Source organism: Haliotis asinina, chromosome 15 (genome assembly GCF_037392515.1).
Source record: "Haliotis asinina isolate JCU_RB_2024 chromosome 15, JCU_Hal_asi_v2, whole genome shotgun sequence".
NCBI classification, from domain to species: Eukaryota; Metazoa; Mollusca; class Gastropoda; order Lepetellida; family Haliotidae; genus Haliotis; species Haliotis asinina.
Window position 1 is genome coordinate 6138155 of NC_090294.1, and position 144179 is coordinate 6282333.

General features: G+C 39.9%; 9 protein-coding genes across 16 annotated transcripts; 3 read left to right on the top strand and 6 right to left on the bottom strand.

Moving 5' to 3' along the window:
- Positions 1-4333: 4333 nt before the first annotated feature.
- On the bottom strand, positions 4334-8090 carry LOC137265887 (galactose-3-O-sulfotransferase 2-like). Of its 4 annotated transcripts, none has more exons than XM_067801349.1 (2): positions 7414-7529; positions 4334-6253 (listed from the first exon to the last, which is right to left on the bottom strand). In XM_067801349.1, the coding sequence occupies exon 2, from the start codon at positions 6229-6231 to the stop codon at positions 5134-5136; it is 1098 nt and encodes a 365-aa protein (XP_067657450.1). In that variant the 5' UTR covers positions 6232-6253; positions 7414-7529; the 3' UTR covers positions 4334-5133. The 4 variants fall into 4 exon arrangements, with proteins under 4 accessions (XP_067657450.1, XP_067657449.1, XP_067657448.1 ...); XM_067801348.1 differs by having other exon boundaries at positions 7296-7523; XM_067801347.1 differs by lacking the exon at positions 7414-7529 and adding an exon at positions 7885-8090 and having other exon boundaries at positions 4337-6253.
- A 2803-nt stretch (positions 8091-10893) lies between these two features.
- LOC137265889 (uncharacterized) lies at positions 10894-29263 on the bottom strand. 3 transcript variants are annotated; one of them, XM_067801352.1, is made up of 4 exons: positions 29138-29237; positions 28594-28750; positions 20132-20487; positions 10894-14822 (listed from the first exon to the last, which is right to left on the bottom strand). In XM_067801352.1, the coding sequence occupies exons 3-4, from the start codon at positions 20334-20336 to the stop codon at positions 14278-14280; spliced, it is 750 nt and encodes a 249-aa protein (XP_067657453.1). In that variant the 5' UTR covers positions 20337-20487; positions 28594-28750; positions 29138-29237; the 3' UTR covers positions 10894-14277. The 3 variants fall into 3 exon arrangements, with proteins under 3 accessions (XP_067657453.1, XP_067657452.1, XP_067657454.1); XM_067801351.1 differs by lacking the exon at positions 28594-28750 and having other exon boundaries at positions 29138-29263; XM_067801353.1 differs by lacking the exon at positions 28594-28750 and having other exon boundaries at positions 20132-20351; positions 29138-29250.
- On the top strand, positions 25594-28181 carry LOC137266221 (uncharacterized). The gene is made up of 3 exons (XM_067801720.1): positions 25594-25944; positions 26083-27066; positions 27159-28181. Exons 1-3 carry the CDS (start codon positions 25594-25596, stop codon positions 28179-28181), a joined length of 2358 nt encoding a protein of 785 aa, XP_067657821.1.
- A 3999-nt stretch (positions 29264-33262) lies between the features above and the next one.
- Positions 33263-48583, top strand: LOC137265890 (uncharacterized). Its single transcript, XM_067801354.1, has 4 exons — positions 33263-33432; positions 40142-40316; positions 44890-45071; positions 45476-48583. Exons 1-4 carry the CDS (start codon positions 33277-33279, stop codon positions 45659-45661), a joined length of 699 nt encoding a protein of 232 aa, XP_067657455.1. The 5' UTR covers positions 33263-33276; the 3' UTR covers positions 45662-48583.
- A 1992-nt stretch (positions 48584-50575) lies between these two features.
- On the bottom strand, positions 50576-56825 carry LOC137265711 (HIG1 domain family member 2A, mitochondrial-like). Its single transcript, XM_067801152.1, has 2 exons — positions 56660-56825; positions 50576-52505 (listed from the first exon to the last, which is right to left on the bottom strand). Exons 1-2 carry the CDS (start codon positions 56808-56810, stop codon positions 52327-52329), a joined length of 330 nt encoding a protein of 109 aa, XP_067657253.1. The 5' UTR covers positions 56811-56825; the 3' UTR covers positions 50576-52326.
- Positions 56826-57032: 207 nt separating this feature from the next.
- Positions 57033-88991, top strand: LOC137265581 (nucleolar protein 16-like). 3 transcript variants are annotated; one of them, XM_067801003.1, is made up of 9 exons: positions 57033-57074; positions 57260-57421; positions 64620-64728; positions 67173-67254; positions 68071-68177; positions 69895-70009; positions 85400-85555; positions 86580-86686; positions 87224-88991. In XM_067801003.1, the coding sequence occupies exons 2-9, from the start codon at positions 57321-57323 to the stop codon at positions 87236-87238; spliced, it is 792 nt and encodes a 263-aa protein (XP_067657104.1). In that variant the 5' UTR covers positions 57033-57074; positions 57260-57320; the 3' UTR covers positions 87239-88991. The 3 variants fall into 3 exon arrangements, with proteins under 3 accessions (XP_067657104.1, XP_067657103.1, XP_067657102.1); XM_067801002.1 differs by lacking the exon at positions 57033-57074 and having other exon boundaries at positions 57257-57421; positions 86580-86693; positions 87708-88991; XM_067801001.1 differs by lacking the exon at positions 57033-57074 and having other exon boundaries at positions 57257-57421; positions 87708-88991.
- Positions 71483-83551, bottom strand: LOC137265583 (sperm microtubule associated protein 2-like). Its single transcript, XM_067801004.1, has 7 exons — positions 83446-83551; positions 78450-78480; positions 77979-78041; positions 77023-77160; positions 75278-75415; positions 74216-74471; positions 71483-73332 (listed from the first exon to the last, which is right to left on the bottom strand). Exons 1-7 carry the CDS (start codon positions 83450-83452, stop codon positions 73039-73041), a joined length of 927 nt encoding a protein of 308 aa, XP_067657105.1. The 5' UTR covers positions 83453-83551; the 3' UTR covers positions 71483-73038.
- Positions 88992-110637: 21646 nt separating the features above from the next.
- On the bottom strand, positions 110638-120518 carry LOC137266222 (fucolectin-like). The gene is made up of 4 exons (XM_067801721.1): positions 120467-120518; positions 112288-112521; positions 111234-111464; positions 110638-110876 (listed from the first exon to the last, which is right to left on the bottom strand). The coding sequence occupies exons 1-4, from the start codon at positions 120516-120518 to the stop codon at positions 110638-110640; spliced, it is 756 nt and encodes a 251-aa protein (XP_067657822.1).
- Positions 120519-125405: 4887 nt separating this feature from the next.
- Positions 125406-136277, bottom strand: LOC137264854 (fucolectin-like). Its single transcript, XM_067800200.1, has 4 exons — positions 136226-136277; positions 129117-129350; positions 126445-126675; positions 125406-125644 (listed from the first exon to the last, which is right to left on the bottom strand). Exons 1-4 carry the CDS (start codon positions 136275-136277, stop codon positions 125406-125408), a joined length of 756 nt encoding a protein of 251 aa, XP_067656301.1.
- Positions 136278-144179: the final 7902 nt, after the last annotated feature.

A 144179-nucleotide genomic window follows, 5' to 3' on the forward strand; every position in this document is an offset into this window, starting at 1 on the left:
AAAATATTTCCTCCTTATTTAGAGATGTGTGTTTAATATTCATCCAACCTAGGATAACTCAAGGAAGTTCGTTAGTTTCTTATGCATTTGTAAAAAAAACCCTACTGCCATGGGACAGGTTTGTGGGGACTCATAATGCCTATATTATGTTACTCACATGATGCAGGCCAATAATATAAACATACGGTTTGATGTATACCTGCATTGTTCTCCCCTACTAGAACATTGTTATATATACAGAGAGCAAACAACAACAAAAGACTTTAAGCAGTAACAAATACTAAAACTTCCACAGTGCTTTGCAAGCATAAAATTGTCTGTCTCTTGCTTAATCAAGTTAATGCCACCTCTAGTGCCAGCGGCAGGACACTCACTGGCAAACACTTTAAACAAGTGTAGACAGCTGAAGACCATTCCTAACCTGGATCTTCCTGAAAGAAATTGCTTGTGATCAGATGTAGTAGATCTATCTAGTTTCACTTTCAATATCCAACTGTTAAGTGTATATTGTTACTTCCAAAGATTTTCAAAGACTAAAGCAAACATCACCATATGGGAATCGCTTCATGATTCGATAACAATCAATTCCAACATTACCATGCACTCGGTGAGTGTGTATATAATATGCCACAGAAATGCAGAAATGAAATTCCATAATTCAGTGTAATTGCAAGACTATACTTTCCTGGATCGGGTCTAACGAGACAGAATGTTGTCAAGGAATTTGGAAAAGATCCGAACTGAAATGAGACGGATCAGCTGAAAGCACACTGAAAATATTTCGTTTTCTGAAGTAATCCATGAAATACGTTAGTTGTCAGTTGTCAGTGTGATATAGATGGGCCACAGATCGGTACACACATCACCCCGTCAATCTTGTCGACAATGACATGGCTAATCATCGCCTGCTCACGGACTTGTTTCTACAAGGTGTTGAGAAATGGATCAACAGTACGTTGAGAAAACGCCTCTCCCAAAGTTATCTTTTTCATGTTATTAACCTGAAATCAATCAAAAGGCTGTGTCCCATCGTTTTGTTGAAAGTTACTGATAAACTTACTGAACTTACTGTTAGCCGGAAGTTGACAGGTGCTTGTCTGCTTGAGGCATGCGCCTATGAGCCATATATACGACCGACGCGAACGGGTTACTATAAATAGTATTCTAAATATAGCCAACTAGGTGTTTCCCATTGCATATGGGTGAATACAGTGGTGATACGTACTATCGTTGTTCAACGGTGAATGACTAAACCTACTATATACAGTCCCAAACAATATACATGTACAAACTCACTGGCTATGTATATATATAGACACCCATGCAAGGCATTTTGAGCTCGATTGCTTGATCGAGGTGCTGACAAGTGTACTAGATCGTTCTTGACGTCCAGCTGTTCCTTCAAGATACCGACTGAAACATCCTTGTTTGGTGAATGAATTATGTGTGCTTACATAGCACAAGGGTGTCCTGTCTAAATAGAAGTTGAGTTTTTACTGCACACTATATAGAAGAAGAAATTTAAGAGACTGCTATGTAATTAGTTAAACTAATAATTATCATAAACTCGAAATCATTGAACCGAGTTACAAGTTTATAAATGAAACATTATTATGTAGTACTCGTAATCCTTAGTTGCATTTTTCACTTTTAAATATGTCAAAAATATCATTTTGACTTGAACTTGATTTCGGATAACGTTGCAACACAACGACACAAATTATAACGTCATCGGCATCGGGTATCGGAGCAAGGGATGGCAATTATGCGACATTTCAACGCGTCCAGAGAGAGCATCTCAATCCTATGGACCCGATAGAAAAATACTGAGAGTCAGGTCAGGTCAGCCTATATATAGTTACCACCACCACTAAGGATCGCTACACCAGAGTGAGACAGTCCAACACCAAACTCGCATCATCCACAACGACAAAATAAATAAATAAATAAAAAGCGAAAACCTTTGACTGCGCCGAATCTCCGACCAGCATTGAGCTATTGGTTATGGGAAGCCAGCCTTTTAGCCAGAAGACCAGTTCAGCAATCGCGTCGATCCTTTCGTCAACGGCAGATCTTTGAAGCATGACGTTTGCCGTGTTTGACAATTAAGATTTGTCTCCCCCTGAACGCACATCTATGGAATACTCTTGCACCACCTCAGACACTACAGGAATTGCACATATCACTTCAGCAAGAATATCAAAGCATCCCCTAACACATCATTCGGCATCTCCTTTCTTCTATGAGTCACCACTGCCAAGCTGTTATCGATGACCCTCGTACATGGTCATATCACATACAGGTATTTTACAATGGCCAAGTGGTCGTAATAGCCCTCTGTGTCATTACCAAACACTTCTGGAAAATCATGTTTTGGTAATTTGTACAGTGACAACATTGTTGTAATTGACCAATGGTGACATGGTTGAATCAGTTATACGCACTCAGGAAGTCAAGTTTCTTCTTTTTTTTATCTTGAAGAGTATATTTTAAGTTAATTCTTTTAGATTTCGAATTAAATTGCATCATCAATTTGGCGGAGTGACTCTTCATATCTTATCTGAGACTGGAACAATGCAGCATTAGTTATCATACTGTTATTTCTTACGGAATATATATATATATATATATGTGTGTGTGTGTGTGTGTGTGTGTGTGTGTGTGTGTGTGTGTGTGTGTGTGTGTGTGTGTGTGTGTGTGTGTGATGAGGTGAATTCATAATACACTTTACAAACCGCATCTTTACACTGACGACAATTGAAAATATGTATCTCACTCTCAGTGAGCTCTATATACGTCTTGTGCACAGAGAAACACTGACAAAATAACGTCTGCACGGATACCCTTAATTGCGTTCCTATGACATGGATCCATATATGCTTCATCCTTGTCCTCCGTCGCCAGTCTATTGCGTTGTACAGGGGAGCTTCCTCGCACGCTTCATGAACGTTTCAATGCATCTTGGGTAATTGTATCCTGTATCCTACCAGCCTAACGTCCTGTGAAGGAGTAATTTTGTGCACAAATATGGAATGTTGCAGCACATGACCTCTTATATATCTGTATACGTTCCTGTGTGGATCAGACAAGGGAAGTGCATGTAGATATACCGAGGAATGCCACACTTTCTGGGCATTATTGTTGACAGTTTGTGACAAACATGGAGATTATACCAAGGATTACATCTGTACATCTTCAAGCACCTGTACAGTTGCATGGACACTCACTATGTGGACTGAGCACGTCTGGCACTGTAAGCACCTGCTCTTGGCAATGTAAGCACGTGGTCCTGTAACGTATAGAGGCATATGGTGAAAGGTTTAACGCAAAGCGATCATCAATACAAAGCATTGAAGCGCTGATGGTTGATGTCGCCTGTACATGTGCATTTATCCCCAACACTATGAGGTACTTGTCTTCACACACCCGCACGCACGCACACACACATGCGCATCACATCACAAATTACATCGTGTTACACCTCACATCTCATTCATATTACACCCCTCATCACATCAAACATTATACATCATATCTCATATTGCAGTTCATAATGATATCTCACGTCACACATCACACGTCATCTCACACATCACACGTCATCTCACACATCACATCTCATATTACTCACCACTTTTTATATTACATCTCTCGTGTCGTATTTATATGAAGACCGGCAGGTGGGGGAGGTGTCTCAGACTTCAAATACAGATGTACCAGGGTCCGATGTGTCTTAGGCTCCAAATACAGGAGCACTGGGACCCGGGGTGTCCTGGGCTCCAAATGGTGTACCGGGATCCGAGGCGTCTTAAGCTCTAAATACAGGTGTACCAGGATCCGAGGTGACTGGTGCACCGGGATCCGAGGTGTCTTAATAAGCTCAAATACCGAGGTGTCTTAATTAGACTCAAAATACAGGTGTACCTGGTTCCGAGCTGTCATGGGCTCCAAATACGGTGTACCAGGATCCGAGGTGTCTTAAGTTCTAAATACAGATGTACCAGGGTTCCAGGTGACTGGTGAACTGGGATCCGAGGTGTTTTAGATTCCAAATAGTGTACCGGGATCCGAGATATGTAAGGCTCAAAATACAGGTGTACCAGGATCCGCACATTGTTGGCTCTAATCAATGACACAGTCGCCCCGATAACGATCTCATGTTCAGCTTTCGATCTCTCTCACTTCGTAGACACAACTGGAACTTTTTACAAAGGGGCGTCGAACCTAACAAACCGTGTGTCATGCAGGTATAAGGGAATGGAATTTGAATCTGTTACAACACATAAAAATACAATGATTTGTTGAAACGTAATAAATATAAATACATAAGAGCAACTGGTCATGAATATTTATTGTATATTTACTAAATAGTAGGGACTTGACCCTTCAAACAACCGTAAATTCTAACCCAAACTGCAGAACTTATAGTCATATACAGCTACAAAACGTCGAACAGAAAAGTGTACGCAATAAACCCAGAACAATTATCTTATGATATTTCTAATAAACCACACAGCATGGGTACCCGATGAACATGTTTACAAAACATGATCATGTCATAATTTGTAATGTCATAAAATGCACTCATGATGAGATAACACAAGAGATATATAAAACTTTAACAGCTGAAAGCTTAAAATACATTTTCGTTGAAATATAAAGAGAAAGTGCATATTCTGTGCGACGAAAGATAGAACCGAGACTAGATAATGGAAACCCCTGTACACGTGTTACATTCAGGACACCGGGTGTTGCAAAACCGATGAACCTAGTATCTTGTCCTGGTAGCAACAGGCGTAGTATATAAGTGATACAGGTGTCATGAGCGCTGAAACCTGTGTTGCTATGCAATACTCCGAGGACACGATCTTCTATCCAGGTGTCCGTGTTAGTATGATATTTTACTTAATCCCCTAGATATGGTGGATGAAGCGTTCGCTAGTCACACCACAGACCCGGGTTCGATTCCTCACATGGGTACAATGCGTGAAACACATTACTGGTGTCCCTCGATGTGATTTTGCTGGAATATTGCTAAAAGCGGTGTGAAATTAAACTTAGCCACTCACTCACTTCACACAAAACGCAAAGAGCGTGATATAACCAACACGCAATGCGCAATAAGCCACTAATTCACGCTACAATGTACCTCCCTCTCACTAGGTTAATGAGAGGGATTGCATTCATCTGCATGAGGTCACAGTCGTTTCTGCTGACACTAAACTTTTTGTTCCACACTGACCCAGGGATTGACAGCACTTTGTTGTTAGTGATTGTACAGAACTGTTCCACTTGGGCTCTTATATTTTTGAACGCTTTCAGTTCTTCATAAAATGATTTGCCTTTTTGACGTAGCGTCTTCAGAAAAATGTTTAAAAACCGTTCATACAGAATATAATCCAGTCTTGCCCACTGCTTGTGCCTTTCTCTGTCTTGTCTTGTGAATGTAGGTGTGTTTGACCTTGATCCATACTTGCGTGGTATGTACAACATATCTTTTAATGTCCACCCAAGTAACTGCTTCAGCATCAACATAGACTCGTCGAAGTATTCGACGACTACTACAAAGTGTAGCTCCGACACCAACTGATCAACGTAATCATGCATGCGCGGTATGTTGTTGAATTCTCTGTACGGGTAACCGAAATCAAGAGACATCCGATTGTTTGTGTACGAGTAGAGGGCGTGGCGTGGCTCGAACTTCAAAGGATCTTGCAGGTATGTTGATACTGGGTTATCACCTGGAATCTTTTTCAGGTATGAAAGATGTTTGTAATAAAAGAATGCTGACAGGAATTGTTGAAATGGCTCTCTTACTATACCGATATACCGCGTGTCTGGTGGGAAATATGGCGCCATGGAGGTCTTCCGGTATATCACATGGCAGCAGAGGATGTCGTACTTTCCGTCGGGGGAGTAGTGAAGAAACTGATCTGGGTGAAGATGAGTAGATTGGCTAAATACGTTTAGTTCCTTCGGAACCATGACACTTAAGTTACGTGAAATTCCAAATCTCATAAAAATGTTCATAACAGTTGAGCTTGCTGCTTTGTGAACCTTCAGAAATACAACATGATGGACTTCCGGTACAGTGACGTTATTCACGACTTCTTCAGCGATTGGTTGTTTATGCTCACTTCTTACTTGGTCTGCTGTTTGAGATCTCTTCATGCGCATTCGCAGGATCACGGCAATGAGGAGGCTGCTACAGATGACGTACAGGAACAACATTCGCAGTCGTCGTCTCCGTAATCTGAAACATGATGACGAAAAAAGTCCAGTAATGTAACCGGTAAGAAATGGCAGTGTAACCCATCTGAGACCACAGTACCAAGATGTACAAGTAAGGTATTTGTATCATTTGCTTGAGTTTGTGGATGATGTGGAGCGTATTCATCGCCCTGGTGTGTCTCATGTATTCCCGAATGAGTGAATGATATACTTTGTACTATTTTCCTGGTGTGTCTCGCATGTGTTTTCCTGAATTAGTGAATTGTATATTTTGTATCATTTTCCTGGTGTGTCTCGCATGTTGTATTCCCGAATTAGTGAATGATAGTGTGTCTCACGTATACCTGACTTAGTGGATGAAATACTTTGTACCATTTTGCTGGTATGTCTCACGCGTTATATTCCTGAATTAGTGAATGATATGCTTTGTATCATATTCCTGGTGTGTCTCTTGTGTAACTCCCACATGTGTCAAACCTGAGTTAGTAGATGACTATACCGTCGTCCAAATACGTCACAAATGTGATTTGCCTGAATTGGCAGATGAAGGTGACCATCAACATTTCATAGTATATCCCATGAAGATATACCGCGCAATGGTACTACACATCACAGACGTATAGATGTATATCATTACCAACAAAACGCTGATCCTAAATAAGAAGACACACACACGTATACCAATAAAACTCCTAAACGACAGAGTTACATTCGTATACCAACAAAACGCTGATCCTAAATAAGAGGACACACACGTACAAACGAACAAAACGCTGATCCTCATCGACAGACCCACGATTAAATGTCAAAAAGAAAACTACTCTTTATTGACCTCAGGCCGTCACTTAACGAGAAACGAGAAGCATTTCCAACAGTTGTACAGAACACCAGAACATTCTCAACATGCGTGTTTCCTGCCAGAACATGCAATGATATCACGTCCATTACTCTAGTATAGACGGGTAAGATGCAGTACAGGCCAGAGTTCTATACCAGGTGCCCGTTATATTCCCTCGAACCGCACCGGTCGCATTAACATGGCTGCAGACGGAACATGTTCTTACCTGAACAGCATCATAATGGCCCCACAACCCTCCGCAACGTCCAGGCACCGTGGCTTTATGAAACAACCTTTCAAAAGTCATATCCTTCCATAGCAAACATCGCGACTCAATTTCATACCTTAGTTACCTGTTGATTTAGCAGAGCGATAGGTGTTGGTGGACCGTACACCAATTAATACTGTCAGCAGCATTGATACTAGCAACGCTGACTACAAGGACATCCAGGATGACATTGATTCCCGATGGCAACAGCGGGTCGTCTACGACATTGATACGCTTCTCGCCAAGTGACGTGTGCTGTATTGTCAATAATCAGTTTGCCCCAGCAGCTGTGCTGGGATCTTAAAGGTACATATAGCATGCATGCTATTAAAGATAATGATAAACACATGTAAACAACAAAGCGATCGATAGTTTAGTGTTTAAACTGTTGATATTTTAAGAAATATAGTGATTCAGTTATATGCAGATTACAGTGAGGAATACTAATCAAGTACTTCGGCTGTGGAAGCTACAGGGTTTACTCTCTGGGGACAGTATGACATTGTCATTTCATACTGAAAAAAAGTTTCATTGCAAATGTTCTTACCGTTGAGTCGTGGAATGAATATTTGGAACTGAGACGTCTGAAATGGCAACCATGCTCTTCTGCCCGTCTGCTGCTCAAACACAGTTTTTGAAGTATGGATAAGTCTTTTCATGGACTGCAAAGTTTTGTTTGTTACGGACCACTCCTCCGCCTGGTTGACTTGTGTTGCTATTCCCAGTGCTCTGCCAAAAGCGACACCTATTGTTGTCAGAAGCTGTATGTAGTGTCAGGATGTTGCTCCTCGAGAGTGCGAAATTTTCTGGGTTGATCAGGTATGAACTTACAGACTGTTTGATTTCAGCTGACTGCAATGAATTACTGAATTCAACCCAATTTTGCACATGACAAGAAATCGCAAAGTCATCAACAGTGTAGGTAATCAACAAGCGTGTGAAGTGAAATGTCAGTTTCACCCGTGCAACTCGTCCACTTCGCTGTTCTACCAGCAGGAGGGACACCCTTGAACAAAATAACAAAAAGTGACAACATAATGATCGTTCGTTCAACCTTTTTATTCGCGCCCAAAATTATGAGATAAATCATGAATGTTGGTCTGGCGATTTCATGTGACTGTGTAAAATTTGGTTTTGTTGCAAGTCTTACATTTTGTGTTAGTGAGAAATCCATCGGTCTCAAATGAAATAAAACTTATGAACATTGTGCCGAGGACAGGGTAACAATACCATAACATCACTTCACCCTCTCGAGTGGCATCGCCATCAATAATCTTAGTTATTATTAATATTTTGATAATTTAAAATCAGCTATGGCTAAATAATCTGCAGCTTTTTGTCTTTAAAAAGTCTACGAAATACTGATTGTTAAGCTCAGCATGAGCTCTGTCGTGGTCGAGTTACAACCCTGAAAACGCATACAGCGGAGGTACCGAGAACAACAGTCGTTCCCTACGTGGTGACACACCAACGTACGTCTTCACATTTTGCAGCGGGATGGCGGTTGAACGCATACTGCTTGATACAGCAGAAACCTTCTTCGGCAAAACCACTCCTTCCCTGCCGTGGTTGTGGTCGACGCAAATGATGGCTGTGTGATGCGTGTATGACATTCAAATGTGCCCACCGTCAGTGTTATCGTTGCACTAAACAAGGATAACCTACAACGAGTCTCCCTGCACGAAATGATGAATACATGATGTTTTTGCTTTTTCTTGTTTCCATCTTAATTAAAACACAAAATCAACAACGACAAATGATCTTCATTTATCACGGAGATTAAACGTTATAAAAGTAGCTTGTTATAGCCAAGGCGGTGAAAATGACATCGGAGGGGACAGAATCTGTCATCAGATGTTTTAGGGGCTTTTATTGCAATTTGACAACATCGAAGCAAAAATCAGTCCAAAAACAGAACGATAAATTTGCAGCAGTCCGTGACAAATGGACTACGTTTTGATGCTGATGGTACAGGCTGAAATTATGATATAAAAACATAAATATAATAAATGATATTTTATCGTATTCAAAAATTGTAAAAAAAAAACAAACTTTGAAATACAGAAAACATTATTTATCATTAAAAGTTAACGGTGAGTAATCCATACTTTCCGTTGAAAGCTAATTGTTGACGGGAGTGCCTGTGTTGTTTCTTCGCTTCGTGAGCACAAACGTAGGGTGTCACTGGGGTTCCCAAGCCCAGAGTAACAGGAGTAAGCAGGCAAAAAGGGTAGAAGGACAAAGGTTAATCACGTTAACCATCACATGTCACAATTGGTTGAAATGATAGTTCGTCAGAGGATAAAGTGTTAGGAATAATCATATATTTCATATCGTTTCTCCAGACAGCCATTATGCACATTAAAGCCTAGGGTTAAACTGCCATCAAAAGATTTCTTCGGTAAATGTGTCATGAACTGTTTGAGGGATTTAGAGCACCAACAAATAATGAACAAATGAGCGAACATTTTTCACATTAAATATAAAATAGAAAACAAATTAACATAATTATCAAAAATAATCCTCATATTTTCAAACTTGCAGAGGTTAAGGCCAAAGCATACATAAATAATGCAAACTGACTTGAATCTACATGAATTACTTGAATGGCAGTGGAATGCGTTTGATATCAGGGACATGTATATATATGGTATATTTGCACTAACCTATCTGAACATTCATATCTCTAATATTTAACTGAGTTTAGGTTGTATACTGGAACATGAAAAAGTGTAGTGATCAGTCAAAATATTCAGTGTTCCAGGATGACTGACAAAGGGTGGAACAGATTCAAACAAACCTAAATTGTTCAGTCAACCCAGTTAAATGCAACCCAGGTCAACTAGAAGAAAACAGGATCAATTACTCTGAAACGAATAAAACTGCCCCAAACTTTTACTTGCTATCAGAACTTGGGTCAGACAATTCAGGCAATGCTCTAGGCAAACCTTTCGAGTACCAGGGCCCTCTACAAGAGGCCTTGGTTCTGCGACTACCTTAAGTCCGTGAAGGTGGTGACATAGTGTAGCTGTTAAGCATTCGTTTGTCATGTGGAAGACATGGTTTGATTGCCCACATGAGTACGATGTGTGAAGGTGTCCCCCGCCATGATACTGCAGGAAAACAGCAGCCTAAAACCCAAGTATTCCAGTCACTCACTCTTAGGTTCATGTTAGGTATGCAAGTAATAGGCAATAAAGATTATCGCTTTGTTTAATGGGGCCCACAAACACTCACCACTGAACATATAACCCTGAAGATCTGGCTTAGAATTGATCTTCAGAAACACATGCTTGAAGTACAGGTGCTTAATGGGATCAGGCTTGCTGACTTGGTTGACACGTCACCTGATCCAAATTCCATAGATGGACTCTCATGCAATTGATCAATTACTTACAACTACCGCTGCCATATAGCTGGAATATTGTTGAGGGTGATGCAAAACTAAACTCATTCACTCACTCACTGAACACATCTGGGACATGACAGTGCAATTAAAGCATTTTGCTCAAGTTACCCTATTTCCATAACTCTCAACATCACACAACCTTACAACTTGTTTACAACACATGATTTATTAACCATTTTGAGCATCAGCACACTGTATAACATCATGATACCAAAGAACAGATAATTAAACACAACATACAGGAAATATTCTTTGAATTAAGGTTCTTAAGGCAGAACACATATTTTTGTCAAGAAAAAATAACAACAAAGTAAAGATATCAACATAACTGAAATGCTGGCACATGTGTTCAAGTGTGTCCCACTGCTATAAAAACAATCCAATAATGGAACATTATGACCAACTGCAAAGTCATACTTTCTGATCCATACTGTTTATCACCGACCGTGAAGATCCGCGTTAAAACTGGGCTTCAGCAACCCATGCTTGTCACAAAAGGCAACTAACAGGATGAGGTCGTCCAGCTTGCTGACTTGGCTGTCACATGTCACCCTATCTCAGCTGCGTAGAATGATGCCCATACTGTTGATGACTGCATTGTCTGGGACAGACATCCAAATTTACTAACTGCCACCATAATCTGGAATATTGCTGATAAATATAATATATCTGATATAAATGATTATGTGGAAGAATGACATATTCAATGAAAAATTCCCATCAAACAATGGCCTGTACCACAGCAACTTGGTGCGTTTTTCCTTACATACAAACATCAGACACCATGCTCCACAATGTAAATATATCATCTGCATATCAAGTATTGACACAATACTAGTTAGTGTTCCCAGAAATTATTGAGAAAATCTTTGTTTTTTTTCTAATGATGCTAAGATTGGAAAAAGGGCTTTCACTATGCACTAAGCATACTAAATAAGGGAGACAACTCTTGAAGACTTAGAAGTCAGCTCATTACGTCAAGAGTTATCTCCCTTGTCTGAGCAGACGGCCTCCTGTGTTGACATGGCAGAATTTACAGCAAGAGAGAAAAGAAAGCTCATTCTAGATGATTTTGAAAGGGGTAAGGCTGATGCTAAAGTGTTAGCTTGTAGACATGGTATTCCTCTGTCTACAGTATACAGAACTTTGAAGAATATTCAAACAGGAACCAGGTTAGAGCACAAAGCAGGGGCAGGTCGGCCTAGGAAATTCAGTGTTGTGGATCGCCGAAGACTTGGGCAGATTGTGAGTAGGGGCAAATTGAAAAGTGTTGAGAACATCAGAAATGAAATGATTAGCAGAGGAAGTCATCAGGTATGCAATGAAACAGTTAGGCAGGAATTACAGAGACTTAATTGGGTGAAAAAACGTGGAATTCCCTCGCCGTTGATGAAAGATGCACAAAAGGAAAAATGTTTAAACTGGTGTCGGGCTCATGAAAATCAAGATTGGGATAATGTTTTCTTTTCGGATGAAAGTTCTGTTTGGCTTTTCCCTAATTGTGTGAAAATTTGGACCAAAGATACTGTCAAACCTATCTACCAGCGACCAAAACATAGCCCGAAGTTTCACATGTGGGGTGGCATATCGGCTCGCGGAGTGACGCCATTGTGTGTTTTCACGGGAAACTTGACAAAAGAAAGATACATTGACATTCTAAATGGTCACCTTCTTCCGACAGCACAAACATTGTATGAAAATGATTGGATTTTCCAGCATGATAATGACCCAAAACACATTGCGCGCTACACAAAACAGTGGTTGTCGGGCGAAAATGTTCAAGTTTTAGACTGGCCCATTTACAGCCCAGACCTAAACCCAATTGAGAATGTGTGGGGAGTCATGAAGGACAGAATAAACCAAAAGGGACTGAGAAATATTGAAGATATGAAGGCCGAGGTGGTCCAATATTGGGATACCCTGTCACACGATTACCTACAAACTTTGATGGGTAGTGTGCCTAGGCGTATTCAGGCATGCATTGCTGAGCGAGGAGGTCTAACAAAGTACTAAAACAAGACTGAGACTGTAAAAGGATGATGTTTTAACATGTTTATGTAAGTAAAACGCCAGAAGTTAATAAACGTAATGAGTTACATGACGCAACATGATTCTCAATAATTTCTGGTAATACTATATATATACACAGATATGTTATGCACACAAAATGGTAAGTGTGATGACCATTGGCAAGTATATAATGTAAGTAAAGTCTGTATGTACAATAGGCACTTGGGCTAGTTGACTAAACTGAGCTACACTAATCCTTTCAAGATGGAAAAGATCCTATAACATGTTCATGCATCACACATGACTTATTTCAGCCCTTTAAGTGTCCCACTATTAAAATACAAACGTGTAAAACAAATTGGGCTGCAACACTGTAGAGATAAGATCAAACTGTCCACTGCCAATCAACAAAACAACTAATACTGTCTTCATTCACATAACAAGTAATATTTCAGGGGATGTAATTGGGGGGGGGGTGGCGGGTCAAAAGGAGAAACTTGTCAACAGGCTGACAGTCATCTGACAGGTAAAGATGTCAGACTGTTTGGCAAGACTTGAGACTTTGGATGGTGTCTGTAAAGCTTTAAGCAACAATTTCTATAATGAAAAGTGTAAAATTGTAACAGGTTAAAAATCCCCTGACAGGTAAAGATGTCAGACAGCTTGGCAAGATGACTTGAGACTTTTGTTGGTGTCTGTAAAGCTTTCAGTAACAACTAAACTAATAAAACGTGTAATATAATATGACAAAACAAATTACACAAAATAAAAAAATCCACAAGAATCTGTACAGTTCTTTCTAAGACACAGCAACCTGTCTCTAACTTGAGAACCCACTAGCAATAATACTGATTGCAATAACAAATTAAAATGCCAGCGTTCAAACCAATACATAAGTGGGGTGTGGCCTCCTTGCCTTTTCAAAGTTCTCTAATTGATACAAAGCAATGCAGTATTCAAGTACATTCCATGAAAGATGACTAAATTCACATATGAGTTCATCATGAAATTAAGCCACAGTATAACACAGTGTTTTGAAGGTTCATGGTAAATGTAATGCAGACAAGGTTAGGAATGTACACTTATTTGATGCCGACATCATTATTTTATTTTCAGAGAATAAGTAAACTTTGAAAATTCAGATATGCTTATCAAATGCATCTCTTGTAGTGAGAAGCAGGTTTTCAGACATTTACTATAAGCCACATGTTTATCATTCTACTAAATATCAAAGTTAACACTTGACATCATCAGGCCCCAATAGTTGTTAAACTTGTCTCACACATGGGCAGAGAACATCTGAACTGCTGGGGAGAAGCCAATGGCAGGCGAATTGGTAGCCTAAGATGGGGTTGCACCCTAACCTTTAATCTCTGTAGATAATTGTTATTCAATCAGTATTAATACAGGATCATGTATGACTCCATGCAGACGTATATTTTGCCTGACTGCTTAATCTCATCTGGAGGAGATTTGCCAATGAACTTATGAACGTTCTAGGGCATTTATGAAATGAAACTTTTAGAAAGAAGTTGGACTAAACACATTGACGTCTGTATCTTTCACATCTATTTTCTTATTACCACCAAATAGCCAACCACGGAACCTAGATGACAGATGAACACTAGACGTATTCACTTCATCATGCGTGTGTTCAGTTTGAAATGTGACAGGGTTTTCTTCCATCTGATCACACTTATTGCCCACCGATGTACTGATCACTGGAGTATTGTTATTTGGCTTCACAATGGAGTTATCTCCCCTTAGCTTCAGAGCACCTGCTGAGGTCTGGAGCAGTGATATATCAGAGTGTCTGCGAAGCATTCGTGGTAAAATCCCAGGTTTGTACACCTCAGCTTGAGCTTTGTTAAATAACTGGACAGCTTCTACTGATGCAGGATGGACTTCAATGCTGCCGTGAGGAGAACTCTCATCGAAACTAGCTCGCCTGCTATTGGTCAGTGTCATTAACTGTTGCTTTAGGTTCTCACCACCAATCTTGCATGGATTCTTCAGGATTACTTTTGGTGCTGTCCATTCACCTGACTGCATCTGATGGCCAAAATCTTGAAGAAGAAAAGAAAACCTTGAAATCAAAGAAGCATATCTATATTCAGTGTAGTTCGATACAATTTGGACCAAAACATCAGCTGATGTGCAGTATGGATGTGTTTGTTACTTAATGCCCTGCAACCACAACTGATGCATAATCGAGTCTGGATCACAAAATCCAGTTAAGCACATTGGTAGCACAATCCAGTTAACCACATTGTTAAGATCAGTGAATGACATGTTTTCAATAAAAACATGGCGTCTCACCTAGCACTAAATCATATTAAACCATCATAATCATCATTATCCATACTTTTGGCACCCCATTTTTAGCAATATGATTCACATGAGTATGTTTGTATGTGATAGAATTTGATAAATGTTTTGTATCATTTGACCAAACAAGAAAAATCAGTTTCAGAGTTGGTCATCCCCAGTTCAAATGTTTTATTTTCACTATGATGTAATTTCATGACATGGGTTATATCCCCTTCATAGAGGCTACTCTAGATGGTGGATCAAGCAACAATGACAATGTTAAATGTGGGTCATCCCAGAAAATGGGAATAGTGTTACGGTTGGATGAAACCTTGGTGAATGAAGACATAATCCTTTCAACTGCAGCATTCATTGTCATGATACACCTACTAACTAAGGTGTCTGCACAGGAGATTGACCCCTTGGTGAAATGTCATGGTTCAATTAAAAAGGTCAATGCCCTGATCATTTGATCTTATACCAAATAACAGGGGATTAAAATTGACAAAATAATTATTTAGTGTTTTCATAAGACAATAATTCAGATTATGCAGCGAGTTGAAAGCACTGTCAATTGTTAAAATTTCATTTTGTTTTGTACATAAAATCACACAACATGGAGTAGGTGAGATGCAGCATTTGCAAACTCTATGGTTCATATGAAAGATAATGAAAGTTGATTTATATTTTCACTTTACTTGTTACACAGACTTTGTAGCCACGCTGCACCACTCTACTGCTGTATATAAATTGTTAGAATTATCAACAAAATCTATTGTACAGCATGGAAGACATGCATACTCCTGTACATTATTTGGATCTGATATATGTATTTTACTTGTACAGTTTTCTTAGCAACATATTGATATCAGGCACTGACAGTCACCTATAAGTCTACTTGGATATGAAGATGAGTGTATTAAAGGGGCACTGATGCGGAGCAATTTCCGTGGACTTGTGTAAACCTTTGTTATTGTTTTTCTCCAGTGAGTACCCGGATGATATCCCAGAATTCGTGACTGGTTCGTGACCTCTGCTGCGCAGTCCGTATGTGCAACTGATAGTTTAATTATAGACTGATCAACTGAGGTGAAGTCATTTTTACTTCATTACAAATGTATTATGAAAACAAATGAAACACTTTGAAGATTAATCATCTGTCTGCCAGTGGTAGAAATGGTAAAAAACTATTAGGACGGAAAAATACCGAAGCCAATATACGTCTCTATATTTTGTCTCATAACCCTAATTAGTTTATTGTCATATTTGTATGATTTTGAAAATTAATAAAAGAACACACGGTCTGCTTATACTCATAGTAAATTTATAACATAACAGCAACATTTATACATTGTATAGATTGCCAATGTGGATCCTATTTCACACACATACGCGATCTAGTGTGTGTTTTCTGTCATATCGATTCTGCTGAATGCTACAACAAATAAATTAAGACGAAATGCAAATGATGAATGTAAAACAGACTAATTTTATAGCAACAATGTCAGGCTACTACCTTGTTCAGGAATGTATCGATATCCACGTAAAAACAATCGTATTCCATTCATCTGCAGCTGGTAAATAATCCTGCTCTGTGTCGCGTGTCTTACACAACTGTCTAAAGCAACACATCGTTTCACGTCTTTCGTTGGTGAAAACCTGATAAACCTCTCACTGGTAACCCAAGATAGCACACCTGGCAACTAATTGTATGATGTCCACTATTCTAAGTAATTTAGTTAACCAATAAAGAGCAAGCAATCAATCAACGCAAGGGTGGTTAATTCTTTGAAGGGAGGATTTTGTTTTCACAATCGCACTTTACGACAGGGTGTAGTCATCTACACACACTGCCTTTTGACAAAAGTAATTAATCAATCAGTGTGTTATCGGTTAATCTTTTGATCAATGTTTGTTTTTGTAACTCAGCTGATAAACCCTCTTGCATCACTTACATGCACATATTACATAACATACAATAAATTTGCCATTACAGACCTTAATTTATAATGTTGAGTATTTACTCCAGACAGGAGAAATGCCAAATGGGAACCTTTGTTGAGTAACCTGAGTGGTGTTACTACTAATTATACCTGTTATGAATTCATTAATTGACCATCCAGAGAATGATGACAAATAACACGTGTAGGTTTACACCATCAAACGCGAGTTACAGCAAGGAAGATGTAATCTCTGTGTCGCATGCAGCCTGAAAACACTTATGGGCCGAAACTGTTTTGAGGATACCAACGGAATTTCGTTACATAAGGAATACATACAGGCATTTGCTGTGTACTTGGGTAAATAGGTGAAATAAGGGGCTTTTTTGACGTAAGAAAATTTTCAGATTTCTCTACCAAAGGCAAAGTCAGTGTTTATTTTTTACGAATTCAAATAAATCAACTGTGTGTTTTTATTATCATCAATAATAAACCATTGTAGCTACCATAGCTACCAAAATTTACGTATGATATTTGCTATCACAGCTGAACCAACACTCAAAACTACCTAAATATGAAGCTTTGCAATCTTCCGGAGTGAAACAAATGGCTTGCTACGTGCCTGTAGACATCATGTTTTCATGTAACATGATTGAATATCGAGGTTAAAAACAGAGAAACAGGATAAAATTGACTACTATACCATCCAAGCATCATATTTTCATGTAACATGATTAAATATCGAGGTTAAAAACACAGAAATAGGATCAAACTGAGTAACTATACCATCCAAGCGTCCGAAAAAAACTACACTGCTGGGATATTTTGTTACGATCAGACAAGGAATACCATGGATATTTTTAAATAATGGCATATGATGGGCATCCGGCCTCCTGACTCTTTTGGGTGAAGAAATTCTGCTAATATGGACAGGAGCCCAGTTCTTTTGTCCGTCACGGTCGAAGGAGCGGGCGCTGACCAATTTGCAGTTTGGTTCCGTAATTAGACCGTTGGCGAGAAACATTATTCGCTCCGCATCAGTGCCCCTTTAACTGTTCAGTTTTGTCACCACATCACTGCCAGTTGATGCAGTCTTGCTTCCTCTAATTCATTCAGTATACGTACAAATTGCTGATGTAACTGTGCATTTGCCATTTTGTAACTGAATGCAATCTACAGCAAGTTTTTCCATGTATATCCAAACTGAATGAAACATGGTCATCACTGTGACATTCACTGTTATATATGATGTCACAGATGACATTTTGAATGAACAAAGTTCACGTCTTTTGTGATGCTCATGTAATTGAAAGCTTAAACTAACAATATCTACTGGCTCTAACAACACCTTCGACATGAAAGTTTACCACGACTTGTGTCCATAGCAAAATTTCTAAAGGTCAACTTCTGGTCCATAAACCCTTAGAAAGAAGAGAGACTAATCAAACAACCTGAGAATAACACCAAGTATTTCTGCCTGGTTAAGATCTGGTATTTAGATAAATTCTCCTGTATTGATGTAATGTTATGGAGACCCAATGCCCAATACAATAGTTATCCAACATCTGAATCAAGGACCAATGACAGGGTTGCCTAGCTCAGCAATCATTGTGTAGATCATCAAAGGAAAGCTACTAAGTCAAGAGATCTTCAGGGCTCCAGAGAACAGTGGAGGAGGTGAACTTACACTTCATATTGCAAGTTGAAGTGTAATCAGAATTTTGAATAAGTACTGACATCTTTTTGTGACAGTGAGACGGTGATGTGGCTTATTATGTATAATATTAAACAACTTTGCAGCTATTAAACTTTATATATGTCACAAATACAGAGGTATTCATGTATGTACATGATACACTTGAAATCTTACATCATGTTGTACGTCATTGATTTTTATGTGTACATCACTCCAGTACACGCTTATCTATAGCATGTATCTAATTTGCATCATTCAAAAACATACTTAAATCACAATAAAATGAATGCTAAAAGTAACATGGACTGACTGCACCAACCCATGCAGAAAAGAAAGAAAGTCCAACCCAAGCCCTAAACCTAACTTTAAACCCCTAATAATAAAACCGTAACTGTAAAACCTTTACCTAACCTTGAGTATCAGAGAAAAGGATTATTGGTAAACATGGTAAAATCATCACAAAATAAAGTGGCCTGAAGCTCAGATAAGCAACGTATCAGGGTAAAATATGCATAGAAAATTTCCAGTTTAACTGAATTATTCATTGAAAAATACTTGTTGTGTACCACTTACACATTTATGATGTTAGATATGCAAAAACATTTAAAACACATGTGTATGCAATAAATTTATGAAAATCGTTTGCATAATTAAAAAAAGATATTGCTAAATATCACGCTGTACTGTTAGCATAGGGCTAATATTGTACTGTCAGTATAAGATGAGTGATTGTTTATGATATCATTTCCATTTTATCTAAGTTGATTGTGACATAACATAAGGCAGAACATACCAGCTTAGTAAACTTACTAAAATAGTGTATAATGTGCTGAGCAAAATCACTGAAATAGCCACATAATTGAAGGTAGTGGGTAACAGAAAATGAAATACCCACTCAAAGTTCATAATACCCATTTTATATGCATAAATGAAATGAAGAGAATCAATCAGAACTATATTTGTACTTATGAAGTTGATGTTATGGAAAATTCATTGTCACAGATAATTCCCATTCCCCAAATATAGCTGATTCATCCAATCTGGTCAATTAATCGATTTGGACCTAATGTTAACCAATTTTAATTCAACCCTCTCATAATACTGATTTTCTAGGAACACAGGTCAATTATTACCTTGCCCTTCCCTTGCTGATACTAAAATCACAAAGACATACAGCAAAGTTTCTGTCTCAAAAATCACACAAACAGTCCACTCTCACTGTAACCAAGTTCCCTACTAATGAAACTGAATTATTATTGTCATCTGCTGCAGACTTAGTGCCAAATATTGGCCCTGATACAGGTCTGAACATATTCTTGGCATCCACTACTTCATTTCTAAGGGTGCAGATGTACCAGATGCATTTGCTCAAACAGTTTGTCTGATGCCTAACCACTAACAAGCACATAGGATGACATGTATCACATACCTTTTGTGGCTTCTTTCTCTTGCAAACAATGGAACTTGCTTTTTCTTGGCTCAAACTTGATTGGTGTTGGGAAGTCAAATGGTGGAGGAGAGTGACCCAGGACATCCTCCTCCTCAAACTGGCTGTACCGATCCCCTCCCCGACAAATGTTGAAAATGCTCCCTGCTGATTGGCCACCAGGAGGCAAGCACCTGTTGTTACTCATTGTGATTGGCTAGATCTGTGTGTCATAAAAAACTTGTCAGTAGGTACCCCCTGAGGCCACATCAATTTACATTCTCCTGAATGTATTGTTGACCATATTCTCATTGTCATTTGTCTGCTTCTGTTTGTGGTTGCAGTTGGAGAGGTAAATGCTGCAAAATGACAAACACAATATGAGGTTCATGTGGTTACAACTATGTGAACTTTGTAAGACAGAAAGAGGACAGTGTTCTAATACAGGAATATGTACTCAGTAGGCTACACTGTAGAGACGTGTACAGGAAAAACCTAATTCTTGCAGTGAGTGTGCAAAATAACTCTTTGTAGATTGAACTACTGAGTTAAAGACATCATCTTCACAAATGACCTGAATTTATAATACTTATAAATTCAGTTAGTGCTGCGCAGCTGGAAGTGCGGTTTCATGCTGTCTGTTTGGTTTTCTTGTAACTATAAATACCAAAAGCAAATTAAGGACTGAACACACATAAAATCCATTTGGATGTCCGCAGTGCCTAATAATAGTTATATTCACTTGTCGGGAGGTACATAAATAAGAAGTCTAGACTAACACTTAGTAACTGTTAACAGTTTCCAGTATTCAACTTTTGAGGTGATGAATGCAGACCTGCCAACTCTCATGTCTTTGGCTTGAGACTCATGGTTTTTAAGCATTTGTCACGCTCTCACGGCAGACATCGATAATCTCACGCTTTTTAAAAAAATTAACGTAAATTAATCAAAGCCACTTTTTCACTCATTTTTCGGTTATCACTTTCACTTTTAAGGTGTTAAAAAGACTACTTTTCTTCAGCTTCAGGGGGGCTTTGCCCACTTGACGGTGACCCCCAACCAGGTCTCTGTCCTGGAGCCGGGCAGGGCCTGCAGCCCCTGGACCCCAGCTTCTCAAGCTTTTTTTCTTTGGGGGTTGGAAGCTCTGTGACTGAGAGGCTTCAGGAGGGAACTGAGAGGCTTCAGGAAGGAACTGAGAGGCTTCAGGTGGGAACTGAGAGGCTTCAAGCTTCAGGTGGGAACCGAGAGGTTTCAAGTGGGAACTGAGAGGCTTCAGGCATCAGGTGGGAACTGAGAGGTTTCAGGCTTCAGGTGAGAACTGAGAAGCTGCGGGCTTGGTGAGAACTGAATGGCTTCAGGTGGGAACTGAGATGCTTCAGGCTTTACGTGAGAACTGAAAGGCTCCAGGCTTCAGGTGAGAACTGAAAGGCTTCAGGTGGGAACTGAAAGGCTTCAAGAGGCTTCAGGCTTCAGGTGGAAACTGAGGGGTTTCAGGTGAGAACTGAGGGGTTTCAGGTGAGAATTGACAGGCTTTAGGTGGGAACTGAGAGGCTTATGGTGTGTACTAAGAGGCTTCAGATGGGTTGACACTTTGTCAGTGAAAACTTAAAAATAGGGATTGAAAGGATTACCATGCTGTGTAACAAACACCCTATATTTGGAATCCAAAAGGGAAGTATTTTTTTATTTTTTGCATCAGGCAGAGATATTCAGATTTTAAGCCCTTGGATGATAATATATTTTTTCTGGCGCACATTTAATATGCTTTGAAAAGTGAACATTGCATGAGAATTGTGCTTGCATGGTTCTGAATCTGTGTACCGCTATAAAGTTACACAAACATGTAGAATATTAAATTTCCTATACTTTGGTAAAAATGTAAGTGTGACTCCCTCAGCAGTGTGAGAAATAGACACTAATAAATTTTGTACAAGACTTTGTTATGCCTTAAATAAAACAGTAAATTTCACTGCTTTCCTTTGTACACCAATAAAATCACTGTGCTACAATGTTTTTCATTTGTCATCTTTACGGAAAGTGTGAGTGAAGAAAACACAGACTGTGATCTGAACCACGTAAGTATATATGAAATGGATTTATGTGGTAATGCACAACGTTGTACGCTTAACATAAAATGACCCGCAATAAATATCAAAAATGTTTTATCTTCTATGATATCAAACACGGACAGAGAGATCTACGTCAGAATTCAACACTCTTTAACAAAACATAAAACTGGTTTTACCACTGAAATCGTGTCCTGAATATATCAACAATTAGACGGTTTTACTGTGTATCTTATTGTGAGCAACATGCACACCTGTTTGGCATCAATTTAATATAAATGAAGAAAAATATTTCACAGCACCTCAAAATATCATTTAGGACATAAATTTTCAATGTTTATGACTATATGACTATTTCACTTCATAATCATGCAATGAAAGGTGCAGAAAAATCGCTTTTTTGTATGAAACTGTTAGAACATTAATGTAAGGTTTGTCCAAATTAAGACAAGACCTGGTTTATATATTATTAAACATTTTTTGTATACATATTGTTTGAGTTTGATATCCTGTCATCATAATATGTTTAAATCTAATTTGAACTGATTATATTATCAAAAGCAATAATGAATCATAAAATATTTCTGACAAACACGCACCTGACCAATCAATAATGTAATTGCTGTGTCCATGAAACAATACAAATTAAATGAACAAGACAATTCCTTTAAATATGTGTCTATACATTTCATAAAATGTATGAATCATTTTCAATTATATTAGCAGTTTTACTTATAAGGTTGAATTAAATTGCTGTTTACTAACCTGTTCATATGATGCAATATTAGTCCAATGTATTGAATATTGCAGCAAAGACTACGCATGATCTTACACTTGTGTAAAGGCATAAAATATAGTATACTACTCTAAATGTGTCAATTTCCAAAGCAAATAGTATTCAAATAATCAAAATTGTGTGTTTTTATTATCATAGATAATAGACCAGGGGTATAGCTGCCATTATTATTTTTTTTGAAATCTGTCGGACTTATACGAAACAAATGGCATGCCAATTGTCACATTATTGCAGTCATGCAAGAAATACTAGGTATTTTTTCTCATAACGTCATGTGGGCATCCACCCTTCTAAAATTTTGCCAAGGTGGACAGCAGCCGAGTCCCGGTCCGTCACGGTCGAGGGAGCAGGCACTGACCAACTTGCAGCTTGGTTACGTAATTAGGGAGAGAAACATTAATCAGTGACCCCTCGCTCTTCGACAGTGCCCTGTGTTATCGAACATTCTTCGTGTCAGACCTAGGAACTCGAAGCTGTACCTAATATAGTCCAGCATACAACTAGAAGACTTTGCACTAAACCAAGGTGTGCTCGACAACTCGATGTAGGCCTTGGCTTGCTGAACTAGCCTTGGCTACAATACGAGTTTATTCATATGAACTATGCCTAATAATCATATTTTTTACATACTTATCAGGTAAGAAAGCCAACAATGCCCACGTGAGTGGCGCTTACTCAATTTCTCTCATAACACAGTCTACAAAAAGTAGAGACACGAGGTCAACATACGGGCGGTAGGTCACCCAGGTCACGAGATGACCTGGACACGTCATTCCCTTACTAGAGACGAGCGAGTCAAGACGCCCGTTCCGTCTCTCCCTCTCGGCCCCTCCTGAGGGAGGACGTAGCTGTATCACCGGAGGGGAGGAAGGAGAAGAAGAGAAGGAAGGAGAAAAAAGCGAAGAAGTCTCGTAACAGGGAGCAGGTTCGCTCAGAGAGGCTTCTCCTTTCCGTTAAAGGGTTAGTGGAGTCCATCCTTGATCAACGCCTTGGTCCGCCCACATCGGCTCGTTCCGCGGAACCCTCCTCTCCGCTCCGCCTCCGGAGGCGGACGCCTGTTCACTCCCCGAGGCGCTCTCCTTCTCCCAGGTCCTCCCCCTCTAGGGAGTTCATTAACACAAGAGACCCTCCACTTATTCCTATCCTCCCGGAGGAGGTGGGGGATGACAGCGACCCTGTGCTCCCAGAGCCTAACCCTCCAGTCTCTGACTCTGCATCTAGACTGGAGGCAATTGCGGAATACACCGGTGTGGTGTTGGCGGAGGTGGACGATCAACCTTCTGCCGCTTCTAGGGCGAGAGGCAAGTCTTTCTGCCCTGAAGACTGTGTTCTCTCCCCTCGGAAAGTCCTCCCTCCGCACCGCTTCCTTGAAGCAGCCGCTAAGGAACTGAAGGAGGCTGTTGCCACCGCCGGACCAGGTCGCCTTACCCCTCAGCTCCTCCTCTCAGACAAACAGAGGATCAGGCTTCCAGTGGCGAACTCGCCCATTCCTTTAGATCCTCCCTCCTTGGATCCCGATATCTCTCGTGTTGCTTCTGCTGGGGTACCCCACAAGGTGTCGGACAATCACCTTATCCATTTGGACAAGGAGGCCAGATCCATTGTGGGGCTGAGCAACTATGTTGCTCACGCCTGCCAAGCTATGGCCACTTTCGCCAAGGAGGCAGGGATGGAACAGGGTGAGGAACCTCTGTATAGGGCATTTGGAGCGGTAGCTGGCGGAGTGGCACAAGTCACCCTGTCGGCTGCTAGGATTTCAGCTGCCATTACCAACCTCAGACGGGAAGGCTTTCTGGGGCGCACTAATCTCCCTCCGGAGATTAGGGACTCCCTCCGTCACGCCTCAGTGTCGGCAGACACCTTGTTCGCGGGGGAAATCCCAGAAGCTCTCCGCACTCGCCATGAGATCCAGCAGCAGGACCTAACCAATCGGATCATGACGGGTGGCGGACCCTCAGCAGGCTCCACCCCCCGCAAGCGTCAGGGAGGTCCTCCAGCAGACCAATCCACTCCTAGGAAGCGGACAGGGAAGGTGGACTTTCGGTTCGGAGGTCGTGGCCGAGGACCCACGAACCAGTCCAACCAGCCCAGCCAGGCTAACCAGGGATTCCAAACCCCCAGCAAGGGCACTCCGCGGAAGCGGAACAAGGGCAAGTGGACGTCCAAGAAGAAGTGACTCTTGGTGCCCGCCAATCCTTCCACCACCTATCATTCCTCCATTCGACGGACCCGTTGGCGGCCGCTTGAGCCTCTTTGTCCCAAACTGGCGTCAGCTAGGACTAGACCCATTCGTGTGTCGGATCCTGGAGCGTGGCTTCCGCATCCCGATCTCCTCTCCGCCCCCTCTAACCTGCTCTCCGGTGGAACGTCCGATGGACTCGGTCAGGTTCCAACTCACCTTAGAGCAGGTGGAGTCTCTAGTCTCCAAGGGGGCAGTTCAGGAAATCCCCCTCCAGGATCTGACTCCCGGGTTCTATTCCCCCGTTTTTGTCAGGCCCAAACGCAACTCGGGGAAATGGCGGCTGATTCACGACTTGAAGGAGTTCAACTCCTCCTACCTCGAACAGCCGCCATATTTTTGACTCTTGACTGTTCCATCAGCCATGCGGTTACTGGAGCCCTCGGACTACATGGTGTCCCTCGACCTCCAGGATGCGTACCTGCACATCCCCATTCACTTGGCGGATCGCAGGTACCTCCGTTTCGTCCTGGGGGGCAGGCACTTTCAGTGGAATGTCCTCCCGTTCGGGATTTCCTCTGCCCCATGGCTGTTCACTCGTGTGACCCAACCCATCGTCCAGTTCCTCCACGAACTCCAGGTCCAATTCCTTATGTACCTGGACGATGGGTTCGCTCACAACCCTTCGCCCTCCATTCTCGAGGCGCAACGGGACCTCGTCATCCACCTCCTTCGACGCCTAGGGTGGCTAGTGAACCTGGAGAAGTCGGACCTGGTACCAACCACCTCTCTCCAATAACTAGGTGCCATACTGGATACAGTAGCCTTCAAGGCTTTTGTACCCAAGGAGCGGATGACCAGGCTAGCGCCACTGATTACTCGGGCACTATCAGAGCTCCTGTCCCTCAGGCAGTGGCAGCGGATATTGGGCCTCCTGACGTCAGCCCAGGACCTAACCATAAGGGGGAGGCTGATGCTCCGACCTCTTCAGGTGTTCCTCAACGAGCACGTCAGGGAGACCCACTGTCTTCACCCAATAAGTCTCCCACCTCACCTCAGACACTTCCTCACCTGGTGGCAAGTGGACGACAACGTCCTCAAAGGAGTTCCCCTAAGGACACCTCTCCCGACCAGTCACCTTTTCGTGGACGCCTCCACCCAAGGATGGGGCGCTCACTTGGGGTCGGACCAGACGGCAGGTACCTGGTCGGCAGCCCAGCAGGACCGGCACATCAATGTGCTGGAGTTGGACGCCGTACGACTTCCCATCCTCCATTGGTCCGTTCCCCTCAGGCACCAGACCTTACTGGTCCACACGGACAGCTCAGTCGCAGCCTGGACGATCAACCGTCAAGGCTCCACCAGAGCCACTCCTCTCCTAGACCTGACCCTCCGCCTGTTCGAACTGGTAGACAGGCTCTGCCTGAGCATCCGTGCAGTTCACATTCCAGGAGCCAAGAACGTCCTGGCAGATGTTCTCTCCCGGCCGGACGCGCCTCCTTCGACAGAGTGGCAACTGAACCCGCGGACGTTTCAGTCCCTCTGTCTCCAGTTCGGCAGGCCCATGTTGGATCTGTTTGCCACCAGCCTGAACTGCCAGCTCCCGATCTATGTATCCCCCGTGCCGGACCCAGCGGCCTGGGCCGTCGATGCACTGTCGTTAGAGTGGGAAGGGATGGACGCTTATGCCTTCCCTCCCCCAGCGGTTCTAGCACAGGTAGTGGCCAAGCTTCAGACCACCAAGTCCATCAGACTGCTTCTGGTGGCTCCCATGTGGCCTGCCCGGCCCTGGTTCGTTCCCCTTCGCAGACTCTGTCTGCAGGATCCCGTTCAGATCCCTCACCGGAGGGACCTTCTCATAAGCAAGCCAAGCGGCCGTGTTCACGAAAACCCTCAGGTATTCGATCTGCACGTTTGGCTTGTATTCAAAGGGGGCTCAGGAACAGTGGATACTCCAAGCGAGTAGCCTCGGCCTTGGCTTCCTCACAGAGGAAAACCACGCAGAAGCTCTACGACTTCCAGTGGGGTTCCTTTTCCTCCTTCTGTGAAGACAACGGCGTGGAGGCCGGTTCTGCCACTCTTCCCCAGATAGCTGATTATCTGGTTCACTTGCGCAACGTTCGAGGGCTCAAGGCCTCCTCCATTAACACCAATCTGGCGGCCATCATGTCCGTTATAAGGAAGAGGTCGCCGGGACTGGACATTTCTGTACTGAGGGAGCTCATCAAGTCTTTCCGACAGGCGGAGGGTCGGCGCAAGCCGAGGGCTCCTGAGTGGGATCTGGCAGTGGTCCTTGACCACCTCAAGTCAGATTTTTATGAGCCTCTGGAAGAGGCTCCCCTCCTCCGCGTCATGGTGAAGACCACCTTTCTAGTGGCCATGGCCTCGGCGGCCCGAATATCGGAGCTTCACGCTCTTCAGGCGGATCTCCTGAGATTTGAGGCCACGGATGGAGGATCTGCGTCCTTGGGCCTCGCCCCTGACTTCGTTTGCAAGAACCAACAGGCAGACGAACTGGGACGTACCTTCCACATCCCTTCCTTAGGGCCGTTGGTAGACCCGACGGAGGAGGGAGCACTCTCTCTCTGCCCCGTCAGGGCTCTCCGAGTGTATACCGACCGTACCCGCTCCCTTAGGCAGGGGCGGCGGAGGCTCTTCCTCCCTCACTCCCAGAGGAGCAAAAGGGAGATTGATCGGAGAGCTCTTGGGGTATACCTTCGGTCGGCCATCATAGAGGCCTACAAAGGCCAGGACAGACCTCTTCCGACTCGAACCAACCCACACGAGATCAGGGCCGTCTCGGCCACCATGGCTTATCACCGCAACATTGCGGTGGCGGACATCATGGCGGGCTGCTTCTGGAAGTCTGGCTTGGTGTTCGCCAACCACTATTTACGAACCCTCTCCAACGAGGATCTGGCGGGCATTTCAAGGCTAGGACCCCAGGTCTTTGCCCAGCAAAGAACGGGGGGTCCTTACCCTTTAATTCGGCGCGGGGCTGCTCCTCTTTAGGTGGCCTACACTCCCCCGCCTCTCGTATGGTGCCAAGCTGGGGACCTCAGCTACACACCCTTTTTGCCTCAAATAAACTTTTCTGTTGCTTCTCTCCACTCCTTCAGTGTTGAGCTGTCTTTTCTCGTGTTGGGTTTACCTTCCGGGGTTGTCGGCCGATCCCTCCTCCTTACCGGAGATGTCCGGACAGTGGTTGGTGTCCTACCCGCCCTATAGTGCGGAGGCGGATGCCGGTGGATTGCTCTCCTCAGGGTTTCTTGGTTCCTCTTTACGTAGAGACGCACGGGCGAGGTCTCGCGTCCACGCTCTCAGCCCTCCGCCGCTGTGCCATTCTGGGCATTGTTGGCTTTCTTACCTGATAAGAATGTAAAAAATATAACATTTTTGATTAAATGTCATTTTTTATACTTACCTGGTAGAAAGCCAACAGTCGGGAGTTCCGCCCAGCCTCCCCTCCTGAGGGTTTTGTTGTCTGCCTCGCTGGGTAAGGGAATGACGTGTCCAGGTCATCTCGTGACCTGGGTGACCTACCGCCCGTATGTTGACCTCGCGTCTCTACTTTTTGTAGACTGTGTTATGAGAGAAATTGAGTAAGCGCCACTCACGTGGGCATTGTTGGCTTTCTACCAGGTAAGTATAAAAAATGACATTTAATCAAAAATGTTATATTTGTTGGGCAGACTGTCAGTCCAATGAGCCATTTGTACATGAAACATATGTTTACGTTTTGACATCTTTGCTTGGCACTCTAGAAGTTAAGAAGACGATCCTTCGTTTACGATTTGACACTGAAGTTAGTGTCACTGACATCATTCGCGAAAATTCTAAGTACCTTAGTCAAACATTGTTTATCATGTTTACAACGACATGCATGTAATGGTACCTTATCGTAGTTAATTGTGTATATTTCTCTATAAGACCAATAGAAAGGATTATCACATATCTCGACAAAATACCTGTATGCCGGATACAACGAAAGCATTAAAAGATATGGGACCGTCTCCCATAATAACAGATACAAATGTCACATTTGCATCTGCGACTTGCTTTTGCTCTGCGGTTGCGCATTGGAACATAAGTGCCTGTAATCTTTGACGGAAGGGCTGTAGCTTGGCTCCGTCTCTATGTTAATTTTAACGTGAAAAGCGCAGAGTTTGGAACCGACGCTAACTTTAGTTTCAACTGGTTCCCAACACCCTCTGCCCCTTATTACATTAAGAGACGGAAACCGGGTAATGCATATCAACTAGAAAGCGTTTGAGTTCGATCTTTAATTATATTAGCCAGAGTGTGGGTTCGAATCCCATGTAACTCTCAACCTAGACATTCATGTAGTTCATGTATCGTACTGAAGTATTATAACATAGTTTGGTCACAAAAATTTACTTTGCGCCAAGGCTGAACTGAATACTGAGCACATGTATGTACAATATTGCAATTTTGCAATTTAATGCCAGAGGTAAGTCTCGATTAGCGGACAAATACCTGTTTGTTGTGTGTGTGTGTTTTTAGAAAATGTCATTTTAACAACTAATTTTTACATGCGAGTGTAACGTTTTTCACAAACTGAGCGCACTAGGGGAAATGTTCATATTTGCAAGAGACTGGACAAGTATATCTCAGCTAGTCAAACGTAGTAACGTGTGAGTGAGTTCGGAGGTACGTAAGTTCGTAATCGTTAATACAGCAACTGGACGCTGTTTTCACCGGTCTTTCCTTTTCTATGCCAAGCACTGATATTGTTTTGCTAACCGCTTGGGCACGTTTGATTATCGGCTGAAACTGTAATTAAAATCAACTCTGTGAGGCAACATTACGGCTATAATCCACAAGCTTCTTTGTGTAGTAATAGACAACGTATCTGAGAGCTTGACGTATGTGCTGGGGCTGTAACGAGGCATCGGACTGTCGATGGTTTGCAATTGTCGAATCTCCGATAGGAATTAATCGGTGGTACCAGAGACCATATAATAGATTTATGATTTATCTATTATATGCATGGTCTCTGGTGGTACAAACGAAAAACTATTCATGCATTATATGTGTGATTGTCATTGATTTAGTAAATAACTTCTTTTGATCCAATATTGATGTTTTTGTTTTTGTGCACTGTGCTCATAACGCAATGCGATAGTCGGGGTACCCGATACACTCTATGACTTGTATACTTTCCATCCACAACAGTCACTAACTCAATAGGTGGGATGCATGACCCACTCTGTGCTATCTACACATCACCACTTGGGCGTTCATACAATGTGCATTCTGAAACAGTCACCAAACAGCATATAGTATTTGCACGTAATGTATTAGTTTGGTTACCCGACACACTCTATACCATCTACAATAGCCACAAAATCACATAAAGTTAATCAATATCAATTAAACAATCCTAAACAGTTAAGTCTCGATATAATCTACACATCATCCCGGTGGGTGTACATACAACCTGCATTCTACAACCGCCACTAAAGAACATAGTGTTTGTACGTAAAGAAATAGTTTGTCTACTCTACAATGTAGAGTTAACCATTATCAAATAAGCAATCTTAAACCGGAATACAGAGTAATTGAGAAATACATTTTAACGACGCCATGTTCCAGATGGTGCTAGCGTTTGTGTCAAAGGTCGGAACATAGAGTTACTCGGCTCGTGTGGGGTAATAACTTTAGATTCTTATATAGAATGTAGAATTCCATAAGTCAATGATCATGCAGTCAAGGAGATGTTTCAACATTTATTGTGAGGTCAAGTGTGTGTTATACATAAACACATATACATAACAGATATTCAAACAATAGTCTAATATACACATTTCAATGGGGAATTAGCATCTCAAATGGTCGAGCTTAAATGTGTGACAGTTATAACATTTCCTTTTTCAACATAACATCAAATACAAATCATAATGGGAAATCATATTCATACAAATCTTTTTAACACATCTTTCAATTATGCCTCAGTTGTCGTTATATAAAACATATATAAACGATATTTGCTACTGAACCAAATATTCACTTTAGTTCAGCATAATAATGATGCAAAGCACATCTAATGTGTCCATACATGAGTGCAACACAGGCACAGCTAATCCATGACAGCAACTCTAGTTCACTTACATGTACAAATAGCGACTGAGACATTATGCGTGACGATGTTCATGCAAAATACTATATACACTATCCATAAATATAACATTTTAATCATGGCATCAAACAATATAATAACAGAGTTGTACAAAAAAAAGCTTACCTTAAATAGAATGTAGAATTCTGCAAATCCATGATCAGTCAAGAAGATATTTCAACATTTATTGTGAGGTCAAGTGTGTTGATAGGAAATCACTGACCTCTTTTTATAGCCAAAATATCACTGATCAAAGTTGGAATTCTTTTGCGCCTGACCGAAAATGTATAGTAGGTGTTTTAATTACGATTTTGATTGGTTGACCTAAATCAGATATTTTTACTAACGGTTACTGATTGGACAAGGCGAAATGAATTTTTGGAGGGGTAGACACGTGACCGTGACAGGATTATTACACCAGCTTAATTTCAGTTTGTTTTACAAATCTTCAGTTTACTTTCTACAGCCTATGTCACATGGCCGTGACAACAGTAGTTGAAGCTAATGAGCTTGGGGTTAGTTTGGCTGGATTTATTACGGTTGTGGTCTGCATGGTCCTTGCTGGTGCAATAAACAATAGCTTGAGTTTTAAGCTTGATATGTTCAATGGTATATGGCCTGTGTGTCAGCTTGAGCCATGACATGAAGGCTAATTAAAGTGACATTTCAATATTAGCAACTCTTCAAAATGAATGTGAACTTTCAGGCAAATACGTACAAAATACATACATACAGAAAAATAGGTGTGTCAAATATGTATAAAATGCATACATGCAAAAATATGCAAATACGAAGAATACGAAGATTAACTGTGCATTGTCACAGAGTTAATTATCAACAAAATTACAGTCAGTAAAGAATGGCAAAGGTAGAGGTTAAAGTAGAACAACGTAAAGTTCTTACCTGGGTAAAATAAACAAGGAGTTTATTACACGACAGTCACAGGATGATTTGTGACTGTGTGTCGTCCACGTTTAATGGCTATTCTAGTTATCATAGAAAATCCCATTCACTGATAAAATTGACGATAAAGTGGTTGTTGTGAACTTCACTTGCTGTATCTTAATCCTGTTGCCTAACTCGACTGACGATAAGGTGCCTACTGCTCATTTAAGTTATTATTAAATCGCGGGATTGTATAATGATTTTGATAAAAGTCGGTGTTGACGAGTGAAGTTCCCACAGAATTCGATTAGCCTATCTCAAGCTACCTACACATCCTACACATACAAAATTCTGGTCTCGGACGTTCGTAATCAGTGTGACCCTTGGCAGACTGAAGACTGTGAAAGGTGGCCAGTTAGTCTGTAACATTTCCATTTTAAAAACAAAAAACAAAACTGTCATAAACTATTCTGAAACATTGTGCATATTCCCCATGTTAATAATATCAATGAAGGAAACAATAACGAACTCTTCTTTTAGGTCAGAAGATCAAAACAACAAATTCTAATATAATATATTTCATCATATACAAACATATGCAGGCGAAACAAATCACACGCGGTGTCGATAACAACTCCTACATAGAGTTATAGTAGAAATTACTACGCCATTTCTAAGATTATTGCATGCATTACAGTTGCCAGCGTGTAGGCGAATCGACAGCGCAGCATACCCCAGAAACCATCGAACGGGTTATCGCTGCGAGGAGCTTGCGGCGCAAAGTAAACAGTAAGCTGGGCCCCGTCTCAAAATCGCGATATTGCTTTAGCGAACGTTAGCGCGCGCGTAAAGGGAGCCGGGAACCGCTTAAATAAACAGTTGAACAGTGGCTCCGAACCAGTTTGTAAATTCGCTTCAGTATGTATTTAGATATAAATATAGTTTGCTTGTATGTCTTTGTATATATTAACAAAATAAACTGATGGATTTTAACCATAGGCATTCATGAATTTCTACGCGTTACTTGGTTATTGAAGTCACATGACCTGTTTCTGTTCTAATTATAACATCAGAGTTGTCAACATGGAGGTCGGTGGAGAACTGAAAAGCGCGCTGACTTCAAAACCGGCTGTATATGTTATTGGTGGAACAGCTACGATAGCTGCAGCATATGGTCTTTATAAACTATGGCTGTATATGCGTGAAGAAGATGAATATTTTGAGAATTTGCACTCGAGCGTGAGTACATATGACACATAATTATGTTGACGGTTGCAAAGCTGAAAGATTGCATAGCAACCATGGCAAGAAACAATATCTAATGCCTACATTGAGAGATGAAGTTGGCTGAATGCCTCCTTCACTGGCTTCAGTGACTTTTGCCGACGGTAACTATTCTGACAAAGGTTAAAGCTCAACTCGCATCGTGTCATGTACAAAGGGCGAAGGAAATAACTGCTACTAGAACCATTTGAACTGAATCAGAAACGATCTGTGCACCAGTAGACCATGCATCAACAACATTGGGTCATATCTCTGTGTCACATGCAGCCTGGAAACACTTATGGCCTGAAACTGTTTTGAGGATACCAACGGAACTTCGTTACATAAGGAATGCATACAGGCATTTGCTGTGTACTTGGGTAAATAGGTGTAATAAGTTTAATCTTTTGGACTGAAACAAATGGCTTGCTATGTGTCTGTAGACATCATATTTTCACACAACATGATTAAATATCGAGGTTAAAAACACAGAAATAGGATCAAATTGAATCAATCACTATACCATCCAAGCATCTGAAAAAACACTACACTGCTGGGACATTTTGTTACGATCAGGCAATGATTACCATGGATATTTTTAAATAATGGCATGTGATGGGCATGCGGCCTCCTGACTGTTTAGGTGAAGAAATTTTGCTAATATGGACAGGAGCCCAGTCCCTTTGTCCATCACGGTCGAGAGAGCTGGCGCTGACCAATTTGCTGTTTGGTTTCGTTTTTAGACCATTGACGAGAAACATTATTCGCTCCGCATCAGTGCCCCTTTAAATATAGGAAATTGAGATGTGGTGTTAAAAGAAAGTAATCAATGAATTACTTGTAGTGAGATAAACTTAAATATGTGCAAAAGCAAATTTGATAAAACCATAACTTAGTGGTCACTGTTGATTCATTTAGTGTCACTGCCATCTGAAGTAGTAAAGCAGAAAAGATTGACATTATTCATTGGCTGAAAGCATTCTCTAGACAAGTCACATTTAGTGTTAGATAAATGAGTAGGTTGATCTGTGAAAGTTACAGTTAGATTGATCATGAACTATACAGACATGTTCTAGTTGCCACAACTGTAAATTATTTTCGAAAGTCAGTGACATGGTCAAATTTATACAGTAGTATAGGGAATGGGGAGAAAAACCGGTAGCGGGTACACTTTGCTCAGAAGCTTCTGAGTATAGCTAATTCTGCTACCAGCATATATATTTCAACAAGACCCTTCGATAAGACCACTTTTCGGCTGCTCCCAATTACTCCCAATTATAGTGTATTCCCAATTAGAGCTATGCGGGTACATAGACATAGAAATATGCCAGGAACCAAGCTCTCGCGAGAAGCATATACCGAGATCCGATCGGGTCGTTTGTCCATTCGGGAAGCGAAGAGGAAGTATCACATATCGCAAGCTCGATACACACGAATCCGAGGTGGTATAGACAAACCCACAACTCCTGATATATCCGAAGACTTGGAGGCCCTGCTGCAGAAGTGTCGCCCCATGTTGCTTTCCGACCGAGAGAAACAAATCCTGGAGCAATCGGGACACACCTTCTACGAACACTACCAGATCCCCAAACAGTTTCTCGAACTCTACTTGCTGTGCTTTCGTCAACTAGTAGAAGCCGGCAAAATAGTTGATTTCGTCTACATCTACCCACCCAACCAATTTCAACCCTCGGCGGGCAAACTCCGAATCATTCTCGCTGATAACTGCTATCCGGGCCCCAAGGACAGACACAACCGATGCACCGACTGCCTAGCCACTCTATCGGAACTGCCTGCTCTCTTCGGACCCGACAACTCTACGTGCAAGTGTGGTGCCACCGACCACTGCGTCGACAGCAAGAAATGCATTCTCTGGGAACAGAAAGCGATAGATAAATGGTAGCACCCCCTCCATGCAGCGAACATAAAAAAGCTGCGAACGTCCCAGAAGGAGTCTACTTATGCAAAAAGTTTGCTGTAGCGGGACACGAAGGGAAGAACCGGCTGTTATTACTACTCGATCCCCCGACTGGGGAAACGATTCCAGTCTATGGCTACAAGATACGAGAAACGATTCGGGCTGCCGGGGGAATAGAACGCCTACGGTTAGTGCGGGAACCGTTTCTATGCAAGCTCGGTAAAATCTGCTACTCACCTATATCAGAAAAGAAAGACGATAGAGAAATCGAATTACTGCTTCCAGACATTGGACGAGAATAGGTCCGGCAGCTCACCTAGTATTTTGGTAGATGCAGTCGTGGGCTTACAAAGGACGAATACTTATCTAGGCTAGTTTTTCGTATTCCAACTGCTTTTCGTGGTACCCTACTACTTTTTTCCCCTCAAAAAACAACACTCTACTGCATAATGAAGGGATCCCCACGTTTCGTCTTGGGTGTTTCTACCTTCTCGGTCGGTGTGTGCACTGATTTGCTGTGCTTCCAGGTCTTGTAGACGACCTTCCAGAGAAAAACAGCGGCTAGCGAAAGGTAGGTCCACCTTTGGGCTGTTTCTAGTATCTGCCGCACCTTCTGAATATCCAGATGGGTCTCTTCTTGTTCCTCCTCAACGTTTTCTATTTCCTCTTCCTCATTGTCCTTATCCAGCATCGACAAGATGTCGACCAACAAATTCGTGGTTTGCTCCATATGAGCCGGCAACGTATTCGTGGTTTGTTCCAAACGAGCCGACATCGCTGCAGTTTGCTTCACACTAGCCTCTAGCCTCCCCAAGCGGTTGTAGAAGTCCTGGATGGTGAACACAGTCGGCTCTGCAGCAGGCAATACGCTCTCGCTAGGGGGTAAGATGGCCGCAGGCAATACGCTGCCGGCAGACGTCTCACTAGCGGGAGCAGGCAATACGTCTGTGCTGGTCAGAGGTTCTACAGCAGGCTCTCGCCATATGTCGTAGAGTCTTGTGGATCCAATACCGAAGCGCTTTTTGACCTCGCTTGCTGGGAGCACCCCTCGAAGGGAGCGTATTTCTTGGACCTTTTCCGAAGACAAATCTCTTCTTGGTGGCATGGGGTGTTTTTCCTGGGAATATATATATACCATACTTCCTACTTGTCTATATAGGAACCAATCCTCTCCCAGGAAACTTCTAATAATGCTTAGCAATGCTTAGTAATGCTTAGCAAATGCTTAGTATTATTAAGCATTTGCTAAGCATTACTAAGCATTGCTAAGCATTATTAGAAGTTTCCTGGGAGAGGATTGGTTCCTATATAGACAAGTAGGAAGTATGGTATATATATATTCCCAGGAAAAACACCCCATGCCACCAAGAAGAGATTTGTCTTCGGAAAAGGTCCAAGAAATACGCTCCCTTCGAGGGGTGCTCCCAGCAAGCGAGGTCAAAAAGCGCTTCGGTATTGGATCCACAAGACTCTACGACATATGGCGAGAGCCTGCTGTAGAACCTCTGACCAGCACAGACGTATTGCCTGCTCCCGCTAGTGAGACGTCTGCCGGCAGCGTATTGCCTGCGGCCATCTTACCCCCTAGCGAGAGCGTATTGCCTGCTGCAGAGCCGACTGTGTTCACCATCCAGGACTTCTACAACCGCTTGGGGAGGCTAGAGGCTAGTGTGAAGCAAACTGCAGCGATGTCGGCTCGTTTGGAACAAACCACGAATACGTTGCCGGCTCATATGGAGCAAACCACGAATTTGTTGGTCGACATCTTGTCGATGCTGGATAAGGACAATGAGGAAGAGGAAATAGAAAACGTTGAGGAGGAACAAGAAGAGACCCATCTGGATATTCAGAAGGTGCGGCAGATACTAGAAACAGCCCAAAGGTGGACCTACCTTTCGCTAGCCGCTGTTTTTCTCTGGAAGGTCGTCTACAAGACCTGGAAGCACAGCAAATCAGTGCACACACCGACCGAGAAGGTAGAAACACCCAAGACGAAACGTGGGGATCCCTTCATTATGCAGTAGAGTGTTGTTTTTTGAGGGGAAAAAAGTAGTAGGGTACCACGAAAAGCAGTTGGAATACGAAAAACTAGCCTAGATAAGTATTCGTCCTTTGTAAGCCCACGACTGCATCTACCAAAATACTAGGTGAGCTGCCGGACCTATTCTCGTCCAATGTCTGGAAGCAGTAATTCGATTTCTCTATCGTCTTTCTTTTCTGATATAGGTGAGTAGCAGATTTTACCGAGCTTGCATAGAAACGGTTCCCGCACTAACCGTAGGCGTTCTATTCCCCCGGCAGCCCGAATCGTTTCTCGTATCTTGTAGCCATAGACTGGAATCGTTTCCCCAGTCGGGGGATCGAGTAGTAATAACAGCCGGTTCTTCCCTTCGTGTCCCGCTACAGCAAACTTTTTGCATAAGTAGACTCCTTCTGGGACGTTCGCAGCTTTTTTATGTTCGCTGCATGGAGGGGGTGCTACTTCCATATGCTTGGGTCCACCATAGTCGGGTAATGGGGTATGCCAAATATTACCCCGCCCCTGTGGTACCTCTGCTTTCTCCGATAACCGCCATAAGATACAAGACTCTTTCTCCTTACACGTACAACAGTCCATCAATTTGTTGATGAGGAGTGCGTATTGTATGCTCCAGAAAAGGCAGGCGTTGTCGTATAGGTTCTCTATATTCACACAACAGCTGTCAACCTCGATCTCTTCTGGAACCTCGAGTGGAAGTCGCTCCTGGGGTGTGTAGTCTATCGCTTTCTGTTCCCAGAGAATGCATTTCTTGCTGTCGACGCAGTGGTCGGTGGCACCACACTTGCACGTAGAGTTGTCGGGTCCGAAGAGAGCAGGCAGTTCCGATAGAGTGGCTAGGCAGTCGGTGCATCGGTTGTGTCTGTCCTTGGGGCCCGGATAGCAGTTATCAGCGAGAATGATTCGGAGTTTGCCCGCCGAGGGTTGAAATTGGTTGGGTGGGTAGATGTAGACGAAATCAACTATTTTGCCGGCTTCTACTAGTTGACGAAAGCACAGCAAGTAGAGTTCGAGAAACTGTTTGGGGATCTGGTAGTGTTCGTAGAAGGTGTGTCCCGATTGCTCCAGGATTTGTTTCTCTCGGTCGGAAAGCAACATGGGGCGACACTTCTGCAGCAGGGCCTCCAAGTCTTCGGATATATCAGGAGTTGTGGGTTTGTCTATACCACCTCGGATTCGTGTGTATCGAGCTTGCGATATGTGATACTTCCTCTTCGCTTCCCGAATGGACAAACGACCCGATCGGATCTCGGTATATGCTTCTCGCGAGAGCTTGGTTCCTGGCATATTTCTATGTCTATGTACCCGCATAGCTCTAATTGGGAATACACTATAATTGGGAGTAATTGGGAGCAGCCGAAAAGTGGTCTTATCGAAGGGTCTTGTTGAAATATATATGCTGGTAGCAGAATTAGCTATACTCAGAAGCTTCTGAGCAAAGTGTACCCGCTACCGGTTTTTCTCCCCATTCCCTATACTACTTATACTCTTAGAAAATGTATGGCTGCACAGGGCTGGCTATAAAATATAGTTGTAAGCCCACCATGTTACTAGCAAGCAGCAGGCCCCTTTGTAGACACTCTTTCATACGCTGAGAACAGATATCAGTTTCTCTGGATAAGACTGAGAAGCCTATAAACCTTTGAGCCAGCAAGTGAGGACATCACAATATTGTCTGGATATGTGTTTTAATGAAACACTGTAGCTTTAGCTGTGTCATGGAGCATTTATACATTATTTAGGCTCAGATATGAGGAAGACACTGACTCAGATCATTGTTATAACTGATATCAGTGACACACTTCACAGTTACGTTTCATACATGGCTCCAGATGATCATTGAGCCACTGAGTATGTAGTCAATGTGTCTCCATTCACTTTTGTAACTGACAGTTTTCTTTATGTGTTCAACATATTAATTTTGTACTCTCCGGGTCCTATTTTAATGCCATAATCATCCAAGCATCCAGATAACATGTCTAAAGCACAACCGATTGTGCACATTAAATGACCCAAGTCTTTTTATTGTAGCAATTTTAGATAAATAGTTTGCAAATACAAAGTGTTAGGCTATGGATCCCTCACATGTTGTTGTGTTTGGTAAATAACATGCTGACTCAACATCCAAATCGACACTTGCCTCTCAGAAGTTAACTTCAGCATACCCTTATCTAAAAACAAAATCAAATTCCTTTCAAAACAAAACATCTTCATGAAGTGGCAAAGTAAATGCTAAAATACAAATCCTAAACTAAAAATCTCTCCCCAAACCACAGCAAAACTACCATAAATCTGAAAATATTGACAGGGCAAAAACCAAATTACAAACAGGTCACACAAATTTAAATTCCTGTCTGCATAAAATACAACCAAAACATCAGACAAATGCACACACTGCAACAAAACAGAAACACTGAAACAAGTCCCATTATACTGCACTCACTACTAACAGCATAGATTGGCACAGTCACAATGATGCTTGGTAAATAATTACTTCAGATAAGCAATGGCTAATCATGAATTTACATGTTAGTTTTTGCTTTTTGGCTTTAAGTTTTTCTTGTCAGCGGAAAATAACACCTCATGTTTTCTGCAGCTCAAACATTTTCCATGTCAACGTGTTTTTCTATAAAATCATAAAACTTCTCTTCTTACTTTATCATCATATTGTTTTTTAGCAGTTCTTCTGCAGAAAGATTATGGTTTGAAGAATCTGTTTCTGTATTCAGAAAGACCAAAGTGAGCGCCGAGTGTTGATCATTGGCCTTGATGGAGCAGGCAAAACCCGCTTTGCTCGTTGTTTTTGTAAGGGCCGACGGCGACTCAGTACAACAGAAGAGACCACGATTGGCTTCTATGTGAATTCTGTCATGCTGGGATCCATCTACCTCAACATGTGGGATGGTAAGATAACAGTTTCATTTACCTTATATATATGACTGTACAGAAGGATCCAAGACTCAATCTGAAAGGAGGCCTTCGATGGCACCGTTTAGGACATGACAGATCCATTCTTGTTTATGACCTTCATTCCATCCACAGTGATTATGTCATAACAGCCTTGATAAACATGCATGGATTTATCCAGGATTCATAATTAAATCCCCTCTGTATGGGTACTTAGAGACAATCAAAGCCTTTTTCAATTTACAAAGTTCTGGGCATCTTGTGACCTTTGTGTACATATACAGTTATATATGTGTCTGGAACTGTGTATAAATGAAACAAAAATAAAGAAATTTTAAGAAACTAATACTAAGTTCAAAAAACAAAATATACTTAATTTTATAGATTGCATATAGACCGCAGACCTGCTAATACTGCAGTATACAGTTTCACCCTTAAAAGTCAATACTGTGTGTATCCTCCGTGTGACTGCCGGACAGCCCACACTCTCTTTCTCATACCGTTTGTCAGCCTCATGATCCTCTGATGGGGCATCTCTGCCATGTACAGCAACTTCCAGCTGGCCCAGATTCTGTACAGGAGGATCCCTTTGTTGCACAAGAGGACCAATCATGTCCCAGATATGCTCAAAAGGGTTGAGATTGGGGCTTATTCAGTCATGAGATGTCAGAGAGTGTTGAACTAAGTTCTTTGTGTATGTATATGTAGAACATTGTACTAGACATTTCAAGCATAGAGTTGTGTATGGATGATTTCTTGGGAAGGATGGAGCTTCTAGTTGCAATTCAAATCAAATGTATCATCTTAAATAAAGTTATTATGAAACATGGGTACATACTGTTTGAAATGCCAATTCATTCTAATTCAGGTTCATGGTCCATTGTAAGGTTCAGATTCAGATTGTGTCATTTACACTCTGCTGGTTCAAAAATTGTACAGCAAAACACAGTAAATAAAACAGGTGTAGAAATAATGCAATAAGATTGTTTCACACAATGGATTTTGGCTCAGTTATGTATCTTCGTTTTTAAGGTAATTAGTCACACTTTGACCAAATGATGATTCCACATTACGCAGCTACCACATTGTAAACTGCATATCATGTCACCAGACATGTCTCTTGTTTTTAAACCGATACACTTATTTTTAGTGTTGGGAACTGGACACCAAATTCACTATCAATAATTGGAGAATTTTGGGGAAATGATTGTCACTTGTGAATTATAATCAAAATATGCTGAGAGAAACAATTAAAGGATTACAAGAAAATTCAAGTGTTCCTTCAATATTTTCCAGTTTTTATCACCAGCTTTGAAGTGAAGTGATGAAAACTGGAATATATTAAAGTAGCACTTGAATTTTCCTGTGATCCTTGATTTGTTTTTCTCAGTATATGTACATTTTTATTGTAATCAATTTTAAGGGTTTTCCTCCATTTTTTTTAATATCCCCAATTGCACATTTAACTTGAAACGGGGATATTGTCTTAAGCGCCATCCTTCGGCTCATATGTACATACGAATTAAGAACTGTTGACTAGATTCTTTTCATATTTTGGACCTAGGTTCATCACAGTGGAAGAAAGGTCCCAGTCGGGTTTGGTGACCTTGACCCTCAGTTCTAATTCACAAGGGACTTTAAAGCTTTTCCTCTGTCAGAGAGATATATCAAGAACCATTCATTCGATTTTCTTTGGATTGAGCAACAAGCTTTATCTATGGAATGCTCAGGGGCCAGTTTATTTTGGTGACCTTCACTTAATTTTCAAGATGATTATGCTTTGAAGATTTCTTTATGTTAAGTTGCTTGTTAAGACTGTCATCGAAATATTTCAAGAACTGTTTGCTTGATTTTCTTCATATTCAGCACCAAGCTTTATCTGGGGAAGGTGCAGGTCCCAGTCAATTTCGACTGACCTTCATTTAAGTCCTGGCAACACTTTGAAGATTTTTTCATGTTAAAGAATGAAGAGGCTTTTTTTGTACTCTTTTATCCCGTACTTATGAAAGACTTGAGGTTTGTCATAAGCGGAACACCAAATTCATTGTTAAATAAACTTGTGGTTGATTAATACCAAGAGATTAAACGTTGCCGAAAAGCTGTCAGCTTTACTCTCTACCAACGAAACCACAGACAGGTTACGTAACTCTGTTTCCAGAGCACTGTAGCGAACTGTCATGTGAGGAGGGATTTTCAGTTAGTTGTAAAGCAAATGTGTTAGGATCTTGTTATTTAGGTGATTTCTTAACGTCAACAAGAACATGCTGAATTGTTACGTTGATGTTGCTATGATGGTGTTATCAGGCACAGATTTCCTCTGAACCCTGCAGCTTGTGCTAAATGTGTTGTTTGAGTGCGCGAAGCCTGTAGTCTAGATTAAATCCAGTGGTTCCACCCCTACCTCGGTTCCAAGATTGAAAATGCTTTTTAGATTCTTTTCATTGTGTCAAAAAAAACCAAGTACTTACTAGTTGCATTAAATGATTGATGACCAAAAGGATTTTGCATGGCACAACTTGTAACTGACCGATTTCTTCTTTGGAAGTGAGGTTGTGGTCAAAGTGACAATAGTATTGTAAGTAGTATTCTATTGACTCCCAGTATTGAACACGATTGAATTCATGATGTAAGTAATGACATGCAAAATCCTATTGTTCATCCATCAATCAAATATATATTTTACTACAAGAAGAAAGTAGTTTAGATTTTGTAACTCGGTGAAAACCAATGAAATAGACATTTACTTACTAAACCAACATTGATTCTTAGACTGGCAGATGTTCGCAACTTGATCCACTTTTTTTAATATTGTGTCATCATGACCTTACATCATTTTGAGAATCAGTTCGATTTTGATTTGTTTTCATCAAGTTAGAAAATCAATGCTCATAGTTAATTATGTTTTTGAGTCATGCCCAAAAGGATTTTGCGTGACACAGCTTGTAACAGTGATTTATAAACATAATGACAACAAGTGATTTTGACAGAATCGTCTATGAAAACAAGTTGTAACTCAGGCGCTGGTCAAAGCAGGTGACATGATAAAATGACAGTAGATTGTGAAAACATGAAAAAATTTCATTTTTATTTAACATTGTCACAGCTGCAGGTTTACACAAGCCAGTAAACAAGATCATTTATGAATGTACATGTTTTCTACAGTTTTCCATATACACATATCTCACATTACACCATGGAGTCACATTCCTCTGATTGGTTGAAATTTGATTCGTTTGGAGAGAATTGTGAACTTTTGTCAAAAAGGTTTATTTAAGGTAATCAGATGTTGAAATGAGTAATTTTAATGATGGGGTTTCATTTATGACATTGCCAGTAAATGATTCATGCATTTGTACCCCCCAGAGTATATGTGATCTTTAAGCTACATGTTAAGCTTGTCATCGAGATATCTCAAGAACTGAATTTTTTTCATATTCAACACCAATCTTTACATGGGAAAGGCACAAGGTCCAGTTGATTTGGGTGACCTTCACATAACTTTCAAGGTCATAGTGACACTTTGAATATTTCAGCATGTTAAACTGCTTGTTAAGTTAGCGAGATATCACTGGATTCACTAAATCTTTTTCATAGACTTTCAAGACTTCCATTGAATGTTTTTCAGCTATTGATTTCTTTATCACTTTTTTTGCATATTTTATACACTGTGACATTCATATCAAGGTCAAAGTGAGTTGAAAATATTTGTGAGTTTGGACTTCTACAGAGCAAGATATCAAGAGAGCTTTACTGGCCATGTTTTTGTTGACAATTAACTTTATCTTAAATTACGACCTTCACTTTCATTACTATTTAAGTTTAATTTGATAATTTGGGGTGGGGGACTATGTGACGTTAGTGACAATACTTGTTCTAATTAATGTTTAACAAGTACTGTCATGCAATGACATGCATGCATGCAAGAAAGACCCAGGAATTGTAAACAAACAATAAAAGTGGATAAAATTATTTAATGCACATGGCTTTATGCCGCTGAGTGCATGTTCGTTCATGGATATTTGTTTTTCAAGGGCGTTATACTAAAACAAACAGTTTTTCCGATTAATTGAAAGTATGTTTTTCACAATTGATAATCATTTTTAATCCTTCTTCCAAGTGATTTTCGATCATCAGACCACCACTCATTATTCAAGTCTTTTTTCGTCTTTACATCTAGGTTTTTCTCATTATAGGACATGTTCAAAGTGAGAGGTAAACATTTCATGACATTTATCTAAAGACTTGTCCAAAATGAAGTATGAGCTGGATAAAACTGAAGCAGATGAAAACCGTGCTACGTGTTGACAGACAGGATATTGTAAGATCATAGATATGATCCCGATGGGATGAGTATGTTGCTGGCCTGTGGCAGATGTACAAGGCTTCTCATGGAACTGTGGGAAGAAGAGTGGCCATCAACAGACAGCTGTCAGGAAATGTCTTTTGTTATATCCAACATTAATGCACGATAACAATTATAAATACTGCCGAGGAAGAGGACTTGGTTCTATTAAAATTGAGTGTACAATTGTCAAGGAGACATGTTATGCTTTGAGTTCTTCTGTTGCAGTGGGTGGTTCGGATATGTGCCGGGCCTACTGGAAGGAGTTCTTGCTGGACTTGGATGCCATCTGTTATGTTGTTGACTCATCAGATGCAGCCCGCCTGGATGAGTCGAGACAGGAACTCCACACTTTCCTCACCCAAAAGAAAACAGAGAACATCCCTCTCATTATTGTGGCCACCAAACAGGTAGAACATCCCCATGCACTTAGATGGAACATGTCTCTCAGCCTGACTGGTGCCTGATGCAGTGTGATAGTGATGGAAATTTATAAGTGAACACATCGCATGAACTAGGGTTTTGTTGCTGATGTATCCATTAATATTGCTAAAAACCATGTAAAACCACGCTCACTCACTCACTCCCTATACGCAAAACACCATATCTGACATCATAATGTAGGACAGAACATCAATATGAAATTAAACATCTGTGTTGAAATACTGTAAAGATTTATATAATATCATGTGTCGTTAGCCCAAGATTATTATTTACATTTTCATGTGTTCAGGTATATTGTGTAATCTCTTATAGACCCTGGGAACATTTATCAAATTCAATATTCACTCCTATTTGACTGTTCTTCTTGCAGGATAAGCCACTGGCAATGAAACCAGACTTGGTGTACAGCTATATGCAGCTGGACAACTTTGCCAAGACCCGTCCAATCCACCTTGTCTCAGTCCAAGCACCAGACCACGGCCAGCGCAAGGGCTTTATGGAAACATATCGCATCTTTGAGAGTCTCCAGAAGAGGGGGAAGCACAAGTCTGCTTGATTGTTGAGTCTTCACAATAGAACATGTACAGTTCTCCAGTGTTCTGAACTCCATGTACAATCTATCTGCTGTTGTCTTGTTACCATGGTGATGTTATTTACTATGCTTAGTATACATTTACATTTGTGTATTGTTTGTCTTTACTAGAAGTTTTTGTGATGGTCATAATATGTAACGTTTTAGAAAATATTTACAAAAATATTTAATAATACTTTTATGTGAATAGTTTGCAATATATATGGTTTGCTGCCATTTTTGTGCTCCGCATCAAATGTATTTTTCATTGAGTTATCTCAATACATATCATATTTTACATATGTTTTCTACACAATGGTTGTGATATGACACTGGGCTGTTCACATGTTTACACATGCAGCCAGGTGAATACTTGTAATAAGTTATTACAAATACTGTAATCTACATGCAGTATCTATTTTAACAATATCTTTGCTTTTATTTTATGGTGATGTGCTATACGTTATTATTTACTGTTTTGTTTTGTTGCTTGTCTTTTAATGCCAAGCATGTCTTTATTGCAATATGCACTTTTTTCAGCACAAGCTTTCTAATATACAGGTCAATATTGTTTTGTATTTCTTTACATTTTCACAAATGTAGACAACTAAGAATGCTGTGAAAAACAAACTTACATGACCAGTGAACTTAGATCGCCCAATGACAATCTGATGTGGTTAAAGGGCCCTGGTCCTTCCCTACATGCATTGGAAGAGGGAATGTACAAGGTCCCGCACCCTTCCTTTCTGTACTGCTAGAGAGGAACTCTGCATGTTCTGGACATCCTCAATAAACAGCGGAAGGATCTGAACGTGGTCCAGTGTACATTTTGGTAACTTGATTGTACAAATGTTGTTAAGTGTGTATTAAAATGTGACAGATGAAGACTTAAGATCACTTTGAGGAATGGGATCCTGGTACCTCCCTCTATGCAGTGGAAGAGGGGATAAACATGGTCCAGTTCCTCCGTGTTTACAGTGGAGGAGGGATTCAGCATGTCCCAGGCCCGTCCATCTATAAAGCGGAGGGTTTCTATATAATCCAGGTCCCACCCTCTGTGCAGTGGTTGAGGGGTTCTGTATGGTCCAGGAACCCATTTCACAAAACTGTCATAAGCCTAAGGTCTTGTAACTTTTCTTGTAGCATTCCTTCTTCCTGTGTTACAGTATAGGAGGTATGAATTCTATGAGAAAAGTTACAAGACGTTTGTGATACAGGGCCCAGGTCCCTCCCTCTATGCAGTGGTTGAGGGGTTCTGTATGGTCCCAGTCCCTCCCTCTATGCAGTGGTTGAGGGGTCCTGTATGGTCCCAGTCCCTCCCCCTATGCAGTGGTTGAGGGGATCTACATTTTCTAGGTCCCTCCTCCATGGAGTGGAGGAGGTATTCAACATGAATTGGACAGTTTTACAACAATCTTATCCAAAAAGGTCGTAATGACAGTGTTTTCTGGTCATGGTCAGATCAAAAAGTAACGAGACAATTTTGTTGAAGAGAAATATTGTGGTGTGTAATGTGAAGGAAGCATAATCACTTTCAATGAAACATTACCATCTGGTCACATTCCTCATATGAAAAGCAATCTCTGCAATGTGAAATATGCATGTTGAATGAAAGTGGTCAGACAGTCATGATATAATGGTTTTACTGACCTTGTGTATAAGACTATTGAACTAAGTGTGTGTCTGGAGAGTGGTAGGCTGGTGCTTCTATCACCGGCCTTGTCAAATCAAAAGCATTAAATGCATGTATGTTGACATACAACTATAATAATCTTAGAAATGGCTTTAAACCCTTTTCACCTCATTATTGGTGTAACATGTATTTAACACTAACAACACTGAACATGTTTACACACCTACTGGCAAACAAGGATAAGTTGAGCACCAACCTGACAGTGGACACGCATTAGCATATTTGAGACCCTCCTATTAGCGCTTGCCATTTAGAGTGAAAGGGACACAGGGTGTCCATGATCAAGTGTAGTATGATGGGTGAAGCACATGACCTGTCTTAAATGATGGAATCAATTTCATCGTCATGTACTACACGTGCATTAACCTACATCAGTTCTTCCTTTCACAAACCAAATGGGTTTGCATACTGCCAACTTCTTGTAAACACATTCTCTGAACTGGTCCAACTTATCCTTGTTTGCCAGTAAATGTCTGTGTTTTGGCAACAGTGTCCATAGTCTTTGGTTTGTCACATTGTGATTCTTATGAGGACATTGCCAGACTTTGATTTGTATATAATGTGATATTACTTGAAGGGTCTATGGCTGTCATTGTAAAAGGTCTATGTAAATTCACCGCTTAATGGTATTCAGTAAGTGAGTATGGTTTTACCCTGCTTTCAGCAGTATTCCAGCAGTATCACTGTGGGGAACAGCAGAAATGGGTTTCATGTGGGGAATAGATCCTGAGTCTTCAGCGTGACTAGAAGATGCTTTAACTATGAGATTACCCCACTGCACTGACCCTCATTGGTTAATAAATGTGCAATGTAGTTAGGTAGAACAGTGGTTGCATCATTCGCTCAGCATGCCAGTGGCAGAGTTTGATTTGCCGCGTTGGTAGAAGGTGTGAAGTCCATTTCTGATGCCCTGTTGCTGTGATATTGCTGAAGGCATCATGAAAAGCAACTCACCAACTCTCACTCACCGCTTAATTAAAACCTTAAAAATTGTGATTTGTCTCATTATTGTTCTGTTATTGGTGTATTATAATTGTATGTTTGTTTCCTTGTATGTTAAAATTGTTTTTACACACCAAGACCATTTCGTTAGAACATTTCTGTAACACCATGTGCCAACTGACATTGTTTTTAATGCTCAAATGTATCAATGGACACAGCCTAAAAGTCATCACTAGCACATTGATATGTTGGAAATAAAGATATGCTGAAAATGTTCTGTGTTTATGTTTATTTTCAAACAGGAATGTTAGGAGTGAACGTCAAGTTTGTCATGTCTTTGCCAGCAATGATGTATCTGACGTTGAGTGGGTTTGGTTCACTGTGGCTCCAGTGTGGTTGAGCAATATTTCATAGAGCAAAAACCTGATGAGAAGCAGGTGTTAGATGTTAACTACATCTTTCTAAAGCCCTGAAGGACAGTTTCTCTGGGCCACAAAAGGCGACTATGCTTGTCGTAAGAGGTGACTAACAGGATCGGCTTGGTTCCCAATTGCACAGATTGATGCTCATGTTGTTGATCACTGGATTGTCTGGTCCAGACTTGATTATTTACAGACTGCCGCCATATTGCTGGAATATTGCTGAAAGCAGCGTAAAACTAAACTCACTCACAGATTCTCTGGCAAGACATGAATCACAATCATGGTGAAACTGGGATTCAGACTGTGGCAGGCAGGCACGAGATGCAATTGTTGAGCTCGGATCACTCAGCAACCAATGCTTCCAACAGTGATGTTATCCAAATGAAGCAACCACAAACCTAGAAATGGGTTGCTATGGTTTTGTTTGTATTTTAGAAGACGTCATTGTAGTGATGTAATGCAAAAAAAGTACTTCGTCGTCTGTCTTTGCTTTAGGCCATTCTGTGAAGCATCTTAGAATACCTTTTTAAGATCACCTGTAACTAAATAAGTAGGTTGTTTTGCCTGCATACAAAAACATGATCCTTCACCTGTTATTAGGCTTCCAAAGAACATACCACCTGGGACATAGGTGAGTCCAGTCAATTAACACTCTGCAATTTGCTGTGTAGAGTTACTTCCTTTCAACTTGCTTGCACTTGGTGATCATGCTGTTTAAAGTGGTATAACATTAAAGTCACCTTCACATCCATCCACTGTCAGGGCTCCACGTTAGGACCGTATCAGCATATGTACGGATAAAAATATGCATGATACGGTAGGAAATAATTTAGAAAACGTAGCACATACACACCACAGCAACAGGGTATGGTTGAATCATTTACAGACGTATGTTATCTGAAAATGTGTTTTATTGTGTATGGACATGTTTACACAAGAGCAGCAATGGTGTAGTGCAAAACAAAACACAAGATTGCTGTTACTCCATTATATTCCACTCTAAATGTACTCATAAAATTTTCCTGTACTCCTATATTGACAAAATAAGGAGAAATTACACAAATTATTTGGAGCCCTGCACTGTAAGCCTGTCACAATCACTTGCCACTACCATCGGGGTCTAGGGTTGAGGGTAACAATTCCTTGATACGATATGTTGTTAAAGTGTTTTTGTTTCAAGGGACTTAAGCCTGAATGTCACTGAAAGTTGAACTCTGGTGCAAAAGCGATTACCAGTTTAGTTGTGACTGTGAGATTTGTTCATTTACTGGATCACCAATTTAGGTGTGAAGGCAACGCTGTCCCTACACAATCAAGAACTTGTGTCTGTGAGAGACGGACATGTCAGTAATTGAGAACATAGAATCCTATGAGAGCATCAAGAAGCAGCTATACAAGGTCAGACGTTCAATCTTCCAACCAATGCCATCCTATCTTCAAGACATTATCATGCCTCCATCGAAGACGACATGTCCTGCTGAAACCAACACACAAAAAAAACAGCACCCTCACCAATAACCTCTGATTTCATTTATCTTTCGTTCCTAATTTCTGTACAACTCAAGTATCTGTAACAACATTCTAGTCCCATATAAGCAGCTATGGGTGCATGGAGGCCCTGTTGCTATTTTGTTTTTATGTGCTTTAGGGAGTCAACAGGCCATGGGAAACCTGCTGCAATCACCTCCTGCTTGCACTGTGTGTCCTGATCACCTCCTTCTCCCGCCCACAAGTAACTTATCTTAAAATGGCTTCTTTTCCAAAAGCCACTTGCTGTAATTTGTGTTCTCACTATCCATTGCTAACATATATTACTTCACACAGATCAAGAACAAACTGTAGAAATGTTTGACAGTTTATTGATAACATAAGCCATTTACAAAGCCATTTCACCTATTTCTTGGTTATAAATACCATCCTTACTTCACAAATTCAATCTCAATCGATCACACTGTTACAGGTTATGGATGATATACAGGGAAAGCCAGCACGCCATTCCAGCTGGCCTATTTCCATTATAAGTTTCATCTCGAGAGAATAAGACCCTGAATTTTCAAGTTAGTGTGGAGCTTCATGATGTGTGCATGGATCATCATCCTCTATTTAACAATATACCGGTTATATATACATTAAGGTATTGACTATCACAGCTTATTTTTTTTTAAAAAAGGAACACCATTTGGTGTGACAAGCACTCATCATTACTTCTCTCATCTGTGATATATTTAATACTAACTTCAGTACCTTCTCTCAAAATGTGAACTTGTATCTATGGTGCAGAGAGATTACACCCTTCACATTTACCATGGAGACTGGTTTATTCGAGCTACTGACTTGCCTCTGTTACTATGGTAATAATACTAATATGTCAATACAAAGCTGTACTAACACTGTACAGACAGTGATCAGTTTAATGAATATTGATACCAAGAACACAAAAATCTGTCTTCAATAGATCAAAATAACACATCTTGATTCTAGACAGTCACAGACCCCAAAATACTGTGCTGTGCTTGATCTACTTCAATGTGAAGTAATTATGTTTTGCAAGTTTTCATAATCTGCATCACACCTCTTTGGATAAAGAAGAGTAACAGAGCTTAAAATGTATTGTTTTCCTTCACGTACTTCAATGTGAAGTAAGAAATGGGTGCCGGTATCTTTTGAAAAAAATGCTATTTCGAACATACTGGTATTACTGTTATTATTTCCCTGAACTGGACAACATTATACACCTACGAGAAATGTTAAATGCTTACAGTCCAATCCTTGTATGAAAACATGTTGTCATATATATTCTCAGAATAAGTAAACTTAGTCTCAGTATTATTTGTTACACTCCTGTACTGAGTCTTCGCAACCCTAGAAGGAGATTGCATCAGGTAACCTTTGGGCAACCTATGACTGCCCAATCAAATGCAAGATGGATGAACAGATTTAACCAATCCGACAACTGCTAGGGTATGACGGGACTTACAAAATTCATTCGTCACTGACACTAATCCCTCCACAAATGAAAATCTGCTAAAAACACAGATATCTGACTTGCAATATATACCCTTAGGGCTTTCTGATGACATGGTTACCATTAGCCAGTATTTTCATAAGCTGACATCCCTGAATATTGAAAAAAAAAACCCACTATTTTCAGAGACTGTTTACTAACTGTTGACAGTGTTGTACCCTGGGAAGCAATTGTATGTTAAATAGCATTGGGAATCATTCGGGTACAAACCTTTTGAGGTAAAAGTTCAAAGGGTATGTGTGAATGTCTACTTTCACGATTTGGTAAACTGTGTTTTGATTGGTCAATCTCAAAGGTTACCTGACATGATCTCCTTCTGCGGTTTGTTACACTCAGTAGAGGAGTGTAATGAATAATACTGCAATCACGTTTACTTAGACTATATATTCTCTAAACCATGGCATGTTTACAACACCATGAATACCAGTCTTTTTCACAAGTTCCACCTTCGAAGCTCTATTCCATATATGTGTTGTGATCAGAAGTACTGCCTGCAGGTCTTAAAGCTTATACACAAAGACAATGGTTACAGTCACACTCCTATGCACTGAGAACTCTTGAACGTACATCAGTTTTCAGGCTTCTTCCTTGCCTTCATGGTGGTGTAGAAGACTCCACCCAACACAGCAAACAAAGTGAATCCTTGTGCACCAATCCTCACACGCATCATGGTCTGTGATCTGCGTGTGTTTCCAGTCTTCATCTGCCACAGACCATATGACAGGGCAAAAGTTGTCATGGCAACACCTGAAAACATGTGCCTTCATGAAATATTGGTTTTGAACACTGCTGAACTCTGACTCTGTACTAATGGCTAAAAGGTGGAATGTGCATAGCCAATTTGCTGTAACTGAGCTGTTTCACTGAAGATGAGAACTTGCTTTAAACCTCACATTTGAACCACTGCCCTCAAATCTTTTGTACACAGCAACATGAATCTGTCATGTTTTTATCACTGTATATTATGAAAAGTTTATAATCCTAACAATAGGAGATAGGCTGCAGTTTAACACTGATACATACCTAAATCCTGAGCTGGCCAGTACTTGTTTTCTCACCTTTGAGACTAGCACCATCTTTTGCTAACACCCATGGGAGGCATATAATTCACTATCCTTCACATTGATGACACAACACATGGGAGTATTTATCCATTGTGTTTTGGCATCCTGAGATTCACTGTCATATGTAGAGTTACTTTAAGGCTTGTACCAATGTCTAAATAATTAGTCACAAAAGTCATGAGAGCTTCTCTCTCATCCACCCCTTCCATCATAGTCAGTACAGAGAAACTTGTCAAGGTCGCCATGACCATCACAAAATTCTTTGTTAATAACGTTTTCTAACTGACCAAAGTAACCCACAGTTATATTTGCTGGTCCTATGGATGATCTTCAAACTTTTGACACCATGTTAACACCCACAGGAGGCGGATAACTCACTCTCCTTCTGTTTTATCAGACAACCAAATCACATCCCGGAACACTTTGAAGTTTTAAGTGTCATGCTGCTAGAGAGTGAAGTGACTAGTTCCATAAAGTGATTCATTGACAATGACTGACAACAGTTGTCATGGTTAGATTGCCTTGTGGAACAAGGCTCTTTCTTGACTTATGTTCTAAATTAAGACCAAGGCTCTCTTTAATTTAAATTTAACCCCCTGGATGCCGAGCTGTTTTTCAGGTGCACATTTTCACAAGGTTTGAAAAGTGAATGTTGTGGGAGATTTGCGCTAGCACGGTCCTGGATCTGTGAATGGCTATAAAATTGCACAGAAATGTAGAATATCTAATTTCCTATCCGTTGGTATAAATATGACTGCAACTACCTCAGGGGTTTGAGAAATAGACACTGCTAAATGTTGTCCAAAACTTTTGGGTCCGTACAATTCTCTGTTTTTTATCGTGCTCCAATAAAAGCACTCTGCTACGATTTTTTTAATTTGGCATCTTTGTGGAAAGTGTGAGCGAAGAAAATACAGCTTGATATCTGAACAGCATAAGTGTATATGAAATGGATGTATGTGCTAATGCATAACGTCATACTCACAAAATCACAAATGACCAGCAATAAATACAAATCAATTTTCTTCTGTGATGTCAAATGTTGAAAGAGAGGTCATGCACAGATAAAGATAAGGGGGCATAACTCTGCTATTCTTACATTAGGTCAATGTAACTCAGATCACATGGAGAGAATATGCTGTGGATACGGACAGTATATTTTCGTTATGTCTTGTTCACAGTGAACCAAACCATTCCAATACAAAGTTCCCCAATGTGAGAGGATAGCTTTTGGTAGTTTCACAATTTGTAAGAAAAGATGCCAATGTACTACATCAAAAAGCAGGTAATAGCGATTTGGATAGCCCTATCCGATAAATAATTTAGTTCTTAGATTCCCATATTCTCCTGTTTGTGTAGATGTGTTTTGATTAATTTTGCATCATTAATACTGGAGTAACAGCTACATTTTCAAATGTAATGAAATAATGCCACAATTTTAGTTGACGTCATGGCATGTTCTGTGCAATATGTGATGTCTGAAAAAAGATGACACTGGTTTGCTGATTAGTTTATATCTAACCTAATTTCCACTCAGTGAGGTAAAGATCTTGGCTTCTGTGTCAGAATTCAACACTTTTTACACAAAACATAAAATGAATGGTTTTACCACTGAAATAGTGTCCTGAATATATTAACAATTACCATGATTACACAGTTTTACTACGTGTCTTATTGTGAGCAACACACGCACCTGTCTGGCATCAGTTTAGCATAACTGAAAATTTCAGACAAGTTTCACAAAAACACCTGAATATTCATTTGATATTCATTTTGGAAACAGACTTGTGTATTTTGGAATAGAAATGTGTATACATGTACCTCTACATTTCATGTACGAATCATTTTCATTAATATTATCAGTTTTACATATAAGTTGGAATTAAATCGCTGTTTATTAACCTGTTCATATGAAACTGCAATATTTATCCCAACGTATTGAATATTGTACATCACAGTTAACTAAAGCCCATGTTGCAGTAATGGCTATGTGTGTTGTGCTGTGATGTTCCAACACTTGTGTAGAGGCTTAAAATGTGGTCCAGTACACTTACTGAGTCAATTTCCCACGTAAATATTACTCAAACAATCAAAAGCTTTCAAAGAATAAAAATGTATACCTTATGGTGATGAACATGGACATATGTACATACTGAAATCAGTTTCATGAAAAAATATCTGAACGATATGCAAAATATACATCACCATACAGAAAGTGCAATCGGAATGATATGGCCATTGCGCTTACTCTTGCTCAACCGACCTTCACCTCACAGAAATTGCCTAATAAGTGCAACAATGCTGAAGTGTGACATCATTACCGATGACCGACTCTTTCCTTCATTCAGGGCTCTTTTGTACATAAATGTGAGATGTAAGTAATCAGAATTGTTCTGACTATATGAGTATTGTTATGTGTTTTTATCATTTACATTGTAAATGAAGGAATAAGCCAGAATTGCCGACAGGTACCGTTGTCGTTCTGTGTGATTTTGCATCCGTCATGGCGTCACGCTGCACTAAAAGTTTGACAATTTCTTATGAATTATCAAATGACTGCTTTGTTTCTATTTATAATTTGCTATTTCTTGCTACGATACTCTTCCCCTGAATATTCTAAACGTACTGAACCATTGTAAGCAATGATTACACAGCTGGATGTTCGAAAATTTCCAAAAATGCTACGCAGTGTAAAATTGGAATTTTTCTTGTTTACATTTAAAACAAGAGCTGTTTTTCGAGCACAGCGTTCGCTTTCATACCAAGTATCTTTTGTTTCGCTTTATGCAGACAGTTGGTACTGGTGACAAAGAACATTTGTTATGTGAGTATGAAAGTCACGTGATGTAATAGGCATCTCAATACTGGCCTTCTCAGAACGTGATTTTGTAAACACTATCCAATATGGCAGAAAGTACACTTTGGCGTTTGTGTAAGTGTATTTTTGAAAACATCCCAACCAATTCTGGGTTCATCGGTAACGTTTCAGAATTATCCTTACTGGTTACATGAAAACTTGATATCAGTGATCATTAATATGCTATTTTTGAAATTCAATACTTACAGTAATTATCCGATTTTCACATTTCAAAACAGACAGCAAATAACGCTCTGAATCGCAATTTTGTACAGTGTGATGATGATGAAGCCTATTTTGAAAGGCAATTTTAAGCACTTTTGTACAGTGTGATGATGATGAAGCCTATTTTGAAAGGCAATTTTAAGCACTTTAGCTTGGTCTGAGATAATGGTGGATGGTATCAGGAAACAGGGATTTTTCCACAGAATTAAAACCTGTGAAGTAAATAAATGTGTGTGGTACATTTAGAATTTTATTGGACTTCAAAGTGAGGGGTGAAGCTATCTTGGAATATTGCTGCCCTACATGCTGAGTAAACTGTATGGACAAACCTTATGAATTACAACTTGTATATTTCGTGAGTTCGACGTTTTGATAACGATTCAGTAGTCAAGCAGGAATAAACAATAGTCCGTTTGATTCCATTGAGACCGATGAATTGCTCACTAACACAAAATCCAATAATTGCAACAAAACCAAATTTTGCACAGCCACATGAAATCGACAGACCAACTCTGATAATGTGTCGCATAAGTTAGGGCACCCGAATGAAAAAAGTTGTTTAACAAACAATCATCCTTTTCTTGTCACCTTTTGCTATTTCGGACGAGATGGGGGGGGGGGGGGGGGATTTGCTGTTGACCAGTTGTTGAAAAGGAGTAACGATGGCTTTTCAGACAGTATCAGTGCTAACACAGGCATTTGGAGTGTCAGATTACGTAAAGCAGCTGAACGAAGTGGAAGCTAATATTATTTACCTATAGGTACAAATGGATTTTCCTTAGTTTTCCTGATAAACTTGTCTTTTAAACCCTCATCGTGATAGCCAATATCTTGTCTTGGGGGTGGTAAATATGCAAATTCTTGAGGAGGGGGCTTCTGTGCCGTCGTTTCTGTAGAGGTCGCCATCTTAGAATAAACAAAAGTGACACGGGGACATATATCCGGAAATTATCCCCTAATGATTTCCCGAAGTCCATAGCTATCACCTTACAATAAAAACGTGAAGTTATTTTATTTCTCGAAGTGTGAAAATGAATTTAGTGTGAAAATATTAGTACACCAATATTTATACGGACTATTATTAGACTGGTTTCCATCGATGTACCAATCTTACATTTTGGTAGCGTGACATCGTCGCAAACATCCGGTTGAGATAGAGTAAAAATAAATGTGGGTGGCATTGGATTTTTGAATGCTAACATTTCTTTCCCTTTGTTACAAAAAGGTGTACAAGAATGATATAACACTGGAGATAGCAATTTGATAGCAGCAAGGGATAACTTTTGTAATTTGTTTAACGGCAAAATAGACACTTAGTGTTTTCTTCTGTTTCGGACAAGATTCCTTATTTTTAGATTCTCAAATTCGCGTCCTTGAGCACGTGTTGATGTTTTGCTTGGAATCGGCGACTCGACGATGACGAGAATACGAAAACAGAGTAGAAATAAGAGATATAACTACACAAAAGACCGAAAGAGAAGCTGGAGAAACAAAAGCAAACAACAAAAAATTACATGGTAAGTCCTTTAACGTGTTCACAAAGTGTGAACAGGAGACTCTTGGCAGTGCTACTAACTTTGAGTTTGATGATAAAACAAATTCCACAGGCCCTGACAGGAGCTTGTAATGCTGAAAATAGTACGGATATATGGATATCAGTGTAGGCTTGTTGGACCCAGGACGTATCATTTTCAGCAATACAAGTCACTGTGACAGATTCTCTGTTATTGTTATGTTGTGATGCAACGTTGCAAGGTGTATGTCCACAAATTTTTGCCGTGGTTCAATGTTGAAGTTGTCATCCACAAAGCACCCCGTCATTACATTTTAAATTTAAACTTCCAGCTAAACAGATCATGACGAATCTATTTGTGATTCACTTTTCAGCCTCATGAGAGCAGGTGGTCGGAAATGTTTTGGTAATGAACTTATTTCAGTGTTGAAATATTACACTGTGCAAGGTGGAAATATTCTGTGTGAAAAGAGGGGGTACAGGCGGAACTCTTTCCAATATGGTGAGACTATAGTTTTGTAACTATAGAATATGTTGCCCCCAGGGTTAGTGTTATTGTTAGTTGGAAGGTTTGATTTGGCATTGGGTATTGGTCAAACAATCGGAACATAGTTTATGGGGTCCCAAGTTCTTTTAAGAAGTGAGAAATAAGGAAGAAAATTGTCTTTTTAATCTGTTAATATTGCCATTTTTATGTCATAATCCTAGAGAGTCTGTCATTTGAATATATATATTTTACATCCTCTGGGAATTATTTTTGTTTCTCTTTGAACCTCTCTGGCTCTAACTCTATGCAAAAATGTAAGTATTTAAAGGGGCACTGATGCGGAGCGAATAATGTTTCTCGCCAACGGTCTAATTACGGAACCAAACTGCAAATTGGTCAGCGCCCGCTCCTTCGACCGTGACGGACAAAGGAACTGGTCTCCTGTCCATATTAGCAGAATTTCTTCACCCAAAAGAGTCAGGATGCCCATCATATGCCATTATTTAAAAATATCCATGGTATTCCTTGTCTGATCGTAACAAAATATCCCAGCTGTGTAGTTTTTTTCGGATGCTTGGATGGTATAGTTACTCAATTTGATCCTATTTCTGTGTCTTTAACCTCGATATTTAATCATGTTACATGAAAATATGATGCTTGGATGGTATAGTTAGTCAATTTTATCCTATTTCTCTGTTTTTAACCTCGATATTCAATCATGTTACATGAAAATGCGATGTCTACAGGCACGTAGCAAGCCATTTGTTTCAGTACGGAAGATTGCAAAGCTTTATATTTAGGTAATTTTGAGTGTTGGTTCAGCTGTGATAGCAACTATCATACGTAAATTTTGGTAGCTATGGTAGCTACAATGGTTTATTATTTATGATAATAAAAACACATAGTTGATTTATTTGAATTTGTAAACAATAAACGATGACTTTGCCTTTGGTAGAGAAATCTGAAAATTTTCTTCGTAAATAAAAAAAACCCTTATTTCACCTATTTACCCAAGTACACAGCAAATGCCTGTATGTATTACTTATGTAACGAAATTCCGTTGGTATCCTCAAAACACTTTCGGCCCATAAGTGTTTTCAGGCTGCATGCGACACAGACATTACATCTTCCTTGCTGTAACTCGCGTTTGATGGTGTAAACCTACACGTGTTATTTGTCATCATTCTCTGGATGGTCAATTAATGAATTCATAACAGGTATAATTAGTAGTAACACCACTCAGGTTACTCAACAAAGGTTCCCATTTGGCATTTCTCCTGTCTGGAGTAAATACTCAACATTATAAATTAAGGTCTGTAACGGCAAATTTATTGTATGTTATGTAATATGTGCATGTAAGTGATGCAAGAGGGTTTATCAGCTGAGTTACAAAAACAAACATCGATCAAAAGATTAACCGATGACACACTGATTGATTAATTACTTTTGTCAAAAGGTAGTGTGTGTAGATGACTACACCCTGTCGTAAAGTGCGATTGTGAAAACAACATCCTCCCTTCAAAGAGTTAACCACCCTTGCGTTGATTGATTGATTGCTCTTTATTGGTTAACTAAATTACTTAGAATAGTGGACATCATACAATTAGTTGCCAGGTGTGCTATCTTGGGTGACCAGTGAGAGGTTTATCAGGTTTTCACCAACGAATGACGTGAAACGATGTGTTGCTTTAGACAGTTGTGTAAGACACGCGACACAGAGCAGGATTATTTACCAGCTGCAGGTGAATGGAATACGATTTCTTTTACGTGGATATCGATACATTCCTGAACAAGGTAGTAGCCTGACATTGTTGCTATAAAATTAGTCTGTTTTACATTCATTATTTGCATTTTGTTTTAATTTATTTGTTGTAGCATTCAGCAGAATCGATATGACAGAAAACACACACTAGATCGCGTATGTGTGTGAAATAGGATCCACATTGGCAATCTATACAATGTATAAATGTTGCTGTTATGTTAGAAATTTACTACGAGTATAAACAGACCGTGTGTTCGTTTATTAATTTTCAAAATCATACAAATATGACAATAAACTAATTAGGGTTATGAGACAAAATATAGAGACGTACATTGGCTTCGGTATTTTTCCGTCCTGATAGTTTTTTACCATTTCTACCACTGGCAGATGATTAATCTTCAAAGTGTTTCATTTGTTTTCATAATACATTTGTAATGAAGTAAAATTGACTTCACCTCAGTTGATCTGTCTATAATTAAACTATCAGTTGCACATACAGACTGCGCAGCAGAGGTCACGAACCAGTCACGAATTCTGGGATATCATCCGGGTACTCACTGGAGAAAAACAATAACAAAGGTTTACACCAGTCCACGGAAATTGCTCCGCATCAGTGCCCCTTTAACAGGAGAAGCTGTCTAAATGTTGTATCTGGATCCAAATGATCAACAACATGTTGTTAGGTAATGAGTAATGTGGACGTGCTAGATCTTTCTGGAGGACTTTGAAACACAGTACATAGCTCTAGATCACCTGTATGGTATGGGCACTTTAATAGTATTGCTTAGTGCAGAGTTAAACATCAAACAAAACAAACAGGCATTTACAATATCTGTTTGATATATATGTTGAACAGACTGTGGTGAAGAAGATGTGGATAATGTATTGCTTCATGAACCTGAGGGCGGTGGGGTAACTAGTGGTTAAATCGTATGCTTGTCACTCTGAAGAAATGGGTTTGATTCCCCATATGGGTACAGTGTATGGTATGGGCACTTTAATAGTATTGCTTAGTGCAGAGTTAAACACCAAACAAAACAAACAGACATTTACAATATCTGTTTGATATATATGTTGAACAGACTGTGGTGAAGAAGATGTGGATAATGTATTGCTTCATGAACCTGAGGGCGGTGGGGTAACTAGTGGTTAAATCGTATGCTTGTCACTCTGAAGAAATGGGTTTGATTCCCCATATGGGTACAGTGTATGGTATGGGCACTTTAATAGTATTGCTTAGTGCAGAGTTAAACACCAAACAAAACAAACAGACATTTACAATATCTGTTTGATATATATGTTGAACAGACTGTGGTGAAGAAGATGTGGATAATGTATTGCTTCATGAACCTGAGGGCGGTGGGGTAACTAGTGGTTAAATCGTATGCTTGTCACTCTGAAGAAATGGGTTTGATTCCCCATATGGGTACAGTGTATGGTATGGGCACTTTAATAGTATTGCTTAGTGCAGAGTTAAACACCAAACAAAACAAACAGACATTTACAATATCTGTTTGATATATATGTTGAACAGACTGTGGTGAAGAAGATGTGGATAATGTATTGCTTCATGAACCTGAGGGCGGTGGGGTAACTAGTGGTTAAATCGTATGCTTGTCACTCTGAAGAAATGGGTTTGATTCCCCATATGGGTACAGTGTATGGTATGGGCACTTTAATAGTATTGCTTAGTGCAGAGTTAAACACCAAACAAAACAAACAGACATTTACAATATCTGTTTGATATATATGTTGAACAGACTGTGGTGAAGAAGATGTGGATAATGTATTGCTTCATGAACCTGAGGGCGGTGGGGTAACTAGTGGTTAAATCGTATGCTTGTCACTCTGAAGAAATGGGTTTGATTCCCCATATGGGTACAGTGTATGGTATGGGCACTTTAATAGTATTGCTTAGTGCAGAGTTAAACACCAAACAAAACAAACAGACATTTACAATATCTGTTTGATATATATGTTGAACAGACTGTGGTGAAGAAGATGTGGATAATGTATTGCTTCATGAACCTGAGGGCGGTGGGGTAACTAGTGGTTAAATCGTATGCTTGTCACTCTGAAGAAATGGGTTTGATTCCCCATATGGGTACAGTGTATGGTATGGGCACTTTAATAGTATTGCTTAGTGCAGAGTTAAACACCAAACAAAACAAACAGACATTTACAATATCTGTTTGATATATATGTTGAACAGACTGTGGTGAAGAAGATGTGGATAATGTATTGCTTCATGAACCTGAGGGCGGTGGGGTAACTAGTGGTTAAATCGTATGCTTGTCACTCTGAAGAAATGGGTTTGATTCCCCATATGGGTACAGTGTATGGTATGGGCACTTTAATAGTATTGCTTAGTGCAGAGTTAAACACCAAACAAAACAAACAGACATTTACAATATCTGTTTGATATATATGTTGAACAGACTGTGGTGAAGAAGATGTGGATAATGTATTGCTTCATGAACCTGAGGGCGGTGGGGTAACTAGTGGTTAAATCGTATGCTTGTCACTCTGAAGAAATGGGTTTGATTCCCCATATGGGTACAGTGTATGGTATGGGCACTTTAATAGTATTGCTTAGTGCAGAGTTAAACACCAAACAAAACAAACAGACATTTACAATATCTGTTTGATATATATGTTGAACAGACTGTGGTGAAGAAGATGTGGATAATGTATTGCTTCATGAACCTGAGGGCGGTGGGGTAACTAGTGGTTAAATCGTATGCTTGTCACTCTGAAGAAATGGGTTTGATTCCCCATATGGGTACAGTGTATGGTATGGGCACTTTAATAGTATTGCTTAGTGCAGAGTTAAACACCAAACAAAACAAACAGACATTTACAATATCTGTTTGATATATATGTTGAACAGACTGTGGTGAAGAAGATGTGGATAATGTATTGCTTCATGAACCTGAGGGCGGTGGGGTAACTAGTGGTTAAATCGTATGCTTGTCACTCTGAAGAAATGGGTTTGATTCCCCATATGGGTACAGTGTAGGTAGCTTATTTCTAGTGTCCCTCTCTGTGATATTGATGATATATTGCTAAACATGCTAAGAGAGACATAAAACTATACATTCACTCACTCACTTACAGTGGGTAAGCACACTAGCTGGAAGAGTCAACAACATGATGAGTGTTAGTTTATTTTGTTTGTTTTTTTGTGTTTCATGTAACATGCATAACCACCTTTCATACAAACCAGTAATAGCAAAACTATGTTTATTTCATGTACAACTGTTCTAAGTTGAATAAAATTTTGAGATTTAAATGTTCATTTGGCAAGGTACAGGTTTGAGGATTTGCATTCTCAGTTTCATTTTGTTCAATTTAATTTGTGTTTAAAGTGAAATTCATTGGTATGTTTTCCCTGCAAACAAACTATAACTGAAATGTTAAGATGTCAGAAAAATGGCTGTATTTCCCAATTAATGTCAAGACGAAATTGTATTTCATCATGTTGATTAGTGTGTGGATATGCCATCATCATGCTAATCACTGCTAATACCATCAATTTTGCTTAATGGATGCACAACAGAGGTTGAGAACCAGTCAAGAATTCTAGGATATCACCCAGGTACCCACCTGTAGGTAAACACAACAACCAGCTTCATGGAATAGCCATGGATCAGTGCCCTTTTAAGCATGTAAAGATCATGGCAGCAATGCATTGTTTTCACTGTATCCAATGCACTTGTTATTCTTCACAAACCAAGAACTTATGTCTTGTGTGTCCTATCTTAATGAGACCCATGAAGTTCCTGGGTAAATAGGTCTTCAGCAACTCATGCTTGACAGAAGAGACGACCATGCTTGTCATAAGAGGCGACTAACAGGATCAGTTGGTCAGACTCGCTGACTTTGTTGACACATGTCATTGGTTCCTAATTCCGCAGATCGATGCTCATCATGTTGATCACTGGATTGTTTGGTCCAGACTCAATTATTTACAGACCGCAGCTGCAATATTGCTGAGAGTCTCATAAAACTAAACTCACTCACTCACACACGCAACCTTGTCACAAGGTGGTTTAGCATACTGAAACATGAAACCAAACTCCATCACCCAAGTGTGATTACCAACTCTATAAACCACAAACCCATTCAAATGATGGAAATATAATACAAGCACAGAGATAGAGAAAATGTTGGAAGGTCTAAAGCTTATTGCAAATAGTTACACTTGTCTGGAAAATGAAGTAACGATGACTATTTCAGCCCCAAAACTCAGCATATTTCAGCATATTTCTCAACTCACTCACTCATTCACTCCTAATGAACATGCGAAAGACATTTCAAATGCTTTGGAACCTTTTACTCTTTACCTGTCATTCTCTCATTCTCCTGACTGGTGATGCCTAGATGGGTGCTAGATGTGAAACAAAGAAGTTAATACGAGAACCTTATTGGAAGTAAATGATTTTATTACCTCTGAGGGTGAAAATATTGTGTTTCATATTTTTGATTCGATGCCCCTAGGGCAAAATATCACTTTCTTCCATGACATTGCGTTCTACACACAGTGACTGCCAACAATTAGCCAATGTTTGAAAGTAGTTTTGGGTTTATTTTCTTCAAGTTGATGATTTCAGTAATTAACAGAATATTACATTCATGGTCATATGATGCTACATTTCCGACACTCATATGTTTAGGCACTTGTGTTATAAACATTTTATGACATGAACACTCATATAATATCATCTATATATGTCTCAAACTGAAAGATGAGTGGAGTGCATTTTCAGTTATTTCGACACCCTCAAACCCTGTGTGTTGTACCAGCCAAGTAGGACTGGATGAGGATGATATGACAAAAATTAGATGCAAAATTGTATATTGTTCATGTGTCAGTACACTCGTCCACTCAAATGAATGGCTCAAAATACTTGTATGTCAGATTATAGTGTTTTATGACCTATTGCTTTTCAGTGAGACACTGAGAGAATCGTGGGATGAAAAGAAGTCCGTGGCACAGAACATGCAGGACATGGGACTGTCAGCTGATTCCAACAAGACTATCAGGATCCCAAAAACGAAGGTGTGCTTTCTCGCTATGGTACCAGTTTGCACTTTCTAAAATATTAAAGTTTCCTGGTTTTGAAAGATAACATCTGCGTCACCCAGTCCAAGTAAATACAGAAAACGTGAACTGAATGGTCCTTATGACTAATGTATACAAACATCAGTCTTTTTGTTTATACTAAAACAGTGCCTCAGCAAAGAGCCTGAAGGGCATGGATTCACCAAAATGGAGCGCAAAGCAAATTGTTTACTTTGAACCATCCTCAATATCTCCAGGGTATATGTCTCCACTATGCCCTGGATGCATCTACGGCTAAATATATTACCTCCTTATTACCTCCCTTCACCAGTTAGGTACCTACACTGGAAAGTTGAGCGAACCAATCACAACTGACTTTTAATTTTTATCCCCCCGGAATGGAAATGCAGGGGATATAGTCGACACCTCGCCCATCCGTCCGTAATAATTTTGTTTTGTTAAAAATCGTTCAATATTTTTAGACCAAAATTGATAGATACAGTATCCTGAACCTATGGTTGTGCCTTTTGCTATTTACAGATTTTTGGCATACTTATTTTTTTGTTTTTCCATGGAACATTTTGGTGTTGGTCTAATGGTGAGGTGGGTTTTGTTTACAGAGCAGAACTCAAAAACCATTCAATATTTTTATGCAAAACTTGTAGATATGTGGCAGACACCAAAGTGGTGCCTTTTGCTATTTACAGGTTTCTGTGATTTATTATTTTCTCGGTTTCCATGGAAACGTTTCGGACTTCATCTCAAAATGGAGAGATGGGCTTTGTTTCCGGCGCAGAACTCAAAAACAGTTCCATATTTTTCTGCAAAACTTGGTAGATATGTGCGACAGACCCCAAAGTGGGGCCTTTTGCTATTTAAAGGATTTTGTGATTTATGATTTTCTCGGTTTCCATGTAAACATTTGGGACTTCAAAATGGGTCTCAAAATGGAGGGATGGGCTTCGTTTCTGGAGCACAACTCAAAAGCCATTTCGTATCTTTCAACAGATCTTGGCAGATATATGAGACAGATCTTGAAGTGGTGCCTGTTTTCAGATATATGGCATTTATATTTTCCATGATTTCCAGGGAAAAGATTATAACTTAGTCTTAAAAATCATCAAGTAACTGTCAGATGATTTGTCCTTTCAAATATGTGGGGGCTGGGGGGATATGTCATCTTCTGATGACTCTTGTTAAATCATCTAACCGATTAAAATTGGCAACAGAAATCATGCAGAGGTTCCATTAAAGAGATAAAAGGATTTCTTGTATATATTTTATCAAAGTTTCAGACCTGTCAGTTTGTCTGAACAATTTTTGTTGACTCTGGCAAGCTAGGTTGTAATTAGCCTAATTAGCCACTGTGAGAATGCTGTGAGAGCAAAGAGAGATAATAAAATTATTGGGCCGACCCATAGATGCATTCAGGATATAGTGGGGATTTACTGAAACATATACCCTGGAGATATCGAGGATGACATAAGACATGCAAATATGACACCTTGTTTTGTTTACTGTGTTTTTAGCAAATATACACAATATCAAATTTTTCTCACACATATCTGTCTATGCAAGCATGGAATATAATGTAATGTGACTGTCATAGCCACTGGAATTAGAAAGCATGTGATGGACCATATGAGTCTGATAATGATGATTTATGTCAGATATGTAAAGTGCCTGATGGTGAAAACCACATTTAACATTATTTTGTTTCAGATAACAATGTAACACCCAAATTGAATAAAAATTCACGCGGAACTGGGTCTACATTTTCTAAGCTGTCTTAAGTTAATGTTAATGTTTGGCAGTATGAATATTTAAGTGCTTAGAAATCTTCATGGTAAAGATGTATGTCTGTGAACTGTTTTGTCTAGAACATCAAGAGGTGTCCATTTGTTCATGTCTTATTGGCAGTGGGGTAGCGGAGTGGTTAAAGCATTCAACATCACATCAAATTCTCCACATGGGTAGCATGTGGGAAGCCCATTCTGGTGTCCCCTGCCACGATTTTGCTAAAACAGCGTAAAACTGAACTCACTCACTTGCTCACTCATTGTCTTATTCAGATTCAATTTTCAATCTTTTAAAGTATGGAACACCTGTTAAGATACAATTTTAGGTATGGAGGATATGATGTGTCAAAGCTGATTTCATAGGAGATTGTAGAATTGGGCTTTGTGGGAATATAGCCTATAAAGCAAACATCAATACAGCATAAGTTTCGTTGTTTTGTGATTTTTTATAAGTAAATCTTTCATAACATTTTTGCTTAATTTTCAGTAGCCATGTTTGCTTGATGAAGTAGGTGGGACTTGTTGAGTGACAATTTTGGCTATGTCATGGAGGGTTTCCATCCAAGGGAGACAACCTTATATCCTGATTGTACCACATGGGTAATACTGTCCATCGTTGTCATTGTGCTTGTGGTGTTTCAGGAATTTCTGACAAAGTCTGCCGAGGTTGTCATGGCAATCAAATCCCAGAAGAAGAAAGCTCTGAAGCATCATGTTGTTGATGGTAATAAGATCATCATTCTTTTCTGTTGATGTGGATATGAGGAGAAAGATATTTGAAAAGACAAATGAATGTCCTCCTTTGAAATAAGTTGTAGTCATTATACATAGTAACCGACTGTGGTTAATTGTTATTGGCATGTATGAGTGCTGTCCATTGATGTTGCCATTGTGGGCAGAGGGCCTCCATGTTGTTTTCTATCAAGTGTAGTGCAATGGGTGAAGCATGTGGCCTTTCTCAACAAAATCCGAGTTCGGCTGTCATCCACTGCATGTGCTCTGGCCTACATCTGCTCTACCTTTCACAAACCTAATGGGTTTGCTCATTGCTGTGCACCGGCTGCTTCTCATATACACATTCTGTGCTCTGGTCCATCTTATCCTTGTTTGCCAGTCGTTATGTGTTACCAAGAGCAAGTTGGAATGCCAGGTAACCATGTCAGAAAATTGTACTTCAGAAACACTAATCTTATCAGAACACAACCTGGTATTTGACTGTGAATTTGTGAGCAGATCTCCCCGCTAGCTGGTATTGCCAGCTATCATTAGACCTGTGAAGACCCTTGATAGAATTAGTCTTCAGCGACCCATGCATGTCATAAGAGGCAACTGATGGCATGGGCTGGTCAAGCTTTCTGACGTTTTTGACTGATGTCGTCGTATCCCAGTTGCGTAGATTGCTGCACATGATGTTTGTCACTGGAGTCAGTCCTCAGTTATTTAAAAACCGCTGACATACAGGTGGAATATTGCTGAGTGCGACTTAACTGTTGTGGTGAGTTAGGTTTGGCTCATCTTCGGAGATGACTTTATGTTTCAGCTCTTGAGAAGCAGGCCAGTATTCCACAGGAGGCCAAGCTACGACTGTCAGACTTGGAGGTCAGATACTGTGTACACATGATAGAGAAACATGGCGAGGACTATAAGGTATGTCAGAGGATCATTGCAAGAAGTTCTTCACTTGTCATGAGGGGAAATGGACTGATGTACCTTCATGCTCAGGAAACATAAACAAATATCGAGAGTACATCATCCAATGGGCCCCAAGAGACAAGTGAACAAAGTATTTAGCTTTTCGAAAACCTCAATGTTCATTTTGAATCGTTTGAATCACTGGTACAAAATCTTTGGAACTCTTGCTAGATTTTGCAGACAAAAAGGAAAACTGACAGAGTTATCTCCCTTCCATTAATTTGCATATGCAAAACATCGGTAATTTCTGTACATCATACATAATTAAATGTTTTTCAAGATAAAGAATTACTATCCCATGTTACTCGCTTGTAAGCGGGGTACATTGAAAATGATAGAAGAGTGTCAGAAACACACAGTTGCGTTTGAGGTAAGATAACAGTAGATAGAGCTTACTGAAACTATCAGTATTTGAAAGTGTTTTCGATGGTTATGAAAACTGACATCTATAATGTGTTATCAATAAACATCGTTTATTACTGGGTTACTTCTTACTTTTTTGGTTAGCAATCCATGCACAAATCACCACTCACCAGGGACATGAAATCCACTGAATTCATATTTACATTTTTCGCTTTTTTCGCACAAATTTTCTTCTCTGGTATGTATTAATGACTGATCTGGTTATTGATTACGCTGCCTAAAAAAATTAAATGTTTCTCAGGCACATTTTTTTTTTCAAAAGTGACGAGGATGGTAGGACTTTTATTTTACTTTGGTCAGTAAAAATAATGAGGGAGGAACACATATTTATTTTTTCCCTCAGAATTACAGCTTGGGAAGTTTAGCATGTGTTAATAAGTTGTAGATTTAGTCACAGTCATTCTTACACTCTCATTCTTATAGTGGACTAGTGAATAACCAGGATGCGGCTAAGTTAAAATTATTTTCTTTAAGTGACAATAAAAAAATGCTGTGCACTTAAATAAGAGTTATGTGCCAATGCTTGAGAGACTTTTCAATTTTTTTATTTAGCTTTATCGATCTGTGTGCTATATTGATAACCAGCTCTACCAGTTGATGGTTGAAACATGAGGGTTTAATTACAGGTTGGTAATGAAAGAATCTGGCTTCAAGGTATATACTGTCACAGATTTTGTCACAGTATGTCTGTGGTACAAGCTGTTGTGGATGTATTGAATGATTATTCTGTATTGTATATATTGTGATACCAACGTAATGATTCATTGTTGTATCAGTAGTCCAGTGTTTTCTGATGAAAATTATATCAGGTACCACAATCAGCCAATAGACCAAGAAAACCAGTGAAATGATATCCTTTCCCGAGATGATTTCAACTCAGCCTTTTTCAGAAGTGTTAACACAATGACTGAGTCTCACAAGTATACTCGTAGTATCAATTCTAGTTGAATTTGCCACTATGAGTTATCTTGTAGCTACATCATTGGTATTTTAAGACAAAGGCAGAAGAAACACACGTCTCCTTTCATTCTTTGTTGCATGGCGTTTTTAGTTACCACGAGGAGATGATTGCTTCTTGTGCCTGGTTTGCTGGCATGTGAAAATTGTTTTAAAATACCACAGATATTGCTACGAGATAACTCCTTGTGGTTAATTTGAGCAGACATTTATACTACTAGTACACTCACGATGGCAGTCAACGTGTAAAGTAAGGACTCATATCATAATGTGAACAAATATTTTTTCACAGGCAATGGCACGGGACCCAAAGAACTATTACCAGGACACACCCAAACAGATAAAAAAGAAAATCAACCGATTTAAGAACATTCCCGAGCAGTATGAGGCCTACCTTCGCTCAAAAGGTGAGAGTGGATCTACCATGGAAACAACATGACACAACTCACTAATGGCACACATGTGTCTCCATCTCTAGAAACGGGTGCTTGGTGAATCTGGGTCCAGGGTTGATACACATGCAGGTGGTGACATCTGGAACAGTCCCTCAGTGCCTTTATAGGAAAGCTCTGCTCTGCTCTGTCATACTGACAATAGCGAAATGAGTCTGGTCAGTTTCGTGTAAATGCAAGGTTTAAATTGATTTCATTTTGTGATTCATCAAACTCATCCTTCTTCACAGAGTAAAGATTAGTATTAGCCAGGTTACCAGACAGTGAAAGAGAGTTCTAAGATGTGTTTATGTACATGATTAATGCATACTGGTCTCTTTCGTGCTTCAGATTATTGTGGATTGTAATGACACAGCCATTTAATGTCCTTTGGAAGCTCAAACAGTATCATGGGCTAGATAGAATTAACCTTATTTGTGAGTCATCGTCATACTGGTAATTAGGGGCTTCACCACAGTAGAGAGCATGTGAATGTTCCTCCTGGATGGCTTGCTGCCATGTTGTCATTGTCAAGCAAACATGATAAAGGGGAATAACTCTCCTTGTAATTTTATTCCACTGAAGTTAGCCAAGTGATTGTTAAATGTCCATTGTTAAGAAAAACTTTGCTTAATTGTCAGGATTGGGTTAGGATTGTTAGGCTGCATAAAAAAATTGAATGTTTCTTTGGCACATTGTTTTAAAAAGTGACGAAGGTAACATACTCTGATATTAATGTTTGTTATGGTTTAACTGTGACACATTGACATGGAAGAGCACCTTGTACCTCATCATTGGAAAAGATAATCTGAAAAGAAACATACTTTGAACACAATAAATTCTTTTGAATCAATTCAGTGTTTGTTGTGATTGTGTTACCAAGAGAAACATTTTACAGAAAATGTAATAATGATTGTGATTGCACCTTGTCATGTCTTAGTGTATTTTCACATGATTTTCAACCCTCACAGTTAAACAAAGTTTTCTAATCAACTAGCAGTGGACATTTAGACAAAGTCTGATTTGTTGCAATTCCATTTTGTTTGTGTGTTGTTTATCGCCACACAATTGCTCAGCTATAGGATGATTATCTGTAAATGACTGAGTATGGACTAGACAATACAGTGCTTAACATCATAAGCATCTGAGAGGTGATCTTGCAGTTCACCAGGCCCAATGATTCCTGAAAGATTGTGTAGAATGGCCATTGTCACTAGGGGTAGAATAGGCCTTCGGCATCGGTTCCCAGTAGCGCAGATCGATGCTTATGATGTTGATCACTGAATTGTTTGGTCCAGACTCGATTATTTACAGACCGCAGATGAAATAAAACTAAACTCACTCACTCATTCACCATTGTCACAAGGTGTTTTAGCACATTGAAACATGAAACCAAACTCCATCACCCAAGTGTGATTGCCAACTCTATAAACCACAAACCCCTTCAAATGATGGCAACAAAAACAATTTATATACAAGCACAGAGATAGAGAAAATGTTGGAAGGTTTAAAGCTTATTGCAAATAGTTACATTTGTCCTGAAAATGACGTACCAGTGACTATTTCAGCCCAGGATATATCAGTCATGTATTTCATGTTGATGCAATCCAAGCATCTTCCTTGGAAGTCACCAGGATAACTTGATTTATGAACTAAACTTGTTGGAAAGGAACATATTTGCCAAAGTAAAAAATATCACATGAAAGCACAAATACTCCTCTTCACATAATCACAAGCTTTGTACAAAATCAGACAGCTTGTGAAGAAACCTGGAAAAAAGTAAAGGAACACTTGTGCTTTCATGTGATCCTTTATTTTTATTCTTCAGTATATATTGGAGAAAACCACAACAGTTCTGCTTTTTCAGTTTTTGAGATTAAATTCAGTAATTACAATTCAGTACATTTAAATCGTATATCCTCACACCTGGTCTTTCAGTGGCCTGTTCTGTGCACTGTGACCTCAGCGATTATTTGGGAAAATACAAAAATATATGATACTTATATACCATATTAGATGGTTTCAGGGTCATAATACCATAGCTAACTTAAATAAGCAACAATAGTGTCACAACATTGCACACAAAATACATTAACACAACTCCTGATAAAAAGCAGTAATACTGAATGGTAATGTAATACTGTGTGTCCTAAGTTGGTGATAATCCTGGAAATTCAGTCCTGAGATTTGAGCAAACGTGAGGTCAACGCTCATTTAAGCTTCTGAGTTATTAGTAGTGCGTAAATATGTGGAAAACTTAATGTTAACAATGCCAACAGTTGGGTTTGATTTGAATGTGTTGGACCAATCCTGGACCTTGATATTTTAACACCATGTGAATTGAATGCATGGCTTTCATTGGTCAGCATCACCATATAGTATGCTTTATGTTTTAGTAGAATTACCAATTTTCTCTAGATAATTTATGCATACAAATAATTTGTGAAAATAGACTGGGTGGAAGACTAATGTAAAATCAAATATTTGGCCTCAAAGCTTGTAACATTTACAACTGAATGAAAATGGTAGGCATTTCTGCTCAACAGTTAGAAAGTATGGTTGGCAATACAGAATTGTCATTCAATGATATCCAAGGAAATCGAAATATATAATCAATATTGCCACATTAATGATAAACATGATTCAAGAAAAGTAGAAATCTCAGACAGAAAATGTAATAATGTAATTTTAGTCGTGTTTGCACAAATATCAGATAACCTTTCATCTGGCACTAACACTTAATGAACTGAGTTGTTTGTATGCTGGCTCTTGTTCATTGGCAAGGTATTCCTTTTGTGGAATTGTTAAAGTTTGATGGTGCTTACCCAAACAGGTAATACTTAAAAATACTAAACTGTGTTGGGAACATCCTTCAACACAGTGATAATGTTTATAGCATTTCATGGTACAATTATGTTCTTTAATTACACATTGTGCTTCTTCAGTATGTTAAATCCCATTTAGCCCTCCTTTTAATACTGTAAGTCCCCTGTACCCTAGCCATGTTAACCCCTCTGAATTGGTTGTGCCAGGTCCTCGATTCGTCTGGGCACAACACCCTTCAGAGCAGATTCTCTCACTATAAATGCATCAGGATTGAATTGCACATGGTCCATTGACGCTCTCACAATAGGTTGTGCGAGTTCCTCCAACCGACTTGAAGCTACAGCACGTTTCGCTGCTCGTGTGACTGGCCATTCCACCTCCCGGGCAGCCTGGAAGCCCTCAGTTGTCCCTTTGGCTCGGGCTAACTCCATGCTTCTTGTACTGGCCGATGAGTTCTTGGCAGCTGCACTCACCTGAAATAGAATGAAGGAAATGTTATAAGTGCAGTTTGGAAACAGGTAATGAATTGTAAACAGTTATTGGAACCCATGCTGATATCCTGAAGTGCTGAAGGGCTGCACCAGCAAACTGCAGCAGCAAACAGCAACATCTTGTATTATTGGGGCACCCCTTTTCCCTCCAAAATCAGTAGCAAATGTCACACCGAAAGGAAAATGAAGTTCAAATCCTTCAGTCAACACATGCCCTGGCTCTTTATAGCTTCACATGAACCAGGACCCTGCAAGCTGGGTACACAATGTGTCAAACTACTGGATTGTCTGGTCCAGACTTCTGTATCTGCCCGTCTGACTTAAGCTGGCATTGAACTCAAAAGTCACAAAAGTCACCCCCGAAATCATTCTGACTAGTTATATTGGACTCTACTGTCAAATAATGTACATTATTTGCTCCTAATTGAGGGACCCGTGAAGGTTCCAGAGTAGAATAGGCCTTCAGCAACCCATGCTTGCCATAAAAGACGACTACAGTTGTAAGAGGCGACCAACAGGATCGGGTGGTCAGGTTCGCTGACTTGGTTGACACATGTCATCGGTTCCCAATTGTGCAGATCGATGCTCATGTTGTTGTTCACTGGATTGTCTGGTAGAGACTCAATTATTTACAGACCGCCGCCATACAGCTGGAATATTGCTGAGTGCGGCGTAAAACTAAACTCACGCATTGTATCAGTCATCATTGTATCAGATTGCATAGATCATTGCTTATGTTAGTCCTTTGATTTTCTATTCCATACCCAATTGTTTGTGGACAGAAACCATGGGATTGATGAATGTAATTTTACCAGTAAAACAACCAACCAGTGACTACATGTGTAAGACGTGTAGTAATACGTACAGTCCATTGTGGCTCTCTGAAGGGCCCTGGGTTCCTCTCTTTAGGTGTGGCAAGAGATTCCACCCTTTCAGATGCCCGGGCCTTGAGGGCAGGAGCAGGTATGATGGTCTGAACCTGTCTGGAAGGCTTGAAGTCTTTATGGTATTGTTTGTGTTGTGCCAGTTGAGTTGTGCGGGCTCGCTCTCCACACTGAGCTGCTCCTTCCTCCACTGTCCAGATGGGACTCACTCTGCCACAGCTGTAGAAAAACTCTGGCCTGGAAGATAGAAATAGATGTTTTAACAATATAAAGATTTGAGGTAAGCACGATAAGTGGACTAAGAGGCAGCTAATGGGATTGGGTGGTCAGACTCACTGACTTGGTTGACACATGTCATCGGTTCCCAATAGCACAGATCTATGCTCATGCTGCTGACCACTGGATTGTCTTATCCAAACTTGATTATTTACAGACCGCCACCATATAGCTGGAATATTGCTGAGTGCGTAAAACAAAACTCTCTTAATATATGGTAACTAGGTTTTGTGATACAGTCATTACTAAATACATGATAACTAACTTTTTTGATACAGTCATTACTGAGGACATAATGACTGGGTTTCATATTACAATGATTACTAAATACATGATTACTGAGTTTTGGTTCTGTAAATACTAGGCACAACCAGGTTGTTGAAAAAGTACTGTAAAGTAAGTACGACAGCGGTCTATGTTGTGATTGTAATGCACATGATCAGGCAGTATGCCTTGATATGAGCGCCATGTAATCAGATTATTACTGTTGCATTGTAAGTGGGTTTCGTGTCACTGTGATTACTAGATAACTACTTCAACACAACGTGGAAAACTAGATAAAGATATTGAAGGAAATCGGATAGCTTGATCCAAGTTTACTGGGTTTGAGGCTATGGCTATGCGAGATAACAGATAAATTAAGTAAGTCTTAAACAACAATCCTGTTTACATTGAACGAAGAGATGTTTATGAACAGATGACCGATAGTAACTGTACATTGGTTGCAGTCAGAGACAAAGAAAACAATCCCAAGTAGCTATGGCTACCTGTGTTCCAAATATTCCTGATGTGTCCTCTTGGGCTTGGCTAGTTCTGTGATTCTCTGTGATGCTGATGTCGCCATGGCTTTAGGACTGACGTTCCATAGTACCGATGACCTCCCACAGCTGTAGAAGAATATTGGACTGAAAGCAGAAAAAAGCCCTCTGAACTGTTGATTGGGACGAGCACCGGAATGGTCATTGAAAATATAGCCTTTATGGTCTAATGGGGAAGACGTCTGCCAGGAACACGGAAAGGCGACTCGAAACAGACGTTAGAAGATGGCATTTGTTTATTCGGTTCCATAGCTGGTGCTTGGAACCGACGTTGATACGGACTAGTACAAGTGGTACCTACTGTGGGCGGGTGAGCAGAAGTTAGATCTAGTCGTCTGCATCATAATGTTGCATATATGTAAACATCTTCATTTTGACATCAAGACATGGAAGTCGTCTACGTGCACACCAGCAGTGTAATGGCAGTTGTTAATTGAGCCAAGGGTAACACCAATAGCTGTCCTCGTCGACGATTGAAGCGGTTCAAGATTACAATAAACGGCTTAAAAGCCAAAAGACCACTTCAAGTTATGTTTCAGAATTACAAAAGAACGCTTCGTGAAAGACTATCGGTACTATCTTCAACACTTACTGCTTGAAGTAATCCTTCTGTATTCTCCCTACCCGCAGATACCAACTAACCTGACCGCTGTCTTGTTGTCAAGTGAAACAAACGCTACAGTGACGTTCAAAACATCCTACCCCTGGTCAGATGAAACGAGACCATGTTAAGTTCGTGAACCTGACGCCTGATTCATTTCGGGGTGGGAGAGCAGAAATCTAGCGTCACATCTACCCGATCAAACTGTGGTATCGACCTCACCACGACACTCGACCCCATCGCTGTTACAGATGCATATACGTAACGCTTATTATCCTTTGAAGACGCTTGGCAGAGTTCCATGACACCCCGTCAGCCCGTTGAAGTCTTTTGTAGTAGGTCGGTAAGAGTAATGACGGATTGATACACTGCTATCATCGAGGGGTATTTGTATCAGTTGTTGTAACACGAGTTGTGTATTAAGAAGCTTACTGCGCACAGTCCATTGCTTCCTTTCACAGATTACAAGAGTGTTCTTTTGAATATCGATGACACGGTGTCTGTTTTTGATAAGACATTTTGGTTCACAGATTACTCAGGCGTGGTGTACACAATCTGGCATCACGTATCCAATGCATGGTGCACTTACGGACATTTGATACGATCCATGGGGAATACGTGCGATTTCTGTTGGGCACGGATATCAGTTTATGAGAAATCTTAACGCCCTTAGCTTTGCGTGTACCCAGTCAAAACACTTGCTGAACTGTTCTCCTATTGTCAGATTTAATCACGTTCTATGGATTTAGAAGGTTAAGTTGTGGGTTAGATTAGGTATCTATGCTATCTGACAATGATGTTTCGCGCCCCTTATATGCTTGCAAGATTGGTTGTATGTTCGGGACATCGACAATACTTTGTTTTAATTTAGTTTTTGGCCTGTATATAATTTTGTATAAATCCAAGCTGTCCCTAACCGATCTCTATTTTCCTGTATACGGGTGACATAGTACACTGTGACTTGGACGTGGACAGTCCGTGCAATTATCAACGAAATCAGTGGATGATGAAGGGGCCAGGGCAGTGATCTGGTTAAGTGGGTGTGTGACATATTCCGCGACAAGATGCATAACAGTCCAAATAGGCAACTAACTGATTGTCTATGTTGGTTTCTTTCTGGAAGTTCCTTTTAGGTGTGGCTAGCTCCGATACCCTGGATGAGGCGACTGTTGTCCTGGCAGACTTGGGGATCGGCCAAAGCATGTCCTGGGTGCCCCACTTCACATTCGGCCTGAAAGTAAACACATCTGTTAAACTGTATACCGACATCAGCTATACTAGGCAACACCTTACACGTTGTTAAGTCTCTCAGTGGAGGGCACTGGGAAGTACAGACAGAGCCTAGATTTCCGAAGGCCTTTAAGCGCGAAGGCAGTTGCATGTGCCATTCATTAACATTAATTTACTACTATCTACTATCTTCGCGCTAAAAGAAGTTTGAAAATCTGGGCTCAGGACTACTGGACGAATATAATGTCTAAAGAGAATACGCCCAATGCTTCCATCGCTTATCCATCCAGTAAATGTTTGCATGAGTATTACAGTCCTATTTATTTATAGTCCTATTTACTTGTGGACACTAAGTGTAAGGATATTTTGTCTGCTCGGAGAGAACAGAAGGGCTGTTTTCTTTTTATTTGATCCGATTACCTGTGCTGAGAGTATGTCTCTACCGATCAGGGAGTGATACCTACAGGGCCTGCCCTGCTCCAAGGCTGTGCTAGGCCCATGTATGTACAGTAATTCTATCCTTAAAGAGACGTCTAGATAGACGGATAGTACAGGACTCTTCTGTTATTTATATTTTTGATCGATATTACCATTTCAACTATTAATCAGTGAAAGGACCTCAGTCTGTCATTTACAGTTTTTCAGGAATGTCATATCAGCTCTTGATTATTTATTACCTTAGAGACTTGTGCAAGTCTACTATATTGACAACGCCTCGGTTAACACATGGTACGATCTATCTTGAATAGATTTATCTCCACTAGGTCAAATGGGATCATTTATTCAGTGCCAGAGATGTAATTCTGTGACGTAACTCACCCGACGCTGGTCCACCATTCCACTTTGGGCTCCTTCGGTTTGGACAGCTGTAGAAGGCGATCCCTGGAAGGCAATGCGGGGACACTGGTTAATTACTCTATGGCCGACGGAAGTATTGCTTATATACATTATGATTTTGGATTGGTGTAAAAAGCTTAACTACACTAATATTTGTATATGTACCTAGGGGCCACCAACAACAAACGTCACTCTAAGATCGAAACAATTCGGATATTAATATTTATTGGGTCGTAAGTTGTTTCATGTTGAGTTGGAGCTCCTCATGTTTCCCTCGCAACAGCTATGAACCCACAAATATCGATTTCGATTTGTTTGTCTGTTTTCCCACATCTGGAATTTTCAGAACTACCCCGCTACACTCTACAGATAATGTTGCTAAAACACCCATTCAGTTTAAGTTTGGTATTTACTTATATGCTGGAATATATAATACACGTGGTGCTGTCTTACCTCCCTCGTTGCCGAATTCGTTCAAATTCCGCTGAAAGGAAAGTACAGCTGAAGTTAAAGTGGAACAGAACAGCACTCAGTTATAGTTACGATAATACAAGTATAACGTATATTGCTGAAGTGCAAGTTTACACATTTGAAGCTCTATATCTGAAAGGTTTTTCTACAAATAAGTGCATGTTGGGGATATAAAACATAAACGAATCAATCAAGGGCTTGGATAATACCTTGGTTTACCTTTAGAGCTGTATAAACAATGCTTCGTTGTAGATGTGATATTCAGAAACACTATGGACATACACTCTAAAGTGAGTGAGTGAGTGAGGTTGGTTTTACGCCGCGTTTAGCATTAGTCTAGCAATATCACGGCGGGAGACACCATAAACGGGCTGACCCCACTGACTCACTCAAAAAGGCTTTTTGGTATGAACGTGTTCCAGATTAGCAAGGTTTCAGTGTATGCAGTCAAGAGAAATTTGTGAAAGTGATAGGATGTACTCTCCAGCGAGAAGCTAAGTGTGTAACTGATACGCTGTGTCCTGGATATATCAGGCTGTCACAGACTGGGACATGGGGGATTAGGTGTACGATGTTATTGAGAACGAACGGTGGTTAATACATGTATCCTACTTTGCTGTAGTACATGCTGTAGAGCACATGGAAAGTGTTAACACGGGTTAATTCATTCAGGGAGAGCTGTGGTTAGTTTTGTTACCAACTGTTGCCATGTTAACCTCCTTAGTTCACACGGAGATATTCCTCAAGTGTATGCAATAACACAACCAACAGTGTTGATGCCAATGATACGTTTGTACATTTATGACAGGCGTCATCCAGACACTACAAATGAGCCAGTTCATCGTGAACTCGCATACGTTAGAGCACATATACGTGCTATGAGCATCACGATTCTACAATGTCTAGTTGAGATAGTGGTGATAAGATATCACGGACAAAGGTTACGTACTTCCGCGAACCTTATCAATCTGTTTTCCTTCCACAGCAGCCCGGTACCGCGATGTAACTAGAATACTTCGTTGATCTGCGCTAAAACTCTCACTCTGCCATCACAACAGGTGGTATTTACTCACTGGCCATGTCATACTTGCGTGTCTGACATTAGTCAATTGATAAATCACTGTTTACGTGTTTCCAACAATCGTAACTGCAAAATTGTCCAACTGACCGAAAGTTCGCGACGTTGACGCCACACGTGGTTGCCATAGTATGACTGATCGGAAGTTGGCGGTTTAACGTTGTTGCCACGAAAACAATTCTGTGATGTCGCGACACTGATTCATGGTGTCTTCTGACATGTGGTATCAGTGTGTTCTACTTTTTGCGCGGGAAATCTGATTTTTCTCTCGAAATTATCATCAATATCATCGATTGGTTTGCATCCAAATTTTTGAAAGAAGAGGGCATGTAACTACAGTCTCAAGTATCAGGTCCCGTCGTTGTGTGACTAAGTGTGCAACTTGTAGAAGTGTTAATCACGAATATTACCGTACGTCGTAATGACAGTGCGTATTGATTATCACACATGGACTTACCTAGCCTCTTAGGAATGCCCCCGGGTCGATTGCTATGGTTAGATGTTTAGTGTTACACCGGTAACTATGACTTAAATGAAGTCATAATAACGACAGTGATAAATGAGTAAAAGTGGAGATGCTAACTGGTTTAAATACGATTCGACAATTACGCTACCCTTCCGTAACAGTAATTCGTTATTCCGGACAATGTTTATTTGGACGGCTTTTATGGAATGGATTCTCCCGGTTTTCATTATCGTATGATCCTGCAATATTTCCAGAACACTTGATACCATCACTGTTTAGTCATGATCTATAAACACCTGCTGGAGATATTGCCAAATCTACAGACGACTCATCATGCGGCAGCATTTCCTATTACTATGGAAACGGTTTACTTGCTTGTATTTATGGGCCTCATTCTGCTATACTGCAACTCTCTATGTGATACTATGAAAATAGGGCGCTGAATACCCCATGGGCACCATAAAGTGGATTCATGAACTGTAACCTGATACACTATTTACCACACCACACGACGACTCTGTCAACATAACGCGGGGTTGATGTAATCACTTCACAGAATATATATTGTTAATCAGTCAGTAGTCTGAAGGTTGATTACTTTACACAGTGTAACTGACGAACAATCGATATTCGGGGATGCATGCGAGGAAAACATGCATGTTTAGCTGTTGTATTCCCACACCATCATGCACATTAGTGTATACCGGGATGGTTGGACTGACACTCGTAGGGTACGTCATACAGGCTCTGTATGTACCGGGATGGTAGGACTAACACTCGTAGGGTACGTCATACAGGCTCTGTATGTACCGGGATGGTAGGACTGACACTCGTAGGGTACGTCATACAGGCTCTGTATGTACCGGGATGGTTGGACTGACACTCGTGGGCCATGGGTTACGTCATACAGGCTCTGTATGTATCGGGATGGTTGGACTGGCACTCGTGGGTTACGTCATACAGGCTCTATTTATACCGGGATGGTAGGACTGACACTCGTAGGGTACGTATGTACCGGGATGGTTGGACTGACACTCGTAGGGTACGTCATACAGGCTCTGTTTATACCGTTATGGTTGGACTGACACTTTTGATGTAATGGGAAAGACATTTATAGTGATTAGTGACAAACTAGCATGCCGATGTTATTTGTAGAAAAGGGGTTAGTAGATCCGTCTCTTCTTTCAAACACAACGCTAGGGTAACGAATGGCAATAGGTACAAGTCAAACGACGGAATGGGATTATTCAACACGACAAACACGTGTACATTCACGACATTATGGGTTAATGGTGAGTCTGTTCGTGCATCATTCTACCTTTGTCGGGGAAGCCTTCTCCACGTGAGTCCATCTCGTCTACTTCTATAGAAAAAGAATTGCGTTAACATCATGAAACATGCATGATGAACCTATCGGTGTGTACACTTAGTTACTAGTGCTGGAGCATCTCGGTACAGTCATGACCCTCAGTTGACAGTAGCGAGGGATGATCTGAGACTGCTTCAGATTACAATGGGACAAAGCACACATACTCGTACCTCCCAGTTAATATATTTACTATGCCAGTTGTGTTGTGCGAGATGATAGATGTACGTTAAAGAAGAAACTACCTCGACTCGAACGGACTTCACTCCTTCTGTAAAGCAAAGACATCCCAGCAGACTTCAGAAGTCGTAAGAGCGGTTATGAAATGAGGTCTGACAATGGCAATGTATGTTTGATAACCATGGGGCGATATGGCTTAACTAACCCCCTACCCCTATTTCCCCCGTCAGTAACCTTATCACCCGGCACCCTAGACTAACACTTAGTCTCCGAATATTAATAACTTTGACAGCAACAAATAAACCCATTTAAATTTAAAAGGAACCCCGGTCAGATGGGATATCCAATCAATACATGTTTCGTTTAGGGCTTAAGCATTGCAGGAAGGACTAGGCAGTGGGGAAATTAATGTGGGACTGTGAGCTAGACTACCAGCACCCACGTGGTCCCAGGTGTCGATTGTATTTGTTGCGAGATGGAAGCTTGTGACAAGACAGGGGTTGTTGGCAGCTTGTGCTGGTCGTACTGGGGATATGGTGATGAGTCTGTCTTCAGGGATGCTTGTATTCTCTGTACAGTAATTGCAGAAAACGGAAAGATTGGCAAATGAATATATACTGTTGTTGAATGAACCTGTGCTAGCTGACATAGAGCGATGGGATTAAATACGTCAATGATTACTTGATACAAATGCAGTAGGCTTTCACATTCGTACTCAAAATGTTGAGTATGTCGAGTTATCCCAAATAAGTTCACTTCAAGTTACTACCAGATCTGTCTAATGCCAGACACCGGCTCTTATCGGTTCTCAGAAACACTTTAATCCCATTCACCTTTGAAGTATGTCTTGAACGAGTGGATTTCGAGCACACTATTGATCTGGGTAGCTGGACAGATATATTTTTTTGCGGAACTTTCGAAAACACGAATGTGTTTTGGAGGCTTTTCCTGACGAAAGTCTTTATTTCTCAACCATATAGATATCTATCAAGTTGTTACATAAGGGACGAGAAAGGGGACTTTGAAATCTGCATTCTTATCTTGGATGTTGTGTGTGCTTTTGTTGGTTACGACGTTATAAATATTTGTTTCCTGTCAGTTGTTGTATTTACAACAGTACAGTATTATTGTTGGTATGGATTCCAGCAGTACTGATAATATACTGCAGTGAGGAGGTCGAGACGTTTTCTAGGCTACCGTAATATAAGCTGAGATTAGGTGGGTTTATAAAACATTAATGTAGATTGTCAGCATTTCAATCAGTCGATATTACCTGACAGTTTTGTCAGTGCGTCTGTTCAATTAATCAGTACTATTGATCTTTTGACTCGTACATTGTTTAGGGGAGTCATGGTTACTTAGCAAAGTACAGAATTTCTTCCGAGTGGATGTTTGTTTATTTGCTCTATGATAAGATATCAACAGTGTTACTGGTACTCCCACAAATTTTAATTACCTGACAGAAACTTCAGTTATGAATGGCCAATGCATGCAGTACAGTATCAGTTTGACTGATATGCAGAAAACAAGTCTAGAATTGTAAAATATAGTACAACAAGCAATAACAAAAATTAAAGGATGATCATTTCATTATTAGTTCCGTTAATATATGATGATGGTTGTAATGGGGTATTTTACATGGTCCAGTGACTTACTTTAAGTGACTTATAACTGTTCAGTTTTATTGACTCTTATCAGACAAGACCTTTGCCGAGCATTCGTCGACTTGGTACGTCAATTAATCACTCTATCAAAACTACCTTTCAGTGGTATCGGGTTTCGTTGATATAAACCTAATACCCATGAAGTTGAAATTCTAGCAAGTCCCTTCGTGGATAATATACATCTGAATTTGCCCTTATAATAAAATACAGAAATATGATCCTACCTGACATGGTTGAGTTTGTTGCAGGGCTTCTCGGTGCGTGTTCCACCTGTCCTATCTCGTCCCTCCAATTTGACTACTCCATTGTTACACCTCGACTCCTACAAACGTCACATAGCAACACACGCGCTTGTTACGTCACGTGACTTTGATCCTCTTAACACGCGATCATTAGTTGGATTATCGAGATTATCCCGGTGTGAACGTTGGCGAGTGTAGAAGGGGGAGCGAGGGAGGGCGGTCTTAGCGACCGATAAGAAGGGGATATTGGGTAGCCGGTTACTAACATCTCGCTAGGCGTGAGACTATCGCTTTGTTTATGGAATGTGAAAGGACAGTGTTGATGATTTAACTAACAAAAAGGGACATTGTGTTTTATTCTTGAGATACAAACTTGTATTTTTTAAGGTGCACGAGAGCAGCTTCATTAAGGAAGGCTCTTTAAAGCGATACACGAATAGAAAACGTATTAATACGAAAATCCAGTATCTATATTCGTTTTGACGGCATCAGCAAATCATTTTCAGTGAAGATCTCCGACTGGAATGCATCTTGGAATTAATGCAGGTGTAGACTTAGAAGTTTGACCTGGAACTGGTACGAGCAAACCATGCTTGTGTTAATTTATGACTAAGTGGCTAGGGCGGTCAGGCTCACTGACGTTGTTTGTGCTAACATTATGTACTAACTGCTTAGACCGATTTTCATTATTCCAATCAGTGGATTGTCTGGTCCAGAATCGATTAGTTCCTGACCGCCGCTGAACATCTGGAATTTTGCTAAATGAGACGTTATACAACGAAGCAAATAAACAGGAAGTTCTCAAGTACACATACGAACGGCTTAGTAATGCAGAGATCTTTGTAGTACGAGGACCGTCACCTGAACCTGTTAACTGCATATGTAATAGTGGTAACAATATTGATCAATATTGATTTGATAATACCACCTTGATCAAAGACTGTTTCCATTTGTTTGCTTCCTTCATGTTCTTAACCAGTGTACAAAATTAATTTAACACGTATTACGCTATAGCGGTCAAACGCATTTCTGACGTCCCTTGCCGTGATATTGCTGGAATATTGCTAAAACCGGGATAAAAGTCATACTCACTCACTCACTCGCTCATTCGCATTACATTATAAACTACGTTTTTTAAAACTACGTTTATCATCGAATTACTCTTTAACTTGATCGATTAGTAGGAAATAGTTCTACCGTTGCTTTAATTTTGTTGACGAACATAGGTAGATGAGAATAACTGACTAGTACAGGCTGGAAGCCTAATGTGTGACTTTACTTACATTTCTATTGTGTTCATGATGATAGACATAAGGGAGCAGGATGATACTTGGTATAAACTTACATAGCTTGAGTAATGAATTTGGGACATGCAATCTTAGAGGCATATGATATAATGTGATAGTTTTGGAGGACTGGGGATATTCCCTTTTCGGCTTTAACAGATCTAGTCTTATTTCTAAACCAATGACGAATAAAACATCTATATCCACCCTTACCTGGCGCGCCTTCTGAAACGCTGTCTGTCATTATCTGTACATCATACCATTACACGTCTGAGCATGGGAGGTTCGTCCGACTGTGATGACGTCACAGAATGATGACGTCACTATTTTCCAATTTTATTTACGTAGTCACGGCATTCTCATTTATGGTACATATAAACGGATCCATACAGCTTGCATTTTTGTTTGTTGAGTTAATCTCATTGAATCGTAAAGATACACAGTCAGTCCTAATATAATATTACAATGTGTGCATTTCTGACGTCACAAGCGTATGACGTCACAAACACTTCACCACAGGGTGGCGTCAGTTTTCAGCAGGATTCTGCGACGTTATCAGTTGGTAAAGCAATATCCATTGCCAGTGTTGGTGTTCAAGGTACGTGTTGATCCAGCAGTAGGTTGTTAGTGTGTTCCGTCTTCTTCCACAGTATACCTGTCCCCTCTCCCTCGTGGCGCCGTCGTGGCTCAAGTAAGGATGTCCCGTGGCCGACGCATTACACGGGGCTATGAGGCTGGGAGGAGGAACGGACACTTCAGCACCACCCCTCCCCGCACCGACAGCCGCAGCAGCTCTGGGACGACTGGTGTGTAGTTGATAGAAGATAGTTGTGGCTTCTTGTCAAATAACATCACCTCACGTCACCTGGCAATATTTTTGTTTTCATGATTTCAGCAGCCACAAGGTTAATGACCTAATGTTGCCTGCTGATGAAATAAGATAAACACTTTAATTTACAGTGAAACACAGGTGTCATATGTATTGTAAAGTTTATTTCTTGACTTTTTCATGCGTTTACTGTCATTTATATGCAAGTGTATTAGTTCCAGAATATAGTTCACGTAAGCCTAGCAATGACATGGAATGGCGATTTATGCATCATATGTCGATAGTCATCAGATATTCATGCGGTAGCCACCATCGTATCCAGTCGGTTATAAACGCATGTACGTTCGCTCACGCACACTTTCGCCCATGGTTTCAGTCCCAGGTTTGCTTGGTCCAGGGTCTGTTATTCACAGGTCGACGTGATGTTGCAGGGCTGTTGTTGACAGCGACTGAAAACGTGATTCCCTCATTCACTGTGATCATGTCGATTCCAACATATTTACAAAACAGTTCTCATCTCAAATTGTCTTGCTGCTCCTCATCCATTTCGATTTGGATACCGGTATTGTTATGGCTTAGTTAGGACCCGTGAAGGTAGAAAAGGCCTTCAGCAACCCATGCTTGCCATAAAATTCGACTATGCTTGTCGTAAGAGGCGACTAACGCGATCGGGTGGTCAGGCTCGCTGACTGGGTTGACACATGTCATCGGTTCCCAATTGCGCAGATCGATGCTCACGTTGTTGATCACTGGATTGTCTGGTTCAACCTCGATTATTTACAGACCGCCGCCACATAGCTGGAATATTGCAGAGTGTGGCGTAAAACTAAACTCACTCACTCACGTTATGGCCTACGTAGAATTATCAAGACACAAAATTGCACCATGTGTGTTATAAAAATACACATAACTTTCCATACAGAATGTACAGTCCGTATAGTCTTCTATAAAGGTAATAATTACTGTCACCAACTGATGTATAATGACTAGCATTTTCACAGAGCGGGTCATGTCACGTGTTAAACGGAAACTGAACTTCGGCAGGAAGCCTCCCAAGGAAAGGGACGTAACTCCTCACACCTCCAGTACGAGCAAGGCTATTAGAAAGGTGAGCAGTTGGTTAAATTAGTACCGTAAACAATCTATAAAGCAGTATAAACCCTGTAAAACAATTAATCCATTTTTACCTGACAAACGTCCAAACTTTTCCCATTTTCTCTCGGACTCCGATTCATGAGAAACTGCGGTCCCATTTTGCTTAACGTCTTATTCATTCGTCACCAATCTCCCCTTTTCGTAAGGCAAAAACCATCGCTATTTGATTTGCCTTGTCCGGGAACAACGTGAGTTAGTTATGGTTGGATTCAGCGGACGGTCGGCTTCGCTACATCACGTGTGCATTCCTGCCTCCTTTGACCTGTTAAAGAAGAACATTACTAGAAAAAACACCAATTCAATAAAATGCTGGTTTGACAGTATAATTTGCTTTATTGCTGAATATTTTTTAGACTCGACTCCTGATTAATGACGATGTATTTATCTATTTGATTGAAGCTCCAGTTTAGCGATAATCTCCGCGGGAGTTATGAATCTATGTGTCAGCTTTTTATTCATTTGTTTGTATTTGATCGTGTTTATATTTCAGATTGCTGGTAACTGACAGTTTTCTGTTTTACATCCAAATAGATGTTTTAACAACGTCTTCCCTTACCTGCTGCGTCCAGTGCTGCTTAATTTTCACTGAAAAGTTGTTCAGTTCTTAAGATATATGAAAACATCTTCGAATTGAAAAGGGGGGTTAAATTTATGATGTAATATATTGATCGTTTTTGTTTTGGCTTGAAGCCAATTTGCCGAAACGCTGGATAGCATAGAGGTTTGAACATGAATATTCAAAAGGCGCTCTTTCCAAAGCTCATATGGTATGATTACAGAAGGAAGTTTTAGTGGTGCTTGTGATGTTGTTGACGATGGTCAGCACTGAACTGCCCATCGTCCACACGTATAAATATGCCAGTTGTTTCGACCAAACTTCGGGGTAGCTGAATGAATTTAGAACCTTTAAAAGACCAGTGTTTCGTTGTAGTTTGACAAGGCGATATCAACAACTGATTTATCCTTACCAATAGAAATCGAAGACCGGTTCAGGGATCCAAAATCTGAAAAAGTCAGTTTGGAGAACCGGAAATACAATCAGCCGAGAACTTCGCAATCTCCTGAACTCTGCTGTGACTGTGATACTTCCGGTGCGACTCCGTTCTGATATGCGCCGCTTAGAGCGCACCGGAAGTACTGTTGGCGGGAAGAAGGGAACAAGTCGAGAAGGGTACCCGGTCAAATCATCCCAGGAAGTGACACATCTTCCCAAGAGACGCAGCAGGCACAGATCCAAGGAGGTTGTAACTGGTAACATCATTGTGAGATGAAATACAACAATTTGGTGTTTCACACCTCTGTTTTGATCGGTTATATTCTCCGTTTGTTACATTTAGTCGAAACTTCTCGCTCAGAGTCTGTGAGAGTAAGTGTAAATATCTTTGTTTAATAGTGTACATTAAATAACTTTGTAATTTTGTAATTACCTCCCTTGTTTTCCAGCTGGTGCAGCTGCGGTTGTTTACGTAATGGCCTCGCGTTATGATATTGTTTGTTGTTTAAGTTTGTTGTATATATCTCATATCCACCCCATTCGTTTGTCACTTGTTTTCGTATGTGATGCATCGGTATATGCAAGGTGGTAAACCTATTATATTTTTTCCGTTTAACTTGTCCATGCCATGAATGTGCAAAGGTAGAATATATTTAACAGGTCGTGTTTTAGATGAACACTCACATTCACATCGTCTGAAAGCACAATAATTTCAGGGTTTTTTGGAGAGTGCATAGCTTATAAGTGCTAACCACGACAGTGAAATGTATCATAAACATATTACCCCATGACTGGTCAGAGCGTGCCCCTTGTACCACATGTTTGAAAAAACAACCGAATGTACGGCAAATCAGCTGATCGGGATTTGTTCTAAGCGTTCACAGACTAATATATTTTCAGTTTGCTGGAATATTAGTGATTGATTCATAAACTACACTCATTACCTTGTGAATTCCTAATTAAAAGTGGTCCTCAGCAACCTATTTCTGTTTGAGGAAACACCTGACGGGATCGGGTGGTTAGATTTTGTTGATGCATGTCGTTGTACAGCTGGAATAACTGCTGTAAGCTTCGTTAAACAACAAACGAACAAGCCAAGTGCTTGAAGCCCCGGATGCGCACACATGCAACAAGGGACATCACCAATACATCAGTTTTAAGTGTGTTAAGTGTTTTCTAGTCATAGTACGTTATTGTCTTGCGATTATTGACAACCCGCCCTCATACAGCTGGAGTATTGCTGAGTGTGGCGTTAAACAAGAAAGAGAGAAACTTAATTTAAGTCTGCAATTGATCCATGGAAGTCTTGTATCATATTGCTTCACGTAGGCCTCTCTCACTGTGTACAGAACGAACCTGATTTACTGAAAATATAGCATTCTGAAAAAAATTCTAGTTTTGTTGTTTTTGCTGTTGTTCTTGTCTTACATCGTCCCTTTTGAATATGGCTAGTCCTCGTTAAAAACTGACGTTTTTGCTTTTCAGACAACAACAGTAGTAAGTTCAAATCCAGTCGTTCAGCTGGCGTTGTCATCGTGATCGTGACTGTGATACATTATTGATGGGCTGGTGGTTAGTGCCCCTTATTGTCCAGTACAGAGGATCCGATGATGCTTGGTTCGGATCCCAGACTGCATCCTGATTTTGATCCGTTGACAATCTTAGTGCTCGTAGTGAAAAACACGTGCACAACGACAGGCCTTTAGTCGCTCACTGAATAAACTGCGAGATAGGACTATGCCAGAGTATAAACTCCCAAAATTATCAGCCAGACCACAGGTTTAGTTAGATGTATAACATGCCAGCCCTGACCAAAACGTACAAAAATATCTTCATACACATACATGTGTAAGTTTGAACGCGCCATGCGATCGGGCAGGTACCTATGCAATTACCTCGTTAAGATGTTGATTCCCGACATGGGTATAGTGTGTGAAGCCCATTTTCGATTGCTAAAAGCGGCGCGAACCTTAAACCAACTCACCCATTTTACAGGCAAGAGTAACATTAACATTCTTCATGCAGATTAGGAAGTTTGACCCGTGAAGATGCGGGATGGAACTGATCTTCAGTAACCCATGCTTGCATTAGAGGCGACTAACGGGATCGTGTGGTCAGACGCTTTGATTTGATTGACATGTCATCGTATTGTAACTGCGTACATCGATGCTAATTTTGTAGATCATTGGATTGATTGGTATTGATATTTACAGATTGTCGCTAATGCGGCTTAAATCTAAACTCACTCACTTATTCTGATAAAGATATTGCTGTATAAATCGAGCAACTTTGTGTTGTGGCGTTCTCGCGTTGAAACGTCACCTCAGGTCCTCGCTGTTGCAAAATACCTCCATTTACAAAAGGCTGCCCCAGTACAACATTTCAGGTTCCCGTCCGTCTTCTATGACAATCTTGACGTCGTTCCTGCAGTCCGTTCCAAAACCTAGGGTTTGATAGAGCCTTCACCCATGTGCCTGTCCCGGAGAAGGAATGTGTGAGTGAGTTTAGTTTTACGCCGCTTCTAGCAGTATTCCATCAACATCACAACCCACAGGAAAAAAATAAAATGTGACTCACTTGAGAAGAGAACTATTCTCCCCTCACGTTCTCTCTCCTCCCGCTGCGAAGTATAAAACTTTAACCTACTGAAAGCTCTCATCTGTCATTTTCCTTTAGGCATAACTTACTTAACCTTGAACGATGACTAGCCTTCCGACTTCTGCCAACTGCATTGAGACTTATATAGTTAAGGGTGAACAGTATGTTACAACACTTTCCTTGCTACGCCGAAGCGAAACCACATAAGTGAAGTATTCCGTTTGCACATAATTGGTCCAGTCGTCTGAATGACTGGGTAGGGTTACATCTATTGGATCTGCTCAAAAGCAATGATCATGGGTTTGAATTTTCGTTCGCCCTTTGTTACAGTTAAAAATTTAACGTGACAAAAGGTATAAGAAATAAAGACCAAAGGCCCTCAATGCCAAATAAATTAGTTGAAATAAGCGCTCATAAAAGTGACAGGACGTATGTTTTCAGAGTACAAATAGACTCATTCAGTCATTGGTATGTCTTTATATCTTCCTATCTCTACACCTAACCTAACATTGACACACCTTTGCTAGACGAGATTTTAGTGAGTGAGTGAGTTTAGTTTTACGTCGCACTTAGCAATATTCCAGCTATATGGCGACGGTCTGTAAATAATCGAGTCTGGGCCAGACAATCCAGTGATCAACAACATGAGCATCGATCTGCGCAATGGGGTACCGATGACATGTGTCAACCAAGTCAGCTAGTCTGACCACCCGATCCCGTTAGTCGCCTCTTACGACAAGCATAGTCACCTTTTATGGCAAGCATGGGTTGCTGAAGGCCTATTCTACCCCGGGACCTTCACGGGTCAGACGAGATTTTAAATAGGGAGACATTTATAATGATAGGTAGCTTTCTACACGCAGCAATGATTTAAAGTGATTTAATGATTTAATTGCAATACAAATTACAGAAAATACACTTTTGTAACACTGGGTTTGTTCGTGTTGGTAAACGTCGTCGTCCGGCATCAATCATGCGTCCCTTCATCACCAAGCTAGCATGCTGAGACTTAAGGAAAAAGCAAGCTCACTCGCAGGCTCATCCGAAACTCTCACACATTGGGTAACAACTGCACGTTAAAGTGTGCTCGCGTCCCAACATCAATACGTAGCTTTGTATAGATATGAAAGAGCTGCAGTCCAGGACTCGTCCACTGCTATAAATCACGATGTTTCAGGAGAAGGGCATGGTGTCTATTCTTTGAAATGGGGCACGACGCTGCAAGTATACACATGAACACTAATTAAGCACCACTAAAGATAATTGTCGATTGTAACAAGAAGGGATCAAAACAGGGAAGTCAACCAGTTGTGTATAAATACACATGCAGTTAGCAAGAAATTCACGTGAGGACTTGAATGCATGTTTTTCATGCTGCAGCTCTGTCATGGTACAAGCGACTGAGGGGTATGAAAAGGTGAAATGAAGTATTCTCATTGCTTTCTTATCGACGCATCAGTAAGTGAACAGTGCTGAAATTGATTTTTTTTTACTTGCCGAGGCGGAGACTTTCTGAAAATACCAAACGGCAGATTATTGGTATGCATGAAGGTGGTTTGTCCTGTCGCAGCATTGGGTCCAGATTGAATATCAATCACACTGTCATTAGTCGCCTTGTAAGGAAACATGCGGCCACTGGATACGTCAATGATCGTCCACGAACAGACAGGCCGAGAAAGACCACACCCCGTGATGACCGTGCCCTAGTTCGCGTAGTGAGACGTTGGCCCATGAACAATGCCAAAGATCTCAGAGAACAATGGAGAGTGGGTGTTCGTCTCTCAACCAGTACCACCCGAAGGAGGCTCAGGTCGCCTGGAGTCCGTGTACGTCGTCCAATCAGACGTCTCTTACTCACTGATAAACACAAGGCTCAACGTTTGGCATGGTGTAATCAACGGCAAATCCACAATCTGAGGACATGGCACAGGATCGATTGGTCCGATGAAAGCCGTGTTCTTCTTCGTGTTACTGATAGCCGTTAGTTTGGAGAAGGAATAATGAGGCTTATCAGCAGCGGATGATCCATGCAGCTGAACCCTTTGACGGTAGTTCTGTAATGGTGTGGGGTTATATCTCATATGACTGTAAGCTGAATCTTATCACCATTCAAGGGGCACTCAATGGTCAGAGATACCAACAAGAAGTACTGGAAGCTGATGATTCCCGCATTTTCTTAACCGCCCCCTCGCCAGTCGGCCAGTATTAATGGACGATAATGCTAGGCCCCATCGTTCCAGAGCTGTTACCGCATACTTGCAGAACAACGCAATTGACAGATAACCTTGGCCTGCCAGAAGCCCTGATCTCAACCCAACTGAACGTTTATGGGACCATCTGGGGCGTCAAGTTCAGATAAAGGATCCACCTGTTCCAACATCTACAGGAATTAGCCCAGGCTCTTCATGAGGAATGGCAGAGGGTTCTAATGATGCGACGTCTGATTTCCATCATGAGGACGAAGGTTGGCAGAAGTTACCTGTGCGAGGGGAGGATACACCAAATATTGATGTCACCATTACTGTTGGCTTACGATTGAACAGTGAACGTTTTTAGAGAACTTTTTGTACGTTGAAACACAGACATTGTCTGTGTGACCATAGTTTTGGACATGATTACTGATAACGTTTTAAGTGGTCCCACATGACCGTCAATAAATTACAGCCAAAAGTAGCAGCAGTGTTGGTAGTTGATGGATTCACACTTCAGTTAACGAAATTATAACCATGTGTTTGGTTTCCATACCATGAACGAACCAGTGTGTTGTGTTAAACACAATCTTATAGCATGAAAATGGGCGGTGCTTAATTAATGCTGACGTGTATACATTGTCGGGGCACAGAAACTCTCAGCAAATAAGATGATCAGGGATTTTACGTGCGTTTCAGATGGACGATCTCCTGATTGTCTTTCCAAATATGTTGTTAATCATTATTTTTACAACCCTTTTAATCGGAATATTATTCGCGACCTACTGGCACACTCGTTTACGATATGAACCCTTTGTGTTTTCGGCCAATAACCTATAGTCTGTGATCCGTGAAGGTCCCGGGGTAGAATAGGCCTTCAGCAACCCATGCTTGCCATAAAAGGCGACTTAGCTTGTCGGAAGAGGCGACTAACGGGATCGGGTGGTCAGGCTCGCTGACTTGGTTGACACATGTCATCGGTTCCCAATTGCGCAGATCGATGCTCATGTTGTTGATCACTGCATTGTCTGGTCCAGACTCGATTATTTACAGACTGCCACCATATAGCTGGAATATTGCCGAGTGCGGCGTGAAACTAAACTCACTCACTCACTCACTCACCTATAGTCTGTTTGCAGTGAAAACGTTCCCGATGAATTTCACTTTAAACAAAAAGTAAATTAGGTAAAGTGAAATTAGGATTGCAAATCCTTGTAACTTTACGATGCCAACTGAACATTGAAATCTCAGAATTTTATTCATGTTAAGAAAACAGTTGTCTTACAAACAATCATAGATTGAAGACGCTAGTGTCGGTTTGTATGACAAGGGGATATACGCAGTAGTTCAAACAGTGAAACACATGCTCGTGCGGTACGTGCACAGCGTTAACTTAAAGGTCACATCCAACGTAAAACACAACTTTGCAGATTCTGATACCTTTCGGTAGGCACCGAAACAAGTCATCAGAAATGCCAATATAACATGTAAAGTTGAAAAAAAAACCCCGCGAAATTGGAGGTCAAACGATTTATTCCCCCAGCGCTGGGGGTGAAGTGGTTTCAACAGCTGTGCTGCGCTGCGCCTCATAACGCATGCGCAGTGAATAGGTTCGCGGAGCTGGAAACAGTATACATGCACAGAGTATGAGGTCATGAGCAGTAGTCTAATCTTGGTTGTGTATACAAACAAGTAAAATAATAATCTACTCGTTACATAAATAAAACCCCAAACTTGTGGTAAGCAGCCTCTGTCACAGAGAAAACTCAATGTCTGGTTTATTGACATCTATATGTCTGTCTGCCTGTCTCTAATGACAATATGCAATGCACAACTTCGATTACTGACACAGGCAATTTGAAATTAACACCTATCGGGCTTGTATGCCATAAACAGAGAGCCGGCTAGGTGTATAGGCAAAAAGCTTCGTTACACTTGAGTGCACACAAGACCGGATGGGACAACTTAGGAATGGCCAACGAGTCCTAATTTGACACACAGAGGGAATCAAGCTACAAAGACGTATTTTGTGTCATTGGAAAGACCTTGAGGAGACAAACCCAAAACGTTCATGTGCAAGAGTGTTAACGGGTTAATAAGCTCACAATTTGGCTCGGTTTTTATGCTTGAAAACGGTATAAGAATCCATACCGAAACGTCGCTATTGTGAAAATAAAGAAGTTGATCATCCATAAAATTTGTTCCGTCACCTTCAGCTCAGCAACTTCTAAAATGCCTCTGAAACAGTTTATCCGAAAATGCATGTATGCAGAAATTTCTGGCATAATTTTTGTTCTTCCTGCGGACATTTCTAACAGAAGTTTTCGTTTCGCTACTAGAATGATCTTAATGAAATAAAATTAGAAATTATCTTAGGATAACTTTTTATGGACTTTCTTAAGAACGATCTTCAAGCTGGAGGGGAAATGATTCCCAGAAGCAGGTCGGCGCACAAATCGTACTGCACATATCTTAAAAAAAAAAGCGAAGCGAAAATAAAATCATTTGGTGACTTCTTTATGCATCATTTATTAACACGTTTTGTATTGGAACATAAAGTTCCAGTCGTTTGTATATACAGTCGAACCCCGGTTATCCGGACGTTTTGGTTTCATCGTCCGGATAGCGAGACGTCCGGTTAACTGGATAAAACAAGCAAATCGTGAAAATTACGTACACATGCACGTTGGCCATATCTCTCCTTTCGGTTTAACGGGATCATTTTTCAATGAAATTTACGTGAATAGTTTGCAAATTCGCCGTTCGGGTCAGGGTCCGGAAGCACGGGATCCCGTTAAGCGAGTACAATTAATGAACGTTAGTTTTGTTTCACGTAAAAATCGTCCGGAAGGCGGGGTTTCCGGATATGAGGGGTCCCACTAAACGGGGTTCGACTGTATAACATGGCTTATCTATATACAGTGGAAGCAGTCTTACTCGCACCCTAAGTAACTCGGTTTTCTATATAATTCGGACCGAATTGTTGGTCACGGCAGAATGTAACTAAGCTATCATTACATATAGGCTAACTAATTCAGACTTCATCTAACTCGGATTTCTGACTGAAATCTCCGCCCTTCAAGGTAATTTACTATGAAAACATCGCTAATTAACTCGGACTAACAGGACTGCCTGATGCGGAAGTGCTTTGTAGTTAGCCGATTACCAACTTCAAACGGATTATCAGGTGTGATGATAACCAATTATCTATATATGTATATACATGTATTTCAAAGACATGATTGTGATCCCAGCTCTGTTTGGGAGTAACTTCCATCCCGACATCAGATAAGACATTTTAATGAGAAACTGTAGCACATCAATAGGTAAATATGAAAATGATATTAAGAGTAGTGGCAAGTTGTCCATGGATAGAAGATTTACACATATTATCCACATGAGTAAAGTTTAGACGGCTGCAGTCTAAACAATCTTTCCCACAAGACCCATTTCTCATTTTTCACTCCTTAATTTGTCATGCATGTGGGGCCAAGTCATTAACATGTTATCAATATCATTTATTATTTATTTGCAGTGTCTGTTAAAAATTGTAACATATTGCCGCACATCGCCAGATGAGACAATATAGACGTGAAATTAATACCTTTACCTCTTCATCTGAAATATGCATTCAGTGCTAAAGGAAATTTAATATGTTACTAGCACCACGTGCTAGCAGATCAACCTTTATTTGCACTATACCCCTCCGGGCCAACACTGTGAAAACCAATCTATTATCCGACCATACGCTTGACAGGAATCTCATGAATAATACTGTGCAATATCGTCATTATCTGAACGCCTTCACAGACGCATATTCTTGAAACATGAAGCTGCGTCTTACTTATAGATGAACATACACTCATTAATCAGACAAACCCATGTTTAGTTCAATTTTCAAGTGAATACAGAAAATGCATGGATTGTATTTTTCAATGCCTTGAAGGGCGGAAACCATGTATTATATTTCATAAGTGGATTGTGGAACGGCGCCACGACGCAGTAGAGAAATATTATTGTGCCACTGTATTCCTTATGTGAACCTACCATAGTATAACAATAGCATTAAGATATTATTGTAAAATAAGTTAAAATTCCAAACATTTTCGTGTAGTATCACAAGAGGTATTGCTGTATTTGCTGTGACAACAAGGTGTCGACATTCCAACCTAACCTTACATCAAAGTAGTCCTACATATCTCTCACAACAGAAAAAGATACATGGTTTGTTTATTTCCTTACACATTTTCCTACACATCAGCTGCAAGAGCAATGTTTATGTTAGTAAACGTTTCGTCAAATTATATAGCGGTTTATATATAGTTTTAGAATATGATTTGCTTCAATAAAAAATTGAAGGAAATCAAGGCCTATTGCTGAAATGATTTGTAAAAATATAAGTGTAATCTATCTATGGGGAGGGATGCATGACGGAGATATGAAACCGAAATCGGATTACTGACTTTCAAAAATAGCATTTTATTACCACCGAAATATACTAGAATTCAAACCAGATACAATACAGAAATGTGACGTGTTTATACGAAATGTCAAGCTCTCTGCAGCATGGTGCAATGACTGACGACGAATAGTCGTGCAGAACGATAAAATGGTAACGATAAGCATTTCTGGCCTTTTCTTTTTCTTACAATGGAAACGATAACAATACGTAGATAGTCAAAATCATTCTGACTACTTACACCTCACATTTATGTACAAACTATCCACGAATCAAGGGAAAGGTCATCGCCAGTCTAAGTGTAAACTTACTCTCAGTACTATTCGTTACACTTTTCTACTTAGTGGAGTATAATGAATAACACTGAGAGTATGTTTACTTAGATTGGGGCCCTCGCAAAATCAATGGCACCCGAGAATTTACGTACCTGTATTACACATAACAGTTGTAGTGTAGTGGATTGTATGATAGCATCATCATCTCTTTCCACATATTACAGACTTTGGAGAGGGCACTTGGCGTGACGTCTCATGCCACTTTCCAGTCAGATGCTCTCTGGATATTAGTTACGATAACGTGGTCCAAACTGGTTATTGTAAAATTCTTCACCATCCAACCCGTATGTAAGTACAAGACAAATTAACAAGTGGGTAAATTACCCATGGAGTAATGATACAAATAACATTTTTCTAACAAATGTTACAAAAAATGTTTCATAATTCCCTTGACACGTTATCAGATTTGATGAATGAGAATACGGACACTTCACTATCACGTCTTACAGACATAATTCAAAAGGCTGCTGATCACACTTAGGCAACATATGGTGGTATACCTGCACCAAAGATGAAAACACAACCCCCATGGGGGGACGATGAACTTGAAATTTTAAAACATCAGCTTTATTCAGCTCTTAGAGCCCATAGAGATAAGAACACTAACATCAGCATTTACAAGAAATACAAAGCTCTACTTAAACATATTTTCGCTAAGAAGAAAGAACAGTATTTGTGTAAGAAAAGAAAAGTTAGTATCTGCAAGAAATGGCCCAAAACAGTTTTGGAAAACAATTGAGCAAACAGAAAAGCATTCATCCCAGAAACCATAACAGATGATCAGTGGGTTAAACATTTTACAACACTTCTGTGTTTGGACACTGTTTACCCTCTACACGAAGCTAGCCTTTATACACATTGTACCACTTATGACACAGATTATAACACCCAACTACACAACAGTCATATCACTAAACAGGAAGTTCTATTAAGCCTTTCAAACCTTTCCACTCACAAAACCTCCAGGGCCAGATGGAATACCTGGTGAGTTTTTGAAGACCGCTAAACACATTATTGTCCCATACTTGACAAATATCTTTAACAATATATTGCAGAACGGCATATTTCCAAAAACTTGGGGTAACAGTATTATTTGTCCATTATTTAAATCTGGAAGCAAACAAGACACAAACAATTGTAGAGGTATTTATTGACACAGACCCTTATTGACACAGTATGTAAAATATTTACTGCTATTTAGAACAAACGACTACAGAAATGGTGTGATTTAAAACAAATAATTAGTTAATCTCTGGCCGGTTTCAGAGCTAACTATTCTACTACTGATCACATTTTTGCATTACAGGCAATTATCCAAAAATATGCATGTAAGAAAAAAGGACGGTTTTATTGATTTTTATACATTTTTCTAAGGTCTCCGATAAAATAAGACACGATGTACTTTTAATATCTCTTCATGATGTTGGTGTAACAGCCAAATACTAGAACATTATTGTCTCCATGTACTCTCAACTTTCATCCTGTGTAAGAACAAACTGCTTCACCTGTAATGTGGGTACACGTCAGGGGTGCATTATTAAGTCCACAATTGTTTATTATTTTTATAAATGACCTGTACCAGAAAATGTTAAATGATGGTGGTAAAGGTGTTTTTATTACACAAACCATGGACAACCTATGTGCACTTATGTTTGCTGATGATATCTCAGAACTCGCTGACACATGTCTTCTACAAAAGAAGATTAACGTTTTTGAACCTTTTTGTAATGAAACTGGAATGCAAGTTAATCTCAAGAAGACTAAGGTTATAGTTTTTAGAAATGGCGGTCCTCTACGATCATGCGAGAAATGGTTTTACACTGGCTAACAGATTAAATCTGTCGCTTTTGATAGATACCTGGGTATTGTTTTCACACCCACGCGTGTGTGGAGCAAAACACAACTATGTTTATCATCCCAGGCTAACAAAGCAATAGTATCATTATTCATAGACGGCTGTGATTTATTTAGGATTTTTGGTTCAATGATTGTACCTGTACTCTGTTATGAAACAGCAATTTGGGGCATCTGGTTATGCCTGGTTTTATCAAGAACTCAGAAATGTTGGTATGTTCGAATTCATTTCTCTTTTTAAACAAAGATTAAAGGATAATCTAAAGTAGTCATGGTTCTCATCAATACAGGAATCTCCGACATGTTTTTATTATAAGCACTATAAGTCTTTGTTGAATGTTGAAAACTATTTGTGTTCTGACATTCCAGTGTATCTAAGGATGACCTTATGAAGATTTAGATGTAGCAACTTTAAGATAGCAATAGAAACAGGTAGGTATGGAAATACTGAACCAGGAGACAGACCCTGTATGTACTGTAAATCAAAAGGGTTGGAACATATTGAAAACGAATGACATGTCATATTTATGTGTAGTTGCTATAAGAGCCAAATACATTGCTAAATATATACACGAACTCTATACTGTACACACTATGGTAAATCAGCTCCAAAATGAACATTATGATGTTATGTATAACATCGGTTTGTTTTTGTACCACGTTAACAATATTATAAAATGTAGGAACAAATGAGCGCTATATATACATCCTAAAACATGCGCACGTAAAAGGTGTAAACTATTGTCTGCATGTATTATGGGCCAGCGGCCTCCTTACTGAATGTCTGTCTGTCTGTCTGTCTGTCAAAATACAAAACCAAAACATAGAAATACACGAAACAATTACCAACACGTAGTTCCTCCCTGACCAGTTCTGGTACATTTCCGAATGCAAAACCTATAGAATTTTTGGCATGCAACTCTGACGCTTTTCATCGGTGCATTTTCATCAAATTCAACTGAAACGTGGTCCCGTGTTACACGCATGGTACACGCGAGTGCGTCACGTTGCACACGCGTGAGACACGGCACTCGAACGCGTTGCACATGCGTTGCACACCAGTGTGACACGGGACTCACACGCAATGCACACCCGTTGCACATCCGTGTCGCATGCGTGTCACACGCTATCTCAGGGGGAAGGAACTTTTAGGCAGTAGTGTATATGGTGTAAATAATCGAATCTGGACCAGACAATCCAGTGATCAACAGCACTGGCATCAATCTGCACAATTGGGAATCGATGACGTGTCAACCAAGTCAGAGAGTCTGACCACCCGATCCCTTTAGTCGCCTCTTACGACAAACATAGTCACCTTTTATGGCAAGCACGGGTTGCTGAAGGCCTACTCTACCCGGACCTTCACGGGTCATCTGAGAATGGAGTACACGTCAGAAGAGTTTGGGGATGACCTAGTTTAGATCTTTGAAGACTTAAATCTGTTCAAATGAAACAGTTTAAGTGAGAAAATAGACTGTCAGGGAAAATTATCTGTGAAGGTGATTGATGAACTTTTTGCAGTGTGGAAATGTCAGAACTCTCACTTTTGTTAGCCGATGTACCTTTGCTCTGAATGCATTTAGGTGGGTTTTGTACCGCTTTACACATTGTGCCCATGTCTGGAATCGAACACGGCCTTGTCTGCGACGAGCGAAACCAGTGTACTACCCCACCGCTCCGGTAACACACACAGAGCACATAAATAGTAGTGACAATCCAAAGCGATAAATGTTTGATGCCATCAAAATGCTTAGTCAAAACCATCCCTAGAGCGCCCCTTAGGCACATCAGAAACATGTGATTGTCGATTCGATTCCCGACTACTCCTGGACCATGAGTTAGTCACAACTATAGCCCTGCTCATGTGTTTCACGAAAGCGAGAAACACCTGCATTCCTGCAATTGAAGTTTCTTCCCACGAATTCCACAGTATACAGGAATACTGTTCAAAGCGGGGTAAATGTATACAGAGCAAGTTCGGACATACTGCACGCAATACATTCAGTGCCCGAAAACTCGAAAAAGGACTTAGCTAAAGATCCTCAAAACGTCATTTGATAAAACTGAGAAGACCAAAGACCAAAAGTATCGATAGATTAACAAAAAGTGTTAGAATGCAATTTTAGGTTTCTGGAGAAAGAAACGTGCTCCAGTATTTAGAGATAACATACTGCCATGGAATTTTAGGAAACGATTGGGTAAAGATAGTCCATATCCAAAGATTGAAGCCAAACATCTAGAATGAATCTAACGAATAACAAGATCAGAGTAGACGAAAGAACAGAACAATAGCTATGACTGTCCAGAAGCTGTGTATGGGTATTGTATAAAACAACAACATCAACAACAACAACAGTCTGAATACGAGTATACACTGCGTTTGGCGAGCTCAATAACATATACTTCACACTGTGGTAGTTCACTGAAGTACAAACACTTATCGTAGGGTCAAGAAATAGCGAATGTACATAATGGAGTCATCATACCGTTATGCTGAATAATTTGTCGTGGCAAAAGGTATAAGAAATCTCCTCAGAACCAGCAATTTATAACGTAGACAAGTCTAAAATATTCAATATTATGTACTGAGCAAACAAAGGCAAGATAGAAAGATTCACAATAAAAGTTTCTAGTACAATGAATCAAGTCAAATCTCCCAACATCATTAACCCCACCCCAACACACACACAAACACGCACGCACACACACACTACCTCCAACAAACACAAGCAACCAACACACTACCACTCCCCATGCAAATAATGTAAATAGCCCAACCATATTCAATATTTATGTGCGCCATTAAGATCAGCTGATAATTCAAACGATCAGATAAGGATAACTTTATGGATGAACAACTTTCTTCAGGTGAAGCGGCGTTTCGATACAGATTCTTGTATCGTTGTTAAGCAAGTGTGAGACAGATAAGACAAGATGAGTATATTGTTACACTGAATAATTTGCAGTGACAAAAGGTATAAAAAATCTCCTCAGAACCAGGTAAATATAATACTTACAAGTCTAAAATATTCAATATAATGCATTGAGCAGAAAAGAGCAATATACAACGAATCACAGAAGAGTTTTCTGGTACAATGCAACTGAGTCAAATCTTACGTGATGGGTCAAAGGTATAATATCAACTCACCAAAGTCTTGGTTAACAGTGAGAAGCAGTTTTACTGAATGTTACACAGCGAGCGGCCAGGCAACGGTCATGTAGGTCAAGCGTTGACCAAGAGGCAGACAGATGTAGGTAGGGCGAATGATGGCACAACTCCAGTATAACTTCAAGCGTACGTCCATGTGTGTGTCATCAACACAACAACCAGCCTTTATATACACAGTCACTGATTTTCTAGCATTCCAGCGATGTATGGAACCTTCGCGATCGACCTCGTGTTTACCAACAGTCAAAACACACACCCAACGGTAGAGTACCTAAAAGCGCTACCTTAAAGGGCATGCCGCTAAAATACTATTACTGTGATACGAAATGTGACCCATGATACCTATCACTCTAAACTCTAAACATTGTGACCCAATAACAACTATCACTTCATCAATAATGATACAAATTACAGAAAACGCACTCTCTTAACAATATAGATAAAGTAAATAATCAACAAGGCCAACAAGAGGTTCATTGGGAAGTAAAGTAACAATGTGATGACAAGGGATTACATATAGAAGCCAGTGACAATAGATTACATACAGATGCCAGTGAGATATACACAGCTGGAGAACTGGGGCATGTTTATACAACACTTGGGGTAGGTTGATGAGCTCGTCGTATGCTGGGAAGATGAAATAACCTTGAACGTTTTTGATCATTGGTCGGTGTCGTTTGATGTGGATGGCTTCTGTTACTTTTCGTTTGTTGGAGTCAGGTTGATTGGTTGACGGTATTGTGTATTCTCGTCTTGTTGATTTGGTGATTGGAGTTGGTCTGAATGTGTTCTGAGATAGCTGATTTGTGGTCAGATTTTTTGTTGATGCTTGGCGCTCTTTCACTCTAGTGTTGATAGGCCTGGATGTTTCTCTAATATATGATCGTCCACAGCTACAGTCAGTTTTGTAGACCACACTCTTGGCATCGAATTTTCCGTTTTTATGATTGGTTACGCCCGTTGGCCTGTAGAAGGTTATTCAGAGTTATTGAAATATAGAATGTGGTATCTATATCCTGTTTAATCTGTCTCATACTTGCTTGACAATGCCACAAGAATCTGTATCTAAACGTCGCCGTACCTGACTCACCAACTCCTACACATGCCACTCAAAGAGGTTCAACAAAACGTCTTCAAAGGCATGTGAATGCGCTTATGCAAACATAATTGGCACTACTGCACTTTTGGTGAGGCACACAGTGCCTTGAGCGGTTAAGGAGATTGTCATTATTCATAACAGTGATTGTATTGAGGGCTGTGATGCATATTAGTGGTAGAACGTTGTTTTGTATGACATCTGCAGTCTGACAGAGATACCTAATCAAACATTTTTGGAGGAATGTATACTACTGCACAGGCATATTGTTATATGTTTTTTTCACGTGCTGAAAATATAGAAGTTCACCTGAAATCGATCTGTAAAAGGAGTAGGTATTAAACCAATGAACGGTTAAGAATAATGTTGCAATTAAGAATAAGTAGGTTCCCAAATTAACAGAAAGGTTCCACTGTGACTGAAGAAACCATAAGTAAATATAAGAGGAGTAATTACTGTAACAGAGACAGTGTTTCCTTCTCAAACACGGTAATCCAGCATTCCACACAGCTTCCCCTTCCCCGCTCTGCGTGTTTGTCCCTAGTATGGTGATCCATCTTCAGTTGTTGGCAACCAATGACCCAGTTTTACATTCTGTTGTCTGAAATACCTTTGTAGAAATAATGCTAGCTAGTTTTAACTGTTTTTGCGATACTCTAGTTACTTTACAGTCCGTTCATGACTGCTTATATAATTACTTCTATTTGTCCAACATTTCTCGTCACGATAGAGCTGAATTATTGTCGAGATGGTTTATTTATGCATGTATACTTTGTTTTGAATATGTCAAATATCTTCATGAAATTCTTACAATGGCAAGCTGCAGTGCTCCAGTGACTAGTTGTTTTTTTCAATGTGCATCTTAGAACTATGTTGTAATTAACCATAAGTAGGTTCCCAAATTAACATAAAGGTTCCACTGTGACTGAACAAACTATGACTTAATATAAGAGGAGTAATTACTGTAATAGAGACAATGTTTCCCTCTCAGACACGGTAATCCAGCATTCCACACAGCTTCCCCTTCCCCGTTCTGCGTGTTTGTCCCTAGTATGGTGATTCATCTTCAGTTGTTGGCGACCAATAACACATTTTCACATCGTATATATTGACTACAATACTTTTGTGCAAAATAGTGCTAGCTAGTTTTAACTGTTTTTGCGATACGTTAGTTATTTTACAGTCCGATGTTGGATGCTTATATAACTACTTGTGTTCATAGTGTATGTCCATCATTTCTCGTCACTATATGGCTGAAATAGAGTTGTTGGACCGTGATCAGCCCATACTTGCAAAGGAAATTTCCTTCAGAGCTCGCAACGAAGCGAGAGTTTTCTTTTCAGAGGTGGAATAACTTCTCTCTGAAATATAACAAACAGGATGTTCAAAGTCCCGCAGCTGAGCAAGTCCAGCAGCAATGCCACTTGCCTTTATGGCCAATTTGAAACGCTTTATTTTCAGTTCAGGTTTGATGCCTGAAGAACAGAATTCCAAAGCACAGCCGTATTTCTTCAAATAGAGTTGATTGCTAGTATAGCTTAGATGGTGTTTACGGACAGAGATTTAATAGCGATAAGATAGCTGGCTAGACGTTTGTGGTTAATGTTTAGTTTGCGTGCCAATGTTGTGTAGTTTCTTTGTTGTGGGGGTTGCTGCTCTATTTATGGGGCTTAGTGGTGGTGGGGGAAGGGGAAGGGGGTTTGAAGGATGAGATGGGGGAGGTTGAGGAGACATGTTGGAGGGAGTGGAAGAGAACATTGAGAGTAGGGACTGGTTTGTGATGGGGCGGATTGCAGGTTTGGGCAGGTCAGTGTGTTTGAGGTGCCTGTTTAGTTTTAGTATTTGTGCTTGTTTTATTGGGCAGGTGTTTTGGCTTGCTGAGTATCCTTGTATTTGACAGTGTGTGCAGTATGTAGTGTAGGTGCATTCTGTGATGTCGTGCATGTCTGACCAGCACTTTGGGCATAAGGGTAGGTTTTTCCATGTGTCTGTGTTGTGACTGTGTTGGAAGCAACGCCCACCCTGTGTTGGTGTGTTTCTCATGGGATGAACTTTGTGTGTTAATGCTCCAAATGTGATGTGGGTGGATAGTGGGGTTGATTTGAAGGTGAGAAATGTCATTTGCGTGTTTTGGTTTGATGCAGTTGATTGTTTGTTGTTGATGGTTTTGAAGTCAATGATTTGTGGTTGTGTAGGGATGTTGTTGACTACGTGAATGTATTCTTGAATGTCTGCATGTGCTTCTCTGATATCTAAATGTATAACCCCTTGTGTTCCGTGGAGGCAGTAGATGGGGGAGGGGGTAGTAACATACAGAAGGATATATACAAGAAAAAAAACCAGGTTGTCAGTGAGATGAGCTGGATGGGCATGAAATATTTACAAAACAAATTAGTTTGATGGTGATTATTTACACTTGGTTATTTATGGATTTTAGATGGGTAATGTACATACACATGAGTCTTACTTGCCGGACAGGGCCCGGGGCCCGGGGGTAAGGCCGCAATGGTCAATGATGGGAGGTAAAGTCTTTCATTGTTTGGGTATAGGAGGTGGGAAAAGAAAGACGCCGGTTTGGCCGGGACTGATATCCTATGGCGCTTGTAGATTTGGTGCCAAATAAGACTGAAGAATTGTTAGTTTTAAAGAATCTATTGGTTGCTCTTGAAACATTAATTATCAACTAACTGTGCATTAACCTTGTGGTTTGTCATATGATTATAATTGTTATAATGGAAGCTGCTTTACACGAGAAATGGCGTATGCTGACCAGCCTGTAGATCTTCAGGACAACAGATGATACGAGGAGGAAGGTGCTGGCTGTCAAAAAGTCACATGAAGTTTCACTCGGTACTGACCTTGAATCGTGCAAGACACGCATAATTGCATTTTGAATATCCACATTCACCAAGAAATTCAACATTAAACATTGTATTGGGAACAAGTACCGGAAATGTCAGAACTTCACTGCCTGGGTCACATTTACCACCTGAAAGTCCCATAGGGGTAATTATAATGAAACACAGTCTAGAGTGCTGAAAATGATGTGTCGAAAATATTTGAAGCTCAGACAAAACATCCAATCCCTAACAATCAGCAAGACTGCAAATTCTCGTCAAGTTACATGAAACGGTGAAGGCTAAAATATATTTTTCACATGCCTCGGGAAGACTAAAATGTATATTTCGGATTTCCAGGGGGAGCTAATTTCCAATTGCGTAGGGGAGTACCGCTAAAGATAAAGATACGGTGCCGGAAAGAATAATCCATATCGAGAGTACACAGATTTCTTTTCAAAACGTTATCAAAACGTCATCACGAAATTCCTTCTACACGCAATTATTTTAGAAACGTTATTGAAACATTGGAGATGGTGTCCCTTACGTTTGATTGAAACCACATCACAACTTGGTGAAATTGATACTGAAACACTTTAATGTAAACATTTGCTGATATGCATCTATCCGTTCACTGGAGGAATGTATTGTACCGTACCGCTTTTCGGACGACTCCTATTTTCGGACAGCCATTTCACTCGCGATTTCCCGCGTTATAACGAGAGAGGGGGGACGTCATCAAAGCTGATGACTCGTTAGGTAACACCTCCGTTGTCTCTCCCGCAAATGCTTCGCGTCAAACTTCCAAACATCAAAATTATTGAAAATGCACCCACTTGACCCCGAGACAGTTTTGTAATTGCATGAACAATTAAAAACGTCTGTATCTGATTAAAATCGCATGTGAGGAAATTCTGTCAACATTTTTAATCTATGGAATATGAGTAGGGTCATCTCATATACCGATTTGGATGTGTTAAGTTTGGAATTCTTCAAAATACGATTTCCTAATCCACTTTCCGGTAGTTCCTAGACTGGACACGTCTAATTACAGAATTTATTCCACTGACTCAATGTCTCAAGGCATACAATGCTGTGACTGAGGGTGGAATGAGCATCAGAAAAGCTGCTAGAACTTTTTGCATACTTTCTAGTACGCTACATGACAGGGTTAGTGGAAGGATTCAGATGTCTTGTCTCACACCGGGACCAGAGCCCGATCTAAGGATGAAGAAGAAATGTAATCTTTTGGATTCAGTATTTAAGAGCTGGATAACCTCTGATCACCGATCGGAAGATAACGGGGCCAGCTGGGCCCAAAGTCAGACAACATTTTAATTACCCGTTGTGACTGACAAGTTCATCATCATCAGCATCAGTAGCTGCAACATCAACTTCAAATTCAGAGATTTGGTGTCTTTGTCCCAACTTGAAAGAAGAGTGAAAGAAAGATTGTCATCCAGTCTAAATATGTTGCTGTTTCTAAAGAATTATGATTTTCATGTCAGAGCTTTGAATTTGGACAGGTTTTGTTTGTTAACGTCGGCTTTGCGGATTTCTTTCGTGAACAGTACGTGCACCATACACTGTCGTACATTCCGGGGCTTCCCTCTGACACTTTTGACCAATCACTCTCATCGATCGGAAGTTTTCCAGGTGAACAATGGTTTCCACGCTGTTTATCGAGAACTCGATGGAGATCGGAAATTGTGTTGATTTGCACCCGAAATGAATAATCCACAAGTAAGAGTTGTTTTGTATTGATATATCCACGCGATATACACAGTATACTTATCTGTTGGAAAACCTGGTACACGAGGATATATAACTTGAACATAATGGTTATGCAATGACACAACTTTTTTTCTTTTTTTTGGGGGGGGGGGCTTAAGGAGTGATTGAGTGAGTGTAGCAATATCACAGTATCCCAGCTATATGGCGATGTTCTGTAAATAATCGAGTCTGGACCAGTGATCAACAACATGAACATCGATCTGCGCAATTGGGAACCGATGACATGTCCTAACCAGGTCAGCGAGCCTGACCACCCGATCCCGTTAGTCGCCTCTTACGACGAGCATAGTCGCCTTTTATGGCAAGCATGGATTGCTGAAAGCTATTCTACCCCGGTTTTTGAAGGGGATGGAGGTTACCACCACAAGATCAGCAAGGTGGCACTGAAGAAGCGCCCAAACACCTGAACAAGTCGTCTTCTTCTGAAGAGACAGCAGTCACTGGCGGAGGTGAGACTATAACAGTTGCAGGGCAATTGAAACGAGGCTCTCAGGAAGGTGCCTGACAAGAACATAGACTCTCGACTCCAAACCCTGAAAGACGATCTTGTAAACATCTTCATCGGGGACATCGCCTGCACAGACCAAGTGCCTGAACTGTTCAAACTGTATTAAATTCGAAGTAGAGTGACAGAAATGTGTTTTACTATAGCAGATGACAAGTTAATGTCCAATTAAAGAAAATGTATGATGAAGATTAGACGTGAAAATGTGTAAACAACTTTTTTTTACTTAAATTTATGTTTTATATGTGTCCAAATTAAAGAGCGTCTCCGTTAATCCTGGTTTCTTTGTAATTAGAACAACATGGTAGTGGAATATACCAAAACCATGAATTATATATATATAATGTTTAATGCTATTTTTAAGAAGTTAATCATTCTCACAGGCTTCAATCTAATGATACCGCCGAACAATGTGACTTGTAAGATTAAGAATCAACCCAAACCGCGAACATTTCTGTGTCTAAGGATGATGCATCATGCCACATTTCAAATTAATCCTTCCATGAATAACCTTAGATCATTCAAATCCAGATACTTGAAAGTGGTTGGAGGCATTTTAATGTAACACGTAGGGAGTCAATTGTGCATTTGGGATAACTCCATCTGCTTGATTCATATGATATCATTGTGACAGATACTACGGGCTAGTTTGAAACATTTCTTTCCAGTAAATCTGAAAGCAACAAACAACTAACAATGTTTTTCAGTTACGCAATTTATTCAACAGCGATATCAACAAAGCTATGAGAATACACAGTCCATTAGTACTGTTAATTACGATAAATCTATAAATTTATTTTGTTACGATAAGGCAGAAATAGTTCCGATGTCACTCAGATTTCAATGGCTGAAAAAAATAATGCCAGTGAAAAAGTCAAAGGGGTCATATGAAGGGTGCAGATATTGATCTTGATACAACTGGTGCGGATGTAATGTGAAATGATAAGGGCACTTCAATGTGTATTAATAATTCTCCAGAAGAACACTGATTAACGTTTATCCCACTAACGTGCAAAACTACAGCAAGTACCTGCCGCTATCCAGCTGGATATTAACAGAAACAACTTGAAACATTATGCACCGCCATGTGACACTGTCTCCGTCTGAGAAAGAATGTTTGTTGCTATGTGTGGCACAATGCCTGCTGCGTATAATAATTAATAGTAATTATTGTCCATGATGTGTCTTACAAGAAGGAGAAGAAGAAGAAGAAGAAGAAGAAGAAGAAGCAAATGAAACTCCCATGGAAGTCATGTTTCCGATGATGACACTCAGTCCATTCCTGACAATGTGTCAGAGGAATGTTAATTAAGCACTGACGTTTTCTTAATTTTATGAAGAAAAGTTGATACATGATGATCAGCGTAATTTCTATTCGCGATTTTGAAACTGCTTAAAAGAACGCGACCTGCCAAAATCTGTCCTATAGTGAGCTTACAAATTCTTAAACAATGAGTTGAAATAATTTAAATATATCTAAATATTTATTATCATTCCAATAACGATTACAATAGACATGTCAGCAGATAATTACATGTTTAAGACAGATCATGGCCATAGCAGACCCAGACTAAATCTAGGGCAACTGATATCGTTAGACACAAATTGTCTTCATAGTAGTCCTGGACTAGATCATGGGTGGCAGTGTCAGTTCAACACAGATCATCTCCACAGTAGACCCAGATTGGATCGATGGAGACAAAAACAATAAGTTGAAATACTTTAACTATATCTAAATACCTCTAATGATTCAATAGCGATTACAAGGGGCACGTCAGCTGATAATTGCATGTGTAAGAGAGACCATCACCACAGTAGACACAGACTAGATCTAGGGCAACTGAGATAGACACAGATCGTCTTCATAGTAGACACTGACTAGATCATAGGCGGCAGTGTCAGTTCCACACAGATCATTTCCATAGTAGACACTGACTAGGTCATAGGCAGCAGTGTCAGTTCAACACAGATCATTTCCATAGTAGACACTGACTAGATCATAGGCGGCAGTGTCAGTTCAACACAGATCATTTCCATAGTAGACACTGACTAGATCATAGACGACAGTGTTAGTTCAACACAGATCATTTCCATAGTAGACCCAGTTTGGATCGATGGAGACTGTGTCACTGGGCTCAGGTCGGAGGAGGAGCTGACACTCACGTGTACCGCTGTTGTAGTTGACACCGACACAGGCTCCAGACAACATGCACTGCTGCACACAGGACACTCGGGACAAGGCTGTTGATGATACGATGGCAGTGGAGACGAGTCGTGTTGCTGATGCCATGAGGAAACGGAAGCGTTGACAATCTGAAATGTCTGAATGAAATGGAAGTACAATATTGTGAAAAATGTTCCCTTCCACCAGTGTACTGTTTAACGTATTTTGTTACCCTTACGCTTTAGGCGGAACTTTGGAATGTCAAACTACAATATGACTATGCGTGCATTGTAGAAGACGTGGAGCATGGATCATATATTCAAAACGGCCAGCTTGCAAGCCAGTCAGTCATTGTTGTGTCAACATGCTCTTCTTTATCCTTTGTATCGATGCGACTTGCATGTCTTTGTTTCTTAAAGATGGTTGTTCAGTATTAGAGATGTAACATCAAGACTCAAAGTCAAAAGTATTGTTATCACGTAACTTAGTGATATAGAACATGTTACCTTTCTTCACTCCATATACTTCAAGTTCACAGAAGTTGAGGACATCATTTGTATTTATCACTGTAGGTTTCCACAGCCGGACGAACCTCCCGAAGACCGGAGCATCACATACAACGTTCTCAACAGATCCAAACATGCCTGTGTAGTTCTTACAGAGGGAGAAAGCTGCTGATGGACATCGGGATGGATTTCGTACATACACTTCGATTACAAAATCATGGAGTCTGTTCCCTGAAAGAATAGACCCGTGAAGTTCTGTGTATGAAGGTCTGTGTCTTCTGTAAAGGGACGCAGTCGTACCCCCATTTCCCCCTCCTCTCGATCCGCCCCTCATAACCCGTGCTTGACAGAGGTGGTGGCTACCTGATTGATTTGGCTGACACATGTCATTGCATCCCAGTTGTGTAAATCGATGCTCAAGATGATTGACTGAGTCACATATTATTATTTACAGACTACACAGCTGTTTCATTGCTCAGTGCGGCGTTACCAATACAAACAGACCTGAAAGAATGACATTTAAATAACACATCCAGATCCCCATAAGTGTTGAGTCCAGAACATATACGTTCAAACACGACTAACCAAAACTGTTTATTAAGAATGGAAAGACACGTGGCAAGTCTACTGTAATGCCATATATAGCGATATTATTTTGTACAATGTCATCAGTGTCTACTCAAAAGAGAAGCTTTTCGGCTTTTTGATGTCCCAAACTACTGAAACGAATGACACGTGGCTGATTCTGTTGTGCGTTTGTAACATCTTCATAATGCAAATGAAATCATTAATGTCCTGTGATGGAAAGATTCAGTCAGTTTTCTTGTTAAATATGTATATGCATGCGTGCCGCTCTCGGCTTCTGTGGTATGAGTGTATGAAGGGCTGACGAGACGTGGACAGCACAATATTAATTCAAGCGCTTGTAGGATCCATATGTAAGGTCGGTTGGTCGACAATTTCCAATAATTTCCAATTTCCAATAGTAATAATACAAAATGACTTCAAAATGAGATATACATATAAAGAGGAAGAAATAAAAAATGTAACCTACCACAACAGTCTCCTCTGTTGTAGATGGTGACCTTGTGGACGCTGTACTGTCCCAGCAAATCAACAACAAACCAGGGTGACATGTCACCATATGTAGTGTGAATGCAGTCACCTTGAACAGAACTAGTGCCACGACTGCCGGCTACACCTTTGGCAGCGACAGTATGTGAGGCCTGGACACTGCTCATCCATGCTGGTTTCTTCACAGCCAAGTTCAAAGTTTGCGTTTGGCACACTGAAAACCGAGATTGTAAGTTCTGGATGGCAAATGTGTAAATGATTATTTTCAAAGAGAAATGTGACATATCCATGATTTCATACAAAGCTCATTCGCCCTTTCTGGGACACCTAGCTACATTTTCACATTCAATATTGATGAAAGTGATACACTTCTCGTGTGATACAGAATGTACAAACAGGCCCTGAGTTACTACTTTGATGCTAAATACAGCTTCCATATATTATCGTGTCATTGCTACGGTGAGGGCCATCTGTGAAGCTTAAAGGTCACATGCAACTCAAAACATTAACGTTTGTGATACCTTTAAATATGGACATACAGAAACAAAGCATCAAAAATGTAAATTCAACTTATAAAGTTGAAAAATAACGCCATAAGAAATCGGAGTTCAAACAATTCTCTAATTTCACCCAGGGTAAAAAGTGGTTTCAACAGCTATGCTGCGCTGCGCCCATAGCACACGGGCAGTGGTTAGAATCGCACGGTTTGAACCGGGAAGGCGACTCGTAAAAACACAGCAAGTGATGCGTGCAAAGATTATCGCTGTTGTCGAAGTTGGAGAAGAGATGTGATTACAAGCATCGTGGGTCTGCAATAATAAACAATGCTCTGGTCCCATACTTGCTTGCATATTTGCAGGCCAGGTTTTCAAGAATGTGAAACATTAGAAATACTATTTTCATTGCTAAGAATTGCTTAGCTTGTTGTAATACATATCTATGGAAATACAGAAAAAATGTTGTGTCTTAAGCAGTCTCTGTTACAGACACACCTCAATGTCTGTTTTATTGACACCTATGTGTGTGCCTGCCAGTCTGCTAATGACAATATTCAATACTCAACTTTGACCACAAGCAGTTTGAACGTAACACTTATCAGGCTTTACAACATAAACCATATACGTTGATTTATGGCTCGGGCACTGGAGTTCTGTCACATTATGTCTCTGGGGTGCTTCGTTGCGAGGGAAGTAAACCCTAGTAAGACCTATGGTACTTTTGATTTGTGGTTGTTCGCGTTTAATTTATCTGTGTTTTTTCACAATCAGCAATGTATATTAAGTCATAAATAAGCGATAATTATCTTTCATTGTTTTTTCACTGCACTTGCCCTTTATACTCGATATTGTGTAATTTAACATCTACGCAACTCATTCTGTCAAGCGAATTGCTAAAATCCACCTGTGTGTATGAAACCTCTAAAATAAGAATTCACTAACTAAATATAGGAGCAAATAACATGAAAGAGATCGGAGAGTCTCGCGCATCTCTTCAAAGGTTTCTCACGGCCGTACTTGAAGGCACGAAGGCGATATGAACACTTGGTCCTGCACCCATGATCGGAGAGTCTCGCGCATCTCTTCAAAGGTTTCTCACGGCCGTATTTGAAGGCACGAAGGCGATATGAACACTTGGTCCTGCACCCATGATCGGAGAGTCTCGCGCATCTCTTCAAAGCTTTCTCACGGCCGTATTTGAAGGCACGAAGGCGATATGAACACTTGGTCCTGCACCCATGATCGGAGAGTCTCGCGCATCTCTTCAAAGCTTTCTCACGGCCGTATTTGAAGGCACGAAGGCGATATGAACACTTGGTCCTGCACCCATGCAAGACCAAGGATGCCTTGACTACCGGGGTCAGGTTGTCAGATCATCGCACGTCATCGCATCCCAATGGCGTAGACGAATTCTCATGATGTTGATCAATGGATTGTTTGGTCCAGAATCCATTGCGTACAACCTGCCACCGTGTAACTGCAAACCTGCTCATCGTGGCGTCATACAAACAAAAGTAAGGTGCTTGACTCAAAGAGCAACTTAACACTGTAAAATAGTTGGAGAGGTTGGTTATCCCTTGCTTATTAGCAAATATATTATCGACAAAAAACAAGGGAACTAAGAAACTGAATGCTGCAAAAGTTAAGGTGAGAGGGCGCGATACCGCAGCGTTGCACCCGAACGCAACGTCCAATGACAATGAAAATTCCACGTGATGCATTACCAACACGTGATGCACGTGCGCACAGACGTTAACCTCCGTAAACGTTTTGGATAACTCACAATCACTAACGCAATAGAGTTGAATACATGCTGAAAAATGCCTCCGAGGCAGTATCTCAATGAACAAACAAAATGCAGAATTGTGGGAATGATAGAGGGAGGGACATCACCCCAGGTAGGGTTGCAAAGAGACCTGGATGTGGTAAACCCAAATCAACGACACCACGACAGGGTCGTCTCACTACATTAATGGCCCTCCGAAATAGCTTCAAATGAGCACCTGCCATCAATAAGGAATTCTGTATACTCATTTAGCGACAAATTTCACTCTCAACCATTATAAACCAACTCGTGTCAGAATCGTCTGAAAGCAAGGCGTCCTTTCAAGGTTGTTATCCTTACAACTCACCATGAGCGCCAAATATTGGCATGGGCTAGGCCGTATCAGGGACGGACTTCGCGCCCCTGGCGTTTTGCCTCGGATTCACAGATGGCAGAAAAAGTTGTTGGCCCCATAGCGGTGAGCGGTATGCCAGAGCGGCCATTATTTACTATGATCGATACCGGGGTGGTAATGTCATGGTGTGAGGTGGGTTACACATGACAGGAGATCAGATGTGGTCATTGTTAATGGATCCCTAACTGGTCAGCAATATTTTGACGAAGTTTTTTTGTCCTGTCGTGGCTCCACAGGAATTTTGAATTCCAAGATAATGCCAGACCACATCGGCCCGAATTGTCACAGCTGATCTCCGACGAGAGGGCATATAGACATTGGACAGTCCCCAGACCTGTCCCCAATTGAACATCTATGGGACATTTTTGGTCAAATGGTCTACACCAGGGACCCCGTACCATGTTGCCCAACGTGGTGGACACATCAGATATTGAACTTCACGCCCAAATTTGATTTAGTGGACATTTCATTGGTTCCCTTATTTTTTGTCGGTAAAAGAAAAAATGACAAGCACTAGAAGCCCAAGCGTGTAGTTCAAGTCCAATTCCACCAGAGGAAGTCACTAACTGAGAGGACCGTTACATAGAACCACTCACCTGACTTTGAATGGCTACTCAAAAACGAAGCGAAATGCTCACCTTCGAATTCTGAACTAAAATTCCGTTACAAAAACAAACTAGAAAAACTAAATAAACAACTACAATAAATCTGAAGAAAACCCTGACAGTCCAAACAGGACACACAAACTTGATCGACATAATGATTCATCAACTATATAAAATACAAAAGCATCGACCAGAAGCTGCAACAAAACAGAAAGTCCCGACCACAAACCAAACCATCTCTTGGTACCGCCATATCTTTCGAGCAAACACTACATAATCAACTTGTGCTAGCTTAAATAGAAAGCCACACTAACTAAGTAACTAAGTAACTAAGTAACTAACTAACTAAAACTGTACCATCCGAATGCTGTGCACATTTGATTAAATTATTGAACTTCTAATACTGTACAAGATTCATTAGATACTTTTCAACTGACACCCCCATTCCACAGAGATTTCTGGCTCATCGGTCACTCATCGTAAGCAAAGTTTTTTCCTTCCGCTAACCCAGAGTATTGTATCACAGTCCGATGGATCCGAATTGTGTTTGTCGACAGGTCAGTGTTCGATGTGTTGGGCGTGATCCGACACGGAGCAAACGACCCAGCAAGGAACTAAGCTCACAGCTAATTTCGCCATCGGACGCTATGTCCGATTGCAAATCGAATTAGTGTCGGATGAATGTGTTGCATTTTTGGAACAACGTGTTGATGTCGAAATAAAAATGGAAACGACCCTACCGTCTATACCGGAAGTACTGGTAAACACATATAAGATGATCCACGACCAGACAAATGACCCCAATTTGCATACTTGGGAACGCCCCACAGAACGATCCACTTGAAACAAGATTGAGACAGGTTGTCTGATAAATATCGAGAAGTTCATTTTCCCCGTGCGTTTCACGCATGAATTGTTATAGCACATTCGATTTGGGAACAGGTACACTCCCAACGAATTGAATCAACACAATATGCTGAGCAAATATGTTTAGGGCCACCGATCCATTTCACGAAGCAAATGACATTTTCCTGGGTTTTTTAAAAACAAAATTGTTGAATATCTAAAATGCTTGTCAATGCCCCAATCATCTATTTGTCTTCGTCTTAACTAAAGGTTAGCGTGGGATATCAGTATCGTATGCCTGAAATTGCAGTCTTATCATTCGAAGGAATATGCGGTGTTGATTTCATGTCACGGTTAGCATGTATTGCAAGTGCATAATCGTCAAGCTACCTGTAGCAGCCAAGTGTACTCGCCCAATTCGTTGTACCGCCTCTCTTGTCACAAATGCGTTTAGTGCGCAGGATCATCTAATGTGTGTCTAGCAGTAACTTTCGCTTGCGATGAAGCAACCACCCTGGTTCCCGGGCCACCCATTAATTTTGAGAGGCCCCTGAACAAGGATGCATGCAGAGCCTGCCAGCTGAGATCGTACTTGTCAACAAACGTGAATATATCATCTTTGGTGCGAAATAGGTGAGTGACAACATATTTCATACTTGCGATATGATACATCTTGAACTAATGAACGGATATAAGCCATTTATTACCACCGATCAATCCAATTCTAACACATATTTGGTATAAGCAAATAGCGTGCACACTGATTCAGTGATTGAGTAGACGTACTTTCTTATGAAATTGACATGGTTATCAAAAATGAAATCCTACTGACAGTGAGTGAATTAAAATGTGATTGACAGTTTGTATACACAAGTTAGTAGCATTTGACAGTTTAGCATGACGACATTTCATGTTTTAAATTTATCATCTCCATTTTCAGTTGCATGGGCTGACCAAATGAACAGAAGAAAGATAAAATGCCAGGATACTTTTCTTTTGCAGAATGACACAGATTGGTGGCTAGTGTTATATCAGATTCGTATGATTAACATGCAACGTGACCCGTATGCTATCGTTAGGATTTCTTTGAGGCATTTATACCTGATAAGCATTGATAGTTTATGATGGAGTTGAAAGAACAAGACTTGGTACTCTTTCAAGGAACAACAATATTTCTTCGTATGTTGTACATTAAACTTCGCCAAAATGGATACATAAGCCCCCAGGATCATTGCAAGTGAAACTGCATATGCAGGAATGTATTTGCCTAAGTAGTTATGATCACATCCAAAACAGACCTCATCCCTGACCTTTAAATATCAGATATGATGTCAATCCATCATGTTTTAAATGATACAAAAGGGCTTAACTGAGATTTGTTTGTTACTGGGGCCAAATTTAGTTTTCAACCCAGTGATATATAATTTATGGATTATGTTGTAGGAGAAAAAAACCTTTATTTATTCAATTTGTAGTGGCACTATGCTGTCTGTAGAAAGTTTATGTGGTTGCTCCTGTCTTAGGAAAGGAGCAAGAAGTCCTTATGTTTTATTTGGTTGTTACTTATTTTGACAAACTTTTGTTAATATCAAACTTACCTTGTATACAGTTATTGTCTTTTTCTAGTCATTACTGCAGTACTGCATGTCATGTTTATGTTGAAACTGCTGAGTAGGGTACAACTCCGTCAGTTACAAATTTCGCAGCTGTGTGTGTTAGATATATTACTTTAGTTGCAAAAAATGCAGACTTCGTGCCAAATAAACAAGTGCAATGCATACCAATATTTTTCAGAAGCGTAGAAATATCTTTAAAAATTATCCTAGCAAGTATATGGCTGGAAAGAAATAAGGTAGCCTTTGATGGAACGAGTGTTTGAATGCTAATAATTTTTAAAATAATTTTTATTGTCGAAAACAAAGTGTATTTTGATACATTATCTCTTGTCCTAGCTCCACATGAAATTTCACGTAAAATGTTACAGGTAGAACACTAGATATTCTTCTAAATACATTTACATATGTTGGTATCACATGACCTTCAAATTTTAAGATCGAACATATATTTTTATAAAAGCTGTAAAATATTCTTTATTTTCAATTTTACTGTCACCCTTTTGAAACAGAAAGGCCTAATGTACCATGACAATGAATATGTATGCTTATTTTGATGATATTTTACTCACCTTTAGATATTAATCATGAAAACTTTGCATAAAAAAGAATAAAAAGCTTTAAAATTATTGATAAGGGGCTACTCCTACAAAAAATGGTTGAAAAAGACATTCATTTTTTTTCATCAGGGTGGGTTTCTTGTAAATCTAAGAACTTTTTAATAATTTTTTAAAATATGAAAGTCAAAGTGTTTTGTTGTTATTGAAGCTTCACTCTAGTAACACACCAAATTTTATTGAAAACATTCCCATAAATAAAAAAGGACTGGTTATGCCTACCGATGCTATCGGAGGTGTCTAGCCGAAGTCTCACGGCAATATGTCGAATGCTTAACACTCATCTGACGCTTATCATCGCCAATTCGATTCTCATCGGATTGTAGCATGATATTTAGCACCATCCGATTGCTATCCGTTTTGACATCGGAGAGTAATCGCCTATGAAGTCAAATGCCATCCGACACATATCGCACAGCGGCCAGCAAACTACAAAGGGAATGTCAGCCGACGCTCACTCTGCCAATTTTCATCGGACACTACAGCACCAAGATCCTGAAGATGGGTCCAAGAAAGAACAGAAATGTTTGAGGAGAGAAGGCAAGGTGCCCTTACCTGCATGGTACTCCTTTGTGGACTAAGACTTATATTTTATACATTTTATGCACATATAGGCTAGTGTGTCCCATAGGCCATCTGGCCTTGTGCTTGCATTTTTCTGTGTTCTTTTACCCCTGTCATTTGTGACGTAATACATAAAGAAACTACTTTGTCTCTCTGTCCTTCCTTTGAGACCAGGTTCAAAAACCCTACTGGCATTGGTATCACTTGTCGTGAGCCTTGGAGGGAGGCTCTGGAGTAGTTCATCAAAAACCCTAGCGTAGCTCTCAAGAAACTGAAGAATGCCGTTGTGTCCTCCATTCTCAGCTTATTCAAGAGTCTGAAGTAGTGCCCATATAACCAGCTTCTATCGGCTTGCAGCCATGGTCGAACCCAATAAAGACGTAGTCTTCTATCCCTCGGACGCCGCTGATGAATATGGTGGGCAGAAATCGTCTTTCATCCGATTAACCTGATCAATGTTGGATCTCAGTCGGATTTTACCGAAAGAGTGGAACCCCCCAAGATGTCGGGTGAATTTTTATCGGAACTCACTGGAACACTGAAATTTTCGCACAATTGTAATTAGATGGGCTTCAGATAAGATTCCTGTGGTCAGTGGAATGGGGGTATACTATAGAGACTAAGCCCGGAGTTAACATCGAAAAATGGATTATAACGGGAAGGGGAAGCGGAAAGCGTCAAGAGAGTGTTGACGACTAACGTTTACTCTTTGAATGTCTGCATTTTTGACAGAAAATTGAAACGGAAACTCAAGGTAATGGGAGGTTCAGAACCTAAGGAAATCTAGACTTGCTCCATTTCGGACTTGAGCATTGCAGAAAGGTCTAGACAGAAGAGAGAATAGTGTTGTTCAAGGACTGACAAACTACCAACATGGCGGCATCCTCGAGATAATATATAGATTTATATACAGGTTTCAAAAACATGTGTGCTACGTAATGAGGCAGTAGATGTGTTGGCAAGAAAATGGTTGTGCTCAAGCATGAGGACCGTCTGTCGAGCATACTATCTTCTGAGTTACATCTTTTGAAACGTCTTAATTTGTTTGGCTATACAACGCCCTGGATGAGTAATGATGTGTTGGCATGAGAGTGGTATGAGAGATATGTGTGAATGCTATCATAGTCTCTATTCCTCTAACCCCCTTGCATCTGTATGCCCATGCACCATCAATATCTATGCAAACATACAATCGAACAACCCACAAACGTGTTACTCACAAACGTACATAACTCACCATCGAAATACATGATCAGCAGGAAAGAGATCCAGGAGAAGAGATCTGCCATACTTTTCCTACAAGATTCTACCACCAGCAAGGTCTTGTTAACGAAACTGATGACTTGAAATCACACTATTCAAAATGTATGGTAAAACGTGAAAACCGTAAGCAGGCGTTACAGAAAATCCTTCTCAAGTCGCATTGCTGCAGAAACGCCCGTGACCATGACATTTATTTTTCATGTCTGCTTACGGAAATTCTTTTAATGGGTAGTGAGGCTGAAAGTTATGGTACAGTTACGTTTCCTGTGCGGTTGAAAGTTGAAAGAGAGTCGATAGTTGTTCGTACCAAAGGACGATTCCTCACGGGAACCGATTGTGTAGACATGGAAATCAACCCAAGCATGAGCTAAAAGTGAAATTAAAAAAACATACTGCCTTTGTAAGAGATCTTAAAATGTATTCCCACTTCTGTAGTTGATACAGTGGTTGCACTATTGTTACATGGTTCCGACATTTATGGTTTGTGGCAGCAAACCCTTAACACCATAGTATATAAACGGTTCATTCACAGGAAGGCGCCTCTTATAAGCACAGCAAGCAATCCGTGCAAGGATTTTCGCTGAGGTCGAAATTGGAGAATAAAAGATGTTCACCCTGAAAAGAAGCATCTGGGCTAGTGTAAGTGCGTAAATGGAAAAGTAAACAAAACGAAAAGTTTGTTACATATCACTGCCATTATATAAAATATATAAATGTTTTTTTTCTATAATTGTACATAAATACGTATTTTTAATTTTTCAAATAAATTTAATCGTCACAATTTCAGTTCATAAAAAATGTAACATACACAAATAACATAAAACCATATACAATTTTGTTACATGGCAAATATATAAATATATGATCAGGACCGCTTCAACAAATGTGAAATAGTGTCGGTACAGTGGAAGCCCCCCATAGCATCCGCCTGGAGCATGTAATGGAGAGCCATCAACTTGTGGTCAACAGCCAGCCTGACACTTGCATGAATTTTATCCCCGTGCTGCCGTGCAATTCGTCGTGAGAATGCGTATAATTTAGGTGTGACGCATGAAAGCATGAAGACTAGTTTGCACAATGTTCGCGTCCTGTTTACACATAAGTTACCCACTTCACACGTAATATGTGACTGACAATGGTGTGCACTGACACGCTATCACATGAGTTATGTACGGCCAATCAAGGTTGAACAACCCAAAATATTTTGTACTGTGGATACATTGAAACATGTACCAAATGTATCTGAACTTTGACATAATCTGTCAGCAAAACATGTATACTGTACAAAAATATTATGTGCTCTCGTATTTCAGATAGACTTTGATACGCAGTCCAGTCAGTGTTGCAGCATGGTCCAGATATTTCTGCCCGGTATGGAACTACCACAACGACCCTGGAACTGCCAAAATTGCCTGTCGTTCTGCTGGGGCGCCTTATCTGAACAGAAATATTATTTTCTAATGATACTTGTATCTTGTTAATGTGTATTTAAAATCTGATACGGTTCTATTTATATGTGTTCTAGACACAACATATTGGTATGTATGTGCATATAACTGGTATAACGTATTTATAGCTTCAGGCAGCGTGAGTTTAGCCAGGTTTATACTTCATAGTATACGTTTATGACTACCATTTTTCTGTTGTCTGTATTGTGGTCCTGCAATTAGGAGATCCACAGTTTTAGCCAGGTTTACCCTTGAGCCTTCGCCTTGAGGTGAAAACGTCATCACTAGAAGAGTATCCATGAGCGGCTTTAAGCAACAATGACATCTTATGAAATCCGCAAATGTGGAAGTCCCTCAGATGCACCTTTAGAATCGAAATAGTTTATTTGAGCAGCTCTTACAGATCCGTGTGTAAGCACAGTACCGATTACCTGTCGTAACTTGGGAGTTTATGGTAAGGCTGGATTGACCTTTTCAGATTCCAAGTTCACACAGATCATACCCTGGACATCCACTACCCAGTCACTTCATCAAATTGTTGGCTGAGCTTAATATTTGTCATGAGCTTAGCAGAGTAGGCTCGTGCTTTCTTTGCGAAGTGGTCAGTGAGTAGGAGACAGGAGACTCAGATCATGTTCAAAACACAATCTTGTCATTCCATGAACAAAATTGAAAACCTTTGGATATGAAACATTCTCTAACGTTTTCTTATTCAACTAGCACTTTGTATTCCACCTGTACTATGACATGTACTTTCCACCCTGCCTGTTGCGCTCCGAGCACACGTGTGTATGGTGTCTATACGTTTCCTTCCCGTGGTGTTACACGTGCCAAGGCTGGGCAAACTGTTAAGCAAAACTGGCAATTTACTACCTGAGAACAACTTCTGGGCAGTTGGTTCCAGTTTACTGTTAATGGGGACACAAATGTACCTGCTGATATTGTATGGAGGATATTTCATCTCATTGTTCTTTCAAATCGAGTTAGACACATGAAACTCCGTTAGCAGGTCCTTTTTGGTGTAAAAACATATATTCCTTTCGCATAATTTGCAGCATTATGTGGCTGAACTTTGCAAATGCTGCCATATGCTCCAGTGGTTTACGAACCTGATATGAAGATTCCAGTCGCATGATTAAACCTATTCCAACAGAAAAAGACAGAACAGGGCATTATTGATTATGTTGGTCCTTAGTCTAAACCTAAATCAGACAGCCAGTACACGCTTATTCTTACTATTCATCGACATCGATGCCATCACTCATACCGTGAATGGGATGAACACCTTGAGAGCATGCGAGCCTCTATTTACAAATACCCAGTTCCCACAAAGCAACGCGATATCAGGTAATTGCTGGTTACTACGAAATTCAAGAATTCTCACTTGTTGCTACACCACTGTCCCCAATTTGCACCCTAAAGAGTGAAAGTTGTTTGAGACAGCAATTTTCAGTCTGACTCTGAGAACAAACACGGCCATTCTTTCGAATCCTCCTGTTCTCCAGGCAACAAACCTAAACTGAAAACAAAACCTTTCAAATTGACCATAGATACAAGTGACATTGATTCTGGATTTCCCCGGAAACGGGAAGATGCAGTTGACTTTGAACACCTTGTTTTTAATTTGGGAACCTACTTATGGTTAATTACAACATTATTCTTAACCGTTCATTGGTTTAATACCTACTTCTTTTACGGATCGATTTCAGGTGAACTTCTATGTTTTCTGCACATGAATGAACATATTACAATATGTCTATGCAGTAGTATGGCTACAGTAAACTTTCCTCCAATAAGTGAGATTCGATGTCTCTGTGTAAGACTATTGATGTCATACTAGTCAATGTTAAAACTCTGTGATGAATAATGACAATCTCCTTAAACACCCAGGGCTGTAGGTGCCTCGACAGGGAGCAGGAAAGGCAATTGTGTTTGCATCAACACATTCACATGCCTTTGAAGACATTCTATTGATCCTTGAAGAATCAGCTGATTTTAAGGGGAAACATAAATATTGAATCAAGTCTTTGAATGTCAAAATACATAAGAATGAAGATTTTTATGGATATCAACTTCTTTATGAGAGAACACAACGTTTCGGAGTTAATGCTTACTCCTTCATCACCTGTCATTACCTGATGAAGGAGTAAGCATTAACTCCGAAACGTTGTGTTCTCTCATAAAGAAGTTGATATCCATAAAAATCTTCATTCTTATAAATATTGAATGTTTTTATGTTAAGTCATGATCTCTTTTAGCATACTGGTTTCTGGGTTATGGCAGCGTACGTTCCCACAGATCTGATGACGACTTTCCTTTTTATTCTAACAGGCTTCGATGTAATGATACCGCCGAACAATGTGACTTCTCAGATTCAACCCAAATCACGAACATTTCTGTGTCTAAGGATGATGCATCATGCTACATTTCAAATTAATCCTTCCATGAATAACCTCAATAGATTCAAATCCAGATACTTGAAAGTGGTTGGAGGCATTTTAATTTAACACGTAGGGAGTCAATTGTGCATTTGGAATTACTCCTTTTGCTTGATTCATATGCTATGATTGTGACAGATATTAAGGGTTGGTTTGTAACATTTCTTTCCGGCAAATCTGAAAGCAACAAACAACTAACAATGTTTTTCAATTATGCAGTTTACTGACTTTGCAAATCAACACAGATATCAACAAAGCTATGGGAATACACAGTCCACTAGCACTGTTAATTACTTTAAATCTTTACTTCGTTACGATAAGGCAGAAATACTGCCGATGTCACTCAAATAAAGTCAATGATAATAATGTTAGTCCCGCTTCAACGCAGGTCATGTGTAACATATTGCACCACCATTTGACACTGTCTCCATCTGAGAAAGTATGTTCCAACATAATGTTCTTCGCTGTGTATGGCACAATGCCTGCTGCGTATAATAATTAATATATAGTAATTTGTTTACATGATGTGTCTTACAAAACGACAACAAGAAGAAGAACCACATAATACTCCCATGGACGTCATGTTTGCGATGATTACAGTCAATCCATTGATGACATTGTGTCAAAGGAATGTTAATTAAGCATTGAATTTTTCTTCATTTTATGACGAAAAGTCGATAGATGATGATCAGCGTACATTGGCTTTGCGATTTTGAAACTAATTAAAAGAACGTGACCTGCCCAAATCTGACCTGTAGTGGGTTTACAAATTCTTAAACGACGAGTTGTAATCATTTACCTCCATCTAAATATCTGTAATCATTCAATAACGATAACAATGGACACGTCTGCAGATAATTACATGTTTAAGATTATCTCCACAGTAGACCCAGCCTAGATCTATAGCAACTTAGATAGCTAGACACAAATCGTCTTCATAGTAGACTAGATCATAGACGGCAGTGTCAGTTCAACACAGGTCACCTCCACAATAAACCCAGGCTAGATCATAGATGGCAGTGTCAGTTCAACACAGATCATTTCCATAGTAGATCCAGTCTGGATCGATGGAGACTGTGTCACTGGGCTCAGGTCGGAGGAGGAGTTGACACTCACGTGTACCACTGTTGTAGTTGACACCGACACAGGCTCCAGACAACATGCACTGCTGCACACAGGACACTCGGGACAAGGCTGTTGATGATACGATGGTAGTGGAGACGAGTCGTGTTGTTGATGCCATGGGGAAACTGAAGCGTTGATAATCTGAAATGTCTAAATGAAATGGAAGTACAATATTTTAAAAATATTCACTTTCACCAATGTACTGTTTCAGACATGACCCTTATTGTCAAGCGGTCAAGTCTCGGGATATCTCGTTTTATCACATCAACTACTCTGAAGGAATAGGGTAGGAGTGACAACAAACTTATTTGTGGATATGACCTTTTTTCGAGCATTTAGCTCTGAGCTCCAGACTTTCTTTCAGTGAGATTTATATACGGCCCGGCTTTTATCTTGAATCTGGGCATTCTGATGGTTGTCTCGAACTTGCATTCCAAGATAGGTGTATGCCTTATCTTCCACAAAATGCTCAATAACTCCTCCATCTTGTTGCTTGAGCAATCCATCATTAGGTACCTTGCCACGTTTCAAATGAAGAGTATTAAAAATTGTCGAGTCCAAATATCATTGGAAAAGGACTCGGCAAAGACAACCTGTTCTTTCAAGTTGGTATCTCCTCTGGCAAGGAGCTCGATGTCAAATATGTAAAGGAGATTATCAATCGGTGTTGGGGGTCTGTGCTGAGGAGGTCCGGGGTGGTATCCCTCGTCCCTATTGACCAGAAAACTCAGAAGGATTTAGAGACAGACCAAAAAGCAAATGACTGAAGGAAACCCCCTATAATATTTCCCTTCTGACTGGAACAGATTCCGAAATCTGCACCTTCCCTTGCCATTACATCTCAAGTTGAGTCAACCAGTCAGCCCGCGATTACAATATCAGAAATCTCCAAAGTCAAAAGTATTGTTATCATGTGACTTACTTGATACAGAACACGCTACCTGTATTCACTCCATATACTTCAAGTTCACAGAAGTTGAGGACATCATTTGTATTTATCACTGTAGGTTTCCACAGCCTGACGAACCTCCCGAAGACTGGAGCATCACATACAACATTCTCAATGGATCCAAAAGTGCCAGTGTAATTCTTACAGGGGGCGAAAGCTGCTGATGGACATCGGGATGGATTTCGCACATGCACCTCGATTACAAAATCATGGCGTCTGTTCCCTGAAAGAAAGCTATAAAAAATCCATTTCTTCACCCATTTCTTTTAAATTTTAAATATATGTAAATTATAGAATCTAACAACATTATACGATTGCAAAAGTCTAGATGTATATATTTGAAAATTATTGTCCAAACAGAGATTAGAAGCCCTGTGCCCTGTCCATCCCTAACCCGGTCCATACCTAGAAACCCATGCTTGTCATAAGTGGCGACTGACGGGATTGACTTGGTTGACACATTCCAACTGTGTAGGTCGATGCTCATGATATTGATCACTGTAGTAGACATTATTTACAGACCGCCGCCATGTAGCTGGAGTGAGTGAGTGAGTAACTTTATATTTAACGTCACATCGGCAATATGTCAGCCATATCGTGAGAACATTTAACATTGTGATGGAATGTATGCATATTTTAAAAGACAGTGAATGAGTGAGTTAAAATTTAACGTCACATATATTTCAGCCATATCGTGACGAGAAGAAACATTTATCATTGGGAAGGAATATATGTACGTTACAAAAACCTACCAACGATGGACAGTAAAAATATATAACAAAAATATATAAACATAATACTAGTATGAAACACTAAAACGTTGTAATTAAAGAAGACAATGCAATATGAAACACGGGCTATAGATCGCCAACAATTGGAGGTAGATTACCACACTAGGGACCATGGGCCACATAGCTGGACTTGTGCCACTGTCATTGGATCCAGAACAGTATCTTCTAGGTTACCTGACAACAGTTCTATTTTCACAGCTGAAGCTAACGCCATACTAACGACTCTTAAATACATTGAAAGACATCCTAAACGTTAACAATATATAATTTTTCAGACTCTCTTTCTTGCCTTCGGGCTATTAAAAATATTTCTTGTAATAGAAATTATTGAATTGTATAATAAACTTGCTACTGGCCAATACGACATCGTGTTCTGTTGGTTACCCAGCCACGTTGGCATTTCTGGCAACGCAATGGCCGATCTTGCTGCCAAGGCAGCACTCAACAAATCTGTGACACCGCTTCTCATTCCATACACTGATTACAAAGCTTGCATTAGAACTTACATCCGTGATCTGATGCAGAAGAAGTGGGACACCCAAGTACGTACAAATAAATTACATGAAATAAAACCGTATATTGGTTACACCTACTTGGGCTGTCAGTCCAGATTTGAAGAGGTTATTTTGAGGCGATGTATTGGCCATACTAGATACACTCATTCATATCTTTTAAAAGGTGAAGATCCTCCATTTTGTATCCCTTGTGATGAGAGAGTCACAGTCAAGCATATCCTGCTTGACTGTGTTGCATTCTCCATCACAAGGGACAAGTATTTTACAGTTAAAACAATTAAGGATCTTTTTACCAGCGTTAGGTCTCATTTAGTTATAGGTTTTTTTCGAAGAATTTGATTTTTTGGTTGAATTTTGAAAACATGTTGTGTAAATAGACGTATTTTAATTATTTGAAGTTTGGATTGGTAACTTGAATTGTTGGTGGCTGTACCCTCAAAGGGGGTTGAAGTATTGTAAAATTATTGTCCTCCTGAGAGGGTACGTAAGTCCAAAACATAGAAAATGTAAACTTTCCACTGTTCTTAGTCGTAGTATATCTGTATTTTTAATTTTTGGCTAGATGTGTCTAAATTGCTAACAGCTGAGGGGATGATGTAAATCCGACTAGGGTCTATGTAGGTAGCAAACGTAATGTAAGTCCCCATGGTCCCGAGTGTGGTGATTTACCTTCAGTTGCTGGCAATCTATAGCCTGATTTTATACTGTATTGTCCGAATAGTGATATTAGTTTTAACTTTCCACACTAGTTTTAATCTCATTTGTGATATTCTAGTTGTTTTACTGTCCTTCGCTGACAGGTTTTTATACTATACATATATTTCATTTCAGTATTAAATGTTCTCGTCACGATATGGCTGAAACATTGCCGATGTGACGTTAAATATTAACTGACTCACTCATCCACATAGCTGGACTATTGCTGATGGCGATGTTAAACGAAAGAATGACATTAAAATTGCACACCCAGGGGTACGTTCAAGCGAAACTATGTGACTAACCGAAACAGTGTATTAAGAATTTAAAAACATGTGGCATGTCTACTGTCACTTCATAAATAGATATAGCGATATTTGTTAACAATTTAATGAAAGTTTTTAGTCGAAGGGGAGCAGTACGGTTTTTTTCCCTATATTCAGAACTACTGAAACGATTTATTCAATGAAATAACGTATTGTACTGTCGAAGATGCTGATCAAGGGAAAACAGACCACTTTGCACCTAGGTACGGCACACTATTACTTCAAGAATCTCTTGACCAATCTGTATAGTACAGACGATGTCTAATAATTTGAATAAAGAGTGAGATCAACAAGGACAGTAGAAACAGACTGGAAGTAGGAGAAACTGTAACCTACCACAACAGTCTCCCCTGTTGTAGACGGTGACGTTGTGGACGTTGTACTGTCCTAGCAGATCAACAACAAACCAGGGCGACATGTCACCAAGTTTAGTGTGAATGCAGTCACCAAGTCTTGCATCAGTGCCATGACTGCCGGCCACACCATTGGCAGCGACTGCATCTGACGCCCGGACGCTGCTCATCCATGCTGGTTTCTTCGCAGCCAAGTTCAAACCTTGCATTTTGCACACTGAAAAAGAAGACTGTAGGTTCGGTATGGCACATATGTTTAAGATGATTATTTTGGCACATATGTTTAAGATGACATAAGAATCAAATGTGACATATCTACGATTGGAACAAAATACATCCGCTTTGTCTGGGGCCACATTTGATCATTTAACATTTATAATTTGGTATAATACATGCGCTTTCCCTGCATTACTTCTCTCGTGATGTTGAATGTTCAAACTGGACCCGATCTCTGATTCTAAATGCACCAAATATTTTCCATACATTTTTCTAGTTTGCTTAGTGCGAGGACCATTTGTGAAACTCATGTCTATGACACCTTTAGAATATGAACTCATCAGCTAAATATAGAACGAAATAGCATGAAAGAGATCGGACAGTCTCGTGCATCTCTTTAACGCATTTTCTCGACCGTATTTGAAGGCATGAAAGCGATATCGACACTCGGTCCGGTACACACGTTAGACCGAGGATGCCATGAGGCGACTAGCGGGATCATGTGGCTCGTTAAGAGAAAGTCACGAACTGTGACGATGCTAACACAGAAATACTCCTACTATGAATGGTCTCTCGAAAACCTCACGTAAACGATGTCAAACAAATTTTTAAACTAAAATTCCATTTCAAAAAGAAATTTTAAAAAAGTACACAAAGTACCATAAATCTAAATATAGTGACAGGGTGATAGGTCACACAAAGTTCTTACTTACATAAAATACAAAAGTATAAAACAGAAGCTGCAACAAAACGGAAACCCCACTCCTCCAGGCTGCCATGTTTCAAAGAACACACAAGCAACTAGTGCTTACGTTAAAAAAATCATACAATATCTCCCCCAGCCCATCTCCCATGTCACCCAACTAAATTTCAATTTCAAATTGAAATTTATTAAGATATGCCGATGTCTCCTTGGGGCTGCCATTCCTTAGATCAAAACTGCGTAATGTTTTTGTTAATGAATAGGCAAAACTTAGGCAAAAAATATCTATATGTTGTTTTCAGTCACTGCCATGACGGGTTCCGGAGTTATCCAAACGATCCTGGAAGATGGATCATTACGGGTGGAAGAGAGACGTTTCGGGTATTTAATCGTGAAGAGAGTGTTTCACCAATGCGGCAGACTATATATACGGCTTGAAATTAAGTAAGCAACATCCCGTATTTCCACCCCGAGAAACTTCCACGTCTATTGTGGCAAACATGTCCATAAGTATGGCCTTCAAATTCATTATGTTTGTGAATAGTAAATGTTGACGTGGTGAATAGCCTATAACAAGGTGACGTTACGTTGTTTATTAGATAAATGGTGACAGAAATTTGAAGTTGCAGCATTTTAATCCAAAGTATTAATTACAGATTTAACTTTCATTGTCCGCGCTTAAACGTCAGCGCAATTTACACATTCTGTACACCTAATAGAAGAACAATGTATATCAAGTTCCGAATATCCATCTTTGATCGGCACCCGTGAACGGCACCATCTATCTATCTATCTATCTATCTGTCTATATCTATCTATCTATCTATCTATCTATCTATCTATCTATATATATGAATCTATCTATATATATCTATCTATATATATATAGATAGATAGATAGATATAGACAGATAGATAGATAGATAGATAGATGGTGCCGTTCACGGGTGCCGATCAAAGATGGATATTCGGAACTTGATATACATTGTATGCGCTATGATACATGTTTTTATAAAATTAAGAAAATTTGCCTAGATGCCGGCGTCAGGCGTTGTGGCTCATGGGCCAATCCGGTAGACTTATTAATTATCATTTTCTTCTGCTGGAGTAGATCATCCGGTGCTGCAAGTAGGAATCCCACTCGCAAATAGCGTTGTCCTTGCGATACTCTGTGGTGGATGGGGAGCCCGGATGATGAATTCAAATAACCTTACCATGGAATACCAAACCCCCATCAAAAAACATAAACGTCAGCTCGACAATGATAATGAACAGAGGTCATCCAACTGAACAGACAACTGGCCACGTTTCTTTGTTCTCAATACTGTAGACAAGACACCACTGAAATTAAACCTTTTTGTAATTTCTAAGGCCATATATTGCATCGCAGGTGAGGTGAAGAACAAAACGCTTGCGTTCAGGATCTTTTCTGATTGAATGCAGTAGGAAACAACAAGCCACTAACCTGATGAACACAGAAATTTTTGCTGGAATCCATGCTTCAGTTACTGAACACAGAATACTAAACAAAAGCAAAAGTATCATAAGAGACAGAGATCGTTTGTTGGCCGAAATGTCAGAACTGGACATCGTTTCTGAAATAAAGGATCAGGGCGTCACATATGTCAAGCGATTCACCACCCGTAAAAGTTATGATGTCAATCCAACAAACACGTACCTGTTTTCCTTCTCTTCACCAAATGCTCCTAAGTGTGTCAAGGTGGGTTACTGCACTATGTCAGGTGATATTTATATTACAAATCCTTTGCGGTGTTTCAGATGCCACAAATATTGTCATGGAGTCAACACGTGCACAAAGCCAATACCATGTATTCACTGTAGCGAAACTTCACACGTAACTGACGATTGTGAAAGTACTTTTAAAAAATGCAAAAAAACTGTTCCGGTAATCATTCATCCTTGTCCAAAGACTGTACAGTATGGGAAAAACGAATGGAAATCAACACAGTTAAATCTACTCAAAACATTAGCTTCGCAGATGCTAAAAAGCTTGAATCAATAGTACCAAATGTTTCATATGCATCAGTCGTTACGAAGGCGTCTGAAAGTGTGTCAAGAGTAAATTCGGCAGTCACCAGTTTTTCCATAGAGTGTCAAACAGATTTGACTTGAGTGAAAACCGACACCCCTCACCTTCTCATACCTGAAGAACAGTCCACTCAGACTTCAGAGTCATGTATAAACAGTCAGATCCAAGATCAGGATGAAGCACAGTTATTGCCTCAGTCCACTCAGAACACTCCAGAAACAAGTTCAAAGAAAGCAGTGAAAAATAGCCAAGACAAGGGTAGAAACTGTGAAAAAAGGTGTCAGAGCTTCTAAGGGTTCAGAGAACCGTCTACAATTATTTAACAAATATGGTTCATTGGAGGACGTGGATGTGTCAGAAAACATCCATCCCAGGGCACACAGCTTGTCGCCCTCAAAGAAAGTGAGGGGTAGATCCCCTATCCATCCATCTAAAACATAGGTCATTTTACTATTATCGTACAGTAGAATTGTAGAGGTCTAAAAACTCATTTCAATGAACTGCAGCTTTTAGTCCAGGATCTCACACCATCGGCACTCTGTTTGAATGAAACGCATCTGAAACAGACAGATAATTTTAACTTACGCCAGTTTAACGTCTATCATTCTCTTTCCCCTCCGGGTGAAAGGGCCACTGGAGGTTCTGGTATTCTTATACGGCAAGATCTTATTCACAGCCCTGTTACACTAAACACTAATCTCCAAGCTCTTGCAGTGCGACTGACTCTGGGAGTAGCATTTACACTATGTTCTCTGTATATCTCGCCTTCTTCAACACTTCCACGTACTGATCTTCAATCACTCTATGGTCAACTCCCCAAACCATGTGTGGGTGGCCTAAACGGTCACAACCCATTATGGGGCAGTACTAACACTAATACTAAAGGCACACTACTTGAAGATTTCATTTCAAATAATGATCTGTGCATATTTAATGATGATTGAAGCACCTATCTGCATCCTGCAAATGTTCTCTGGATTTGTCTCTTGCCGACTCTTACCTCCTCAATGAATTTGATTGGTCTGTTCATAATGGCTTTTGTGGAAGTGACCACTTCCCAACTAACCTCTCAGAAATTACTCCATCTGATTCTCCATCGTTTGCAAGAAGGAACTTTTTGAAGGCAAACTGGTCTTTATATCAAACTATATGTGAATCAAAACGGCGACCTGAATGTTTCAGTGATATAACTGATCCCATTCAAACTGTTGCTGTCATTTTAAATAAAATAGCTGATGAGTGTATACCAAAGTCTTCTACGAATCCACATGTAAGAAAACCACGGTTCAATGCAGATTGTAGACAGGCCAGAAAAGCGAGAAAAAAGGCAGAACATTATTTTCGCCGTCATCCACCTGTCCATAACTTAAATAAATTCAAAATACTGAATGCAAAGGCGCGTCGGACCTTTAAACAAAACAAACGACAATCGTGGAGAAATTATGCTTCCAAACTTAATTCACGCACGTCAATGTACAAAGTATGGAGCATGGTTCAAAGAATTAAAGGCAAAGGTTCAAAATCTGCCGTTCACCATCTCAAAGGTGGTGATCATTTTATTACTGACAAATGTCAAATTACAAATGAAATTGGCGTAACTCTTGCCAAAAGTTCTTCATCAGCAAATTATGTTCCTGAGTTTCAGAAATATCAGAAACAACAGGAGAAGACAAAAATTAATTTTGAATCAAATAACGAGTATAATGAAATGTTTGAGCAAGCTCATGACACAGCAGCGGGTGATGACAATATTCATTATCAGCTGTTCAAACACTTGCCTGAACCATGTCTGGTCACACCTCCTTCATGGCGTAATGCCATGGTAATCCCTGTTCCCAAACCTGGTAAGGTTCATACTGATCCTTCCAATTACAGACCGATATCCTTAACCAGCTGTGTCTGCAAAACCATGGAGCGAATGGTAAATAACAGATTACAGTGGAAGCTGTATAAACCGACACTCATTGGGACTGAAGAATTCATCCGGTTTCGACAATGTGCCGAAATGTAGAGCTGGCGAAAAATGTACAAGCCGCAGACTGGACTGAGATTTTATGCCAGTGTCGACAACTTGTCGGATGGGATGAGTGGGTTCAAGTCCGAGTGGGTTCAACCCTGTCTGACCATTATAATGAGGATCAGGGTGTTCCACAAGGCAGTATTTTGTCTGTCACATTATTTAGTATCAAGATCAACAGTTTGTCCAAGGTTTTAAACGATTCCATTGACGGATCACTTTTTGTGGATGATTTTAATATTTCTTGTCGCGTTTTTTTACCATTCTCTATTATGTATATTATTATTGGTTCTCGTCATATATTGCCGATGTGACGTTAAACATTAACTCACTCACTCACTCTTGTCGCGGTAAAAATATTGCATACTATTGAACAGCAACTACAGTTATGTTTAAATAAAATACATAAATGGTGTCTTGAAAATTAGTCCAAAACCAATTGTGTACACTTTTGTAGAAAATATAAGGCGCATAAGGACCCTGAACTAAATGGTAATCCCATCAAAGTCGTAAAGGAGGCCAAGTTCTTGGGTTTAATATTCGATTCTCATTTAACCTTCTTACAACACATTCAATCTCTTAAAGCTAAATGCCTGAAGGCACTGGATTTGTTGAAGGTTGTGTTTCCAACTCAAAGTAGGGAGGGGATCAAACTACCCTCTTACACCTATATCGATCACTGATCCGTTCAAAACTCGATTATGGCTCAATTGTACATGGTGGGGCCTGCAACAGCAACCTAAAACTATTAGATTCTGTTCACCATCAAGATCTAAGACTTTGTCTTGGGTCCTTTAGAACCTCTCCTGTTGACAGTCTCTACGTCGAGGCAGATGAACCTTCTCTTATACAACGCCGCATAAAATTAGCATTACAATATATCACAAAACTATTCTCTACCAAATCTAACCCTGCATATAATTGTGTCTTCAATTCTCTCTATGGGAATTTGTATAACAAAAAGTCTTCTCTTGTTCCGCCTCTTGGGCTCAGAATTAAGCAATTTATTGCTTCTGCCGGCATTGAGCTGGAAAATATAGCTCCTTCCCGACTTCTTTCTTCTCCTTGGCAGTTGGTTAGGCCCTAAGTGGACCTAACATTAACTACATTTAAAAACTCAGAAACAAATGAGCTACAATATAAACAAGAATATCATTAATTAAAAAAGTAAATATAGCAATTATAAATCCTTATTTACAGATCGGTCCAAGGATAGTGGTGCAGTTGCTTGTGCCACTGTCACTGGATCCAGAACAATATCTTCTCGATTACCAAATAGCAGTTCTATTTTCACAGCTGAAACGCCATATTGACAGCTCTTAAATATATTCAAAGACACCCTAAACATAAACAGTATATGATCTATTCAGACTCTCTTTCTTGTCTTCAGGCTATTAAAAATATTTCTGCAAAGATCCACTTTTAATAGAAATTATTGAATTGTATAATGATCTTGCTATTGGCCAATACGACGTCGTTTTCTGTTGGTTACCCAGCCATGTTGGCATTTCTGGTAACACATTTGATGACCTTGCTGTTAAAGCAGCACTCAACAAATCTGTGACACCACTTCTTATTCCTTACACGGATTATAAAGCCACCATTAGATCTTATATCCGTGATCTGATGCAAAAGAAGTGGGGTCCATGTAGGTAGCAAACGTAATGTAAGTCCCCATGGTCCCTAGTGTGGTGACTTACCTTCAGTTGTTGGCAATCTATAGCCCATTTTTATATTGTATTGTCCTCTATGGTGGAGCTGTTTTAATCTAACTCTGTGATATTCTAGTTGGTTTTACTGTCCTTCGTTGATTAATAAGTAGTTTTGTAATTAATCACTCTCGTCACGATATGGCATGAATATTGTCGATGTGAATATAAATCTTAACTCACTCAATCTACACTTGCTTCATTTTATAATAACACTTCACCATTGCAGGGTTTTTGTTTGCATTAGAGTGGCATTGGAGCCATCTGCGACGCCTAACATCACACTTAGGGCTTCTTACCTGCATGGCTACAAACCGTCAATACCTATAAAAAACATATATACGAAGAGCATACAGACCACAAACGCATACATTGAACAAAAACAACGAGAACTCACCATCGAAATACAGGACCAGCAGGACAGAGATCCAGGCGAAGACATCTGCCATTCTTTTCCTACAAGAAGATTTCCTACCACCAATATGTCCCATGTGTTAATGAAACTGATGACTTGCAACCACACTGTTTGGAAATACAGGCAGTTAACAAGCGTGACAGACACAAAAATCTTTACGTTCTCGCGTTACTGCAGAAACACCAGTCATCGCGCTGTTATCTTCTCATGGTTGCCTATGACAATTCTTGTAATTGGTCGTGAGTCTCGGGGATAGGTATGACACAGTAATGTTTGAAAACTTGGAAGGCCGATAGCTGTGCTTTCAAAAGGACACAGACACAGAATATGTAGAAATGAAAAACATCAACCCAGTCATGAAACTGAACCATGTACTGCCTTTGAAAAATGATATCAAAATTTATTCCCACCGCTGTATTTGATGCTATGGTTGTACTATTGTTACATGGCTCCGACATTTATGGAATGTGGCAGCAAATCTTTAACATTGTAATTATATATAAAACATGTTATCTCGTTTTGGCTTTGCTGTCGTGTCAAGCTGACACTACGAGGTTAAAAATGCACAACTTAGTGCTGAATCTTTAGAAACACATCTGTTTTCCCCTGAGCAAAGTGGTTGAATCATCTATAATTTTACATTTGATTACATATGTTTACGACACCCGAGTTCCGAGTTTTCAGCTATCACCAGAATTTGGAAATCAACGGAAAATGGTAACTGTGCAAAATAAATACATATTAGAAAAATAACTATGACAAAAATAAGCAAACATGTAGCGAAGCTTTGCATGAAATTTAATGTTCCGTATTGCGCGTTGTCCGTGCACTTTGTGCATAATGAACGTACACCTTTTCGCAAGCTTTTTTATGCTTGAAGTTTTCACACCTGATACTTAAATTTAAAGAACGGCTTTCATCCTTAAACCTCTGAATGTTGTGGAAAACACGTTTATTTCAACCTAATGCCCACAGAAAATCAGCGTCTTCGTGCTCTAGGTATGCTTGATACTGGAATGCCCCAGTATGAAATGCCGTTTTGGTGTCCATTGAAAAAATGTTTCGTCACTATGGCGACGCTTTCAACATAACTGAAACACGAGAGAGACTGGAAGCCTACCATTCAACCACATTCGGCTGACCCATCTATAAACTCAATTCCAGTCAGCCAGAACATAAACAAACATCGGGGTACATCGGCCCATGGGTAACGTATTTATCTTACCGAACTGTTGAAGCATGGGTATCGGATCGTACACTTCAGCCAACCTGTGTGAATCAAACGATTCTAAACTAGCAACATGAAGTTAGAAACGGATTCGGGTCCTGAATCTGAATATTTTGTTCATATTCGGGATTCAAATCCGTAATGCATGCGTGTATGTGTGTGTATGCGCCTGTGTGTAATATGTACGTATGTCTGTATGCATGCATGCTTGCGTACGTGCATGCGTTCGTGGAAGCAGGTAGGTACATCCGTACATGTGTGCGCATGCGTGAGTGCGTATGTGTTTACGTATGCATTTCCTTTACACATTTGGAATTTGGAACTTCAGCGCCCTTGTAACAATGCTCTTTGCACCTTCATCTGTCAAACGATTCTATCCCCACGATGCCGTGCACCCTTGCCTACATACAAGCGTCAACCCTCCATGACAATCGAAGAAAGATGAACAGTGTCAATATGCATTATCTCACCTCTAATAATATGAACCTAATATGAAGAAAGGTCGAACTTGAGGATGAAATATGGAAAAATGCAGGTTTGGGTGTTCATGTTTTTAAGATACCCAGGTTTACTAGGGGATTTGAGTGAGTGAGTGAGTGAGTGAGTTAATATTTAACGTCACGTCGGCAATATTGCAGCCATATTGTGACGAGAACATACGTGACATAAAAAAGAATAGATATGCATATTATGAAGAACCTGTCGACGAAGGACAGTAAAACCACTAGACTATCACAGTTAGGATTTACAACTAGCGTGGAAACTTAAAAACTAATACATCACTATTTGGACACTACAATATAAAAAACAGGCCATAGATTGCCAACAACAGAGGGTAGATCACCATACTAGGCACCATGGGGACTTACTGTACGTTTGCTACCTGCATGGTCCCTAGCTGGGTTTACACCATCCCCTCAGCTGCTGGCGACTGTATGCAAGATTAGCCACAATTTAAAATGACACATATTCTACGATTAAAAAAGTGGAAGATTAAATCTGACTTAAACTGTTTTGGGACTTACGTACCCTCTCAGGAGGACAATAATTTTACGGTACTTCAACCCCCTTCGAGGATACAGCCACTAACAATCTTAAGTTGTTAATTCAGCTTCCAATTATAAAATAGTAATCTATTTACAAGTCATGTAACAGGTCTAATTCTTTTAAAAATGCAATGATTAAATGAGCACTAACATTACTAAAAAGATCCTTCATAGTTCTTGATTTAAAAAAGTTAGCCCTTGTGGAATATTCCACACAGTCAAGCAAGACATGCTTGACTGTGATTCTTTCATCACAAGGGATACAAAACGGAGGATCTTCACCTTTAAGCAAATATTCATGTGTATATCGTGTGTGGCCAATACGACATCGTCGTATGATGACCTCTTCAAATCTGGACCGACAACCCAAGCAGGTATAACCAATATACGGTTTTATTTCATGTAATTTGTTGATACCTACTTGAGTGTCCCACTTCCTCTGCATCAGATCACAGATGTAAGACCTAATGATAGCTTTATAATCAGTGTATGGAATAAGAAGTGGTGTCACAGATTTGTTGAGTGCCGCCTTAGCGGTAAGGTCAGCCAATGTGTTCCCAGAAATGCCCACGTGGCTGGGTAACCAACAGAAGACGATGTCGTATTGGCCAGTAGCAAGATCATTATACAATTCAATTATTTCTATTAAAAGTGGATGTTTACAAGAAATATTTTTAATGGCTTGAAGGCAAGAAAGAGAGTCGGAATAGATTATATAGTGTTTATGTTTAGGGTGTCTTTGAACATATTTAAGAGCCGTTAGTATGGCATTAGCTTCAGCTGTAAAAATAGAACTGTTGTCTGGTAATCTAGAAGATATTGTTCTGGATCCAATGACGGTGTCACAAGCCACTGCGCCACCGTCCTTGGACTCATCTGTAAATAAGAATTTATAATTGCTATATTTATGTTTTAATTGATTATATTCTTGTTTATACTGTAATTCATTAGTTTCTGATTTTTTAAACGAAGTTAATGTTAGGTCGACTTGTGGCCTAACAATCTGCCAAGGAGGAGAAGAAAGAAGACGGGAGGGAGCTATGTTTTCCAGCTCAATGCCGGCCGAAGAAAGAGAGGGTTTAATTCCGATCCCTAGAGGAGGGACAAGCGAAGATTTCTTGTTGTATAAATCCCCATAAAGGGGACTGAAAACACAGTTATAGGAAGGATTAGATTCATTAGAGTATAACTTAGTAATGTACTGTAAAACTAACTTTATACGCCGCTGCTCAAGAGATGGCTCATCAGCCTCAACGTAGAGACTGGCAATAGGTGAAATTCTAAAGGACCCAAGACAAAGTCTTAGGCCTTGGCGGTGGACAGAATCGAGAAGTTTAAGGTTGCTTTTGCAGGCTCCACCATATACGATGGAACCATAATCAAGTTTTGAACGGACGAGTGATCGATATAGGATTAAGAGGGTTGCTTGATCCCCTGCCCACTTTGAGTTGGAAAAAACTTTCAAAAAGTCAAGAGCCTTCAGGCATTTAGTTTTAAGGAACTTAATATGAGGCAGAAATGTTAAATGGGAGTCAAAGATTAGGCCCAAGAACTTGGCCTCCTTAACAACTCTGATGGGAGTGCCATCTAAAGATCATTCTGGGTCCCTATGTGGCTTATATTTTCTACAAAAATGTATACAATTAGTTTTCGATTTAGAAAACTTAAAGCCGTTTTCAAGACACCATTTATTTATTTTGTTTAAACACAGCTGCAGTTGCCGTTCAATAGTATGCAATTTTTTCCCACGGCAAGAAATATTAAAATCATCCACAAATAACGATCCATCAATTGAATCGTTTAAAACTTTAGATAAACTGTTTATCTTTATATCAATAGTTTATTTATTTCAATACTGAAAGGCCTCAGGCCTATAGTATAAAACACACATCATACTACTCATGATATAAAGTAGTATAATATCATGGAGTCATATCATACCATATAATGCTGTATCACGTCATATTAGATCATATGATATCAGATGGTACCATGTCATGTCATGTCGTATCATATATGTTCTCACATCGGAAATAGTATCATACCATATCATAATACATCATATCATCGTCTCACGTCATATCCTATATATCATATGTCAAAGATCAGCTTGTACATCATATATAATGGCATATCAAATCATATACATGACATTTTAGCAAATGTAATATAGTATCATGCTAAATCACTCACTTCTCGATATCACACATATCTTTATATCATTTGTAGGGCGCACTCCATATACATATCATTTATAGAAGAATTGTCTGGATAGCATAGCTTTGTGAATAAAAATTGCAATATTTTGGATTACCTTTTCATTTGAACACGTCAACAGTGAAGAGAATTTGGCAATCGATGGATGTACAAAATAGTATTCTTTCATATATTTTCTACGTAGTGTATCAAATGCTGGACAGACAAGAAGGAAATGATATTCGTCTTCTATTGCATTGTTAGTGCAACATTTACATAGTCTATCTTCTCTTTTTATATTCATAAATCTCCCCTTTTCAATCAATAAATCATGGGATGAGCAACGAAAACGTGATAATGCTGTTCTGAATTTCTTAACATTTACACATGATAGATAACCTTCAGTATAAATGTGGGTTTTTAGTGTTGAGTAATACTTACACTTTGTTGATAATGAAACAATTCCCAACCACTTTTGTTGATATATGTCTTTTAATCTTTGTGTGAATGTATTTAAAAACAGTGATGGGGCGAACACTTTTTGATCATACCATAGGTTATGGAATCCAGTTGAGAAGAGTAGGTTTTTTACTTCTGATACCCAGTTCTGCTTACCGTTTTCATGCAACAATAACATCATTTCATAACATTTTTTGGGTAAACGGTGTGATGACATGTTTAATAACTTTATCCAATATTTGATCACTCTAGTTTGCTGGAATATGTGGAGGGGAAACCTGCCACATTCTCCATATACCATAACGTCTGGTGTGCTCATCTTTACTCCGAGAAATGTTTTACAAGCAAATAAGTGAACTTTTTCTATACAATCAAAGTATTTCAAGACCCAAATTTCGGCACCATAAAGTAAAATCGGACTGATTTTGGTGTCAAATATTCTAAAAAAGGATGCTAGATTTATATCTCCTAATACTCTCAGGTTTCTTAATATACCGATTAGAGCCTTACGTGCTTGCACAGATGCGTATTTTGTGTGTGTCGACCATGACAGAATGTTTGTAAAATATACTCCAAGGTATTTGTATGATGTAGTTCTTTCTACGACATTACCCTTATAATACCATATTTCCTTTTTCGATAGTTTACCTCCTTTCTTGAATGCAATTATTTTTGTTTTATTCATGTTTACACTTAGACAATAATTTTGGCAATAGGTTTCTAATTCGTTTATCTGCTTCTGTAGGCCGTTTATAGTGCTAGAAATGAGAACAATGTCATCTGCAAATAATAAGAGGAAAAGATAGAACATATCGGGATGCAACTGGATACCATGTGAGCAATTTCGCTCAATCTGTACCGCTAGCTCGTTTATGAAAAAAGAGAACAGGAACGGGCTGAGTACGCAGCCTTGCCTAACTCCAATGTTTACATCGAATGTTGCAGACACCTCGGTGTTGTTTCTAACACAGGCTTTCACATTTTGATATATATCACTTAATAACTTACTCATTTTGGGGCTAAGTCCATTCATGTTAAATAATGACCAAAGTTTATGTCTTTGGACAGAATCAAATGCCTTAGAAAAATCAACAAACATTGCATATAGCTTACCACTCTGTGTATTCAAATATCTCTGGATCACACTCTGTAGTATAAACATGTTATCGGTTGTTGTGTAACCCTTTCTAAATCCTGCCTGGGCTTCATTTATTTTGTCCATTGATTCACCCCAAAAAATTAGTCTTTGGTTAACAATCGATGTGAACACTTTACTGAATATGCTCAGCAATGTGATTCCTCTGTAATTATCTACTTTATTTAAATTTCCTTGCTTATGTATAGGCACTATTATCCCAACCGACCAGGCTGTAGGAAAGGTCCCTTTTTCTAATATCAGATTAAAAATCAATTCTAAATACGGTAGAAGAAGATTAGCAGAGTGTTTAAAGAATTCTGGAATTACATCATCTATTCCCGGGGATTTGTTAACTTTAAGGTTATTGATACTTTCTAGAATCTCTTGTCTCGATATAGGAGAGTCAAGTATATCTTTTGAAACGTCACTGGTTGGGTTAGAGTCTTCTGGCCCGCCTTCATTACTTTTTGTGTCTTCCTCGTTACCCGTATTTTGGCATGCAAATAAGTCTCTAAAGTGGTGGAACCATTCCTGGGTTTGGATATCATTATAAGAATCCTTTTTCTTATTTAGGGATTTAAGTTCCTGCCAAAATCGTTTTGAGTCATTTATATTTTCTTCTATTATTTTTTGCTTATTGTTATAAAATGAAGTACGTTTATATTTGCAGAGGGCATTATATTTATTTCTTAACAGGTTATACTGTATCAATGAGCATTTATCTTTATCTTTCCTGAACCTATTCAAAGATTTACAGCGTTCAGCTTTGAGTTTTCTGCATTCATCGTCATACCATTCGTTCAGATCATTTCTCGTACTTCTACACTTTCTTTTCATATCTGACGCTGCCAGGCAAAGGGCATCTACTATAAGATTAACGCTAGTGTCTATACATGTGAATGCACTGTCCACAGATTTATCTAAAATATCTTGCACAGGGTCCGAGAGAATGTTCTCTCTGAAGGAGTCAAGCTTGTTATGATCCCAAACAAATCTATAAGTATTCTTACAACCAGATTTCATACGCGACGATTTCACATGAAGCGTACGTAACTTCATAGTGAGCGGAAGATGCGTTGACTCGGGTCGAGATGTTATCTCAAAATCAGATACATATTCAAACAACGGTGCAGATGATATAATATAATCGACGACGCTTGCGCCGTTATTGCCAATGAAAGTGAAATCTCCAACTTTAGTGTCAGACCCACATCGCCCGTTCATTATGTGTATGTTAATTACTGCACAGAGATCCAGAAAACATTTTCCAAAGTTGTTTATTATCTTATCGGCAGAGTAACGCACTTGGTTGAAATTATCACATATAAAGTCTAGGAATGCAAAGTTTTGATTTTCAACTTGTTCAAGTATATCGTCTTCGACAAAATCTGCATCTGTACCTGTCCGTGCGTTAAAGTCTCCACCGCATAAGATCAAAACATCTTCGGGGATGTCACTAAGTATTTGCAGTAGACTATCTTGGAAAATACTAATACCATTTTTACATGATAACACAGGTCTGTTGTACCAGGTAGATGATTCTGGGTGTACATAGACACAGGCATATAGAATATTCTCATCCAGACCAAACATCTTTTTGTCAAACATAATAAATATGGAATTTTCAGTGATTTTCGACCACAGTAAAAACTTCTCAAACTCTTTTTTTATCAAGACAAATATTCCACCAGATAATCTACCGCATTTAGCAATTCGTTCAGCATGTTTGCTTATCGAAACGTAGTTTGAAAATACATCTTGTATATACAGATCATCTACCCAAGTCTCAGTTAAACCTATTACATCAAAACTCTGTAAGTAATTTATAAAGTCGGATTCAGGAAGTTTATGGAAAATTCCTGAAATGTT

Excerpts from the sequence above, each read along its gene's own strand:
- LOC137265583 (XM_067801004.1), bottom strand. Across the intron at positions 74,472-75,277 it reads CAGGAATATTTGGAACACAG|GCCAGAGTTTTTCTACAGCT; the intron begins GTAGCCATAGCT and ends TCTATCTTCCAG. Across the intron at positions 73,333-74,215 it reads TCAGAGAGCCACAATGGACT|GTGAGTGCAGCTGCCAAGAA; the intron begins GTACGTATTACT and ends ATTCTATTTCAG.
- LOC137265889 (XM_067801351.1), bottom strand. The coding sequence starts at position 20,336 with ATGAGTAACAACAGGTGCTTGCCTCCTGGTGGCCAATCAGCAGGGAGC. Across the intron at positions 14,823-20,131 it reads AGAGAAAGAAGCCACAAAAG|ATTTTGGCCATCAGATGCAG; the intron begins GTATGTGATACA and ends TTCTTCTTCAAG.
- LOC137265890 (XM_067801354.1), top strand. The coding sequence starts at position 33,277 with ATGGAGGTCGGTGGAGAACTGAAAAGCGCGCTGACTTCAAAACCGGCT. Across the intron at positions 33,433-40,141 it reads TTGAGAATTTGCACTCGAGC|AAAGACCAAAGTGAGCGCCG; the intron begins GTGAGTACATAT and ends TTCTGTATTCAG. Across the intron at positions 45,072-45,475 it reads TTATTGTGGCCACCAAACAG|GATAAGCCACTGGCAATGAA; the intron begins GTAGAACATCCC and ends TTCTTCTTGCAG.
- LOC137265711 (XM_067801152.1), bottom strand. The coding sequence starts at position 56,810 with ATGGCGACCTCTACAGAAACGACGGCACAGAAGCCCCCTCCTCAAGAA. Across the intron at positions 52,506-56,659 it reads AAATCCATTTGTACCTATAG|GTGTTGCCATGACAACTTTT; the intron begins GTAAATAATATT and ends ACATGTTTTCAG.
- LOC137266222 (XM_067801721.1), bottom strand. The coding sequence starts at position 120,518 with ATGGCAGATCTCTTCTCCTGGATCTCTTTCCTGCTGATCATGTATTTC. Across the intron at positions 112,522-120,466 it reads GCTGATCATGTATTTCGATG|TGTGCCAAACGCAAACTTTG; the intron begins GTGAGTTATGTA and ends CTCGGTTTTCAG. Across the intron at positions 111,465-112,287 it reads CAACAGAGGAGACTGTTGTG|GGAACAGACTCCATGATTTT; the intron begins GTAGGTTACATT and ends CTATTCTTTCAG.
- LOC137264854 (XM_067800200.1), bottom strand. The coding sequence starts at position 136,277 with ATGGCAGATGTCTTCGCCTGGATCTCTGTCCTGCTGGTCCTGTATTTC. Across the intron at positions 126,676-129,116 it reads CAACAGGGGAGACTGTTGTG|GGAACAGACGCCATGATTTT; the intron begins GTAGGTTACAGT and ends GCTTTCTTTCAG. Across the intron at positions 125,645-126,444 it reads AGTATATGGAGTGAATACAG|ATTATCAACGCTTCAGTTTC; the intron begins GTAGCGTGTTCT and ends TAGACATTTCAG.
- LOC137265887 (XM_067801347.1), bottom strand. The coding sequence starts at position 7,937 with ATGGTTGCCATTTCAGACGTCTCAGTTCCAAATATTCATTCCACGACT. Across the intron at positions 6,254-7,884 it reads ATTCATTCCACGACTCAACG|ATTACGGAGACGACGACTGC; the intron begins GTAAGAACATTT and ends ATCATGTTTCAG.
- LOC137265581 (XM_067801001.1), top strand. The coding sequence starts at position 57,321 with ATGACGAGAATACGAAAACAGAGTAGAAATAAGAGATATAACTACACA. Across the intron at positions 70,010-85,399 it reads GGCCTACCTTCGCTCAAAAG|TATACCTGTCCCCTCTCCCT; the intron begins GTGAGAGTGGAT and ends CTTCTTCCACAG. Across the intron at positions 86,687-87,707 it reads CGAGCAAGGCTATTAGAAAG|AAATCGAAGACCGGTTCAGG; the intron begins GTGAGCAGTTGG and ends CCTTACCAATAG.
- LOC137266221 (XM_067801720.1), top strand. The coding sequence starts at position 25,594 with ATGCGGTTACTGGAGCCCTCGGACTACATGGTGTCCCTCGACCTCCAG. Across the intron at positions 25,945-26,082 it reads ACCTGGAGAAGTCGGACCTG|TGGCAGCGGATATTGGGCCT; the intron begins GTACCAACCACC and ends TCCCTCAGGCAG. Across the intron at positions 27,067-27,158 it reads GTGTTCACGAAAACCCTCAG|AGGAAAACCACGCAGAAGCT; the intron begins GTATTCGATCTG and ends GCTTCCTCACAG.